This window comes from Hippocampus guttulatus, chromosome 14 (assembly GCF_054856545.1).
Source record: "Hippocampus guttulatus isolate MCC_2025c chromosome 14, RoL_Hgut_1.0, whole genome shotgun sequence".
Taxonomy (NCBI): domain Eukaryota; kingdom Metazoa; phylum Chordata; class Actinopteri; order Syngnathiformes; family Syngnathidae; genus Hippocampus; species Hippocampus guttulatus.
The window spans coordinates 2468473-2600833 of NC_141274.1; the positions used below are offsets into that span (position 1 = coordinate 2468473).

At 42.8% G+C, this 132361-nt stretch overlaps 1 protein-coding gene across 1 annotated transcript; it reads left to right on the forward strand.

Annotated features, from left to right (window-relative positions):
- The first annotated feature begins 1872 nt into the window (after positions 1-1872).
- cdh2 (cadherin 2, type 1, N-cadherin (neuronal)) lies at positions 1873-60299 on the forward strand. Its single transcript, XM_086129095.1, has 16 exons — positions 1873-2252; positions 3918-4026; positions 38011-38222; positions 41677-41844; positions 43453-43608; positions 44164-44308; positions 44407-44579; positions 45933-46070; positions 46367-46552; positions 47544-47797; positions 48125-48267; positions 49043-49276; positions 50448-50681; positions 50902-51041; positions 54208-54372; positions 58564-60299. The coding sequence occupies exons 1-16, from the start codon at positions 2190-2192 to the stop codon at positions 58768-58770; spliced, it is 2727 nt and encodes a 908-aa protein (XP_085985221.1). The 5' UTR covers positions 1873-2189; the 3' UTR covers positions 58771-60299.
- Positions 60300-132361: the final 72062 nt, after the last annotated feature.

A 132361-nucleotide genomic window follows, 5' to 3' on the forward strand; every position in this document is an offset into this window, starting at 1 on the left:
TATTATATGTATACGTACATATTAATTATACAGATTTATGCAAAGACACTGATCCGGTTAATGATTTTGCACGATAGTTAGGAAGGAAATAGACAAATATCAATGTGACACTTTTTCTATCACTTCCACAACATTCCTAGGAAATCACAATGTCCCATCACTGGTAAGCGACTTTTTAGAAAGGGTTGCGGGTTAGTCATGCGGTCTTTGGCGGCTACTTGGTGGCAGCAGAAACCACATTGGTGACCCATACTCTAAATACACCCCTCAGCAAAAACCATTCCAAGTTCAAAGGCAAAAGGAAACATCTCAATTTTTTATGTAATACATCCTGATTTATATAGCGCTTTAACAGCAGCTGCAGGTGTAACAAAGTGCTTACAAAACAGTTAACATAAAATAAAATGATAAAAACAACACATAACATAAAAACATGGACAGTCGTGCAATCTTAACCACTTTCCCTCATACGCTTTGTTTTTTGAAGTAGTTCTCAATGGAAGAGGAGAGAATCAAAGTGTCCTGTCACCTTCACGAATGGAGTAAAACTTTGTGATTGGTCAGATATAATGCTCTATGCTTTGAATGAAGCATAAAGCAGTTAACTAGTCAGAGCGTCTACGATGTATTCACTCAGTGATCTGTGTAATAACAGGATTGCATTTTTTTTTTTTTTTGCTATCAAGGCTGACTAATATGTGTCTTTAGTCACTTCTGATAACAGTAAACAGAATGCAAGTTTTTTCAAACAAAACTCTGACTAAAAATTACTACATAAAAAAAACAGCCACACACATCAAGATGAAAGAACACCTCCATTGTTGTCCATTGTATGGCGTCTCACATTCCTCTTTTTTGTTGGAGTCGTTGGCTGGTAACGCTGTGACGACTGCTATGATGTCAGTTTGCAGAGCTGACCTGTTGGCATCCATGCCTTTGCACACAACATGCATACATCTATTCATCCATCAAAAAGATAAAACATTTTTTTAAAAAGTCATTGGAACACCACTTCTTGTGCAAATTGAGCGGGAATGGGCTCCAACTCACGACCCCAGCGAGTGTCAGAAACCAAATTGTTTGTTTAGATTTTGTTTTTCTTTTTGAAACAAACTGAAAAACATAAAATCATAATCATTTGTTATGTTCGTTCATGGCATCCAGTGATTATGTCAATTTTAATGTTTGTTGGTTCTAATTTTTATTTTCACACTTCTTTTTCAAAATGACCATTTTTTAACAACGTAACTATTTTATCAGGGATGACACAACACTAGGGGCAAAGGGGGCTATCGCTCCATCATAAATCCGTGTAGCCCCAGTTAAGCACCTCAGCATTTTATGTAATATGATCATCTATTTGTCTATCTATATGTATATCTTAACTTTTTCATTTCATTGGAACAGTGCATATTAATTAACACAAGAGTAAACAGACTTAGCATAAATGCTAGTTTTCAGCTATAGTCCCAAGGCAGGTGTCTAAAATAGCATATATAGAGCAATTATCTTCTCAGCCCTGCTATGTACCAGTCAAGACGCCTTTTATCCCAGGGAGGGTAAAAAAAATCATGGGAGTCCTCAGTGGTAATCATTTTTGTGTGTTTAAACTCAGACAAAAATGTTTCTACATATTTTTGTGAGTTCGCAAACGACACTGGGTAGCCCGTCCCCTATTGGTTAGAAGCAGAATAGGACTGTCGTTGCAACGGAGTAATCTGATTGGACGTTTCATTGTCTTTCGACGTCATCACTCATTTTGCCTTCGTAAATCCTCTTTGATGCAGTGAACCTCTTTGTTCATTACTGAGTTTTTAAACTTATACACCTTGCTTTTTAACCCCCTCCTCCAGCAGTTTAGTGTTGAGGGAGCTCACTCTGCGGTTAGCGACGTGTGACCAGCAGGGAGAGACAGTGAGAGACGCATTTAGAGTGGAGTGGACCAGTGGCTCGTCTTTTGTTGCGTCGGAGTGAAGGAAGCAAAGGAGAGAGAAGAGGAGGAGAATTCGAGCAGCTTCAGTACCAGCCAGTGCTTCTCCAGGATAACACTCCACGGAGGGGGCTGCTTCAGCCGAAGACGCCGCTTAGCCGTTGGTCTTAAAAAATCGGGTTTTCACCCCCCCATTTTGATTTTCGACCAACGTGTGGGATTGTGGTCGTGATTTCGAAGAGGATTTAAGACAACAAAAATGTACCGACGACGGGAGGGCAGCGGCGGGCTGCTTCTGCTGACGCTCTTGGCAGTGCTGCAGGTAATTTCCGAGTGGGACACTTTTGTCCTATCGTGTGTTTTAAACGTAGCGTCGCCACTTTATCGCACGTGAAAGCAAGTCTTTCTCATTCTTGCTTTTTAAAATTAAATAAAATTTGTATTTTAATAGACACGAGACTGACGGTGCAGTGGCGCGTGCAGTCGGTGCTAGCTTATGGTTCGTCCTCCCGTTTGTTCCAACTTCAGAGAAGAGCGGAAAGCTCTCCGGTAAAATGATTTGCTTCTAAAAGATTGAAAGTTTAGCGTTTCATACGCCTGTTCAAGTTGAGACGTTACACACGGCTAACCTAGTTTGAGAGCGCTTAAGTTGAATATCTACAGGGACAGCGGGGGAGTTGATTTCATCACGAAGACCCGTTCTCATCAGCCTTTTTGGTTGTTGAATAAAGAAGCTACAACAGTAAAAAATATATATATATATATACTGTATATTTTTAAAAAACACTAGTAGCCTACTACACACACTCAAAATCATCCAACTGTCCATGTTACCCCACTACACGCAACAGGGTGGCTTATGCGGCTTAAGGGCGAAATGAGTGCACACACAGCAGGGGGACATTATTAAGCACAAAGCAGTAATACTACACTGTTTCAAGCTGGAATACTTCTTCTATATTATTTGTTTTTAATCATTATTATTGCCTCTGAGGAGAGCAAACTTTGGCCTGTGGGCTGTATGAGCACCAACCAAAATCATTTCAAATGGTCCGAAGTAGAATTTCAATGTATTTAACCCACAAATAGGCTCATAAAATGTAATAAACAAACAGGGAAGAAAAAGGTTGCCCAGCCTTGTTCAATAGTATCCCAGCTCCGCTCCTCCCCCTATTCCCAAGGATGTTAAATTCCTCTGATTAAGCAGCGGCACAAATACCCACAATGCTTTTTTTTCCAGCGGGGGACCCCCTCTGTCGTTTTGCATTCTTCCCCAGAGTTCATGCTATGAGAAACGGGGTCAAATCTGGCGGACAAGAAACAGAATCAAGGCTGTTTAGGGAGTAGTAGACTTCTCCTGAAAATTGCTTCACATCCCATCGTGATTCATTTCTTGCCAGTTAGTCAGGCCAGTCCTCCTTAAAATGTGAGCGAAAATTCTTGATATATTTAGTTTTATCTCAATGAGTCATCTTAAGTGTGGGGGGTGAATCCGAATTCCAGTAAATGCACAGTTGGTCATCATTACATGTTTAGTTTTTTTTTTTTTTTTTTTTTTTGCTTCTTGGGTGTTCCGCCCCGTTTTATGGCAACAATAGCGGATTGTTGGCATGTAGCACCGCGACCGTGTTCCTGTTCTTGAAAAGTACACAGTTAGTGTTGATCAGAAAGGCCGACACAGAGGCTTGGCAGTAACTCCAGCCTGTGCCTAGGCCCCTCCACTGGGACAAATGGAGCTTGTTCTTGCCCAGCCATGCTTTTTGGCTAATGCTTAACCCTTTTGGCCTCATTATCCTAATTGCAGTGCCTGCTATAAAAACAACAGATGCTTTTGTACAACTGAGAGAGAGGTGGTGATTATGGGCGGAAGGGGGTGCTGGGGATTCAGAACATGAGCAAGAGGTTTCGGGAGGGCATGGGGTACACTTTTGTGGTTTGATTTATGACTCATCGTCGCACCCCCTCACCATCTTCCTTTCCACCACAGATTGCAGCAGAGTGCGGAGTCATCTCACCCTGCAGGCCTGGCTTCTCTGAAGATGTATACAAGGTTGGCTTGCCAGATATCATCGAGAAGGGACAGCCCCTTTTCACTGGTGGGTGTCGACTCCCGCCCCACGCCCCCCGTGTCTATGTATCGCTATGCTCCCCTGTTGTTTCATAGTAGTTCCGATGTAGAACAAGCCCAACATTTTTGAAAATTACCTCCCGAGTAGCTACGAGCCATGTCATTTTCCACATAAACCGGCTCACATGTGGTTCACATTTATATCGCCCCATTTGCTTACATGTTCCCCTTCTTTGTCGCTGTGAGCAGAGGCCTGTGTACAAAGTGCAGCTTGTTAGTCAAAAGTGAAAGCATACATTGTGGCTAACACCCTCTGCGATTTGCATCTTTCACTGGGGGGGTCCCTGGAGGGCAGATAATGAAAATCCATTGCACGCATTTCGATACCTATGCAACTTTAAAGTCAAGCAATTAATGTCGCTAAATGTTAGGTGTGTAGCACTACGATGTCAGTGCAAAGAAATGAGTCATCAAGTTAAGAGAATTAAGTTGCATTGTCATGAGAAAAAAAAAATCTCAGAGATATACTGTAGGTTGTAATGATACAGGAATAAACATCATAGACTTTTAGGTAGCATCCTTGAGGAGTCCTACCGTTACAGGATTTTTTATGAGAACACAGTTGTTGGATTGTAATTTAACAGGCGGTAATAGGCATAATGTTACAAATAAGTAAAACAGTGAAGAGACATTGTAATTTTATGGAGGAAAGTGAAGTCAAATAAAATCAGATTACATGCAGTTTTAATATTGCAATGAAAAAGTGTTAATTTACACAAGTAGTGTCATTGTAGTTACAAGACAAAATCCATTATTTTACCAAAATAAAGCCGCACTTGTACAGGAATAGTTATAATATTTGGGGGGCCAAATATGTAATGTTTCAAGAATAAAGTCATATTAACTCATTCAGTACCAGCCAATTCTGGACCAAGTCTGAAAAGACATTTAAAAACGTCTTTGGGAGTGAATGAGTTAATGCCACAATTGTACATTCACATATTAAAATGGTTAATGTTGCAATTTTATCAGGGGGAAAACCAACAAATCTACTGGAATGTTTGAAAAAAAAAAAAAAAAGATTGTGGCTATTTTACGATCTTAAAGTTGTACCTGTTTTAATTTAATCTCGTCAAATTACACTTTAGGTTCCACAAACACTGAAATACTCCCTGTCATCATCATCAATACGCTCAGCTTGTTTTTGGCTGTTATCCAAAGAGAAATACAACTTTGTCCAACTAATAGTGTGACGTTTACTCTCTGAAAAGCAGTTTTCTATTTTATTCTTTTTCGTGTGGCCCCAACTCTCCTTTGGAGTATAGCATAAAACTGGTGGTTTAAATTAGATCACTTTTGTCGACTCTCACATCAACGTCTTTGAAAATGCTTCAATCTTTGTCTGCACTAGCGTAATGAACTCCAAAAAAGGCACGACCAGTACTGCTATGACTGGCGTAACAAGGATGCAGCCACTGTGAAGCCACACATCGGTCTTACAAGCAGTAATAAAGGTGGAATATAACACCAATGTGCCATTAGCGAGGCTACAGCCTTGAGGTCACTTGAGCCAGAAAACATTCCCGCTTGTGTTGGATTTCACACTACGTGCCGAAAAGTTGCACACCGATGTCGGTGTGACTCCGAGGGTGGAGGAAGAGAGGCAGAAATGACAAGACGGGAGGAAAAGTGCTTGGGCGGGTGGCTGCAGCTTTCACTGATCCTGACTTCGTGCACAAGTTTCCGTTTGACGCTGCAGGTGATGGATTTGCCTCTGCCGGCTTGCGGATGAGCCGTGACCAGGGGTAATCAGGCTCCTTTTATTTTAGACCGCCACACCTCTCCAATGCACCCCCCCCCCCCCCCCCCCCCCCCTAAACTGGCTTGTTGAACTGGAGATTTCCTTGACAGAGTGGGGCACTCCTGTGTCATTGTAATGCAGCCTAGCAGCTCAGTAGCGTGGGATGATGTTAATGAAAGTGCATTCTCCAGTGGAAGGCTCCTGCCGTGGGTTGGGAGAGACAAAAAGACCCCGCGGTGTGAAGAGTTGGCCCAACTTTTTCAATTTTGCCCTGGCCATGCTGTTTAGGATATTGTTTCAGGCCACAGTGAAGCATGCTAGTGCTTGTCCTGTACCCTCGCATTTCATTAGCGTGGTTAATTTTCACCTGAAAGGGCTTCATTGATGAATAAAAAGTATTGAAAGGCTAATGTATTCGGCATAACAGGGCTCCCTCTCCATTCAGCACACATTACAACACATTGGTTTTCAGTTTTCTTTTGTCCCCACCAGTTGTTTTGGCTCTTTTACTAATTTGAAATGGATAGTCTGTGTTAGGTTTCAATAGCGTAACTCAAAACACTCGGGAACTACAAAGCAAAAGGTAAGCTGTTAACATTTTTGTCCCGTCTAATTGCAGTCTGTCCTTTTGTGGCAGATTCAGGGAATACACAGCCGGGGGGGATGGGGGGGGTGTAAAAAAGGTGGAAATGGTGCTACTTCACTTGTAAACAGTGCATTGTATGCACTAAATTGAAGACTTCCTGTGGATTTGATGTTGGCAAAGGGTGGCTGGCTAGGCCAGCACAGTTGATTGTAAGATTTAATCACATTCCTTGGGGGCGTCCTCTAGACTTTAACCATCAGCTGGCCAAGTGAGGCTATATTGATTTTCAATAAAAATGCATTTTTTTTCAAAATTAGGTGGCAGAGCCGTGCAAAGAAAAGCAGGAAGGACAATTGTTCTTTTTCGAGCACTACTATCCAGTCCGGTAAAAAGGAGGCAGCGCTCATTGTTAGCCAATGCAAAACCTTGACAGGCTCTCTGTCTAGTTGACCTTTCTTTGTAAAGAATAGAATGTTTGCTCTGGCCTGATAAGTCAAGAGTAGACCCCAAACACCAAAGTTATTTATTAACAGCCTTCAACAGACAAAGATAGCTGATCTTGTAGTTGCCTGATTAAGCGACGTGTATAACAAAATGGCATTCAATTCCAGGTAGGTCGTGGCAGCGGGTGGTTTGCCCCTCAGTGGAATTCTGGTGTCTTGTGAGAGTGGGTGTGCATTGTTCTGTTTTTATCCAGATGGGGCCTCAAAACCAGAGAAAGTGTGTCAGTCGGAGCATTATTCAGCAGAGGTTTCCCGCCCTAAAAACGGTGTTAATGAAAAGGCCGGAAGCCTTCATTGTGCTTGAAACACGTCCTGTAGATCCCTTCATACATTCTGCTTTCTTTCCTTCCGCTAGCATTTATGCGGGAAAAAGCAGTGTTTCTCGCTTGATTATGCATCACTGCAAGGACTTTATGTTAGGGGTGTCATGAGCCGTAGGATGGGGTTTTTACACTCGGCCAGCTTAATGAAGAAATTGGTCCCATTAGTGTCAGAAATCGAGACGTGGAGCAACATGTGCTTGTGTCAAGTCGATCTCAAGAATTTTTTGTTAATCTATCATTAAGTAAAATTGCTTGTCTTTGCATTGTTTACACAAGACGAACCGTTAAATAAACTAAAATGTCACCTCGCCAAATCCTTCACTTTGCCGCGACTGGGTCCGTTTTAAGAGTTATTTCTGCACTCTGCGCCCCGATCATTCTGACGGCCGTGTGTACAGCTGTGGCCACTTAGATGTGTTTAAAGGGGGCCCCCCATGTTTGGTGAGACATGACCCAGAACGACCCAGTCCTGTAAACCGGGCCAAGTAGTCATCGAGCTAGTCAAGCCCTTTTCCTGCGCAGAGCAATTCCGGTCGGGTCCGGATGATCGGATGAAGGTTAGACACACGGGCATGGCTTGATGCTACACGTCAGACCAACGCAACAGATATTTGACAGCTCCATGCGGGCTCTGCACTACGGCTAAAATTGAATACCTCGATAATGATATGATAACAATTAATTATGGGCTCAGTGGAAAAAAAAATCAATCCAAAAGGAAGTGGAAAGTGTAGTTGTATGGACAATGTAAACTTCACACAAGAGACCCTGCAGCGAGATTCAAACCCAGAACCTCTCCGCTGTGTGGCAGATGTGCTAACCAGTAAGTAGGTTCACAGTGCTACGCACACTATCCCAATGAAAGAGAAATAAGATAAACAGATGTCTGAAAGTACAGACCAGCGAGACTAAACTTCAAAGCACAGTGATTCAGCCAGCTCTCTGTTTCTTGCACGTTTCTAAAAAAAAATAAAATAAAAGTCTATCCGTAAGGGTATTAGGGATGTTTCACGAGGTCTAACCTTTGCTGTTTTTACAAGATTGTCATGTACAATTTATCGTGAAAACCTTAATTAACATTACCCTTGGAGTATAGCATTCGGACATTGGAATCTTTACATACATCTCAATCTTCCTATTTGCTAGGCAACACTAGCACGTTCATGTCTGGCTCCAGACTGGACCTCACACAAACTGATTGAAAATTTGTTCTGAACGAGAGACGGTGGCCTGCATGCACTGCACAAGTTTTGTCATGTCATGTTGGAGAGCCGGGGACCCGAAATTTTGTCAAGGACCCGCACAACATCTCACTTTGGTTTAGAATCCAAAATGCCACCAAATGAAGGTTGATCTATTCATTTATTTCTTTTTAAACCATAAAATCTGATGGATGCGTAGATTCTGCATCGACCACATCTTATGCCCACAGTTTTGAATGCGTATGTAGTAGCACTACCAACCTTAGATATATTTCCTTAATTTGACTTTAGCTGTCGATCCACGATAAGCAGGAGATGAGCCTTGTGATCGGCTGGCCTAAGTGGTATATTTAAGGACAAGCTTAAAAATGAGGTTTGCAACCACCTGAGCGGCATGCCGTTGCAAGCGGAGGAAATTCTATGATTGATATCATCGATTTTGTGATATTCATGTCTTCAATGTTAATTTTTAGCTATCACTACAATAGTACAGGTACTTGTCAACAAATAAGAATGCAGTGATCCCTCACTTATCGCGGTTAATGGGGATCGAGACCACCCGCGAAAGAGGCAAATCCGCGAAGTCGGAACCGATGGATGTACATGTGTATGAGTATATATAATATTTATAAGGCCGCATTAATGGTATACATGCATGTAGAAGTAAATGTTTGTTGTAATTAACATTCCTGAATGCTATATACTAATATATATATACACATATACCTGTACATACACACACACATATATATATATATATATATATATATATAGGATGTATAAGTTAGGTTAGGTTAGTGTATAAATAACAAAATACAGTAAACATATACATGTAGTACTGTATATGTTGCTCTATGTGACTCGCTGTTGTTTTGCTGACTTTCACTGCCTCTCACGGACCTTTTGCGGACATTTTGCGGCATTTTCGCTATTAATTTCTTTATTGATGAATGCTTTTAAAAAATCTGCGATGCACTGAAACCGCGAAAAGTAGCAAGGTATCACTGTATCATGAACAAGTTGATTTCATTCAGTCATGCGTTCAAAAAGTGAAATGCATACATTCATTCCACACATGACTGATACATTTCCTGTGTTGATTCATTTTCATTTAGATTACATCTGAAGACTAATTAAAAAACAAAACAAATTCACAATTCACATTCTCAAAAAATTTGAATAGTATGAAAATCATATGCGGGAGATGGGTTCCAGCTGTCGCATTCCTCGTGTCAAACCACTTATGAACAGCGTCAGAAGCCTGGACTAAAGACAAAAAGGACTGGACTGCAGCCTAGTGGGCCAAAGTCATGGTCTCTCATGAAAGCACATTTTCCATTTCCTTTGGAAACCAGAGTCTGGAGGAAGCGAGGGGAGCCACAAAATCTACATTGCTCCAGGTCCAGAGTCAAATTGCCACCGTCAGTCACGTTTTAGGGTGCCATGTCATCTGCTGGTGTTGGTCCTTTGTGTTTCCTGAAGTCCAAGGTCAACGCAGCCGTCAACCAGGGGAATTTTAGAGCACCTCATGCTTCCTGCTGCTGACCACTTTTATGGAGATGCAGATTTCATTTTCCAACAGGACTTGGCGCCTGCACACAGTGCCAAAGCTATCAGTACATGATGTAAGGACCATGGTATTCTTGTTCTTGACTGGCCTACAAACTCGCCTGACCTGAACCTTAGAGAAAATTTAGGGGGTAAAGTGAAGAGGAAGATGTGAAATGTGTGACGAAGCAATGCAGAAGAGCTGAAGGCCCCTATCAGAGCAACATCTCTTGTAACACCTGAGCTGTGCCACACACTGATCGACTCCACGTCACATTGCATTGCTGCAGTAATTCAGGCAAAAGGAGCCCCAACTAAGTAGTACTGTACATGTACATATTATTCAAGTTTATACTTTTCGGTTGGCTAACATTTCTAAAACTCCTTTCTTTGTATCGTCTTAAGTATTATTGTAATTTTCTGAGAATGTGCATTTGGGTTTTTCATTAGTTTTCAGATATCATCATCAAAATGAAAATGAATCAAACACTTGAAATGTATCAGTCTGTGTGGAATGAATGCATGCATTATACAAGTTTCACTTTTTAAAGAGTATTCCTGAAATAAATAGAACTTTGATAATGAGATTCTAATTTTTTGACAAGCACCTCCTTGTATTAGCGTTCAGCACTAGTGTGTGGTTGGGAGTGCTTTATGGATACATTTGCAGACACCACATAGTTCAGTCATCAAACCCCATTTTTCACATTCAAATTCGCATTCACGGATCAGGAACAAAGTGCAACATTAAGAATCACTGGGAGCCGTCTGACCCTTTTTAAAAAAAAAAAAAAATAGTGTGGGCCCTGCTGTGTTTTATATATTCTCTGTCATTGTAGAACACGAAGAACACCACCAACTCCATGGCCATTCCCCCTCCCCCTCAAATGACATCTCGCATTGCCTTTTATTTAACTACATGCACTTTGCTCATACCACCACTCCATCGCTTACATTCTCCTATTTTTCTTTCCAGAAGTAAATCAATGCTTGCAGTTCTTTGTTTACAGTGATCAATATGTATGTAATGAAGGCAGTGTTCCAATTCCCAGCCAAAGCATCACTGGCGGGTTGGGTTGAATAGGTTTTATTCCTTTTATTGTTTTCACCCTGCATACATTTATTTTCATCTTCCGTCACGGAATCTTTTCTCTTCTTCTCTCTGGGAGCACCATGGCCTAGATAACCATCACAAATTGTGACAGTTGATTGAATCCTGGCAGAATATATCTGTGGAAAAATCACCTTTGATGCACTTTGCCTACAATTTAACAAGGAAGCAGAGTTGGAGGCTTGAGTCGAGTGCAGGGGCCAGCACATTTGTTTTTTTTTAACAAGCTCCAATGCAGTGAAATAATAATAAGAACGTTAGCGTATTAAAGCTGGCGCAACCATCTGTGGCTAATTGGTGGGTGCGTTTCTGAGCCTGCTGGGTGGCAAGGCGGGATAAGGCGTAATTTATTTATGTCTGACCTTTTTAGGCTGGAAGTCCTTAGCTAACTTGGGGCTGTCTGAAAATAATCCTTTGCTCCGTGCAGGCACACCAAGCCTTAAGACCATTACGAGTACTTTGAAGAGAGCTAACATGGCGCCAATAACTTCTTATCACCTCTGTTCATATCGCAGTTATCAGCTAGAGGCCGTGCCCTCCATTAGTGGCACCTCGCAGTGTCTGACATTGGGCAGTCATCTGTTTCAGGGGGGTTGTCCATTGCATATAATTAGCTTGTTCAATTCAAAGGCACTAACGGTGGCGACGCATCTCGAGCCAAAGGTTAGTAGTAGAGGCTATTTGACCCATACAACCTCAATCAAAGGAAATCTTTACTCTTTGACTTAATATAGAAATATACAAAGCTGTACACGCTACTTGGTTGAACTTTCTCCTCTTGCGCACATGAAAAACCTGCAAAATAGGTGCATTAAGATTCTGAACAGCAGAACTGGCCTTTCCTTTTCATATATCGATAATGTTTGTCGGCCAGCGACAATTCGGTTTGACCTAACGCGGCAGGAGATCTGAGTGTCCAATATTAAACTTCACATCTTCATTCTGGCTTTCCGACGTTCATTTCCACACAAGTGCCGTCCCACCGCCGATATTGCCTTTATGTTCATGTTGAAACACTGTGAAAGCCGGATTAAACGATTTTTGGATTGTAATGTAGCTATGTGGCCGTGTTTGTCAAATTCAAATTTCAAATCCAGTGGTTCCACAGGCAGACTTGAAAGCCTCCCATTGAATTGCTCCTTTACGCCGTCTCGTGAAGGTGAGTGAGAGGCGTCGGGGGCTGTTGTGGCTGATTTATGGCTTATTTGGTTTGGGATCACACCTGGGTCCAGCCAATCTGAAATTACTTGTTCATTTGTCCATGCCACAGGTTGACTCATGCATGACAAGATTGAAGGAGCATTTTTTTTTCACACTTGGGTTTTTGATTTAAAGGGAAAAACACAGTGAAAGCACATTAAATGCAACGAGGTCATGTATAAATAACTGGTGACCTCACTTTCTTACACATATGCCTCCATATAACCAGGCTTGGTATTCTTCACTTGTGAAATCCGATTTTAGACAAGAAAATGCCGTCTTGCAATCAGAAGAGAATGCATCTGTGTTGAGATTATACTTTGCCCTTCTTCTAACTGATTTGTAGATTTCAGAGCCATTTTTCTTCAGCAGGAGAGCTTCTTTTTTTGGGGGCGGGGGGCTAAAGCAAATAACTCCATATCTCTTTCCCAGATCCTGTCTACAAGACAGCCTCTCTTCTGCAAGTCAACCCAGCTGCTTCTTTGGCAATACTGCCATTCGATTTAGACCACTCTATCTCCCCGTCGTGCCTTTTTTCCCCTCATTAAGTTAAACAGAATCAGAGCGTACAGGGCCTTGAAGGTCCTTACATTTTCCATCAGCAGACATGTGAAGGAGCCACTCCCCATACCCATTATGTTCTCTGTCTCATTAAATCTTTGGTGCAGGAGGGTAATATAGTCAGGCTCACGTGTTGTCTTTTTTTTCTTTTTAACACATAATTGCATTTGCTGGCTGCTGATCACTATACACTTAAGGTTGCCTTTCCACTGGTCAACTTTAGTTAAGTTTAAACAAATTCTGGGCTAACTGCTCTGATAGTGTGGGTCAGCTGATCACGTGTAAGTGAACATTGGACAGTGGTCCTACTGCAAGTCAACTCCGGCGTGGCTCAGATTATAATCGACAACTTTTTTTATATCCCCCAAATGAAAGCCCTGCGGCTAAAAGAATGATGTCGCTTATTTGCAGACTTTGACGATCTCAGAAACGTTAGGTTCTCCTCAATTCTTGGCCTCGCTGGAACACACTTGAAGTGTGTTTACTGTTCATGAATTGTTTTGTTGAGCTGGATGTGGAACTGGTTAACTCCGCCAGTTTTTGGAACAAATTGAAGCGTTTGCATCAGTATTCAGAGTTGCTCATGCCAAAAATGCAACATAATGCTGTTTACGCAGTCTTCAAGTTGAAGGTGATTGATGAAAAAGGCAGATTAGCTCACAAGCAGTTTTAATTCCGACAGTAAGGTTGGCAGTTTCTATACATATGTATTTTATTTTATTTTTTTTTATGTAGTGGTTGAAGTATACATACTGGGTGTAGCATATATTCCAGTGTGCTCAATAGAGTGAATTTTAAAGTACTCACATGGGTTACAACAGAAGTAACGCTTAAATAATACAGTTGGCTGCATGTAGAAAGTAGAACACACCCGTGTTTAGCTTTACCCATTGACGCCAGACTCCAAAGTCCCACTTCAAAAACCTCATGGTGGCACATTATGAGAGAACACAAATTGGCTCGCCATCACGCCTCAGACCAAAAAAACAAAAAAAAGAAAAACAAATTTGAAGCCGGGGCACATTGATTTGACCCAGATAATGTAACCATGGTCACAAAGAGGCGGCGCCCCCCTGCAACCCCCACCCACACCACACCAACTATTGTGTTCCCGGCAGAAGCTTCAATTTCAATGCACTAGTGCTTCGTTAGACACTAGCCTCTTGATGACTCACTAGCTTGTATCTCGTGACATTGTGCATGCATCATCCTTTCATCCTCTTTCCTTGCCCTTCCTTCCCCCGACAACGGATTTTCAAATGGAGGAGCTCCCATTGCTCCTGTCCGTCCCATGATGGATGTGATTTAATTGAGTAATGGAACTCCTTTATTCTGACCTTTGATGCCTTATTTCCTCAACCACACGTAGTATGTGGCATTTAAGTAGCATTGCGATCTATTCTCCATAAGGTTCCTTACAGATAGGCTTTAACAATTTAAATGAAACAACCTGTTTTTGTTTGATCTCAAGTAGAAATGTGATTTGGAAGTGCCTCCCAAAAACTAGTCTCGCTCATTCAATGAGCATACGCAGTCCTCGAGATTGCCTGTCTCAAGTGATCTACTGTGACCAGCTAGACCTCGCTGACATTGGCGCCTGCCCGCCATCACATCATACAGATATTATGATTGACCAGGAACAATTTCTAGTCTCAACTTGAGTGCACACCACGGCAGTAAGCAACATATCGCTTGGTGGCCCACGATGTCTGAGTTTATACTATCACTGCCTCTGTCGATATTTATTGAGGCTTTAAAGAGTGTGCGGCATGTCGCCACTTTATTTCCTGTACCACTGCCGACTCAGCAGGAATGAAGCTGGCGGGGGTATAGTCTGACTGAAGGGTATACTATAATCACAGGAAGCAGGTTTGGACATTTTAACACATTTCTATATGTACATTTTCACATGAAATAACCTTGAGGGATCGGAAAATATGCATGAGGTGCCAGGAAAATTCTCATTTTAGTTCTTGTATCATAGATTAAGGGGGTGGGGGGGATCAATCATTTGTCAAACATATTTGATATAGGATTGGCCATGTCATTGATCATGATGAAACAGTTAATTACTTTTTTAAAATCACATTTTTATATCACCGTCGACGAGTGGTTAGCACATCGGCCCTCACAGTTGAGTCATCAAGTTAAAATCCAAGTATTTTAATGTAAAGTACTGAATACAAGATGAATTGTTTTTTTTTTTTAATGTAAAGAACTGAAAACAAGATTAATTGTATTATTCGGATGTCAAAAATGTTCTGCTCAAGTTAAGGAGATAATGTCAAAGCAAAAACAATAAGCCCGTCGTTGAAAATCTATTTTCAAATATTGCGAGAGACACAGAATGTCAACAAAACCCAGCCGGTGTCAGTTGAGTCGTGTTTACCTTTGTGCAACCCGTCATTCATAAAATAAGGTTGATGACAGCGGTCACATTCATACAGTGGTGAAAATACAGATGTTGCACTGAAAAGGAACACAAGAAGCAGATACAATGGCGGAGCAGTCAAGACCATAAAACGCTGCTAGAAAATCACTGCTTCACAGAGACGAAAAAGTAATCTTGCATTTATACCATTTCATAGGTGTGTTTTATGTTACACCCCCAAAGTGGGTACGGTTCTATTTCCTCTTCGAATATACAACTGTTTACAATTGGTGCACTGTGAAATCTCAGCCCACTGTGACACTTTCTCAGCAAGATATGCCGTCACCTCTGTGCATGCTGGCCTACACTCCATCTTCTATAGGCCCCAATGTCAGCCTGCCACCCTCATGCTAAGCGTTCTAAGCATTGTGACCTTTGTAGAAGATAAGCTAAAGAGTTTTGGAATAACGGCCTCAGCCATTCATTTATGGCGTTGCTAACCATATGAAGGCTGCGAGCCAAGGTTATTGACCTTTCACGCCTGTCCCTCGTGATGGAGGGAGCTAGACGCACACAGAAAATGAATTGGGCTTATTATATAGCCCAGGCTTGGTCGGCAGTTTTTGCTCACTGTTTTGTCTTTTACTTTCATTTTGATCACAGTTCAATTCATTCTGCATTACATGCGGCAGGAGTTCAAAAGGGTATGGTCACACAAGAACGAGGTAGTGGAAAGGGGAATATTAGTTTCTTGGCGTTTGGACAAGATTGTCAAAATAATTTCTGTGCACAGGGAGCTGCAAAAACAGCTGCAAACACCATCCATCCATCCATCCATTTTCCGATCCTCTTTATCCTCACAAGGGTCGCGGGGGGTGCTGGAGCCTATCCCAGCTGTCTTTGGGCAGTTGGCGAGGGACAGAATGAACTGGTTGCCAGCCAATAACTGCAAACACATTTCTATGAATATGACGTGCTATTTCGACTCGCATTTGAACCGTTTTGGTGAAAAATAGTCATGTTGTAAATTGGCCACTGCATCCTGAAGCCTCTTTCACACTGTGACTCAAATATTGCCACATCAATTGCAGAAGAGGGATCACACTTATCTGCCTTTGACTTTTCTTACCGGACTCATCCAAGTTATGTTGCTGCAACTGTGCGTACTTTCACACAGCATTGGTGTGACAAATAGAAATACTTGTTGTGTCGGGGGAGTTGCTTTCAACACAGCAGAAGTCAGTCTTTGGTGTTAAACTTGACAGCAGTCCTTACACCCCGGTGTCTTCCCAGCTTCTGTTACGACTGATACAACGATCTCAAAACATGGAAAATTAGGGGCTTGACTCAGCACTCCCATTTAAATGGAGCAATCACACAGAAACAAGCAGAAAAATGCTGTCTTTTTCTGCTGTCTTAAAAAAGGGCGATTGTGATCGATCTGCACGAGGCACGATATGAATTGCATGGAAGATTTCACTTCCCAAAAGTATGTATTCCAGTGTTTTTCTTGATTTACATTCAATTGCTTGAAATTCCCAACATTTCAATGCGATGTTTATGCGGTTTTACTTCAGGCTTATTTTGCATGTGGTCTATTTGTAGAAGTAATGCAACAGGGAGGGGGGGGGGTCTGATCAGACAGATACACATTTAGAGAAAAAGGAAACATGAAAAGAATGTCATGTAGGCAGCAGAAGAGCGAGCTTTGGGTCGACAAGATTGAGCTCATGTTATTCCAGCCTTGTCCTCCCTTTGCGCTTCCCCCGCCTGTAAAAAGCTGGCGGGGGGGTTAGGAAGGCATGCATTTATATTGGATCAACATGGCACGTCTGTTTTTTTTCTCCAGTCCCACTACTTGCGTTTATAAACATGAGCAGTCCCTTATGGGGCTTGGCTGACCACTTTTATTGACTCTGGAGAAGCATATCTTTGCTTGATGCATTGTTTGTGAATAGCACCACTACCCCAGTGGAAATAAGCCTCAGATAAAAAATAAAATGGGGGGAAAAAACACAGAAGTTGCTCTATAAATGTGTTTTGCCATTCGAGGACGTCCCCAGTGAGGTCAAACTTAAAAGCACATTTTTAATATTGTACATTTGCTTTGTTCATGCTGTGCTTTGGATGCTGCCAACTAACCTCAATTAGTGAGCAAGAAAACACATGCGCGCGTGTGCGCAACACACACACACACACACACACACACACACACACACACACACACACACACACACCATTTATGCTGCTTCAGCCATGTTAATTTAGAGGGAGCAGTTGAAGTGTTTGTTGATATGCAGCAAAGGGCTAATGCACAAGGAGAATGGGAGCTTGTGTGCGCACGCACATTTGTTTGCAGGACTCATCAGCATGTCTGGTACTCATCAAATTGTATTGCACAAAAAAAGGGAGGAATGTGTCCGGGGGTAACTGGGCCTTAAGGAGCGTGGGGGGGCTATTTTGGACCAGAAAATTTGATGCTGTGTTCAAGTGGAGACTGTGGACATGAAGTAGGTGGCTGCTTATAGACAATATATACACTTAAGTCATGCGCTCAGTAATACCAAATATGGTTGTCATCCAAACAACAATTTGACAAAAAAGTATGTCAGTAGCAGATAGTTTGGGAGGTCAAAGCAGTCAAATTTGCCCTCTAACATGAACTTGTTAGGGTATAGTTGTTTTTTTTAATTGTTTGTTTAGAGGGGGACACCCACATAAACAAGCACATTGTTTTTTTTAAATGACATCTTATGGAATAAATAGCGGAAAAAACAACTGTCGCGAACCCCTTCCATTGCCCCCACCAAGAATGTGTGGACCAATGGAGATGAGGTCAAAAAGCACAAACACGGCTTTGTTCTGCATTTGTCAGGGTTACGCCCTGTTGAGAGACCGTAACAGGCAACACCAGCACATATTACTCCATTATGTCGCTGTTGAAAGATTTACAGTTTGATTTAGCGGCAATGGATATTTGATCATGCATGTCCAAGTACAACAAAATCCACTGAAGGTGTGCAGCACTGAACAGGACACGTATGCAAACTAGAGCTGTTGCTTTATTTGAATGTCTAACGTCATGAATCGTGGCACTGGCGCTGTTTGTATTGTTGGGGCCATGCTGGTATGACGGCATTCTTGATATTATCGCAATATTTCATGATGAAACTATAAAACCTATGATGATAAATAGAATCAATTATGATGAATCAGAGTTTATATTCAAGGGAACGACTAAAAACTTTGAGAAACACGGGTTAAACATATAAATGCTTCGAACGAAGTATGACTATCTGATGAAAAAGTGTATCTTTCTATCTTTTAGATTAACCTTTACATTGAATGTCCAACTCCTGTGAGTGCGCATTGTTGGGCAACAACAGTACTAATATTGGATGTGTGTGTACTGATCATGGACTGTGAGATAACGATACAATACACCACAACATCAATATTGTGTTCCAGCCCTATTATTTAGTTACAGTACTTTGCTAAGGTCCCTAACATTAAAATTCGAACTGTCGTCAAATTCGTCTGACATGTATTTGTAGCTACATGTTGTGTTTCATGTCCGTTGCAATGAAAGACCTTTCAGCAGACATGACTCAGTCGCATTTTTGAGCCATGGATAGTGTTGCCCTTCATCGAGCTAAATTGTCAAGCAGATCATGCTGTCATGCTGCAGAGCTGTTGAACAAATTACAGGGTTTGGACGCATGAACGAGGTCTTCTGAAAACGTGGCCGCGGTCACCATAGCCTCTCACTTACTCTCTGATCTGGCCACTCATATATTGGTCTGTCTGCAGTGCGCTTGGAGACGGCAATTGCACCAACATTGATTTGTGTCTGAAATAAAGGAGGTCCGGACGCCGCACACATGCTAATGTGAGAGCTCTTTTTGCGCTTTTCCTCTCATCTACCACTTCATGTTTAAACACTTTTTTGTGAGCCGCACAGTTTAGAGGTCGATTCCTTAGCTCCTCATCATGCCTTTTCCCAGACCACCAAAGGGTCTGAGCATGTGAGCTCGGGCAGCTGTGTGGAATGAGTTGGAAAGGCGGGGTTGGGCTTTTGGTTGGCGTGTTCTCTGTCCATCAGAGTGGGTTTCATCTGTTAAAAAAATGGACAGCTTGGCAGACAATTTTCAATCATAGGAGACAGGGAGGTACCTGAGCAGCTTCCTGCCAGCGGCTTGGAGCAAAGCAAAGGTTTGGCCAGCACCAGCTATATGTATTAAGATAAGATAAGATATCCTTTATTTGTCCCACACTGGGGAAATTTACAGCCTCCAGCAGCAAGAATGTGGGTTGAAAGAAGAAAGAAGAAAAACAAACAGACACCGTTCAATTAAGTGCAATATAAATACAAAAAGGTATTATGACTAAAGAAAGGTTCCACACCTAATTCCAAACATCTTTCACATGTTTAAAATGTGAGAGACCTCACACATGACAAGGAAAGAAATTGCCATGTGGGATTACTGCGCTTACAGTGTGCGGTGCGCGCTTGAGGTGGCCAACACAGCGCAGCACACATACTCCACCGACAATTGTAAGTTGCCTCTTCCAAACCAGATGTCTGCCGTCGTAAAAAGACTGAAAAGAGATAGTAGTAGAATAGAGGCAAACCGATAACCACATTGCCATTGCAAATTCTTCTTTTGTCCTTTTTGTTCCGGTGAATGATTTGGGAGGCACAGTGTACAAAACACTTGATACAACCGGTTGCTCCCCTATTTGTGTCTGGCAACAGAGCAAGCTTCAGGTTGCTGCCTAATTGGCTCCTGTTTTGGTTCATGTCACGATCCCCGAATCCCTAGCTTGGCCCACTTCTGAACCACATACATTCTTTGTCACTGTTATGATCGTCGGTCTTGACTGTTTTGCGAGCAGATCGGGGAGGGGGAAAAAAAATCCACCAACCTATACTACAGAATAATCACTCGGGGTAATCTGTGCGACACATTTGAGAATAAAGCCATGGCACCAACATAACCGTTAAGAGCTCCTCTCGGTTGATGCTGTAAACAATAATGGGAGGACAGGCACAAGAGGAGTAAATTAATGTTGAAGGAGAAGCCTCCCTCCCGGATTCATGGGAGACTCTGTCTCTGTTCACGGCAAATATGAAAGAGCCTTTGTTAGTGAAGGGCTTGCTGCTGACAGAAAATAACTAGCCCCCCTCCCTCAACTTCTAAATTCATTGCCTCCTCTTCTGCTCATCCGTCACTCCATTTCGTCCCCCCCGCCCCTTCCCGATAAGCCTATGTGTTTTCTGTCAAAGTCCCTCATTTAGGATTCCACGCTGCGCCTGCTGTACGGAGGAGGGCCCGGGAGACAGTCGGCTGCATTGTTAGTATTCACTATCTCCCGCAGACTTCCTGCCACTGGGTGGGCAGTAGGAGTGGGACATGTACAGTTGGTGATTCATGTTTTCACCTGTGATGTCCCTCACGTGTGTTTACATTCCGGAGAACAGGACCGCCGTATACAACACGGGCGGTGTACTGTATTATTCCGATGTGGCGAATATGTGGCTAGCGAGCTTCACTCCTGGTAATGTTGTATTTTTAGCTCCTGCAGCGGTGTGCGGTATTGTTAACCTCCTTAGGCTATGCTAAATAAAGAATGGACTATCAGTAAGGGGAAATGGCTGCTTGGCACTGCGCTAACGGTGTGTCTTTCATCAGGTCACACATTGCTCTCCTCACACCTGCGGCTCATGACAGGATGTTGGCAGGTGTTAATTGCAATTGTATAACAGGGCATGATGCTCTGCGTTTTTGTGGCATCTCCGTCTCTCCCTTGGGTTCCACATTGTCGGGCTGCTCACAGTCATTTTGACTGTACTTTTTATTTAGTAAGTTATATTCACCAGTTAGAATGAGCTTTGGGCTTTGATCGTGTGCCTTGTTTGTTCAAGTGTGAATAGGACCATATAATACGGTTGTAACTTTGATCATAGTTTTGTGCTTTTATGATAAGGAAAACAGACTACACTTTAGCAGCACACGGCCCATTCTGGAAATGTGGTCCCTCCTTCGGACATGAATACATAATGTTAACATATATTGTAGCTTTCCAGGAGTTCGCTTTTTACGACAGTTCTGTTTCTGTGGAGGCAATGTAACTCGATTTGTACAAAAGTCACAACACTCTGTCCCAAGTATCTCGAACCTAATGGAATCATAAAGTAACACGAAGTAAATATTTGTATAGAAAAGATTTCTTGCCTTCCTGCCTTCATGTGCCGTTTGATGATTTTAATCTTATGCTACTGCGCAAGCTAGACCAAACTAATGATTAGGACAGGGGTAGGGAACTTGGGTTCCTCAAGAGCCATAGTTCTTGCCTGTTTTAGATCCCTCCCTACTCCAACACACCGGATTAAATTGTTCCTAATCATATCAGGCCTCGACAGAGCTTGCTGATGAGCTCATCATTTGAATCAGGTGTGTTGGAGAAGGGAGGGATTTAAAACAGCCAGGAAATGGTTCTCGAGGAACCAGAGTTCCCTACCCCTGAATTAGGAACATAACACCCATACTTCCTATTGCACAAGTTGTGTGGGTGCTACTGTGGCAATCAGGACTGTATTTGTCCTTTATTATTCATAGGACTGCAACTAATGATCATTTTCACAATTGATTAATCTGTCAGTTATTTTGTTGATTAATTGATTAATCGGATTTAAAAGAATGCGTTAAAATGTCCACCCTTGTATTCAAAACCCAGGATATTATTTAATTAAAATTGACAGTGCAGAAAATGCACATACAAAAATTTATGATGATCCAGTCACTGGTTTGGGACACAGGACAAAAATGTTGATCATTGTTTTCCAAAGTAAAAGCAAATGTTTTATTTTGATTCAGCACAAAGATTATCAGTCGGCTTTCGTGGACATATACAGAAACCGGATATTTACTGTTGAAAAGCTGAAATTTTGAGTATGTGCACAATTCTAAATGAAACGATATCCAAACGATTCATCAATGATCAAAAATAAGGATAATTGTTTAATTGTCAATGTATGGTCTCAGCCCTATTGGTTAGTTCCCTTAGTTTAGATGTTACTTTTTATTGGTTTTACTTCGCAGATCCTACTTTTCTTGACTTAATTTGGACTATCACTACTGTAATTATCTAATTTCCATCACAGGATGATTAAAGTCTCTGTCTATCTAATCAATAAAAGAAAAAGGTTAAGAAAATGTAAACGCTAAAGCGTTCTTCACCATATGTTTTGTTTATTTCTTTTGATTGTTATGAATAACAGCATCCCTCTGATCTTTGTCAAAATAGCAACGTGAACAGTCATCATCCATCTCGGTTGTAACAAAGCATTTTATTGTGATTCATTTTTTAGCAGTGTTGCTCAGAGCAACACACAACAGCGTTTGTGTTACAGATGTTTTTGAGCCGTTCGTCATAGTTTGCGTTTGCCAGCCTTGCCTCGGGAGTTCCACATAGATAGCCCCGGCAGAGACTCTATTGGCTCCATATTGACTTCCTCCGGCTGTCTCCAATGGATTTGACATGGATAACGCGTTTGGGTTTTGAGGCGCGATGGGGGAGGGGATGTAATAAAAGCAAGATACCCACAAATGAAAGAAAAGTGGGAGAAAGAGGGAAACAAAGAAGACTGAAATGAAGAGGGCTCAAGTTGGGAAAAGCCAAGAGGTTGTCAGGGGCAACTGCCTCACCCTCCCCACGAGAATGCTCTGGAGCAAGATTGTGGATGAGTAGGACTGAGTAAGACTTATTAGGCTCAAACAATATACTGTACATTTATCCGTAAGTGATTTAGAATGGATTTTCCCTGTGCCCCGCTTGGTATATACCGCTAATGAGGTTCGTAATTTTGTGTTATTCTATGCTTTAATTGTAATAGCAACGGCAACATTCATTTGTTTAATTCACTGTGCCGCATTGGTATTGTCGCAAAGGATTTAACTGTCATTCTCTGGAAACGATAAGGCTTATTAGGTCTGATGGGCCTCCTGTCTCATATAATCTAATGTGGCCATGATAGACAGAATTCCGGTCTTTGGATTCATTCGTACTATAAATTTAAGCACATTCCCAGGCCCTGTCCTCTGTAATGGGCCATTACAGGACATGTTTGTAGATGAAGGGGCCAGATGTCCTTAATGTGGTTGAGGGTCCTGCATTGGCTATTTAAGCGAGGAGGAGCGTGAGCTGGACACTGTCCCTCATTAAAGTGACCTGCTCGCCGCTAGAGTAGAGCCATAAAACAGCGCTTTAATGTTCTTAGCAGAAGAGCGCCACAGTTTGCCCACAGCTGTATCGCCGTAAAAAAAGGAATTTAATTCCATAAGAATGATCTGTTGTCATAGCTCATGGCACCAGCTGTCTGACCATTTTTTAATGCAACCCTTGGGCATATTGCACACTCTCCGTTGGCTGCTGTGATCTAAAAGCCTGTCTCCCTCTGGTCCACTTGAGCAGAAGAGCCTTGCTGGATTGGGCTGGACATCAAACATTCCACTCTGATTTGCAAGATCACACCAATTTCCCGTGTTACCACTGTATCATCTTATTTGATTGACTTAGGTCCCGGCACACCCATTGCAATGTACAGTGTCTCATTATATACATGCATGGCGGCACCCGTGCCTCTCTGGACACCCCGTCTTGTCTGTGTTTGGGCAGTAAAATTTGATGCACAGCTGCTATGGGAGCACATCTTGGGGTTCCTGCAAGGCTGATGACCTCCTAATGTGGATTCCAGCAAGGCAGAAAGACAAATGTTTGTGCTTCCAGGTCCTCCCGGTATCTGCAGCTGTCACGTTATCCTTTCTATGCCCTGGACCTTTTGAGCTCTGAATTGCAACCAAATATCAATTTGCTTACAGGACTTAAGTTATGTTGTTTTAGCAGAAGCCTTCATATTTTATATGATCATCGAGCTTCCATGAAATAAAGGTATCAGGTGGACGACAACAACCGAGTAAAAACATGAACATTTCATTTTGGGCTGGGCGGGTGAAAAGATTAATGTATACTATACTTTTGTGATCTTCATTCAGACGCCTTTGTCCACAAGACACTTTCGTTTAAAAAAAAAAAAAGTTTATTTTGAGGAATTCAACAGCCAAATCAGTTTCATGTAAACTGCCCCACATTGTGATTGTAGACACGTTCATAAACTTGGGTTAGCACCGTGCGCGTACATTGTCTTCCACTCCCACATTATCTTTAATCTAATTCATGCTTCTCAGTGGAACGCTGAAACCTCGTTTGTATGCTGGTCATAGCAAGAGCCAATGCAAATCTTATTTACACTTGCTGTGTTCTGCAGTGAAGAAGCGTCTCGTTTTCTGCCAATTTGCAGAGGCTACTCTGACCCCAGGTTCTGATGGATGGTTCTTTGAATACAATGGCCGAAAGAAGGAAGCCCCTTCATATTGATCCCCCTTCTCATGCACCAGGATGCAATGTAGGAGATACTCGCAGAGCACCTCCTCCACCACCCCAACCCCGTTCTGTTCTATTTTTTTTTCTTCTGCTTCTTTCTTTTGCAACTCCCCTGTCTGTGGTCTGAAAACTGATAGGCGTTCTACTGCTTCAGGTTGCAGGAGCCTTACTTTCAAATTTGGTGCTGATAGTAGAGGTGTGGCTTACAGGCATAGTGGGAACACAAGCAACAAGGGAGCAGACTCTCTCCCGTTCTGCCGCTAGGCTAAAAGCAGCCAGCTCATGCCTGATGTGAGACCTCGCTCAAAGGGATTTGTGATGGGGATGCTCTTTGACCCCTCGACGCCTACATTATGTAAATGTGTGCAGAAAACATGGAGGATGACACTGTTATTTCCACACAAATGCACTTTGTTGACTTTAAGTGCACATTTGTCATAAAAGCACTGGAACACGTTCCATCAACGATACTGGGCCAAAGGAACAGTCGTAAACTATTGAGAACGCAAAGGTAAAAACATCTAAGACGGGCTTGTCGTGTAATGGAGCTTCCTTCCATATGTTAGTGTGGTAGTGGTTGGTAAGGTAACCAGATCTTTCCCCTCCCCTCCGAAGCGATGTTATTGTCCCTGCGCACAAAGGATGGGGGTTGTGTAATATAAGATGGAGCAGCGCGGATGAGGTTCATGGACAACGCCCTTTCCCAGACTGTATCAGCGTGTATCAGTTGACCATTTCAGGAGGGATTTCAACCTTGGATTTCACTCCAAAGCTATGGAACTAGATGAGACTGGCTGCTACTTTAATATCGTGTGCTTTCCTCCCTGTTTGAACCTGTGGGTGTCATTTATGCCAAAAGGCAAAGTCTCCACTCAATGTATTTGTTCACTGCTTTCCCCTACTTGTTCTGACTAATGAATGATCACTCCTTTTGTGTTTTGAGCCTGTAAAAACACTTCCAGAGTCAGGTCCCGCAGCAGGACGTAGCACTGACAGGATTTTGATGTGATTATAAGTGTCTACTTGTGCAGCAGGTGGTGGGGGGCTTGCTTTGCTTCTGTGAGCTGTTTATACCTAATACTGTGATGTCTTGTAAACCACAATGTCTCCTTGTGTGGATTAAAATGGGCATTGATGGCTGAATATAATTCAAATGTGCTTTGTTTTTATTAGAATAAACATTTTTATAGGGGCGGGACTTAGATTGTTGAGGTGACTTATGTCCGAGCATGAGTGGATTTATAATTTCATTTCAAACCTCTACCAGGCAAAATACGTTTTATATAGATGTGCGTTTTGATGAATTCAGGACCTCTCCTTTTGTAAATCTCAGCACAAGTCAGATGGATGTGATTCAAACCATATGTTGTGTGGACTTGAAAGGGTTTTGCAGCATCAACACACACAGCTGGCTGACAGTCTTGTGATCTCAACGGCCTGTAGGCTGTCTTTTTTGTGGATCTTCTCGCAAAGCATGACCTCCTCTGACAAATTATTTGCCCTCCGATGATACGCCCTTGTTGAATGTTCCTTAAAAAGTGGCCCCAAGAAAGCAGAACGTGCTGGTGGTGGGTGGGTTTCGCTGCTGGCACTGGGTGAACGTTATTATGGTCGCACGCTCCCATATAGGGTTTGCAGAATTACACTCCAGATTGGCAGTGAGCTGGCCACGGACTTTGAGATACAGCCCACCCGCCTTCAGCACTGATCGTTAGCACTTCCAACACACTGGGATATTAAAGTTTGTTTTACAGCTCCCTATCAACAACCATGCAGGGCTGCAGATTATTGAATTCATATAATGTGAGTTATAAAGGCTGTCCATCTTTAGTGTCCATGTCGTGGTATGTGGACGGTGTGGTCCTGGAGGGGATCGCCTTGGCTAATAAGCGGATGTGTCATGCCCTGACCTCTGAAGATATTACAACAAGTAAAACTTTACGACTGCTGGAAATAGTTTTATCATGGCAATCATGACATTTCTGTATGAATCTCAATCCAGCCCAGCATGCTCATATCACTTTGTTCAGCAAGACGTAAGCAAGCAACGGTTATGGCCATTTAGCTGTCCCCTTCATCCCAAGTGCCCTAAATGGCATTGAATTTGAAAGTGTTAAGCAGTCATGCGTCCATTGCGCTGGAATGAACATATAGCAACGCCCCCACACCTCCCCCATACACAGAACTGTAGTTTGAGTTACGAATTATTTATTTATTATCGTTAATTTTCAACAACCAATTATACTTTTCCATCCATTGTGGTGGTGATCTACGTAAGGGTGCATTGATTCACCACGTGAGTCAACACAACACCATTGGAGCCGGCCAACCCCAGAATCGCATTGGCACCAAGAATTAGCCTGCCAACTCATAAATTTACGTACAAACAAACCCAAATGAAGAGCTCTGTGAATTTTTTGCACTTTATGTTGAGCCTTGGTGAGGATGTGTGCACTACTTTGTGGCCTTTCATAGTTGTTTCATCATTAAGAATAAGATATCCTTTATTTGTCCCACATTGGGGAAATTTACAGTCTACAGCAGCAAATTTGGGGGGTAGAAAGAAGAAAAAAAGTGTTTGCAAGCAAGACCAATCTAGACCAATCATAATGGCCTGACAAAATCAACAAATCCTATGGTGACCAAGACCTTTGCAAAGTACTGTACTAGTGGAAGGAAACTCTTCGACCAACTCAATCTTGCATCTGTCTTGCAGTCAAGTGAGGATCACAGTCTGCAATTAGCATTAGATTTCAAAATAAAATTAGTCACAGACCTTATATTGTTTTCTGTGGCTCAGAGGCAAAGGCTGAATTTTCGTAATACAAAGTTTGAAGAGCAAATCAGACCACCTGGAACAATTTAATCCCCCTAACTGTTTCCAACAAGGAAGAAGTGTCTTGTTTAATGTGCCTGCCAACTATAAATTTGTCCAACTCTGACCATGTCCTTGTAATGAGAAAGAATCTCCATATTCATCAAAGCTCGCCAGTCTTCTCTTTGTCAAATTCATTCGAGCATTTCCTGTTTTGTCAGCAGCATCTGCAACAAAGACACATCTTCCCATCTGCCATCAAACGTCTTAGTCTGGGATTAATTCAGAATAGTCACGAATGAGTTTGTCAGTGGAAGCAAGAAAGTACGACTAACAGAAAGGCATATTAGGAGTTGGGTGGCGGATTATGCGGAAAGAGTTTGATGTTTAATCACTCCTTGTGCATAAGGCGTGTAAAAGGGAGATAGAATGGCTTTCCAGTAAGCTCTCATAGAAGCACACTGTCCTTCTGATGAGTCTTGCCTCTGTTGGAGTAATATGCCGTGAACTCACACAAATGTGTGTTTCCCTGAGAGCTTCCACTGAAGCAGAATGATAGGACAGGACTGACCCAGCACAGAACCCCATTTCTCCTCTGCCTCTCATCTCTCGCTCGGCACTCGGCGGCTTGATTAGGGTAACGCGCGGCGAGGTATCATGCTGTTATTGCATTTTTATGACACTGCGGCTGTCCCTCCTGAAAGTAGCGCATAATCAGACAGTGATCATACCGAAAGCCACAATTCAGTCGTTTTACCACCTTGAAAATAATAGTTTTGATCATTACCTTGTTAAAAGAACAACAATTTGATACTGTCAAGGCTAACTTACTTGAGCAGCGGTCAATAATAGACGTTTACGTGGCCATTCGAAGCAGCACTTGTGCAACTTAGCCGAATGCCAAATGAATAGGACAATCTTAATTCCCAGACATGCTAATGTTTTATTCCCAGACATAATTGATTCATATGAACCACACCTCACAACTGTAGGGGGACTCGCAAAACCAAAAATAATAGCCTCCTCGTCTCACTGACGGATAAATCTGTAAAGTTGAAGCTGAACAACGTGACCAAACCTTTCGATGTTTGTGTAGGGACTGTGCCACCGTATGATGTGTGCCAGTGTTGATATATTCTGTGACCCTGATGAACATGGCTGGCCCTGCAAGGTGACAACATTCCGTCATTCCTCACATTAAAAACCCCAAGGTCTGGAAACATTTCTACAGGCGGTGTTTTCCAAGCGGAAACAGATTTGTACATGGTCATGCTTGTGGTTCGTTGTTATGTTATAGCTTCAGACAAACTGAGGACAGATGTGTTTGGAGTCATTTCCAACCCCCCATTCCGATCCCTCCTATTCCACCCCCCCCTCACCCCCATCCCCTTCTTGATTCTCCTCTCTCTTCCGCCCCCCTTCCACTTCCCCTAATCTGGGACTCATTGTGTCTGTAATAAAGCACAGCTGCACACATCCCTCTCTGCACCCACTCAGTTGAGCTGATTACATGGGCGTAAGAGTCCAGTCACACAGCCATGCTCCCTTAACACAGATAGTACACGTTAGTGGGGACGCTTCTTGTGTCGGACTCATGCCAGTGCTAATCGCTCACGCCTGACGTTGCATTTTTACCGGTGTACTTAACAGCACAGGCCCAGTTCATGATGATAAACAACAAGAGCCTAATTTACTAAGATCCCATGGAGTCGGCGCTAAATTGCATGTTTGCAATGAGCGCACCGATGTTGTTTGGTTTTGCGCATGATCTGCTATGATTGTGGTCTTTTACTAAGATCACAAAGAGTGGCTACTAAATTACGTGTTCACTCACTGACCGATTGCGTAATTTGCTGGTAACAGGTGCAAAAGTGTTGGAGACCTCCTTTGTTTTTGAAAGTAGATTTCACCATTTGGGAGCACACCACAAGTGCAAACTGAGACTTGACACAATAGAATTGGAAGTGGAAGTGCAAGACAAAAAACATAAGTAAATTACACAACAAAATTATATTACTCAGTTACACAACAGAATTATACCGTGTCAAAAATATTGGGAGAGCCAGCAACCACATAAGAGCCATGTTCTGGTTGCTTTCATTCATGGCAATTGGATGCATCTGCCTATCTTGTGTGGAACATTGCTTTTAAAACTTGGGAAAGCATTTTCAGGAGAGGCCCACATCAATTGTCACAGTCCCGATGAAATGACTCTGATATAAGGACATTGAGAGTTCAAAGGAGTTGAAGCTCCGATATCGGATCACTGAATTGTTGACAGGTTGTGATCATTTTTGTTGGCATGTAAAAAACGTTAACAACATTTGAAACGCCGTTTTCTGTTGCCTCTAATTTTGCCTGGGTGATGCTGGCACCGCTTTGTATGCCGGTTTACACCCGCCTTTCTGACATGCCATTTAAAGACATTGCGCATGCCAAATTCATCTGTCTACATGCACTACTCCGGAAAGGCGCAGAAAGAATTGTGCACCACTTTAATTTGACGCAGCCCTAGTTGCGGCCTATGATTAGATCACCTTCCCATCTTAGTACATTTAGCACTAAGGCTGCAAATATCTGCCCCTTACTTTTGTGGAATTTCGCCATGATGCTGGTTTTGTCAAATACAGTGATTTCAAAACAAGAATTAATCATCGCAAACCCTTTATGAACAGTGCAGTCAATGTTTTCATTCCCAATTTACTCTCACCCCAAAATTGTGCGGAGGTTCCGCTCTACTTTGTCATTTCCATGCAGTGCAATCCTGTGCGCATTATGTGAGACGAGATCTTGTAGCCGCTGTGTTTCAATTTGGCCGGTGGGATGATGCCAAATTGCTTGAACGCAGAAATAAAAAAATGCACTCATGCATGTGAAAGTGAGCAGTTCTAATAGAAAGATATGTCTCTTTTACAAATTGGAAGGCAGAACTGCTTCATTAAACAAACAAAAAAAAAAAGTGACGTGGATCGATAGGACTCTTGCCCTCATCTGTATCGCCAGCCTTGTTTCTACTAAACGGGTATGTGAGTGATATCGAAATGTTGTTACAAAATATCACTAATTAGGGAGAAAAGGTTCATTATGATGTAACAATTGAAGCATATACACAAATGGCAGGGGCAGAACAATTTTGGGACTGATATTTCTATTTCTTGAGGGGGGCAACGTTGTAACCGCGCTGTCGTCTGACTACCATGGCAACAGCTTGGGGCATCCAGGTCAGCTCAACTCACAGCATTCGCAAAAGCTTTTAAATGGATTTCTTTGTCTCTGGTTGGCAGGCAACTTTGTCATCCATTTAAAATCATGATGCCTTCATCCTTGAGACAGACTTTCACCAGCGACCATTTTCGTACTTCATTTACTTTTGATTTCTTAGGAAGCCAAATGGTTTGGGGGAGGGAGGGGGGACCATGCAGGTTAAAGTAGATTAGTGGCTGTAGCTCGATGCTTCCACCTAACGCATTTGACGACATTTTCACATGCAAGAATGTATGTTTTCCACATGCTTGCATGCTGTGCAAATCAAGCGGCATATAAGCTGTCAGAGCAGATAAGCTTGAAAGCTTTTAAGGGCAACATTGGTCTTGTCTTTTGGACTGTGTTTTTACACTTTTCTTTCTTTGTCAAGTGCAAGCTAATTGTGTTTCAAGCGAAATTTGACACGTATTGATTTAAACGTGCTACGGTGGTTGCACACACACGCATTGCGTGTATTGGCAGCTGCCCTAATCCTTCGCTTTGAAGGGGCTTCTTTTTCTTTGCTCACATTGTTTTCAAGACTTTTTTGCCCCCCCCCCCAGCCCCCAGCCCCCAGCCTTTCACTAGAAGCAGTGCCTGTGCAGGTTGCTTAGTTTTGTTATTATGAAGGGTTTTTTTTCCAGTAAGTGTGGCACGCGAGTCTAAAAAAAAAAAAGGATCATGGTGGGTCGGTGTGAGTCCGACACACCACCTGACTCATTAGGTTTGTTTCGCTCTGTCCTTTTAGGAATTTTATAAGTGATCCTTGCATTTTGTGGATATACATTTTAGAGTGCGCAAATCAGGAAATTTCAGAAAATGCATTGCGTCTGGTGCCTGAGAGTCTCAGATGCCATCACACAGTATAATAGCGGTTTGAAACGGCCGCCAGCCTCATCTCCTTTTGTCTGCTGCTTTGTTTCTGGGCCAAGAGGATGCACATGCCTCCTGTTTGTGCACTAGCGTATCCCAATTGGGGGAAAAAAAGAAAAGGCAGAATTCCATTGGCTCTGTTCTCCAAAATCCAGCATCAACTTGTGACAAAAGATATACATGACAAAATGACGTTCAAAGACTCAACGCTAGTTCGTCTTTATGTGTGCACACGCGGGTTTGTGTGGGTAAGTGCAAGCAATGGAGTGTTTTCCTTGTGCGCGCCACTTTAGCGGGATTGACTTTTTATATGTACTGTATATAATTTCCTCACATTTGTTAACTCGTATCGTGTCGTTATGACTTTACAGTGCATATCTCATAAGACCCTGCTAACTCATTTACTGTACACGCATAATCAATGAGGCCCCAAGATGGTTATCATATGACATCGCTTAGAGACATGAGGATTAGCATTACCCCTGCGCTACTATTTGTGAAGCACATCACACGGGAAGGCTCCTTGGGATACACCGGGATAAGATAAGATAAGAAAACCTTTATTAGTCTCGCAATGGAGAAATTCCAGATTCACAGCAGCAAAGTTATGAAAGGAAGAATTAGAACAACAAAATATAGGAGCTGCTGGAAAGGCAGCCACTCACGTGGCGCCATTTTGAAGTCAAAATAACAAAAATAACACAACACAACACATAGGACACAGACAGTCGTGCAATCTTCACCACTTTTCTGCATACACTTTGTTGTCTGAAGCAGTTATAGATGAAAGAGGAGAGGATCAAAGTGTCCTTTCACCAGTGGGTCAGAGACGTCATGCTGAAAATGTGCACACGTCTGCTACAAGCTAAGTTTTGAAAGCAAACGCGAAGCTGTAGCGTCCATTGACGAAAAAGAGATTGGCTCACATCTCCTGTCCCATGTAAATCCACTTCAATTCCAAGCCGCGACTCCCAGTACCACATCCGCATCGGCGCTCCGCGCTAACGCTCCTTTCTTCTCATCGTCGGCTCCTCAAGCCTTACATCCATCCAGCCGCAGACCGTTCAACAGCACCGATCTCTCCGCTGAACAAAGTGGGGCTGTGAAAAATGCTGCCCATAACAGGCGCAAGACACAAGCGCCCCGGGACTGTCCAGCAACGACAGTCAAATGGCGCCGACATTCCTCCCAGGCAAAAACAGTGCTGGTATACCCATGCTGCCGAGAAGTCGCAACCACCAAGCACAGAACTTCCTCCTTGATGAATGTCGTGGCCAAAACATGCTGAAAAAAGTCCACATCAGGTCCACACGACGTAACAACAAACACAAAGTGACAAAACAAACCAAAAAACAACAACAAAAAAGCAAGGCTCATGAGAGCACTTGCCGACGGCTGCCTACTCGGGCGCCATCTTGACTTGATGAATCATTATAATAGTCTCTGACTGGTCTGCTTCTTGCACTACTAAGTGAACGGTGAGCTGTGTGCTCACGCGGGCGATTTGACAGTTTGTCAGAATTTAATCACATTCTAATGTAGGATGCATCAATTTCATCAAAATTGATAACATGCGCTTCGCTCGGCGGTCAGTCTCTGTGGATAATGGCCTTGTCTTCCCGCACATTCATTTGCACAACCTTTGGTCTGTGGAAATCAAAGATGTAATGAACTGTGCGCTTTGTTTTCTCCCTCTAACACTCCCAGTTTAATCTGATTTATCAGTGAATGAACACCAGTATCACGTTCATTTTGAACATCATTGAATCCTCAAACCAATTGTTCTGTTCCCCATGTCCATAGCCAATGGCAAAAAAGGAAACTATTTGTGGTTTTTAATGATGAAAATTGTCAAATGCATTTTTTTTCAAACCACTTCTAGAACTTTTCTTTGCCAGTTGTAACGCGCTCACTGCACAGATGACAAATATGCATTCTGTCAGGAATTTAATGGAAACAATATGTCCCCACCGCTTCGTGCAGACAAACTGGGCGGAATTCTTGGACCGCAGTGATTTACATCCTAACCCAAATAAGCGCTAAAGCAAGGAATCCGTAGCACACGACCTTTATTTGATTTGTCAAGTTGTCTCATTTCTTATCCAAGACGAGGGTTTCCCAGCCATTGTATTGAGAAGCTGCACATGACAGATGGTATTTATTGCGGGTACAGAGAACATGGGTTACAAGTTTCCCACGTGCTGTAAAGCAGAACCGAGGCCACTGACATCATAGCAGAAGTCACCTAATCTGTTTTTCCATTAAGAAAAAAAAAAGAAAGAAAAACTCAGCACGCTGATGGTCCACCTCTGGGGAGCCCTTTGGCACACTTACTGTCGGCTTGTTTCTGCTTTTCCTCTCCCAGAAAAGGTAAGACAGGAACTTTCCAACGACTGTCATCACAAAGTCTTATAAGATAATCAAAAAGAGTTGTTTCGTTGATGGTAAGCTTTTTTTTTTAAACATATTGGCATCATGGGTCGGGCGCTTCCATTACCGCATTTGTGGCTAGCTTTGCGAAGGGCCCGTCGGACTTGCGAGTAACTGTTTTATGCACTCAAGACTCAATTCAGCACAGCTATTCCCTGCTATATGCTGATAGGTGAAGCTTAACCTTATCAGCTCTCGGCTCCGGTGACACAATAATCCACACAATGCCTGGCTGTGATTGCACTGTATTGTAAAATGATTTTATTTGCTTAACATACATCTGTAAATAACCACCCCCCAGAGCTTGTTATTTGCAGTTTGACCCGCAGTCATCCCGAGTTTCAAAAAGACTGTCAACTTGAATACTCTTTTTGCAGATAAACTGGTTTTGCCTGGGGAATAAAGGGCTGTCGCTAAATGTCACTGTAAAAAGCTCACAGTGGATGGTTTCGTTAAGCTATCTTTTGCTTAGCTGGAGTACTTAGCACTTTATGTGGGATTAGACGACCAATGGAGAGAGAGCGCCAGTGGTATTTCCCACCTGGTCAAAGCACACACCCTCTGTACCCTATGCAAATACCGATATACAGCAGCATTCTCAAAGAAGGCAACACCGTATTTGGCAATTGTCTTTTTAATCCAGCTGTAAAGTAGTCTTGCTAACACTAACCAAACAACAATGTGAAAATGACATCCTTTCGGGTCATTTCCCTGAATCAGCGAAGCATCCAAATCTTTCAGCCACTCATTCTTCCGTGGTGCTTATCGCTGTGCATTGCAATGTGGATGAGTGTGATAAGAGAAAGTCGTATCAGGATGCAATTTTTAGGGGGGACATCTTCATGATGTATTCTTAGCAGGTGTCCTCATCAGATTGAACATGGAAAACCACTCTCGGAACCACACAAAGCTGAGTTGAGTCGCTTTGAACTTTTATGAGCTGTTAACGGGTTACACTTGAATTGCGCATAAACACTTAATGTAATGTTTTTGTGGGGGGAAAAAAACAGTGCATAACTATTAATGCATGGAATGCTTTGCTCGTTTGAAGTGAATTCCTAGAACGGCTTCAAGGACTTCAGTCTGGCAAAAGGCAAATGTCCTTATTTACAGATCCAAGCTTTAGCTCCAAGCAGTTGACTGTGTGGAGAACTGAGTTGGCTGGATAAAAGGGGATGCATCATAAAATGTTCGCAAAGTAGTTTTGATTCTTTCTGGAGCAGAGCACAGCAACACCGTTTGAGTCGAGTCGCCCTGATAGGTCATCTTGGTCCACTCTTGAGGTGTTATGTCCTAGAGAAGCATTTTGTTGAGTTAGCACTAAAGCAGAGACGATTATGTAAAGGTTGGTTGAGGATATTATCAAAGTGCAACTGGAAAGAATCACAAACATTTACATTTTCGGCAAAAATATTGTTATAAAGTGTTAAACCCTTTCAGGGACAGTGGTTACTACAGTGGACATCTTATCATTTTATCAGGTTACAGGGTGCATGAAAGGGTTTAATGCAGTAAGAATTGCAGATTACACTGGTTTGAAGTATGGCGTCGGTAAACAATTTGGTGGTTTTACACCGCACATTGAGTAGGATCGTCAGCTAGGGTATGTTTTGTCTTTGTAGTCAGGGGGGTACTTTTGCTAGGGAGGGGCATGGGTCTCGTTCCTGGATCGATATGTGTCTGCAAAGAGTAATTGTCAACTGTTGGTGACCTCACTTCTTGGAAGCGAATGATGGCGCATGATGGCATGACCTCCCGTGAGATTGTTCCAGCTTGTCCCATTTACAGCACATTAGAGGGACTGCAAAAGTCAAGCAGGCCTAAACTTGGGAGATTGCAAAAAAAAAAGTGCAGTCACAGTCCACATTCCATATTACAAACTAAATTAAATGCAGCTCTCGGCATTGCTCTGTAACCATTTATGTGGGTCTGAGTATTTATTTTCACGTGATGGAGCAAACAATAGAGAGGTACGATGGTAGTTGGGGTTAGCCAGGGTTTTTGTGTTGGTTTTCAGTGATGGTGGGGGTCATACAAACGTTGAATAGGATCATTGAGTCGGAGGTAATTCCGGACCCCGGTGCAGGGCATTAGTTGGACAGGCCATTCTGCTGACGGGCCCGTTTGTCCCACCCACCCCCCTCCTTTTTTAACCCCTAGGCCCCTCCCTGCTGCATCGGCATTTCTTTGCGCACTGAATCCTTTATCGTTGTACCCATGACGACATGTCTGATGGGGCGTGGCAGCCAAGCTCTCATTCGGCCTTGTCGTGTGGGGAGCCAATGTGCCCAGATAGAGATTGCAATAGCTACGCCAACACATTGGATTTTTCAACTTTGATAAGTGAATACACACGCAAGGGACATTGCCATTTATTATCATTGGAAGTGGTTGTGCTTGCTGGGAATTTGTGATGTGAGTCTGGAATGTGGAGCCTCTCTGCGATGTTATGATGTTCAAATTTTCAGACTATGTTCAGGAGTTTGAGCTGAGCTCAGATAAAGAACTCACGGGGGGGGGCACTGCAGAGACTATTAAATTGCTGCTCAAGACATTCGCTGCATACATTTGACAAAAGGTGGGACAGCAGAACCATGGTCTCTTCAGGACAATTTTTTTCCTAAGCCCTTTTCTTCCCATGTAGCTGTTCTCTATAAACATCACAAACAGAATTGGGGGACGCATTCAAATCAGCATTACCCCTTCAGAGATAACATCAGGGCTGTGACAGAGGTGGGATGACGACTGCGTGTGAAGGAATTCTCCAATGCCAAGACGGGGCTGTGAAGTTGAACACTCACTTTCTCCTGCCCTGTTGTGTTGCGGTACAAACGACAAGTAATTTATGTCACACTGTACACTACCGCTGACGTCATCAAACGATGTTGCTATGCAGCATATCTGCCAATCTACTGTTATGGCTCTGGCACACCAAATTTGCAGGATCACTGGAGTTGAAGTCATAGAGAAATATAATATGTCTACCGCTACTCACAGTAATAAAGAAAACATTTATCTCTGTCATCACGGTTTTATTTTACGAACAGGGCGTGGAACATTCTGGCTATTAATTAGCCCTTTAGGTTAAACTTATGATCCCAAGTCGATCTACTACATCCTCCGCTCAAGCCCAGAGGAACTTCATCCAAGTGCAAATGATTCTCTGGAGAGGGTGTTGGGCCCCCGAGGTACCAGCAGAAAGAAAGATGAGGTGCCCCCTTGCAGGCTTTTGTTAAATAATGCCTGTATCTGCTTGAATAATTCAAAGCAGCAACAGCCAGAGCTTCTACACAAACTATAAACCTGGAGAATGATTTTCCATCTTTGCCCTTGTGCCATTTTGTGCGCTGTAAAGATGAGAGTTGCTAGCTGGGGATGACGGTCGAGATAAAAGGGTCATATAGTAGTAAAGACTGTCCATCCATTTCCACGCTGCTATTCTGTACTGCCGCTCACTTGTAACACAGCGTTGTAACGCCGCCACCGAGGCCCTCGCTTGGACTGGAGCCCCCATGAGACACCTGTCTTTGGTGTCTCTGTACATCTGTGTGTATGTTGTGATGAAATAAACATCACAAGCCTTCACTTGCGCCCTTGGAGGATTCATTCATCCAAGGCATTCCAGAATGCAACAAAGCTAGCATGTGAAGGCTGATTATACAGCACATGCGTTGGCCGCACGAAATCTGCACACCTAATTGTGGTGATACTATTTCGTCTTTTGCATCACCCCCGACGGCAATGGCTCTTTAAGTTCAATTTCAGTCGCCTCCTCTTCAAACTCGATATTCCTCCGCACCTGTTTGGAGCGATACCTTTGGGGCACAGCTTGAAGTGAATAATTTATGAGCATGGGGGAGGGAATCACAAAATCTTTGTGGACCTTCCGTTGCTCTGTGTGTTTGTCTAGCTGTCTGTCTTCCACCTCCTTTGTCTTTGTCCTTTTTTAAGGATTGTTTTTCACCACTGGGCCCATTCTTAACTTTATCTCTCCCTTGCAGTGAGGTTTGTCGACTGCAGCCGAGGGGGTCTTGTGCGCTTCGAATGCAATAACCCAGAGGACTTCAGGATAGAAGCCGACGGGGTGGTCTACGCTGCCCGGGATCTGCAGCTCTCTGGACCCCAGACGTCAGCGCTGCTGATCAAGGCCATTGATGACATGACTCAGCAACAGTGGATAACCCTTGCCAGACTGACACCCTCCGTCCAGCAGGTGAGTCAGCAAAACTTCAAACTGAACTTCAATCATAGTTTATCAAGAAAATATTTTCACGTTTCTTTTAGGTGATCAAAAGTGGATCCCGAGAACCGACAGTTTTCCGTTGTACTTTGCTGCATTAGAAAGCCAGTCTGATCAATTCGCGTCAATCAACTTGCGCTGATTACCCACACTGTAGTTTCCCAAATTGTAGCAGGTGTTCCATGAGACAAGATGGATGCCTGCTAATTAAAAGTTAATGTGTCAATTTAGTTGGAGCACAAACATATACTTAACACGGTCAACGTCTAGCGAGAGCAGATGCGCAACGACTGCTCATAAAAAAAGATTTCAGTGAGCGCGTCTTGTGATCGTGAGCTTATTGCCTCTGCGCCATCTCTGCGATACAGCAAGCATCTGTTTGAGCTCTCCTGGACAAGACGAGCAGTCGTCTGCGATTAATTACGTCGTCCAAGCGCTCATATGTCAACATTGTCTTTGGCCGAGGATAAGAGAAAGTTCACATTGAAGAAGTGCACATACCATATCGGTCTTTCTTGTAGTCAGGAAATGAAAGAAACTTCTAAAGGCTTTCTAGGATTGTAGGTTTTCACTCGAATACCAGGGAATTATGTGATCTTGCTCAGCAAGACTCTACACAGACAAGACATGTTTTCTTTCAGTTCTACATGCTCGAGACCATCGATAAACCATAGCCCAGGCCTCTTGTGTTGAACTGCCAAAGGGAAAAACAGCTGGCCACGTTCAGATTTGTTTGGATTTCATAACCATATCAATTCTAATACAATTCTGCTGAATCTATTTTGGGGTCATTTGTTCTTGCGTCCAGGACATGCCTATCTCTGTGTTTAAGTGAAATTTATCAAGTCATCTGAAATCAACCACGAATGACATGTACTGTACAACATAAAACACCAACTTGGGTCATAAGTGACGACAAGCGTTTTAGCAGATAGCGTGAGAAGCTGGCGTAGCCGCCGCCGACCTTCACTCAAAGTTGTTTCTCTTCAAACGGCACAAGCAGACTGACTCAAATGCACAACAGTCAAAGGCATCCAAAACACAGTCCGTTGTCCCCCCCAAAAGTGGTCAATTTAAGCTTAGCAATTGTGTCAAGCAAATTGGCATGGGGAAAATCGAGAGAGAAAAAACAAAATGAAAGTATGAATGGCAATAAACATCAATTAGCACAAACAATGTGTCTGCTTAGTCATATAGCGACTGGTGAGCATCTTAACAATATTGTTTTGAGACATTGACGTTTGGACATTTTAACACTTAGAATCCCAAAAGATTAGTTTTCCGATCAATGGACAACACTCAATGCAATAATCCACCCAATGTACGTAAACAATGTCATGACTAAAAGTGACACCATTATTTGTAAACGTGTGTGTACCAAGGACAATGTCAGGAAAGGGGCATGTTAATTTTCCGTGGTCGCAGATAAAAACAAATTGTTCTGTTATTCTTGGGGCCAGCAAGCACATCTCTTAGTCACTAACTAAATTAAAGTTGTAGCCGGTAATGATTTCCCAGCCTCTCTAAGCACTGTCATTAGCCACACACAAATGCAACTGCGGGTATAGGTTTTAATGACACTATTAGTCACTGCTGTTGGTAAGATAAATACTTTTCCACAAACAGGTAAACTGTCAGCCTTTTTATTATTTTATTCATTTTAAACATCATAAATCAGGCTATGCCTCTGCATCCTGTGCAGAATGATTTCTTCATCATATCAGTGATTATTTAATTTTTATATTTTTTTTAATGATTATTATCACTGTGTTTGTTGAGAGAGACAGTTTAATCACTGACAAACTTAACAATAACCTCATTAGGATGAGAACGTGTCTACCTCCAATCGAACTCTGCAGCACAGCACAGCTACACTCAGAAGCGGAAACAAGGGAGTTTTCTTAAAGGGTAAATCACAATTCACTGTTGAGGCTCTGAAGCTGTCAGAACAGTGTGTGTTTGTGTGCGCATGTGTGTGTGCGCGTGCGTGCGGTTTGGGGCTTCGTAGATAAGATAGACGCCGGTGTGAACAATCCCAACACGCCATTCATCATTCCCAACGCAGGTTGCAAATAATTGCTACTCTCACTCATGCCGATTTTAATAAGGCAACAGATATTTCTAAAGCACGACAGCTCTCTTGTGTGTCTGCTTGCATTGTTACTTATGCAGCGTGCGCAAGCACTATAATCAAATTTCAAACATGATTAGTGGAAGCTGTCTGACAGTGGTCAGCGTGCGCTATTGTGAGTGCGGAAAGAGGTACGGCTCGTTGTAGGGTGGCAAAGTGGTAAATCATTTCTGTTTGGACATTCAAAGAGGGCAGCGCATAGCACAGGGATGGGGAAACAATGCTCAACTTTTTTTTTTAACCACATACTGTAGTTGTGTGTAAATATTTCTAAGGAGTTTCTCTTTGGTTTCATTTGTTTTTACAATTGCACAGTGGGCTGGATCAAGGTCTCTCACGGGCCATATATGGCCCACAATCTGGAGGGTCCCCTACCTTGGTTTGGTATAATGAGTTCAAGGGATTTTTCTTTTCTTTTTTTTATTGTTGTTTTTCTTTCCCGCCTTGTGTTCAAGGTTATTGTAACTTTCCATGGCACTACTTCAGTCCCTTCTTCATGTCTCTGGAGCGGCATAGGCAATTTGAGCCATCTGTGTGTTTAGTGTCTGGCTTGCAGGTACCATCCTCCTTTGTTTCAAATCTCATTCATTACAGCTGAGGGAGGATGGCAGATCTATTATGGGAGCCGGTTGTGTCTGTGTGGGTGCATTTTATCAGGACATGAGATGAGGTTTGCCATTTAAAGCCAAGCGGTGCTGCGGTTGTAATCCTGCTGCTGCACTAACTGCAGACACCAGAGCATGTCAAGGAGAGTTGTGTTGTAATGTTGATTGTCGAGACAAGCGAGTTGTGTCAGACTTCATTTTGAGGAAAATTTAAGGTCTATAAATTTATCACTGAATGTTCTGAACTGCTCTTTCGATGCTAGGGTTGTATTGGGCAAAATAATGTTAGTTATGTTAGCATACGGACATAGCTTGACTGTCCATAGCCACACCTCACGTCTAGAGGCTAACCAGTTACCTAACCGCGCCTACTTAAAAGGCATGCTGCTCCAGGCGCACAGTTGGTGCTGTGACTCTGCTTCATTTCCTTTTATTTGTTTTTAGACATAAGAGTGGCATTGATAAGACATTACAATGAATTGGTGGGTTTTGTATGCTGAAACGGATTCAGTGGGTATTGTTGCTGATATTAAAATAAACTGAGTTACGATCTTGATCAAATACTACTGTATATTGTTGTGCAACTCAGTAAGACCAGTTCTCGGCATCCTTACTGTTTTATACGAATGGCTAATTGTATCTTCCACATAAATTCAGTTGATGCAGCAAATCATGTAATGTTTTTTTCCAGGTCATGGAACTCGCTTCTGATCCGGCCGTGTCCAAGGATTTGAAGGAAATAACATTTCCATCACGGAACTTGGACAGCCAGCTGAAACGCATGAAGAGAGACTGGGTTATTCCCCCAATCAATGTCGCGGAGAACTTGCGAGCTCCATTCCCACAAGAGCTTGTTCGGGTAACTATTACCCCCCCCCCCCACACACACACAAACACACACACAATCATACTCCGCTCATATCTTGAGTGAAAAGTATTTTTTGCTTGATAGGACAACCTTGTAGCTCCCCCCATAGCCGAGAGCTTCCACTCAGAAGGTCATGGCCATGAGACTTGGAAGAAAATGTTTCGTATTTACGGCTCTTTGTTGAAGGTCACACCCACCGGTCACCCCCGCCGCCCTTCCCTGATTTTGTTTTAAGGGCCACACAGTACAACTGCCGTCGTATGATGCCAGAGAGAAATTATAAGTGCTCAACAGCGCAGTCGTTCCTTAGATATTTTTGTGCCTTTATCATGGCTGATGGACACATTCACCCGCCTTTTATTGACAACAGTCTTGCAGTTGAGGCTCGGTGTGGGTGGCTGACAAAGGACAAGCACTCCTCAGGACAGTTAAGGAGATCCTTCCGAGTATCCTCTACGCACATTTCTTACGTATTACGGGATATTGACGCAAGCCACATTAAATGAGATATTTCTGAGCTTAGTGGATAGTATTGTCAGGAGGAAATGAGATGCTCAGCAAGAACCAGGAAGACGGTACAGACGTCTTCAATTTACAACGAAGTGGCAACCATTCTCATCCAGACAGATCGGCAATACCACCCATCAATCAATGTTATTCCTCCTATTTAAATGATTTGTCAATAAGACACTCAAGCTACCAGACATTATTAGCATATATAATAGAGTTGTTGGGTACAGCTTTTGACATGAGGGATTGACATTACCAATTGTTATCAATTTATATAGATTTGGAAAGGGAAAATGATCATTTCCATTCAAATGACTTACAGATCGAAATAGCCAGTAAACAATCAAGGACTGAGTATGCCAAAAAGGACTATAATGTTTTGTCAACATTGATTACAAAAGAGCAGTTTCACAATCGACAACAATGGTTGACCCTGTTTATTTTATTTTTTTTAAATCAGAGATTGCAAGTCAACTTTTCTAGCTGATGTTTTTTATGCTGTTTGCATCAGTTTAAAAACCCACAGGTATTGGTTACATTATTACTGTATTTTCCGCACTAAAAGGCGCACCTAAAAGCCTTCCATTTTCTCAAAAGCTCAAAGTGCGCCTTAAAAGCCGATGCGCCTTGTGTGTGGTCATTACGGTAATATGTCAAACCCAGAATGGCTCCTTGCTAGAGACATGCTTACAATGCAGAGTTCAAACTTAAGGCGATCGGTTTCGCAGTTGAACACGGAAATAGAGCAGCAGCAAGAGAGTTCAGCGTTAACAAGTCAATGTTATAACTCGCTGTTGGTTCAGTGAACTGTGTCGCTGCTTTATTAAAAATAAGTTTTACTGACATCTGATCGTCGCTATATAAATCAGGGTGTAGTGTAGTGTTCTGTTGGCATTTCTTTGAGCGTAGCTCCATATAATGGATGCATTGTAGATTGCTTCTTATAATGTGGTGCGTCCAATATATGAAAAAAATTACAAAATAGGCCATTAATTGAAGATGCGCCTCATAATCCAGTGCGCCTTTTAGTGTGGAAAATACGGTAGTCAATTTTTTCACCTTTGTTGTAAAAAATCATTCTACCCGCAGATCCGCTCGGACCACGACAAGAACCGATCTCTGCGATACAGCGTGACAGGCCCTGGCGCTGACCAACCTCCCACTGGCATCTTCCTCATCGACCCGATCTCTGGCGAACTCTCGCTGAACAAGCCGCTGGATAGAGAGCATATTCCCAATTTCCATGTAAGTCAAGCCCTAATGATTTCCTTCTGATCTGCCTGTTAATACGCTCTCGCTGGCAATGTTGTATTTTCCCTCCTGGTTGGTATATGCTCCAGGGTCATGTGTAGCCGAAACAGTCTGCTCAGACAGACTCAATAAAGACTTTTGTGCCATGATTTGGCGCTCAGAGAACTGGATTTATCCGTCTGAGAATTTAAAGACTTTGTCCGTGTGTGTTCAATATGTTGAGATAATCTTGAGCTCTCAAGCAGTGCTCTCGACTGCAGTGGCTATCCTGTGATTTTGCATGTGCATTAGAAGGAATGATGGCTGAATGAGAAGCGAGAAGGTCATTGGATAAGCGACTTAGCCAACACTTTGCATTGCATTGATACAGACTGCTCATTAAATATGAATGATGGTCATTGACTCCAAAAAGCGGTTTGTCAAGAAATCAATAAAATAGATTTCAGCGAAAGTAAAATAGAACCATGACGTGGTGATATTTTTTTGGTGTTTTGATATCAATTTTTTTTTTTGAACCACCCTTCAAAGTGTGACTTTGTCTTCCTTCAGCTGAGAGCTCATGCAGTGGACCTGAACGGAAACCAAGTAGAAAACCCCATTGACATTGTGATCAATGTGATTGACATGAACGACAACAGGCCCGAATTCAACCACCCCATCTGGAACGGCACCGTCCCTGAGGGCTCCAAGCCAGGTAACGTCAGCAGTAGCTAAAGAAATAGCCGATCGCAATCACACGCTGTATATATTTGATTTGACATAAACATATACCGTTGTCTTCCTGTCCAAAAGGCACAGTTGTCATGACGGTAACAGCAGTCGATAAAGACGATCCCAAAACCTCTAATGGCATGATCCGCTACAAGATCTTGTCTCAGACCCCAGACAGTCCCACCTCCAACATGTTCACCATCAATAATAAAACGGGAGGCATCATTACTGTGGCAGCAGGCTTGGACAGAGAGGTGGGTTGCTTATTTTGTTGTCTTTTATTTTCTTCCCTTCGACTAACGAGTTATGTTATAAATGTCAAAACTAGATGGTAGCACATAATACGATAAAACGTAAAGGAGCGCCAAACATTCAGTTGTGATGAAAATCTGACTTGACAACAATCAGACATTACATTACCTTAGCTCCTTCTACTTGGACAGAATACTGTTAAATAAAGTCCACATTTCACTTTTTCTGCCTTTGGGTGTGGTATCCCAACATTGGAGGATGTGGGATCCCGTACGAGCGTGTGCGTAGTCGTGGCAAGATCCGTGCTGAAATATGTTGTGGTTATTTATTTCCAAAGTCTCCGTCCATCGTTTGCTCGATTCGAAATGTACAGTTTTTACATAAATGAGCCAAGTATTTGTTAAGTATGATGACAATCACAACTTGGGCATGTTTGTTAGTAGAGCCAATGAGCCAAAGTACATTTGCTGATTACCACGTGAATTACAAGCCGAGCTGGCCTTGGTTTTTTCCATTTAATCCGAGAAGAATGTTGCACGCCTCACCGATCATTTTAATAATCCCCTCCTCTCACATTCTCTGTCCTCATTTCCAAAGCACACGTCTTTTACTTATCCTTCCTCTGTGCTGTAAACAACCACCTTTCCCCCTAATTGGCTCACAGAGCTGTGGGAACAAAATAAATAAAATGAAATATAAAGCACATGTCGGTTGATGTAATCCTAGTGAGGGCAATCCGGCTTGCTTGCCTGCTCAATCACTTCCGCCTTGGGGCCGCCGTTTTATGTGCGACAGTCGCCACCATGAAAGTAATTTGCCCTATTCTCATTACCAAGTGACTAGTCCATCACCTGAGTAACTGTTAATGTGGAAGTAGTCATTTGTCAACTTCATGCTGGTGTACAGTAAAGTGGAGCAGTGGTGCAACTTCCTCTCTCCCTCCTTGGAGAATTAATCAATATTAGTCAAAGGAATAAGAAAGTCATTTTAACTGCATTACAATTTGGTTGTGCGCATTTTTATTTTTATGTGTGCTGCCACATTTGTCTGCTAAGGGCACTAGGAAATATCCTCCACAATTTGTATTATGAATTGACTGTTAATTTGATTTGAGTGGGACCACCAAATTGAGACTCGCCAGACATACGGTAATCTATTCTCTTGGAATGCTGGAATTTTGTGTGTGTGTGGGGGGGGTTAATTTAGGAGTCACCTTATTGACTAAACCGTCACCATCAGAAAATCTTTGAAAAGGGTATCCGTGAGGTGCATCATGTTGGACTGTACATTCCAATATTCAAGTCTGTGGAAATAGGTTTTACTACTCTCAAACCATTCATGCTTTTCCACTGCAGAAAGTGCCTCAGTACATGCTGATCGTCCAGGCCACTGACATGGAGGGCAGCCCCATTTACGGCCTCTCCAACACAGCCACCGCCGCGATCAGAGTCACCGACATCAATGACAATCCGCCAGAGTTCACAGCTGACACGGTAAGCAGTGAGTGAACAGCTACCCTGGATTCGCAACTCTGCCCAGTTTCGATATGGATGCGCTCCGGCGGCAACTGCGCTCTCTTATTTAGTTTATGTTCAGCTACACAAGCAGTCAGCCAGGCGTGGAGGCGCTCCCGCCCACACACATGCAACAATGGGGGAGCGCAAAAAGTCCTTTGAGTGAGACGTGATGTTATTGTGCTGTTCGATTACAACTGGCACCGAAATGACCATGACAAGATGATAAGAACCCAACATTTGTCTGATGACTAATGGTACGCTTGTTCCTGCAGTTTTTCGGCGAGGTGCACGAAAACCGCGTGAACGTGATTGTGGCCAACCTGACTGTGACTGACAAAGACCAGCCCAACACTCAGGCCTGGAACGCCGTCTACAAAATCACTGGGGGCGACCCCACCGGCAGGTTCTCTGTGCCCACTGATCCCACCAATAACGAGGGCCTGGTGACGGTTGTCAAGGTAAGGTTACCTTTTCGAACCTTACCAATTACATTCGTAGAGAGACGCTGTATAGTTCCCATGTTTCATGGTGTGACAGACTTTTGTGTTTTGGTCAAACCAAGATCACAAGCACATTATTGCAGACATGGCCGGAAAGGATAGTACCGAATCAAATGTTCACAGCTAAGACACTTTTACAAAAACTCAACTCAGCTATATTTCTAGAGCTTTTTTTTTTTTTTTTTTAAACAAGCACCGCTGTATGCCAAGTGCTGTCCATGGAGCAAAAATACAACAAACAATAAATGAATCAAAGACAGTAGAAAACACAAAAACAGTCAAACTAAAAATCAAGTCTCATGCTGAGTCCAAAAGCCAAAGAATGAAAAAGAGTTTTAAAAGGAATATTTAAGATGGGCAGCGAGGGGGCTTGCTGAACATTCAGCGAGAGCAACGGAAAAGGCTCGATCCCCTCTGAACTTCCGCTTAATTGAAAGCAATCACAGTAATAAATCAGATGTACTTGAAGCGGTTTTAATATAGTTGTGTCCTGCTGACCGCGTGGGCCACCAGTTGAAAATTTCCACTTTAGAAGAGCGCAAGATGTCTTATTGTTGTTATGTACTGTAGCTATCTAGACATGAATGCAGCCATCAACAATACAAACATGCAGTGGCATTTAGGAGCAAGTCTAACAGATAATAGTTGTTTATCAGCCAGATTAATTTGAGTCGTGTCTTCTCATTTGTATTTCAAACAGAAGAAGGTAATTAATAAGAAGCTGGCGGGCTTGCTGCTCTCCATTAATTCACCAAGGCACCGAATGAATATCTGAGTCTATTGTGGGTCTTTCACAGGAGGAGTTTCAGGGAGGGGAAATGGAAATGCTTTAATTTGCCTTGTTACTCTCACATCATGTTCTGCCATTTAATACGAGTTCCTCCTTCCCCCCTCAACCTATTTCACGTGATGACATATGCCTCGCTACCTCTGTCCTCTGTTTTCCCAGCCGATTGACTATGAAATGCACAGGGTATACGTGCTGACAGTAGAGGCCAGAAATGAGGAGCCTCTAGCCAGAGGCATCCACTCTCCCCGTCAATCCACCGCCACCGTCACCATACGAGTGCTGGACGTCAACGAGAGCCCTTACTTTGATCCCAACCCCAAACTCATTAAACTGGAAGAGGGAAAGCCGGCGGAGTCCATGCTGACCACCTTCACAGCGCAGGACCCTGATCGCTTCATGCAGCAAAGTATCCGGTAGGAGGTTAAAAACAAGCAGCGCCTACTGTATTCTGGTTAAATCGCACCCGATAATGAGCAACAGTTGTGATACTTTTTGACTCCCATCTGTGAATATTCATGACGCCATGTGTGAAATTGATAGGGATACGATGTTAGCTTGACTGCTCCTTTCAGTTCACTCATCGGAGCACCTTTGTATCTGTAGGCGCTTGGTTGCTCCACACGTTTGTATTTTTCCACAAAATGGATGATTGGATGTCGCCACATGCGAAACAAAACAGCCTTATTCAACATTGATAGAAGTTCGGTGAGGTGATTATGAATGTGACTGTCTTTCATCAGCTACACAAGACTCTCCGATCCGGCCAACTGGCTGAGGATTGATCCAAACAACGGTAGAATCACAACAATGGCCGTTTTGGACCGAGAATCGCCTTTTGTGAAGAACAGCATGTACAATGCCACATTCTTGGCCACTGACAACGGTAGGTAACCATGCACATTTGTATTGTTCAGCTCCTTCCAATGCGCTGCTCTCATGGTTTAGCTGCTTCCGTCGGGATGCTTCAAAGTGACTATTGTCAGAAGGTGATGCCGTGTACAAGGATCGATGTCTAATTGAGCCACTTGTGGGACAACAACACACGTCCAGCATGCCCGAAAGACAAACACTGACCACTATTCACCTTAAGGCTAATGTGTTAAGAATCTGAGAAGCATCCGGCTGCATGGATAAAGTCGACTTTTCCCTGAAGAGGATTTACCTCGGTTCGAGTTTACCCTGTTCTGCAGAGCATAGCGGAGGCCAACAGGCTTAAAAACGTTGCCAGCAAAGAGGTTTCTCGGTATTAATGGGTCAGGACTGGATGACTAGCTCCTTTGAGCGTGGCCTGAATGGTAAAGAAGCATCTTAGCACAGTGAATACATAGAGGAAGCCTGAGAGGAGCGACAGTGGCCTCTGTTTTGCTGCTTTAGTATTCCCATCCTGTGTCCTTGGTCAGGAAGGCGTTCTTCTCTCCCCCGCACGCACACACTCGCACTATCCAAATGTTCTAGTACCGCACTCTTTCTGTCTGCCGCCTCACTTGAGATTACTTTCTTAAATCAGTATGCCGTTTGGATGGGGCCAATCCCACTGGAGTCGATAGCTGTTTGGAAACACAACAGTCGCCTCTTCTTTTCTGCCCACCGCATATTTCCGCAATCAACTTTCAAGATTTGCATAAATGTCTATGCACGTGTGTTTCGTGGCAATGCAGGCAACCCTTTCGCCACTGGCACTGGCACGCTGCAGATCTACCTGACGGACATCAACGACAACGCCCCGAGGGTGTTCCCCCAGGAAGTGGAAATATGCGAGAAACCCGAGCCCAACGCCATCAACATTACGGCGATCGACGGCGACTTAATGCCCAACGCTGGGCCCTTTGCCTTCGAGTTGGCTAACATGCCCGTCGATGTTAAGAGGAACTGGACCATCACCAGGATCAGTGGTAGGAATGACTATGCTAATGCAGTAGTGAAGTCATAATTTGACAGTCAACAAATAATATGAAAAATCTCCTTTACACCATAAATATAAGACAACATGAAAAACAATCTGACCAGCCCAGTCCGCCGCTGAGTAACCAAATTCGTTGCGCGCCATTCATAACCTTGGAACTTAATATATCGGGACTGTCATAAGCAATTTCCAGTACCTGCTCAACTCATGTTTTAAACAAGACAGTATCAATTTGTAGCAGCTGCCCATTTTCTTGCAGCCCTCAGTCTCTTCAGGGAAAAAAAAAAAAAAAGTCTGCGTCTCATGTCAGCATCTATCTTGTCGAGTATTGACTACCGGTATTCTGTACCAGGCGAGGAGTGCTGCTCATGTTGGTAATATTAACAACCTGCGATTGGAATGTGGCAATTAATGAAAGGTTGAGCACATTCTGCTAAAAACCACCCAAAACATTTTAGCTAGAGAGACGCCTGTGCTGAAATACAATGTATCTTTTTTTGGATAATACCATTTGGATCATCGCAATGAGGAGTTTTAAGCTTAAGCAGCATTATCCAATGTCATTCAGTAGATTTGTGAGCCTCAAATCGAAAATCCTTGTTTTGGATTTTATATACTAATGCAAGTTGGAATTTGTCATACATAGCATATACGTGCATGTATCTGCAAATAGCGGCCGGGGGTGTTTTTCTTACTCAGCTGGAAGGAAGGCTGGGAATCTATTTTAACAGATTTTGGGAATAATAATAAACACCATTAGCATTCCAGTACTGTATTACAATTTATTTCCAGTCAAAGTGTAATTTAAAAAGGACTCCCATGGAGAAATTTAGTGACAAGAAGCAAGGCAGAATGGGCACAACAAATAAGATTCCAGTAAGCTTCCACCCTTTGTCAAGGAACACAGTTAAAATGGGCTCAGCAGTTAACTCCTTAATGTCAGTGTTTGAACAATTGTGTCCTCAAAGCAATTTGAGGGAAGTCTTAACCTCAGGTGGATGACACACTCACCAAACTAATTGGGCCAAAGCGGTTATTTGAGGCCAACCACTATTTGAGGAAATGTGGTATTTGTAGTGGTTTGACAAGTGTGCAACAATGAACATGACCCAAACAAGCCCACTTTTAAGCAGCCCTGCCTTCTCTTTGTTGCTCTGCAGGTGACTACGCCCAGTTGCGCCTCAAGATCGGTTTCCTCGAGAGTGGCATTTACGACCTGCCCATCATCATCACGGACTCTGGAAACCTGCCTTTGTTCAACACCTCCCACCTGAGGGTCAAAGTGTGCCAGTGCGACATCAACGGCGACTGCACTGACCAGCAGCACATCATGGCCGCCGGCCTGGGCACGGGCGCCATCATCGCCATCCTGCTGTGCATCATCATCCTCCTCAGTGAGTGTCACCTAAACGCTGCCATCGTAGATTAGCAGAGCAGCTAAACATGATCCCAATGACGATTAGATTAGCACGGGATTATCAAACAAATATATAGTTTACATCCGGCCTGAAATGCTAAGACACGGGATCCGATTACACGTGTATGAAAATACAGTATAAGCACGGTTCCGTTTTGTAATAGGACGCTACTTGTCTGTGTGCGCGCACTTTGCAGTTCTGGTGCTACTCTTTGTGGTTTGGATGAAGCGCCGCGATAAAGAACGACAGGCTAAGCAACTCCTCATTGATCCCGAGGATGACGTGCGAGACAACATTCTCAAGTATGATGAGGAAGGCGGCGGAGAAGAGGATCAGGTAGGAATGATGCCACTCACACGTACACACCCACCCACGTGCACAGAGTAAAAACCTTCAATAACACTGTGGATTATTTGAAAAGCCCTGAAAGCACTTGTTTTTGCCAAGCAATCAGTTATTTCAATGGAAAATTCTCACTCCAAAGGATGACTGAGAGACTGCCTTGGGGTCCTGGAAAATGTCTCCAAGCCAAGGTCTAAAACATCCTAATGTATCCATTCATCATAATACTGTCCCAAATATTGTGAGGCTGTCACTCAAATAACAGCTATGTTTATCACTTAGTTCAGCCGGAAGCAGAAAAAAAAAATCTTTTGAATTTGTTTAATCAGAGTGGCACTGAAAAAGACACACCAAACACACAAAAGTGAACACCAAATATTAAACGTTGAGAATTTTCACATTTTTTAAAATAAAAACAGCTTCAACTATTTTTTTTTTTTTTATTAGTTGGGAAGCACATTTGTTCTCAGTACTTTCTTGATTGGCCTTGTCGCTGCTCACCTGCCTCCACCATTTGATTGGCAGTCATGCCACATTAGGGAAATTACAATGCATATTTTTTCCCCCAAAAGGACCAGAAAACGGGCACAGGTTGAAAATAAAATTATAGACTATTTTAATATTACCATGGTTTAGTCTGGGACTCTCTCCAACCCACCTATTGCGACCCACTGGTGAAGGTGAATGCATTTAGCAGAAAGACAGCCGTGTTGGTGGACGAACAACTCTTTCCGTCTGTCGCCAAATGGAGAATTTGACAATTCAACTGTGAAGGTTCTGCATATGGGCAGAACAGTTAGAATCAATGATACAAACACACTACGGTCTAGTTGGTTCTGAAAATAATGGATGTGTTCTCCAGCGTTACTGCTTTTCACTTTACAACCCAAACACTCGCACCCCCACACCCCATCCTGAACACGCCAGAGGCTTGAATAAAAGTCCCGTCTCTGCATCTTGTCGCGCTGATCAGGCATGTAGCGACACAAATTCAATTGTCCTAATGACCCCTTGTTAGCACAACTGAATCAGTTCTTGGGGGTTGGGGGAAAGGCGGCGTCATTCCACATAGGCTATTCTCTCACCGGCTGAAGTGCGGCAGTGGTTCGCATATTGCACAAATAAGCGGGAGACCCCGCTCTGACCTGGCACAATGGCAAAATAGCCTGGGAGACTTGTAATTGGTGCGCTGATGTCATTTGGAGACAGGCATCTGCTGTGCGCCAATAATGAAGCTCTGTGTAAGGTAACAATATGACGACAAGACTGTCAAAACATCTGCAGAGAGAGAGAGAGAGAGAGAGAGAGAGCGACAGAGAGAGGTCCTTCCGTGTATTCATGTCCACACATAAAAACACACACTTTGTAGAGCAGCACGTGTCCAAAAAAAGAAGTAATGCTGCTCAAAAGCAAATGAAGTCCAAGCTGTCGTTTATTGAGAGCGAACAAATTTCCCTTCAAAATGGCACAAAGGACAGCAGGATAAAATGGCCTCGTCTGCGCTGTCCAGGGAGTCAATACTGGCTTAAAAAAAAGGGGGGGGGGGTTCGACTTTCCTGATGCTGTGGTCTGTATAATACCCACCTCTGTTCGCCCTATCTCCCACCAGGGAGGAAATTGAAGTGTCAGTCCATTTGGTGCTCTCACAGTGTACGATTTTAGCCGCTGCTGCACTGTGATGCAGTCACTATCGCAGGCAGACAGATGATCAAGTTGAGCTCAGAGAAAACGGCCGATTATATAGTTGCACACCAGCACGCTGTTGGAGTAAACAAGCTGATCAGTCGCCTACGTATTAACTCCGAGACAGCGTGACTGAGTCGCTGTCGTCCCCATGCATGAATGAAAACGTAGGAATCAATACACGGAACTGTGTTCCCGAATGAGGAGGTTTTGAAGTTTCTAAATGAAAAGTTCCTTTTTTTAATTTTTTTTAAATTTTGCGACTAGATGTGTTTTTCACACAAATATATACAGATTGTCTGATTAGGTGGATATGTAACTCCTATTAGGATTTTTTTTTACAGAGATTTATGGGGTTGGTAAAAAGAAGTACTTGGCGGCTGCCCCCGCAAGTAAACAATCGGATGCAACACAGGGCTGTCCTGTTTATGATACGTGCGACACGAGGATGAATGTTGAGTTATTAACACAATACATTCGGGTTTTCACTTGTTGGTTTGATATTTATGGCTTTTCATGAGTATTTTACTATAATTATGACTTTACCACTGAGCATATCTTAAGTGTTTGATTACCGCATATTATCACTGTTCAGTTTGTACAAATTCAGGTTACATCACTGTCACAGGAATAGAATTCTGTCATAAAAAGAGCACACTCTGCATCTCCAAATTGTTCCTTTTTAATCCAAATCCCCAAATGACATGTGGTTTTGCTGTGTTTCAGAAGAATGACAAATTCCAAAAACTAGTTTCTAAAAAGTATGCAATGTTAAATGTGGGTCATTGGCGCTGGTGGCTGCGTGTGCGAATGAGTCGTTCCCCATTAAGGCCTTCTTGCTTTGTTTCAATTCCCGTGACCCTTTCTGGTATGACTTAAAAAAAACACACGCACACACAACAGTGGCTGGAGTCAGCCTGGAACGAACCAAAGATGATGGATGACATTCTTGTATGATGACCACTGTTTTGATCCTACACTGCCTCGGGGCTCACTGGCATGAGTGTACACATGAATAATCCAGTTAGACAGGAGATGAGACTGATGTGTGCGGAGTAGAGTAGGTGTACTTTTCATTTATACATCACACTGCGGGCAAGGAGCTGTAAGTACGTACGTGTGTAGGAACTGAGCAAAGACACCTGTATATTGAAAGGGGATATTAGAGATAGACGGATTAGGGACTGTCCATCCCGCATGCTTATTAGGCGCGCCGTATCTTCTGCTGCGCTGATACCATCCGACGATTCACCCTCTCCCGGCCATGACTTAGCGTTGCCTTGGTAATGTTAATAGGATTAGCCTTGGCTTATGCAGAGCCACCATGTCACGTCTGGCCATTGATTAGAGTCTGCGCTTCCAGTGGCTGCAGCGCCATTCGTATGCCACGTCTGATGTTTTCACGGCTTTCCAGTAACAGTTGCACAAGGCTCGATGGTCAGCGGTCTTATCACACACGTCCATCCTTTCTCTGCAGGACTACGACCTGAGTCAGCTCCAGCAACCGGACACTTTGGAACCCGATGTAATCAAGCCTGTGGGGATCAGACGTCTCGATGAGAGACCGCTCCACCCCGAGCCACAGTACCCCATGAGGTCAGCCGCCCCACACCCCGGAGACATCGGAGACTTCATCAATGAGGTAATAAAAAAATAAATAAAAGCCAGGCAGTGCCTGTAAAAGCTGGCATTTTTTTGTATAAACATCCACCCGGAGGCCATCGCCTCGCAGGGGTGGGCAATGTATGACCCGCTTGCTCTGTTCTTTAATCCTGCTCGCCAAGGATTTAAATCAAGGTCCAACATTGGCCCCACATGTGACCGACTGCACTGGGCCAACCGAAGTTCACTAATGCACAATTTATTAATAAATGTGATTACATCAATAATTGCTTGCAAATATTTCATATTTTGAATTCTGTCCACCTAAATTGATCAATCACCTGTGCTCTTTCCATCACCCCCTTTCACTGACACATTGTGTGCTATGTACTCGCATGCATTTGGGCCACCGAGTCTATCCGCATCATTATTTCATCCATGGCCGACATATACCGTATAAGTACCCATTTCGTTAAGTATTGTTTTAAATGGGGAATTTCCCCATTGTGGGACGAATAAAGGTTTTCTTCTTCTTATCTTCGTGTATTTGCATGCAGTAAGAATACATGCTTCTCTACTTCATTCATGGGTAGGCCGACATACATGTATATAATTATGGACTTTGTTAAGTATTGTTTTAAATGACATTATCTTCATGCTGGGGAATGGGGAGTGTGGCTAATTTTTTAATCAGCTGCCTTGATCTCCCATACTTGTGGGCAATTTTGGCCACTGGGACGACAAAATTCACACACAATTCACTATTTCATACATAGGGAAAGCCTACATATATCATGATGACTTTCATGCAGTATTGGTTTAAATCAGGGATAGTGCAAGTTCTGGCAGGGCCACCACAACTTGGCTCATGAGAGGGGTGTGAAGTTTAACACACGACACTCGTGATCGCACGTATTATGTATTCTGCCTTGTCTGGGCTCTGCGTAAAAAGCACCAGCGAATAAAATAATGTAGGTCTACATTACCGGGTGTGGGTGTGTAAAGAAGCAAAAAACCACACGCAGTTCGTGACAAGATGGGTTGTTTTGCTGCAGCAGCATATGCAATCCCAAGGTGCATAATGAAAAGAATGAAAGGCTGAATTCTTTATGGAACTTTCCGATCATAAACAATTTGGTTTATAGAACTCCGCATTATGCCGACTCGGGGGAACATTGACCTCAAACAGAATCAATGAATATTCTGCTGATTGTTCTCCAAGACAAAAGAAGAACATTTTGGAGTCTTGCACATCTACTCAGACATGTATAAAACTTCCGAACGTGATGCTAACACACTTAGATATCATAATTATTTTTTTCCTCCTACAAAAGTCGACGTGTCAAAAGAGAAGTGAGAATGAAATATGTACTGAGAGTGCCTGAGGCTGCCAGTGACTCGAGCTTGACGGGACAATGTCAAATGAAAAGATCAGTCATATATTTTTCACCGGCTCCAAAAGACGTGTCTTTCACAGCATTATAAACAGAATATGCGCCTGCCTTTTGGATGCCAACTATGTTTTTAGATGAGCATTCTGGTGTCTGGCTATCCGTAGCTCGTACTGTCACTAAATGGGAAAATACGGCATTGAAGTCGCGGACAACCACAAACCGGGTCCCCAATCATTCCCAATTCCATCCGTTAATCCGAAATGAAACCTCTGACATGGGCGTGATTAAAGTTGCGCTGATTCTCCAGAGAGGAGCCCTTTACCTCACACCTTTTTCAAAGAGAATAAGGCATTAGGCAGCAATCCCATGGACCCAGTAATCCAGAATCCGAACCATAAATCTGACGTAACCCGCATGACCACTCAATTTTGACTCGAACCTCATACCCGAAGGGACAACCACTGATTCTAAATTGGCCAGTAGGTAAGAATCCTCTAAGGGTGATTTATGACATCAGTGTAGGGATGCCAATGCCAAGTTTCCAATAACGCAGAATCTAAAATGACTATTCGAGCATGGCCACAATCGAATCTTCCCCCTAATGAGCAGGACAAGTGGACGATCGTGCAGGGATCAAATTGCATTGCGTGATTGTCTAACCTTATAAAGCTGCCCGCGGCGTTTTTTGGCTGCAGACCGAGCGATGGGCTATAACCAGCGGAGCAATTACGCTTGTAATTGTAATGAACGATCCCGGTGTAATATTCCCCTCCAGATTATCAGGCCGGCAGCAAACACTCGACGGTGTCTAACAAGTGGGAAGTAATTGCTTCTTGTCTCGACACTTTAAATCAATCTGTCTCTTTTTTTGGAAAAAGCAATGCCAATGCTTTCCCAGTCACGTGAGGGCTGCTCCGTCTGCGTCCGTCCGACTCTTTCATCCGTTTATTATTCGGGAGTTGGCTTCTATCCGAAGCGGTCGGTGGCCAAAGCGCACGTCAACGCCTATGTGACCGATCCTTCAGGTCTTTGGAGCACGCTCGGTGAGGGGAGTAGTCTCCAAAAATCAATAGTGAAGAGCTCTCACGGCGCAATGATTTCTGGGAATGTGGAGGGCCATCTTTCAAAGCCCCGCCACAAGATAAAGGCGCACGTGCGTGACAAACGCATTCTCCCTTTTGCCCGAGCCACAGATGTGCTCAGTGCTTTTCGTGAGTATTTATTCATGAGCCCCAGATTGCTATCGAGATTAAAGATGACAAGGTATCGCTGCCTTGCGCTCTCAAATCTTCTGAAGAGCAAAGAGGGTGCGGCCAAGCTCTGCGCTCACTGTAGGATAAAGTTCACCTTCCGGGTCTCTCAAGACTGGAATTTACCCGAGTGTGACGAGTTGAAAGGAAGCGACACAATCCCCAAACACACAATCATCCAAAATGCCAACTATAAATCTACTCGCCACTGATTCTTGGCTCTCGGCTCAACGCGACTTCATCTTGACCACTCTTAAAAGTTGGCAGCAGACAGACCCGAGCACACATTCGTCCAGAATCCCGACCATAGCAAAATGAAGCCCGATGACTTCTCAAGCCTGACTAGAATCTGACCTCCCTCGCCCCGTAATAAAAGAAGAATCACTGAATGTCAGTTCTCGGCTCAACGAGCCTAAACCGTGACCCTTTATTATGCGATGGGAATGACGGCAACAGACCTCTGCCACACAGTAATCCAGAATCGCAACGATAACGTAGAATAAACTCATTAATACTCAAGTGTGACTCGAAACCGAACCGAAAGAGGAAGAACCGCTGATTCTTGATGCTTGCTCGCTTGTCATCCTCACTCGGCTACTACTGTGCTGTGACCGGAGGATGCAGAGAACAACCTCAGAAGCATCCAATAAACAAAGCAAACCACACATTTGATTCAATATTTATGACGACTTGAGTTTGACGGCAACCTGATCTCCCGCCTAACAAGCAGAGGATGAAGTGCAAAATCTTGTTCCAGGAATACGAGTCTTTATGTTGACCCTTCTAACACTTGTGAACATGGCGGACCTCTGGAAATTCAACCGTTACGAGCAACTTGTGAGTGATCCAAGTTCACGCCACCTTAAATCCACCTTCAACAATGTCGAAAAGAAAGATGACAGAAAATGATTTATATTTAAAACACACACGCTACTAAATACTACTACCTAATAATGTGCAAATACTGTGTAGTTTGTCAAATGTAAATTTCTTACACTGCTGTTATATTCGCAAATACATAATTTTGCCATTAAAGTACATTTTCGTCGTTGCTGTTAGAGGTAAAGGACTGGTCAGATGTTTGCGGTATCACCCCCAAAAATATTAATAATAAATACAAAATATAAAATATTATGAGCATGAAAGTCACTAATAGATCTTTTTACCGATCATTTTTTTTCAGTTTTTTTTTTTAGGTCCACAATAGTTGATTTGGATGAAACCTACCCATATTCTACTGATCACCCCCCCCCCAAAAAAAACCCAAATAAATAGATAAATTGATAGATATAAATAAATGGGGTGGGGTGAGGGTGAAGTTGAAACTTTGTATGTGTGCATGCGTACCGTGGTAGCGCAACGATCCGGTAGCCTTGAAAACAGGAGTCAGCATGCTCTTTATTGGCTGGCACTCAAAAGGTTCTCTCTACTTTTATGGCTGCCACTGAAAGAGTAAAGAGCTGCCACCCAGCAGTATTGGGAAATTGCTGGTTTATTCCCATTGATTTCTGATCATTCCCATGCAGAATTTCCATCATTTAGCAACCCTTTGGTTTTAACAGCGCCGTTGGTTTCCCTCTCTTGCAGGGCCTGAAGGCAGCAGACAACGATCCCACCGCTCCCCCCTACGACTCTCTGCTGGTGTTTGACTACGAGGGCAGCGGCTCCACCGCCGGCTCCCTCAGCTCACTCAACTCATCCAGCAGCGGGGGCGATCAGGATTACGATTACCTGAACGACTGGGGCCCTCGCTTCCGAAAACTGGCGGACATGTACGGCGGCAGCGATGACTAAGACACGAGGGAGGACACAAAAGAAGAAGACCACGACGACGAAATGAAGGAAAGATTCCTTGCGGATGTACTTGGAATTGTTGCAACTGGACTGTGAGAGAATAGAAAGGAAAAAAAGGATGCAGAGATTTTCTTTTTCAAAACAAAAAAAAACCCAACCGCAACCAACCAACCCGGCTTATTGTTGTAGTTTCCGCGTACATAATGCTTGTGGGCCGGTGGACGCGCACACCATTCAAGACTGTTGTTGGGTATTGACTGCGCTCAGTTACACTTGAACTTCACAGTACAGAAGCACTGGGATATAATGTGCCTTTTTGTACATTTCTTTTTGGATGGAAATGATTAGTTTTATGTTCAAGGCTTTAATGGTACTGACTTTTTTTTTTTTTTTGGAGTGAATTCAAAGCTAAGTATGTGACACTCTGGTACGCTTCGATCACCCCGTTTGTTCTTTTTCTTTCTTTCTTTCTTTCCATTTGTTTGTGAAGGCTTATTTAATGAAGGATCATCTTTCGGCCCGGATGGAAAGAACAATGAAGAGCAGCACTGTAGAGTTTGCGAGACTTGTCTAAAATATGACAGTTTATGCAGCTTTGTCGCAGCTAAGGGAGTTATGAATCACACTTTTGTAGCAGATTATTTTCTTTTCTTATTTTGTCTGGAGTGATGTAGTACAGTGTTAGATTAAAAAACAACAACAAAAAAAGAACTATTTTGATCAATGTTCACTGATCAACTTCATTTGCCTTAGTCATCATCTGATATTTTGGACTTTTCCTTCACTGTAAAAAGATGTGTGTACATAATGTTTTCTTTTTATCTTTTCTTTGGGTGTAGGATATGAACAAGTGCAAAAAGTTCCAAAAACTGTAAATGATTAATTTGGACATCAAAAATGAACCTTTGTTTTTTTTGTGCATGTTTTTATCTTTTAATGACGACGAAGTAAGAAAAAAAAAAGAGGTGCTCCCCAAATTTATTTACAAGATAGAGGGAAAAAATCAGGGTGACAGTCTATGTGTAAAAGCTGAGAGATTTTGTATGACAAGATAATTTGAAAGTAAAAAAAAAATGTTTGAAGAATCGTCGACTCGTCAGCACAACTGTTGAATTTGTACCAAAAAAAAAAAAAGCGTGGGTGAGGGGGTGTGACATGCAAGGCACTGATTATTAAAGCTGAGCTTTAATAGTGAAAACATTTTGGACTTGAGCTGTGTGGAAAAGCATTTTGTTCTGCTCAACTAATTATCTCTCTCTTACCCAAACTATCCAAATAAAAGTCCAGTTTTGGAGCTCAAAAATGTCCTCCTCATTCATTTGTATTCAAGTCAAATACACAACGGCTTCGGTTCACCACAGAGAAACCTGAATTTGCACGCAAGTACATACTTTCTTCTCTGTCTCTCCCTCATATATATGTTTGGCGCTTGTGAACGTGGTGACCTGTGGTGACCATTACAAGCAGCTTGTGGTTGATTGTGTTTGTCATTTTAAATCTACTACAAGAATAAATGAGAGAAACGATAAGATCATTTCCATTTCTAAGGAGAAGATATGTACATGCACACAGACACATGACAGATGGAATGCACACACACACTACCAAATACTACTACTACTACTACTACTATGATGAATTGGTGTACAAAAAGCAAAAGTAATTAGCATAAAAGATACTTTTGTGCATAAAGTAGAGATTTAAAGAAAAAACACATTTTCAATATTTTTGGGATCCAAAATAAGTGCCTTAGATGAAACCAACCCATATTCTACTGCTGATGATTAAAAAGTGGAGAACCCCCCCCCCCCCACCCCGACACTTTCTTTTGGTAGTTTCGATTTACATATTACAATAGAAAGATCAGTCACAATCCTCACAAATCCTCTCAGTATGATGGCACTCATTAGGTTTTGTTTTGTTTTTTCCTAATGGGTTGCTGTGAAAGAGTTGACGTTTGGCCAACGCTCAGTAGCAGCTGACATGTTTTTATTCCATAATAACAGTGTTAAGTTAAAATAGAGAGGAAAACTGTTTTGTGTTCAAAGCAATTATTTTTAGTCATGCCAAATAATCAAAATGGTTATACGTTGTACACAACCGTGTGTGTGTGTGTGTGTGTGTGTGTATACAGTCAAACCTTGGTTTTCGAACGTCTCGGTTTTCGACCAAAAATTTCGATTTTTTTATGCCTCGGATGACGAACAAATTTCGGTTCTCGAACAAACTTCGCACTGTATCCCATGTTCGTCATTGTTTTTCATGTTTCTTGTGCAGAGCGTGCCTGTTAAGTCCAATTACCCCATGGGGATAAAGAAAGTTTTCTGAATCTGAAACTGAGCGCACTTGAATGCACCATTTGAGTTCTCTCGCCTTCCTTACACGAGGAAATGACGCTTCCTCGGGTAGACGAGGAAGTGACGCTTCCTCGCGTCGCTTTCCATTGTGAGCAGACGTGTTCAATAATTCTTTTTTTTTTTTCAAAAAGAGCGTGGTTTCGGTTTTCGAACAATTCGGTTTTCGAACAGCCTTCTGGAACGGATTATGGATGAAAACCGAGGTTTGACTGTATATACATATGGTTTCTTACTATGATAGTTTTTAGAAATACTGTAAAAATAATCATTTTAATTGTCAATACGAGGTTGGACACATTGTGACTCACGTGTAATTCACAGGTTCTCTGACTTCGCCTCTTCATCCTGACCGCGCTTTGCTGGAGTGTCTTTTTCTACTGAAGGCCGTGGCGCGGCTGTCTTTGTCCGAGAGAAGGACACTATCATTTACACAACAAATTCATTTGGAGTTTTTGTACTGTATGTACCTTACAGAAGGAATGAACAGTTGTACAAATTTGACCAATCTTTTTTGACGCATGCTTTTTTGTCTTGCTACCAAGTACGGAGTGTGAGTGTTTTATCTGCCTCTGCAGTCGGAGATGACCATCAGTGTGGCTTTATCACCATTTCTGTTTTTTATTTCCATTGTTCTTCCTTCACCATGCTACTTTTCCTTCACTGTGTCAAAAAAAAAAAATGTTCAAGGCCCTTTTTTGTTTCCGACCGCAGGATCAAAACAATGTTCTTGTGGCCATATTGAGTCAAGGTGAAATCGATGTGACGGCACACATCTCCCCTTTAAAGAACAGTAGGTCAGATTGTACTTGACTTCAAAATGAAGAAAAATAGGAGACGGGGCTTGGAGCTGGGGGTGAGGGTGGGGGTGGGGGGGTTACGGGTTTGCCTGTAAGGCACATGTGCATGAAGGCCCCCGGGAAGGCGCGGGGGTGATGTGTGTCCGTGTAGCAATGGCTGCAAGGACTACATGTTCGCGTCCCCGTGTGAAATGATCAAAATCACACGTTTGGGCCTGTGCGTGTCTGAAAAAGTTACCACTTATGCTAACGCTAGACTGCCCTGGCTTCTATTCTCCAAAATATGAGCCAGTGTACCATCGCGACAATGCAGTAGCAGATATTTTAAGACACAAATAACCCACATGAAGCTCTCTCATCATGTGGATGTCGAGATTGCTTGAAGGAGGTCAGCCGCACCGAGCGGTCGCCTCTTTGAAAGTGTCGCAGGTGAGGAAAATAACTTACATCCCTGTACCGCACTTCAATTTCACAGTACGGATTATCCTCCCCGAGGAGGAGGAAGAGGAGGGAGCGTGCGAGACAACATAAAGGCGCACAAACCTCCACATCCACTATCGCTCGCACTTGGTTAACATTGAGAAAGTGGAGCGGGCGCCGCATTTGTATTCTATTCGAGATTAGAAGGACAAAACATGAGGAGGATTACCGTCGTTGACATTGAGAATTGTCCATGTAGACATAATGACTTGCACAAATATTCGAAAAAAATGACATGCAGTAGACACAACTATGCAAATAATAGACGAAAAGTTACGAATATATTAAATGAGAAAAAGTGCAAATACTTGACGATCAATGAAAGGATTTTCTTTTGGCTTCTCCTTGTCAGGGGTTGCCATAGCGAGTCGCTCACATGATTTGGTCGGCACAGTTTCTATGCCAGATGTCCTTCCTGACATTTTTATCTAACCTTAAAATCGGTAACGGCTGGGAATCACATGACCAAACAAACAAACAAACAAATACATAAATAAATAATACTGAAACTAATACTAAACCAAACTGAAGATTGCACGACTGTCTGTGTCCTATGTGTTGTGTTGTGTTATTTTTGTTATTTTGACTTCAAAAATGGCGCCGCGTGAGTGGCTGCCTTTCCAGCAGCTCCTATATTTTGTTGTTCTACTTCTTCCTTTCATAACTTTGCTGCTGTGAATTGGGAATTTCTCCATTGCGAGACTAATAAAGGTTGTCTTATCTTATCTTATCTTAAAATGAAGCCATCCATCCATCCATCCATTTTCTAATCTGCTTCTCCTGGGGGGGGGGGGGGGGGGTCAGCAGTCACAGATTTTGGAACTCGGTGCATCAACAAGGCACCTTGCATTATTAGGCGGCCATTTTGGTTACAATTTAAGACACTGGTGTCAAACTCATGCCAGATCTGGCCCGCCACGTCATTGTATGAGGCCCACGAAAGCAAATCAAAGCTTGATTTTAGACTTTAAGTGCGCCTTTTAGTCGTGAAAATTCAGTACATGCAACACATTTTTCTTCAGTGGATAATGAAAAATCCAATTCATTCGATCAAAAATGTAGAAATAGCTTCAAAATATGCCAATAGTGTGTAGATGAAAGTCAAATAAATATCAGATGAAAATACAAGAGGGTACACAAAAATATTTGAACAGAAAATACTCAAGTAAGATCTGAAAATATTGTACAAAAATACAAATGTTAAATGATAAATATGCACTAAGACTAATAAGCAAGATATGCAGATAGTTTATGAAATATGCGAATCTTAAAAATATGCAAAAATGAGGCAAACGCTAAATCAGATTAAATATATGCAAATATTAGAGGAAAAATATGAGAATATAAAGACGGGAAACATGCAACTATTCGGACCAAAAATACAATCAATCAAAAAGATTTGCAAGCCTAAGACACATTTTAAATATATTACAAAATACAAACTAAAAAGATACTTGAAAATAATCTAGAAAAATACATGACTATCCAAAACCAAAAACGAACAAAACAAACACATTTGCGATGATAAATATTAAATGAATATCCATGTAAATATGGAATATCTAAACACAAAAATATGACTGACAAATTCAAAAACATCAACACAAAAATAAAAAATATATAAAATGACAGAAGATGTAAAGATGAGAAGGGGGAAAAAAAATAAAAGGAAACCATGTTGGCCATGACCTCTGCTGCGCATTTTGTAGCAGCCGTAAAACACATTTTTGATGTTTTCCTCCTCTGGGTCACATCTGACAATGAGCGGGCGGGGAGGACGCCACTGCGGAATATATTCCATAAGAGATTAAAAGGACAATGCACGCGGAGGATTATCATTGACATTGACAGATGCCAGTGCCGTCGTCGCAATGACTTATTTGGCGCGTGCGGCAGAAATAATTGCTCATTTGCACATCGCTGTCTTTCCACTGACACACGGATAAAAATAGTGATGCATAATAAATAATTTGCAAAGCTAATTAAGTGGGCAGGGAACCACATCGGGTTCATCTGCCAATTTATGCGGACGTCTTTGATTGACAAAATGCACATTTAGAAAAAAGAAAAGAAAAAAAAAACCTCGGCCATATTGTCACTAAATAATGAATGTGCCATTTATTGATGTTGTTGTTTGGCTCTCTCTGAAAAAGCTGAGGTATCTGCTTTGGGGGGTAGGCAGGGCCAAAAGATGCCATTAATACATGAATTGAAGTGAGGATAAACTTTCAGTGAAAAGACTAATAGTCTGAAATGTTATTACAGAAAAAAAGTTCACCGTTTAATACGTTACGGCACTTTTCTGCGCAAAACAACACTGGCAAGGAAACAAGACCCCCCCCCCCCCCCACCCCCACCCCCACCCCCGCCTTACTGGAAAATCCAAATAAAGAAGTGGATGTCACCTTGTAACCCGATGGTATTCTCGAGTCGTTGTCTGCGGAAGAAGCCTGCAGATTGGTGTTCCAACAAGCACCCGTGGGTCCCGATTATCGACTGTGAACATGGCTTTCACCACATAGCAGAATTACACGTCACCCGAGCTCAGCGCTCTGTGTCTGTGCATGCGAGAATGTGTATGAATGTGGCTTTGTGAGCAAGTGTCACAAAGCCAACGGGGGACACGCTGTCGGTAAACATGAGAATACACTCTCCAATGTGACGGCCCCAAAAAAAACAAAACAAAACCTCTCTTAAGTTATTCCGCCGCTGACCTTTGTGGGGGGCCTTAGGAAGATGGATGCTGGCCGGGTTATCGATGGTGGGATGAGCGGTTGGGGCGGGGGGCGGGGGGGGGGGGGGGGTCTCAGTCTTTCTTGTGGGCTCCCTGCAGGCCGCCACTGAATGAATAAATAAGTAGGCTGGATGACAGAGCGCCGGCACGCTGGGCAGAGGGAGTCTTTAATTTATTGGTGTCTAGACCCGGTCAGTCGACTGAGATCAATGCTGTTTATTTCGCTCTATGTGTAGTACAGTCGTTTATCCATTTGTTTGTTTGTTTTGTCTTAAATTCTGGTTTGGGATGTCTTCGTATCATATTTCTTTCAGTCCAAAAAAAAAAATCTATACAAATATTTAGATTAAAATTAAAATATTTCAAAATGCAAGTTTGGCTATTTTTAGATAAGCAGGGTACCGTAAATAAATAGGAGCAAGGTGGAGCGCAATATTCCAATACCCCAACTTCCACCAGCCACAACTGCCCAGTTTCCGTTAATTCATTCTTGTGCGAACAGTGCCCCGAGCCCACACAAATGTGACACTGTGACCGCAGAACGGCAGACGGAGGAAAAAGAGAGGGTGTCTTTTTTTTTTTTTTTTTCACCCAAGGGCGACAACGATGTTCTCTTTGTATGATGCGCATAGGGCTGGATGGCAAATTTTCAGATCGTCTATTCAATGTCACTTCAGGATGCACCGCCAGCATAAGTTAGGCATTTGTCATCCGGCAGGGGCTCCATGTGCATGAATTGTTCATGCGCTCCACAGAGGACGTGTAAGCATAAGCTATGCTTACACCGACAAGACTTTTTTCGTTGTTGTTTCCGTTTCAAGAATCAGGCGCACGTACCATATTGTTTTAAAAGCCTCAATCGAATAATTATGCCAATTTAGAAGGCCCAGCTAGTTGCTGTCAACATTTGTGAACCAGCTAAGAGTTGCAGTCTTCGTGATTGCAAAACAAATGCACACACATGTATTGTGACACTTTTTTTTTTTTTTTGTAAATCAGTTTGATGATATTTAAACCCAAAGAACGACATTTGCAGCTATTTTGAGACACTTTTCTGCTGACAGTTGCGAGAGGAATACTCATTGGTGCCCGAATTTCAGATCTTTTCCAGGAAGCTGACATCATTGCCAGAAAACAAGCAATGATGCAGCAATGATGTCATGGCATTACCCTAAATAACAGAATGACATTGCTCAAACGTTATACCTACACAGCCTGGAGAGCATATTTACATGGTGTCTAAACGTTTTATAATTGGACATAGAAGCCAGAGTTGTCCCCCCCCCCCCATACCCCCACATTACTGATCGACTGATCTGTCTGTGCTCCGACACAATTTCTGAAGCGTTCTGCTTTCTTTTTAGAATGAGGCAGATAGAAAGCAATCAGAAAGAGGACGTGCAGAAGTAACGTGGATGGACAAGGACAGCTGGTTGTTGCCTGACTCAAGAGGGAAGAACAGAGGTGTCGTCTGTGGCGACAGCAAGGTCGGCGAGAGGGCGATCTGTCCCCGGAGGGAAGAGAAATGCTATCTTCCCTAGATTGAGCTTGGCAATTTGCAGCATATGACGTTCAAGCGCAAATGCCTCTGCATGTAGCCATGTGAGATAAAAATTATGAGAGAAGCAATTTAGCTTTGGCAAAAAAATAATAATAATAAAGTGAAAGAAAGAACCCAGAGGGACACCAGAAATCTCTTTGTGACACCTGGTAGCAGAAAGTAGATCCAGTATGAGGTGAGTCAAGCTTTAGAATCGTTGACTCAATTGACTGTGAATGCAGTGACAAAATACTGTAATTTCTCACTTGGTAGCTTTCAACCCCCCGCGAAACGAGGATCACCATAATGTTATTGTGGCCCGATACTACAATGTGGTTATTGTTTTTTTTCCCTCTGTCCTCTTTTCTCTGTCTGTCTTCTATCAGTCCTCATTCCATCTGACATTTCCAATAAATATCCATCAAAATACAAATAAAAGAGTGAGTACTGTATGTCAAACCCGCCTGCTGCACAACAAAACTGTTCTGGCATTAAAAAAAAAAAAGCATACAAAACAATTGTCATTCACTTGGGCCTGCAAAGTAGACGGCAGAGCACTGCAATATACATGGCATTCAAAACTAACACCTTGTCTTCCCAAGTCTCATTCGAAATGGCCAGTGTGTGCACGTTTAGATTTGAAATAAACACCTTTGTGGTGGTCAAGCACCTTGCAGACCAAAGCCCCTGCTATGCTGGTTCTGACTGTGCCTTCTTAAGAACATTATAAATATGTCTACCACAATATTTCTGTTTGCTGTCAGAAGATACTCTTACTGCAAGAACATTTTGAGTGAGTGATCGTTCCCTGGAAGAAAGAGAAGCATAGTCATACCAAGATTGAGCTTGACAAGTTAAATGTACTTACATTCAAATGCTACTATTTTTTTCAAACAAGATGTGACATATCATAACTTGACGAAAATCAATTTGGGAGGGAAAAAAAGAGTATTTGGAAAAAAGGAAGAAAAAGCAGAGGCACCCAAGCGCAGTCGTAACGGACTTCTATCAATCATTGTCTTATGAGATCTGGTTATATTCACCTTCTCATTACCTGGAGGAAATGTGATCAACCCGGTCTTTCAGGGAAGGCAAGTCGGTTTAACTACCTGTATGTAGAGGTTACATCTCAAGAAACTTTATATTTGGAGTAGGTCTCAAAAAAATATCCACACACGTAAAACGGCAACCGAAACACATATGAACAAGGGCCAAACAACAGGAAAACTCTCCAAGGAAGAAACCTCGAGCAGATCATAAACTCGATCCAGCCAAAATGCACAAGGTCACACTCTCAGGATCTTAGACCATCTTCAGGCTCAATTTCTCAGGTAAGAGAACAGGAATTGCCACTACACCCAACATACTTACACTACATGTTGTGATTTGACCTCATTTGGATGAGCAACTAAATGTAAAAATGGGAAGAGCAATGTCCCCTGGTAAAGAGCCCTGAGGGACACCAGTCCAGTGCAATGAATTCCTTCGTGGCACCTGGTAGCAGCAAGACGATAAGGTATGAGGTGAATCAAGGGTGAACAGATCTAACTCAGAGCTGATTTCCAAATAAGATGGAAATAAGATGGACAAAATAATTTCTTTCCTGCCAAGTTAAATATGTGAACTGGCACGACGGAGAAAGCAAGGCTTTGAATCCCCGGAGTGCTTTTAGATTTATTTATGCCTTTATACGCCTGACATCCCATCACCCTCTTGCCTTTAAGGGTTTAGATCCCTTGTTCAGATTTTCAACAGTGAATAAATTCTTCCAATGAGAACAAATAATGTCACTTTGGTTTCAGGCGGTATGGTCAGGGACTTCACCATCAGTGGTTAATAAATGTGCTTTAGGGCCAGCCGCGCCTGGATCAACGTGCTGCTGTTAGTACAATAAGGCGGTTATTGTAACGTCCACGTGGAGGAGAAAAGAGGCCATTGGCTAGGCCAGTCTTTCCTGTCTACTGAGCCTATTGTAGTCAAGCAAGGCTAGCCATAGCCCAAGGCAAAGAGTGACAAGCCATCAGCCAGGAAGGAACCAAATTGCGTCGTCGTCTTCTAAAGAACGCCAAGTCTGAGTCACACTTGCTCAAAGAAGATGTGATTCTATTCACACCATCCATTTGTGCTTGACACCGGATAATGGATCTCCAAAAAATCATTAGTCAGCTCCAACATATTCAGCAACCATCAACTGTTAAGTAGTGATAAACACAGCGATTACAAGCAGCCTCTAATCCCTTTTGCTCACGAGTGACGGAATTCCCGCATTGTAATAAATTGCTTTTTCATGCTAATGGGAGATGGGGCCCCGGCTAACTCTGGAGGTGTAAAACACATTTAGATTGCGAGTGAATGATGTCGAATGGGTTTCACCCCACGCTGACTCATCTTTCTTTCCCACAAATGGCTTCTCCTCACAATTTGACTGCTCGCCCTTAATTTAGAGTGAGGAGTCGCGATGATGCTCGCTGTGTGTGGCGGAAACATTTCCAGGCGGGTGACAGTCTTGAGCACAGATTCTCACTCAGGGCAGAATCCTGAGGCGTCGCAGCGGGCATTGTTGCGAACCTGCACCGCTTGCCTCATTTGCATTTCTCCGGTGGATGGAAAAGATACAAAACAAGGCTTCCATTTTATTGCGGCTGAGGATGAAATATTTACAGAGGCTGATTTATACTGCTATACAGTCTACCATTCGAAAACAAAATGACTTTTTAGGCTGCCTTACGATTTTATCACATATATAACAACACCCTGATACCTCCTCCACATTTAAGGAAACGAGAACATACTGTGACTGTATTTTCACAGTCGTTCCAAACTGTTCTTGGAATGGTTCTTCTGTTCTTCCAGTCATGTATTTTTAGAACAGAGCGTGCCTGAGTAGCGGCACAAAGAGTTTCAAGTTTATGCTCTACTTCAAAACATGGATGTATTGTATTATGCATGGGCAAACAAATGCACGAGGACAGATGCTGCAGTTGATTTGAGCACAGCTGTCCAGCCAAGTGGGTACCACAGACATAAAATCATGTTATCTATGTTCAAGGGGACATCATTATTTGTATACAGGGAGATGTGCAGTATGTGGTAGGCAAGCTGCACTGCACTGAGAAAAAAAAACAAAAAAACAATTGTAGTGGGTTATGAATACAGCCCAGTGGATCACCAACCACTTCCACGCTTACTCCAGCCGTCTCCTTTGACAAGCCACAAAGATCTGGGTTGACCCCTCCCACTCTTCTCCATTCTCTCGCGTCATAAAGACCCGCATCAACAGACTGACGAACAGTTTTTCCCTCATGGCAGTGAAGAGACAGATGCAGGAAGCATGAATCCCCGCACCTGTGCTTCAACAAACTTTTAATGCGATCTTTAGCTGCTGCCGAGAGATGCAACCTAATGAAATGTTGTTGTATTCTTTTCTAGTGACAATGTTTGTCTTCCTCTCTTCTTTTTCTATATGCCATACATATAAATAATTCAAATGAACAATAGTACAAATAAATAAAGTACTGTTAATTACTGTATTGTATTGCCCCTTCTAAAATTATTTGTGTGGGGGAAAAAAACAGTAATGGTCGTCATGCTTTACATCGCTTCCTGCAAGGCAAGCCGTTAATGGCATTGAATGCTTACAATTCGTACTGCCAATTCCTTACAAAAAAAAACACTGTCATGGGGACAAGATCTCTGTTGCTGTTATTCTTTTTTCTAGTGAAGTACAAAATACCAGTATGACAAATGAACAGAATTGCATGCCTGCCAAAGGAGTAAATTTCCCTTGTAGGTATTAAAAGTAAAAAAAAAAAAATCTAAAACAGTTTTCTGCGCATTTTTTTCTTATTGGGTGCAAGAAAATAAATTCCATGGAAAATTTAAATTGTTCATCACAATTAAGTGAACGAAACGGAAAATTGACATTAGATTTTCCGCACCATAAGATGCTTTGGAGTATATGGTGTACCTTCAATGAATGGCCTATTTTAAAACTGTTTTCATACATTGAAGATAGAATATAACATAGAATAGAAGCTACAATAGTGGCTGAGGTTACATCATGAATTCACTAGAGGGAGCTACGCTAAAGGGAATACACAATGCAATACAATACAGCTTTATTTAGATAGAGCTTTCACAACCACTGCAACTATAACAACTCGCTCTACAGAACATTTAAAATACTACGTCCAAGAAATCAGAAAAATTGATCCACATATAAGGCGCATCGGATTAGAAGGCGCACTGTCGGCTGTTGAGAAAATTGAATGCTTTTAGGTGCACCTTATAGTGCGAAAAATACGGTAATCCTTCCACAGTCACAATGGGCCTAATTTACAAAGATCCCTAAGAGCGGTTACTCAATTGCGTCTTCACTCACTAAAATATTGCGCCTGTTGGTAATGGGGTAAAAGCTTTATTTTGTGTGTGTGTGTGCTTTGCTGATTTTTTTATTTATTTTATTACCATTTAGGAGAGCACAGCGAGCACAAATAAAGTTTTAAGTGATGAAATTGGAAGTGTTATTGGAAGAGACGAACCTATATGATTGAGTTACTGAAAAGAAATCGATCGTTGATCATTTGGAGAGCAACCGCCTAATGGCCATGCTTTGCCTGAAAGGACTCACGCCGCGTGGAACAGAATCAGGGCTTCACATCTTCAAGCCAGCATTTCCATCTCCATTGACAGTATGTGCAACATTGCTATGTGAGGTTTTGCCTGCCGACAGGCCTTTTCAAACCACAGCGGGAATACATTAATAAAAAGGTGTCCATAGACAGACATGAGCCGCATATGAGGCCAAGATCAATAGTTAATTTAATAAAACACACCACAGTTTGACATGCATTACTGCCAATTAGCATCTTAAATAGGAAGCATGGAGATGCCATTTAGGCACATTAGTCAAGAACTGACTATGCAAAGGCAATAATTCCTCGGTTATCGTTGGCTGGGAGCAAGTCATTAAGCGGTTATGTGCAAAACAGACTCTTCGAAGAATTCTAACGTGGCATTGTGGTTTAAGTATCCGAATTTGTGACTGCCATTCGCCTGATTGAAGAGGTTGAAAATCGTGAGGTGGCTCTGCCTCCCTGCCGGCACAAAATAGGTGCGGGGGGATGCGGGGGGGGGGGGGGGGGGGGGGGGTTGACCTTGTTCTCCCCAAGTCTCAATGTGAACTGCGACACCATTAATGCTGTAATACAGCGATCAATCACTTTATAATGGAAAAAAGAGAGGAAGCAAGATTGTCTTTAGCAGATTTGCTCATTCTGCTCTCCTCTTTTGCTTCTGGCTGCTTTCAACGTTGCATTGTTCCACAACATGTTACAAATGAGCTGATAGTTCTGACGCGGCGCTTTAGAACACAGTTACTGAACCGTAAAGGCTTTTGGACGGGAGATGTTTAGCAAGGCCTCACTTCAAATGTCACTTAGCTTAGAATGCGCGCTTAAAACAATCCCGATGTTTTGCTGTCAAGTGGCGCAAGTGGGATGCGTGCTATGGCAGTGTAAAGACAGAGAGAGAGGGAAAGAATGAGAGAGAGAGAGAGAGAGAGAGAGAGAGAGAGAAAAAAACCCCCGCATGTATTTGTATTCCCCAAAAAAATACATGCTAAATTACCTCATGGTGGTAGAAGCAGAAGGAATTCTCAACTCTACAAAAACCATTTGGCCAGGCAATTTGCAGAATAATGCATCCAAACTAATTGGAAGAGGCTTCGTCACATATCAAGATGATGAACCAAAAATGCTGCCAACACAACAAAGGACTTCACAGGGGCAAAAAGTGGAAAGTCTTAAGACTGGCCAAGTCAATCACCGGACCGCAACACAATAGAGCATGCATTTTACTTCCTGAAGAGGAAATTGAAGAGAGAAATCCCCACAAAAAAATAAATAATAAGCAGTCACACGGCACTAAAAAGCGTGCTCACTTATAATCTTCACTTTACTACCTCGTAGTACGATATGTTCCATTTACGCTGCAAGTCGGGTGTACACTAACAATCTCTTCAAGCACGGGGTTGGAATCCTTTGAACAAAACGCGTCATCCACGTGAGTGCTCATATTACCAAACGTCATCATCCCACAGAGAGTTGAATTGCACATCTGCTTAACATTTTACACCGCTTCTTAATTTTGTCAGATGAGAGCAATGTGATCCAAATGGTCATTTTTGTCACTTAGGGCCGGTGAGCACGTTTGGAGGATTTGTTGGGTCCATTGGCTGCCATCTATCATCATTTCTGGACTAATGGGCGCAACCTTATCGAGGATGACATTTGTGTTTACGCACTGGAAATTACCTTGGCTGAATATCTGACACAACGCCTTCTGGTGTGTTGCAACATGAGCCGCGGGGAGTCATAATGCACGTCGACAAAAGATTGCATCAGAGCTTTCGAGGATCTTATCAAGGACACGATCAAAAAAGGCTCTCATTTGTGATTTGCATGTAAATCAAAACATGTGCGGCAGGGGGGGGGGGGGGGGTGCGTCATGAAACGTTTGACTGCATTTAACCGTACGGAGACACCCACGCCGGCTTTAAAGCTATCATGATGTGTCACTCAAACCCGAAGCAAAGAAGCAACCTCGCTGTGAATTTGCCTAAGTGGGTCTGTATAAGCAAATGACTGGGCATCGTGCGCCGGGCACAGCTACGTATCCAAATGGTGTAATTGATGTGAAATTATGGGCTGCATTCCATCAGCAATCACGCAGGGTTTGGCAGCCAAAGGAAAAAAACAAAAACTCCCATCAGGCTCTTGACTTAATTCTTCCTCTGAGGCTTGATCATCTAGCGTGAGAGGAGGACTGAGTGGGGAAGTTAGAAACGAGATGTGGTGGGGGTGGGCCGGGTGGTGTGGCGGTGCAACGGGAGGGCCTCAAGCAGAGGACACGTTTCTGCATTTGCCAAGCGCAGCACTTGCATCTCCTAAAGCCGGTAATAAGGTGGACTGCTTTCCTTTGTGTTGGAAAGGCTGCGATGGCTGCCAAAGCTTGCTGGAGGACCGATTGGCTGAGACAAAAGCGGCTCTTTGAATCCGTGTGGGTAGGATAGAGGAGCGAAACCAATGGAAAGCTCGTCCTGACTTGAGAGAACTCCCACCGACTCTGGTGGGAGACGTTCTGACGGAGCTGCCTACAAAGGCGAGGTGGAGAAAGGATGACAGGGTAGATACAAATAATTTGCTCAATCCGGAAAAGAACAGACTGCGGGATGCTCTTACCCCAGCTTTGCTTTCTGTCAATAACCCAACAAAGAGGATGCTACACATCACAAAGGCAAGCAGTTGTCACGAGGTACCGGAACAAGACTTTGAGATTTTGAAATTGCCCCTTGCTTATTTTGATGTCCAAATAAATCATCTGCTCGAAAAGAAAAGTCCTCCTGTAGGGACAACTTAGATTAATTGGAACTCAACATGACTACAATGCGTGTCGCGCGTCACATTTCCCTTGTGTGTGTGCCTGTCTGGATAAAGCCATGCTGTCTTCGGAACTCATTGAACCCAAAACTGTTAAAAAAAACAAACAAGACAAAAACCTTTCACTCCAATATTCAACAAACTTTGAAAGCATTTGAAGATAGTTCAATTCAACTACATGTTTTAACTTTTGCTTTTGTGAAAATTGGCTTTCGAACACTTAAACAACAAAGAAATACACAGTTGTCCCTTTTCATGAACCAATTTAAGGATCAGTAAAAACAACTTGATTGATTTGTTGCGCTAACTTATTGCCATAAATCTCCAAAGTTTTTCCAACTTCAGTTACTGCTTTGGACCAAAGTTCCACACAAGCTAGCCGGAACAGAGACTGCTACCCGCTGCAGTCGCACACGGTGCTGCTCTAAATTAAACGTTTCACTGCATAACACTATTGTTGAACATGACTTTTATATCACATTTTCATGCTTTCTATGTATGTTTGCCCCGGTGTGTCTAGCTAGATTAGCAATGAACTTGTGTTAACTGTAAAATAAATAATTTAGTTGATCAACTAAAACGCAAATGTTATGCTAGATAAGTTAAGCTATGTATGTAGTCATCTACATAGTCAGTCCGATATCCCAAAAATCTCCTGACTTACCCGTTTCGTCTAAAGTAAGCAGTCTACATCCAGGCCGAGCTAACAAGGCTAGCAAAGTGTGCTTGTTTGCAGTTTTTGTAAAGACATATTTTCTATAAAGCAGGTATTCCTTCAAACGCACCCAGTTCATGGATATTTACGATCTATGTAAAGACATTTATGTTTTTGTCAGTGTATTTCAGTTTGGGCACCCAAAGAATCATAAATATGTTTTCATTGTCTGTTTAGCACTTTCAACAATACACCGAGATAGTGGAAATACAAGGTTTTGGTTTGTACTATTGACACTGTACAACTGCAACTGCATTAACATTTTTCACGGTACTCATTTGTTATGCGTTATTTCACAAATCACAGTGCTTAGCAACATTGAGGAAGAATCGGTTTTAAACTTTTATCATGCACACTCCTAAATTTGTCAAGTGGGAATGTGAATTTTGAAGACCATTTTCACAGCCCAAATAAGTGATGCGGGGTCGCTATGGTAACGGTAGACAGTTTACAGCTGCTGGTTTGAGGGGGGGAATAAGGGCATAAGCTTGTTTCGAGCCGTTGCCATTAAACGCTGATACATGCCGTAAAAAACATGAATCACCATTACGTTTCATATCTTTTAATATTGCAGATGCTGTAAACATTAATGCCTGTTATTGCTCACATCCATCGAGTAATCATAAGTTTACGGGCTGGTTACCGGAGCGAACCGACGCATAACCAAGCACATATAATTGGATATGGTTGTGAGCAGCACTGCTTTATGACAGTTGCACCCCAAACTCCCACCCTAAGCCCAAGCCACGCCCACTGTTTTTTATATTCTTACAGGTGAGCAGTGAGGTGAGCTGAGTCGGCATCGACCCACTTCGGTAACAAGGTGCAACGAGATCCGTCTCAATGCGAGCAGCAGGTTGGCAATCCCTTATGGGAAGTCGATATTTTATTCATGGAGATATTACCGTCGTGCCAGAATGCGCCTGAAGACAATGATTAATATCTTTACAGAGGAAGTGTTTCTAAAAGTGCAAACCCGTTTGTAAGAAAGACAAAAGGGCTGGCTGATCAGCTAGGGCTCACTGGAGCTTAGATTGAAATACTCCATTTTACTTTGGGTCCGTAGAAAGCCACCTCACCCACATCCTTAAAATCACACACGCACACACACACACACACACACACACACACACACACACACACACACACACCGTGGAAGTGGTGGACCTGGCGATTAGAGTGCCATTAGCTGAACACAAAGGAGGTTCAGCTTTAGACTGTACCAGATTTATGGCGGGGGGGGGGGGGGGCTCAGGCAACAGTGGCCCTCTTTAAGCAGGCCCACTGTATGGTAGCTTTGTGGATTCAAGTTCCCGTATTTTCTGCATTATAAGGCGCTTAGGAGTATAAGGTGCACCTTCAATGAATGGCTTAAAACTGTTTCCATATATAGGGCACACCGCTTTATAAGGCGCATTGAACAGAAGCTACAATGGTGGCTGCAGTTGGGTTACACATCCACTAGATGGAGCCAGGCAAAAGGGATTAAGATATAATACAATATAGCTACATAGAGAGCTTTCACAACCGCTGCAGCTGTCACAAAGCGCTTTACAGATCATTAAAACTACTACGTCCAAGAAATCAGAATATTGAGCCATGTATAAGGCATATCGGATTACTGTATAAGGCGCACTGTCGGCTTTTGAGAAAATTGAATGCTTTTAGGTGCGCCTTACAGTGCGGAAAATACGGTAAAGGGATGCACGCATTGAGACTGCAATGACGGCGGCTCAGGAAATGTGGACTGGCGACAGAAATGTCAAGCAGGTATTTCAGACCACTCAAACCACTCGGTAGGAGGACTCTTAGGGTGCACACTGCAGAACAGTTGGTAGTAGTGCACGGAAAAACATTTAATAGGGACACGGCACAGTATTCCTGAGTGGGATTTTAATTGCTTACGGAGGGCACAGCATCTTGCCAAAGACATAGACAGAGATTATGAGTGTGTGTGCATTTACGGCATGTAAAATGCCTCAATTCCCTCATGTACGCAGTCATTTCACAACAGCGGGTGGAACTGTTGAGGGTTTTTCTAGGTCGACTTGTTAACGGCCAACATCACCGGCATTATAAACCACCGAGAGTGAAGGTGCGGCAGTGTATAATGAAGCAGTTATTTTAAGGTGAAGTTACAACATACACTTCTTTGCAGTCTACGGTGTAATGTGAGAAAGTGGGTCCACAGGACTGGCAAGGCCTCCTGTGCTAGCCAAAAAAGTACCACAAACACCGGAAAAAGTCAGATTTGTCTTCTTTAATACAAATTAATGATTCATTCTCTCGTGTTTCTCGAGGCTGAACTTTTTCTGACTCTATTCAAAATTGCCTCTGACTCACAACAAAAACATAATTTTACCATCCGTTTGACTGGTTAGTCAGAGCAACCCAAGTTCAACGAGAAAAACATTTCTAGCAACTATCATGTCTGCTATTAAAATTTGTTTTTTGTCATTTATGAGTTAAATATTGGTTCCCAGTGGCTCTAGTCCGTGAGTGTGCCATAAGAGATCATCAGGTGTGCTGGGAAATGAGCAAATGTCGCTTATTTGCACGAAGAACGATTTACTCCAAAAAGCCTATTTTTGTTTATTTATCGAAGCCAATGTTGTAACAAGCAGTACTAAATACCTTATCACGAGATGACAGAAGGCACAAAATTAATTTTTAGTGACTTTTTTGTGAGGTGGTTTGCTGTGAGATTTTTTTTTTCTCCAATTTGTGCCGCAACAAAGGTTAGGAAACACCCCTCTAGATGATGCCTGAGCATTATGGGCTGTTCGACTGCATTTGTGTGTCGTATCGACATGATAGCGGTGGTATTAAGGGGAGGAATTAAATTGGGGAAAGTTTCCGCCACAATGGTTAGCACTGAGCAGAGCAGTCGATCCGTGGATCAGGGCTTAGTCGATGAAAACTCAAGACACTTGTGTTTTTATCCCAAACATGCCGTACCTAAACATCTACGGCAGACAACATGGCTCTTGCTGCTTATGATGCATGTATTTAATACTTTGTATTGCCTCCACTCTAGTGGTAACAAACTAAATCATTGTTCCGCATAAAACAAGACAGCTTTATCCATTTGGCTGTGAAAACAAACGACACGCACACATGCTCAGTGTCACAGGTACAATTGCAACAGAGCTATTGGTGCGCTTGCGCTGAGAACTCTTCCCATTTATCACAATATAAAGGCGCGACAGCAGTCGCATTACTTAAATACGGTCCATTGCATTCTATACGCAAATATTTCAAAAAAGGGTGTTCAACAGAGATTTGTTGTATTTGCTACATCCGCCTGTGTTTGTTTTGCACTGTTTTTTTCGCGGAAACCTTTTGTTGTCTTTCTTCATGCAAATTTCCTTGACGCACTGAAGTTCATACAGCTTGGGGTTGAGAAATGTACCCTGTTTGCCCGAATATAAGACGGCCCCCTCTTTTTCAAGACTCAAGTTTGAAAAAAGACTTTTTGAAAACCAAATTAGTTTTTACATAGAAAATAATTACAGTACATCTGAAACAAATGATTATAACAATATATTTGAGAGAAAAAGCATGTTATTTTGCCTCATTCAAATCTTAACATTTGAACATTTAGATATGTAAACTAAAGTGCAATCACATTCGTAAATGAATGGCTTCTGGTTTTTGAAATGTAAATGACATCAAAAAACTTCTCCTCAGCTGCCGGCTAACCTGGCCGGTCTTGGACCCACTTTTCTCCAGATTGTCACTACGTTTCTCCGTTTTCTGTTATCTCTTCTCTTATTTTCTTGTCTTTTCTTTTTACCACTATTTTTTTTTCTTCTTCGTGCCACCGCTATTTTTATTTTTATTCTTCGTGACAGGGGTTCACTTTGGCCTGGGGAGTCAAGTTCAGCATTCGCTTCAATGATATCTGGCGCCATCTAGCGTTGTGAATGGGTATAATGTCTAGACCCTGAATATAAGATGACCCCCACTTTTTCAGTCTTATTTCAATGCAAAAAACATTGTCTTATATTCAGGCCAATATGGTACATAAACAAATACTCACTTGCCTAATAATTGTGCACACGGTGAGTGAAGTCAAAATCTGATCAATACAAAGTGCCCCCAGGGTAGTAACCGGCAGCACCTCCGTTCATGCACGCTCCTTATCCCAACAATCAGCAACCATTAGGGTCGACGCAGGCGGCGTTTGCTGAACTTCGCTTTCCCGCAGCGTTTAATGACAGTGCATGGTGGTGTCACATGTCTTTGTGCGGCAACGCTCGCAGCAGGGGGGGAGATGTGCTAATCACACACAAGGTGGCAGATGTGGAACGTGACACAGCACGGCGGTTGTTACCCCGTTGTATTCTGACATCTTGTTTTGCGGATTTGTCTCGCACCTCAGGTAACGACGCAGTCACCTTAGTCAATGCGATGCGCATTTTCAGCTGTCATGTTCTGTTCTTCTTTAATGTCAAACCACCAGAATACCATGTCGCACTATTTTTTGTCTGGTGAACTGCAGGCTGGGAGAACTTCACCTCCCGCCTCCCTCCACACTGTACACAGTGTTCTCATCCACTCAGTGGCTTTGATCACGCAGAGACTGTTTGCTCACACTTGGCTCAGTTCCCCTGCCAACAGGGTTGTCCTGCGCTGTGGCAAGGCGGAGAAAAGAAAAGGAAATGAACAGTGGGCCTTATTTGCCAGACAAGAAACACGAGAGATGAAGAAAGCACAATTGGGAGTGTTGTTGATATAATTGCCCATCCAAAACAATTAAACTGCCAGTTTGACTGTTGATCATGACAAGTATCTGCCCCGAACATGTTTTGATATACTTTGACCTAAAAAATAAGAGTCTGCAAATGAGTTGCAAGACTGTTTAAATGCAGGGCGGGGAATAGCAGTGGCCTAATTTTTGCAAGCTTTACGGTGATGGTTCAATCCAAGTTCCCATTAAGGAGTTTGCTAACAAATAGAAATTGGTCGACAATAAATAGCACGATTAGGCTTTACACAATCAGAATTTTCGCGGCTGATCACCAATCAGTGAGTTTAAAAGCCCAATTTCCAATCACCGAACTGCTCACAAGATGGAGCAATGTGACTAATTAAATACTTAACTTATTCAGCTATGATGGACAGACCCTCCCACACCCTCCAGGTCACCCTGACAGCACTGGGCAGCTCCTTCAGCCAGAGACCGTTACACCCACGCTACAAAAAGGAGAGGTACCGTCGCTTGTTCCTGCCGACTGCTGTCAGGCTATTGAATAGACAGACCTGAAAACTTGGACTCACCCCCACTCACCCATTTTTAATATGCATATATTTATATTTTATAATTTATTTATGTACTTTTGTTCTTCATATATATATATATATATATATATATATATAGCAGCTTGGTAGAGGACCCAAGCTGAATGAGGGACGGACACCACCCGAGTGGTGATATGAGGATTTTTTTTTTTTAATATGTATATATACACACACACATACTTTTGTTCTTCTACTTCTCCCTTTCGTAATTTTGCTGCTGTAAATTGGGAATTTCTCCATTGTGAGAGACAAATAAACGTTTTCTTATCTTATCCAATGCCAGCCGTTTTTTGTCGAATTGGGAGAGCCGGTGCCAGGCATTTGGACTAATTGTTGAGGGCCACTTTGGAGTTACGTCGTCCCTCAGAGGGCTAAATTAATATTTAATCATCGCATAGTATTATTACTTGTACACAACAAATTAATGGATTACAAGTTTTGAAATCAGTCAATTATTTGTTTGTTGTTTGTTCACTTATGATTCAAGTGAGTGTAATCAGGTTCAGAAAATTATTGCAAAATCTCAATGTTGTTTATTACACATGGCAATTTGACATTTCAGTACAGATTTTAGAAAGGATAATGGAAGTTGAAGCACATGATCTGCTTTCACGGGCCACATAAAATGGTGTGGCGGGCCAGATCTGGCCCCCGGGCCTTTAGTTTGACACCTGTGCACTACATCGTCAGCGACATAACTCTAATCATGGTTAGAAAATTGGGTTCCAAAGCTATCGCATGTGGAATATTTTCAGAGGCAATGAACCTGCCGCACATTCATTTACATGACACAGGCAAATCAGTCAAATAACATCTTTAGAATAATAGATATGCCACACTAAAATATAGTAAAAATAAACAACCATTTGACAAGATTGTTAAATGTTCTGTGCCAAAAGTACATGGCAACCTGAATGCCTGATGCCGATGTTCCAGTTCAAGACACTACAGCAAGAAGCTTCTTTCTTAGACAGCTTTTTGTCTACCAAGGACCTTCTGCAATTCCGGTTCATGTTCCCGGGCATATTCTGAGAAAAATACCAAAGATGCGAGGGATGTAAGGGAGAGAGAGGGAAGGGTTACGTCGCTAATCTCCATCTTTTCCAGTGAAACGCGCGCAGCAACAGACAAACGAGGTTGTCAAGAAGACATTAATAACATCAATAAAGCTGCCATTGTGCATCTCATTGCGATGCTCAGGAGTCACCGGAACGTCTTACGCAAATATTTCTCCTTTACGTCCCCGCCGGCTCATCTCTCCGTTGGCCGTCTGATTTGTGAGTCGGATGATTCAATCGCAGGTGATGGAGACACGGGGTCCCCTCATTAAACTCCACATCCGGGCTGATATTTACACTCCAGTGTGCCTCAAAAGAATTTCTCCATGTCCGTTTAGAACATACTAAACATTACCTTCCTAAAAATGTGTGCCTCATGAAATATTTCTTCACATTTGTACCTTGGTAGAGGACAAACCTTAACATGAAACAAGAAGGCGACTGTGTTCTTATCATGTGGACCAAGAGTGGCAGTTCTATCTATCTTGCTTTTCTAACAAGAAAGAACTGGCACAGGACGTCGGCTTGCTCTGGTGCCAGTCCTACTTTCACAGTTTGGAAGGTGCCAGAGTAGTCAGACTGATCTCAAACTCACCATGTGTTCCAAATTTCACTTACAAAAAGTTAAAGCGGCAGCAGGCAAGAGTTTCGCTCCCCGAGAGCTGACACAAGACACGCTCACATTCGAAAAAAGCCAATGAATAGACAAGCGGTTCTTGGTTTCTGGGAGGGGTGGGGGGTCCTCGGTTTCTGGTAGTCAACCAAATCAACCAACGGCATTTCGTTGAGTACGAACGGCGCAGTTTCCGCCCCAGCCAAAACGACAGGAGTAAATCTACAATAAATTATCATTCTCAGTTTTTGACATGGTTTTTCATTTCAGTATCATTTTTGTATGGACTAGAAATGTTTTTCAAACACCGTTTTCCTGGAAATATGCATTAGCACAGCATGACCGCCCTCATCAGTAATGTTTCAGAAAAATTTACAAAAAGGAATATGCACACACTATCCCGCTATTTGTGTACCATTAGCAGCTTTGACAACGCAGACTACTTACAATAGGTAAATGTCTCACAGCATGTCCTCGGGTTTATCTCTCTTCTTGCATTGCTCCATTTGAAGCTTCTTGCCACTGCACAAAAGACCCAGGGGCAAGCAAATGTAAATCTCTTCACTGGAGCCTCACTTAAATCAAACAGCTAATGTTTAAAGAGACTCCATGACCTCAAGGATGCTGAGAAGGTCACAGATCCAAGAGAACTTGTGGCTAGGTTTTTGTTTTGGTGTGGAGATACAGGAAGAGGCAGGTACAATTATGAACGCAATTTATTTGGGCGCAGATTAAAGAACAGAATGGACCATAAGTGGGTAAAAGTGGACGCGTGCGTGATGATTGCCTTGTCTTGCCGTCTTGTCTTGCTCTCTGGCCACTCAGTGCCATCGGGGAAATAAACAAGAGCAGCGCAGCAGGGCTAATTAAACACTGCTCCTTAGTGGCGCAGCCGGCAAACCACTGCAACTCGGATCCGTCACGACCTGACAGCAGTCGACGCCAAACGCTCGCCGTCGCTATGACCACCAAAGGAAGGCGACGGAAAGGGTGGCACGGCAATCCCCACGGCAATTTTGGCAAAGTGTTGAAATAATTAAGCCTTAAGCCTGTGCTACATTAGAACATTTTAGCAGTCTTACAAGAGCAAGCCACCTTGCACGATGTGCAACGGGGTCGATCATCAATTCGCTCCGCTGTGCGATGCCGCTTGCACCGAATCTTGGCTACGACGATGTGAACACCCGGTGGGCGTCAGGGCGCATTGAAAGGAGAAATTTAACCCTTTCGGGGACAGCGGTTACTACGGTGGACAGCTTGTCATGGTATCAGGTGACAGGGTGCATGAAAGGGTGAAAGGAGGAAAAGGAAATGGTACACACACACCAGCAATACGATTTAATTTGTACATTTTTCTTCCTTTATTATGAAAGTAGCAAACGCCTAGTTATCTGTCATCTCAAAAGGATGATCCTGACCGATTATCTTGTGACATGGTGAGTTAAGTGTGATTACAGCCTCACTGATCTATTCGGCCAGGCTTTGTATCGGTGTGTCATGGTGAAGAAGGAGCTGAGCCAAAAGGCGAAGCTCTCAATTTACCGGTCGATGTACGTTCCAAGCCACACTTATGGTCCACAAGCTATGGGTCGTGACCGAAAGAACGAGATCTCGGATACATGGGGCCAAAATGAGTTTTCTCCGCAGGGTGTCCGGGCTCTCCCTTAGAGATAAGGTGAGAAGCTCGGTCATCCGGGAGGGGCTTAGAGTCAAGCCGCTTCTCCTCCATGTCGAGAAGAGTTGGATGAGGTGGCTCGGGCATCTGAGTAGGACTCCTGGACGCTTCCCTGGTGAGGTGTTCTGGGCAGGAGACCCCGGGGACGTCCCAGGACACGCTGGCGAGACTATGTCTCCCAGCTGGCCTGGGAATGCCTCGGGATTCCCTGGGAAGAGCTGAAAGAAGTGGCTGGGGAGAGGCAAGTCTGGGCTTCCGTGCTAAAGCTACTGCCCCCGCGACCCGACCCCGGATAAGCGGTAGAAAATGGATGGATGGATGGATGATGTATTCGGCAAAGTGTCAGCGACGACGCTCGTAAAAGTTGTACCTGATCAATATGTATTTAAATATCCATTATTTCCCAATGATGAACAAGTTTGCGATGTCCTCCCAACACAAACATTTGTTTTTAGTCTACATGTATCTAGAGCTTGATTCAAATGATCAATTCATCAGCAGGCTTCGCAAAAGCCGGATAACAGATAGCTTTTCCTGGTTCTTACGTTGATAAGCTTGCATGAGAAGATCTGGCTGAGGATGAATTCAATTTTGAAAGGAATAAATAGCAAGGTCATCAAAAACAAAATGGAGATTTACAGTTCACTGGAGATCAGTCAACAAGAAGCTCTTTGAGTCTTCCGCATTCTGTCCCTGTTTATCTGTTTCCCCCCTGTGTGCAAAGTGTCGGGATTTTACATCGAACGTCAACAGTCGTCTTCCCTTGTTAAGAAGCCCTCGTTGTCGGAATGTGACTCACGTTTGCTCGCAATGTGAGTTCCTTGTCATTTGCGTTCGGCAGTGATTGCTGCAACTTTATGGACTGGGTGCCATTTACATTTTATGGAGTCGTCTTGTTGGCTGGTTCAGGCACACCGTCGGTTGATTTGTCTGTCCCACGCTGCTTGATATCGGTCGCAGTTTTTGACGGCATGAAAGGGACATCTTTCATCTTTGGCCCCGTCTCACTGCGAGATGTATCATCAGCGTTTATCAGCCACGACGGGTCAATTTTCATACAACCTTATGTCTGACATAAGCAAAATTGCTGTGTCACACAAGCTTTCAAAGAACAAATTTGAAGCATTTTGACACCACACTGGCGGCCAATAAGAAGAAAAAAGGCATCTCACCCTGGAAACAAGCTACATGAGCTCGTCTTTTTTATTGGTCGACCAACCATGACACCTACATGGTTTGAGATGTACCCACCCGACAGCAGTCCAAGTTCGCATCGCTTTTGCCTGGTTCATGAGTTCAGTCCAAGTATTAGCTAATTGGAAAAAAACAACAGAAAAAGCTAAACCAACGTGCATTCAAATGCATGCAAAATGGGAGTCGATACACACCTCCCAGCATTTAACGTGACACAAATTAAGTCCGATTGTAGGATTTTCAGATATTTCCTTTGGTTGCATTTTACAGCAAAGCTTCCAAAGCATAATTGGAACGTCATGATGATATGTATCTCTCAGGAGAAGAATATCAACGGAACACACTGCAACAACATTAAAGGAGATGCAGGAAAGTCCGTTTGTTTCCTGCTACTGTCCATCTTCATATGCTTACAAATGCTTTTCTTGCCCCTCAAAAACAACAACAACTTCTGAGCCCAGACACATTTTGCAAACATGCATAAAGTATCACCAACAATGTGGAAAACCATTTTACGGGATAACTTTTGGGCCGAAAATAAATGCTTTGCACAAAGCAACGCTGGCTTCAACATTAAAAAGATGTCCTTGCATATTCCAGGGTCAAATCAAATATGAATATCTGACTTACTGGCCCTCGGCAAATGGAATTAAAAAAAGGTTCAGATTGAGTATATTTGTCAAATATTTCAGCAACATGCTAACAAATTCTACTTTGACAATAGATTTTTACAAAGACAATAATTAACACTCTCCTGAAATTTTGTTGCGCAGAAGAACGCAAGTGGCACTGCGGTATTTGGCCATAAACCTCAAAAAATAATAATTTATTGTCAGCTGCTTCATTTTTACACATCTTGTTTAAAAATTGAGTTGTCATTACGCTATGAAATGATGTACAGTATTATTTTATTTGGGGGACTGGGGGTTACCGTACTTGAATCAAATAAACAACTGCTACCACTAACCCCCCAAAGTGAAATATTGCACCACTAAATGGCTTTTAAAGCATCGAAAACTATTAGATGGTGTAAGCCTAACTGGGCAGTGGAATATGTCAGGACACAGCAAGAGATGTTACACAGGCTACTTTCTCCCTCTGGTCGATAAGTAGAAAAACGTTGAGTAGAAATGAAATATAAGAGCTGCACTCGTGTGATTTATAATACCTTCCTGGAGCGCGAGCTGTTCCTAACTGCGTTTGGTGCCGTCTCGCAGGAAATTACGGACAAGCTTTTGTGAACGCTGGCGCGAGGGTGTGAATTGGGTGATTGAGAGCAGTCCGACATTAGTTGTAATGCAGCGTTTCGGCTGCGGAACTCTGTAAGCGCCCCGCTCAGGTTTCATCTCGCTGTGTTTCTCAAGGATTTTCGCCTTTGTACATAATACAGCATGACGGCAGTGATGTTGACAGAATCGCACGACGCCTCGTGTTTGAAAGAAGAGCGACAAGGCACACCGGAGAACGGTCATCTGACCAACTCGGCACCAGGTTTGTCTCCTCTAACCTTGTATCTTTCATTTGACCTCTGGACACTCCAGGTGCCACTTAAAATAAGCAGCTCCATCTCTGGTGCTATTCTTAAACCACTTACCCTGCCAGACGGGAGAGGAAGCTCATTCCCAGTGTGATGTTTATCTGACATTTTCCACAGGCCTGCATGCGACTCGGTGGGCTGTGATTGCTGGCAGAGCATATCTGATGGCAGGGGGCCCCTCCAGTGTTCCCTCACTGGACGCTATATAGGTTAGTGAGCTGCTCGGACAGTTTCACAATGCTTGTTTTTTTTTCGTCATCTTTTCACACGTGCGGCTTTAAAAGTCTGGGCGCCCCTGACAAATTCCAACAAAAAGGAAATCGCCGGCGAGAACATCGAACGCCTGAGTCCTCATGAATTAGAATCAAAGAACTGAAGCTAAAAATCTTAATACAGGGGATACCTCCATTTTCGAAGTTAATTGGTTCTGGAAGAAATTTCTTCACTAGAACATTTTGTAAGTAGAGACACATTTTCCATGTAAATGACCTAATTCGTTCCAAGCCCCACCAAACTTCAGACATACTGTAAATGTTTCACAAAGCATAAAAATGCATCAAAATATGGAACAAATACATGTTACAATTAACTTAATGCACAATAAATGTGTTGTGCATAATGTAAAAAACAAATAGAGGAAAGAATAAAAATGACGGTCATTCAACTTTTAACTGCGTCCTCATCGTTTTTTGCTCTCTTTAGTACATGTTCTCTCTCAGAAGTGGATTTTGCCTGACGTTTTGTAAAGAAGTGATTCCAAGGACGTTTGCTTTTGTCGGCTTTTTCTGGGTGATTCACATTTACGTAAAACTATCGGAAAGCCTTGTGGCCCGAAGGGCGAATGAGGAGGATGCTGCATAGACACATATCTATCTATATACACACATTGACACATACTGTAGAAGTCCCTCTTGGCCAATGCGATGCCAGGATGATGCTCGGTAATAGCCAATGGCAGAGCAGCTATAAGTATGTTGCGTTCAAGAAACTCAGAGCTGCGAGTAACAGCCCACACTGTATTTTTACTTTCCGTATCTCGAAATTTCTTTCGTAACAAGAGGCAATATTTTCCTGTGGAGGCGTTTCGTAACTTGAAATTTTCATATGAAAAGACGTTCGTAAGTAGAGGTACCACTGTATTGCAATCCTTTGCGGTTTTAGCTTAACACCAACCACACTAACGGTGGCACCGTTCCAAAAAGTAGCTCATGAAAAAATAATAAAATTAAGTAGCGTGTTGACGTGCAAACTAGAATGAAACTCAGAACAACGTAGACCTCTACCAAATCCCGAAAACTACGATGCCAATTAGCACCAAATGGTACAACGTACATCAACCACCAACAGTACGTATGCCAAAATCTTCTCAAATGTAGTCGAGGACAGCAGTGGATTCTCCCTTGACCCAACCCTCCGTTAGCCCATGCTAGCAAAGTGACCAAGGCTAAATCTAACAACATTTGTTGATTTTCGGGACGGGGTCAATAATCGGGCAAGTCATTGATTGTTATGAAGTTTGTCGAATGTGAGGAAGTGATTGCTGCTCGAAGCACATCTTGAAGCAATTGCATCCAAAAATTACACTTGCATAACTCCAATTTACCTCGCCAAAATGTCCAGCTGCTTCTCTCCCACAAGGATGTGTGCTTTGCATTTAAAAGACCACTTCAGACTTGCTGCAAAGGAATCAGACAAGAGCCTCAGAAATCTTTAATGCCAAATATAAATGTGCCATCTTAAGTGATACAGCGAGTCCTCAAGCAACCTGGAGGAAACTCGACATGTATGAGTGTCCTCAAACAGGGAAGGCCGGTTCATTCACTTCGAAAGGGTTGATTACCATATAAATATCGACTCATATCTTAGATGTACAAACAGAGACTCGTTTCAACTTCGAATCCAATAAGATTAGTCAAACAACAACATAAAAATGAATCCCGTCGGTTCCAGATGCTGTGCACTCACGTATCCAGCAAAGCACGCACGGCGTTTCACAGGAACCAAGAGACCCTATTAAGACATTTAATTGCTGGCAGTCGAACGAAGGCAAAACAAACATTTTGGGAGGACGTTTCCTCCTCCTTGATTCATAACATCAGCTGGGGGTCACTGAATTGCAAAACCGTGAGGCCAATTCTAATGGCAGCCACATGTGGGCCATGGGTAGAGTTTGGTCATGGTGAAGCCACAGTGTTAATGAGGCAAAGCATTAACTTCGGCACGTTAGCCATCAGCTTAAATCCAATTTTCTTCATCTGCCTTCGAGAGAATGTTCTCGAAAGAATTTTTCACAATAACGGCGAGTCGGATTTCCGCCTTTAGCTCACAAGAATGGCTCTCTGCGGATGCAAATTACCTGACCGCATCCTTGCAGGGCTTCCGCCATCTGCTCTCTTTGGATTCCTTATGCAAGAGTACGTCATTCAAGCAAAGATACACACAGCTCTAAATGACTTGACTTTGGGGGGGTAACAAGGGCATCGTCTGATCGTGAAACCTGGGAGTACATTGTTAAAGATCATCTGTTTCCTTCACTTGAGGAGTCCAGATCTGTGATTGATTGGCTGGCAACCTGTCCCAGGCTCTATAGACTCTGTCTCTCACCCTATGTCGCCCGGGATGGGCTACATCAACTCTGCAAATGATAATGCAAATGACAAGACGGAATGTTCATCTCAAATCTTTGTGTTCCAAGTACTTGCGAGGGGCAGACGGGGGCTTCTAATGTACTTCCAGCATATATGAGTGGTATGAAATGGTTCTTTTTCAGCTTCATGGTAGTTGCTCCTTAAATCTGGGCAAGGCAAGCTTCCAGAGACTGAAATTCAGTTTCAGAGGGGTAAACCAGAGTAACATTAGCACACAAAGAGTGACCTTGGATGCCGAGACACATACATGGGGAACTGGGAGTTGTTACTGAGGAAACTGGCAGTGTTACAAGCAAACACGGTCACACTAGTCGGCGCTCGGCAGATCCAGACAAAACCGGACGGACGGGGAATATCAAAAGAGTGTAAATCTCGGGGACGGTCAGAAAAAGGGGAGTCAAACTGGCTGGAAAACATGACTGCTTGGACGGAAAATCTGGAAAGGGTTCGAGGGGAAACAGCAGCTTATAATAGGAAGGCGGTTGATAACTATTTGAACACGGCGGAAAGACAACGGTGTAGGCAAAGGGAGAAAACTAACACCGACAAACGAGGACAGATTGTTCCACGACTTTTGCTCGTGATCACATTGCCGTAATGTACCTCATAAAATTAGGTCCATGTTTCGGACCTGATTTTCACCAACACGAATCAGTCGCTCACATAAAATACTGTATACCGTCAATCATTTTCTCAAAGCAGGATGTTCTTTTTCAATAATTTTGTCTTGAATTCATCTGACAAATTGTCTCGGACCCTTGGAGCACTTTCATATGTCCTGTCCAATTGGTCCGAAAGGTTTGTGCCATTTCTCTTCAGTCAATGCATTCTCTGGGAAACTTTTATTCTTTAAGAGGACTTTTCAGGGGCTTCTTGCATATAGATCAGGCGCACTCATCGATCATCCTTGAGCTAATCATTGGTGAATCTTTGCCATTCATTTTATCTATTTGAAGTAGTTTATTTCCATTCTGGACCACTGGAGATCATTTTTCCCAAGCACCTGATAATTTTCTATACTTGGAACTTTTTCACCTCTCCAATCAATGTTTTAATTCAAGTAGGCAACTCTTCTGAAGAATGCATGAACAGGCCATTTTCTTCGGCTCTCTGAGAGAAATGCTCGCAAAAAAGAATAAAGTGCTGGCTTCAAACGTAAATTAGGGCCACCTGATTTGACACCTGCTTTTTCACAGGATGAATGACCTCGCTAATTGAACAACAGGCTGCTGTTATTTACCACACGGCTCTTTCAATTCATTATTTTGACACACGCATTCGTCTGCAGTCATAAAACTTCAACCTACAGTATGAGAATGATTTACCTGCTTCGTCTTGGTGGACTGCTTTTATTTTGTTAAAGACTAAAAATCATGTTTTAAAGAACAGTTGTGGTGGCCAGTAGGGATACACAAACACAATGTCTTTTCATTGCTTGGAGCACATAGATAACGTGTTCTAACTAATCCAGAACTGTGGATGACTATCAGCACACGTTTGCTATTATTGTGGCACATACATACGGCACCTGCTGCTACCGCAATTTTTTTTTCCTTTGTCAAGGGGCGACACAATGCAGTTGCAGACGACTGTTGGATTGTGTTGCTGATTGGCAAACAGTTGTACAATCCACAGCACTTTGTGATACAATAATAGCATTGAGTGAGCTGCTGCTTTCTTTGAAAACGACAATCGTGGTCTTTTTTTTTCTTCTTAATATGGTGTCCAGTGCGTCTCCCGGGTGACTTTCCATTAGGATGGACTATTGTGAAGCATCCCCAAGCTTGCTTCACTTCATGTGTCATTGTCCTTGGTGGTAATGGCATCGATGTAGCGATGGGAGCGCTGATGCTTTGTGCGCTAGTGGCTTCAAAGACCACAGCAAGGTATGCTTTGCTATTTAACCTGCAGAGCAAACAAGCAGTATTTAATATATAGACTTGCTTTCACAATACTTGTCTTTTCTACTGGGAGGTAACTTTCCGACATTCGTATATGACATGACAACTAATGAAAAGGCTAAATCCTGCTCTCGCATGGGCCAGAGACAATGTAGGCTGAAGCCTGTACACATATTATAAATATAAAAGCCTTGATGAATGGATTCACTCTTCCAAAAGCTCTTGGGGGGGTATGTTCAATTGTCAGGAATCGTGTATTCGTGGTATTTTGAGAATTTGCACATTCTTTGCTATTCCCTTCGAGTTCATACGTATTAGGTGAAAATTTGCAGCCTTCGGGGACGGACAAAACATGGAAAAAGGAAGTTGGGAATTCAACGAGCTCTTGTGCCCAGCAGTTAACCTTATGAAGTGAAAACTATGCATACGTTGGTATTATTGAGGTTTTACAATTTTTGTACGTATTTCTGTTTCCATGAATGCTGACCATGTCCTGGTACATTGAAACGGTTGTCTCGATTGTGGTGAAGGAGAAGATTTGGAGACACAAGCAATAGAATTGCCCTGTTCACATTCCAAGTACTAATTTGGTAGACGGCGTAAGTACTGGTGCATCTTCTTTTTCGTGCCTGGGCGGGGCAAGCCTAGTTCACTGTGTTTGGAAAATCAGTTGCGCCTCGCTGGGTGTTCCCGGTGCACCTGGCATTTTGCTGACAAACAGCAGACTAGAAGTTATACCAGCTAAAAGCAGATTTGAAGTTTTCACTTCCACTGGATGGCAAGCTCGGTGGCTGCGTTCCCTCCTACCTGTGCTGGTTTAGGAAAATGACCAAAGAAAGAAAACTACACCCATGGAGACAGTAACTGTGCTTTGTCCACGGAAATAGGGCATAGAGATCTTGCTTGCTTTCCATCTTTTAATTTGATGAAAATCCATATTTTGTATCCATATTTCGTTGGTGCCAAGGCCCTCTCTTTCAATATCGATATTTTTCTCCCGACGAACGAATCACTTTGAAAATGTCATGATGCTGTTTTTGTGTGTCTCCAGCAGGTGGCAGTGGAGGGATTTTCCTTCAGCATGCACACCTGCTGCCAATGTGTTCATTCGTAAGCCAAGTATTTAAAGACTGGCAAGATCGCTTGTCTGTTGTCGGATTATTGACCTTGTTGCTCCTATTGCTCAAGTGCTGTTTTCTAAACCTCTCAATATTGTCAGTCGTTTTTGCACTTTATTATCCCACTATGCAAGTATTTATGTTTTTTGTCTTTGATGTTTTCATTTTTGTGCAGTTGGACATTAGTCATTTGGTTTGTATTCTCAGTGTTCCTCGTCTTGCCTTTTGTAAGCGCTTTTTGTTAAAGTATCGTTTTTCTGGTCAATTTGACCAGCGATTTCCGTTTATACTTTGTCGGTGCGTTTTTGCATTCAGTAAATATTTTTGTACAGACTTTTGTTTGTGTCTACATTTGTAGGATCCGATCGTCATTCAGTTCGTCCCGAACTGGGTCATAAAAATTTTGAAATTTTTCCAAGTATACATATCCTAATGTGAACGTGTTTTCGGGGTCTCTAAACTTGATCAGTGCCACTTCAATGCTTGCAGCTTACATTTCTATTGTAATTTCTCAGGTCTCACATGGACACGAAACAACCCATAAAGCATGGCGAGTCAACTACTGATTTGTGACAATCTTTTTCTTTTTGCTTTGTAAATATGCTCGCTGACTGCAAAGGCTGTGAATTAAATCGATGTCGCCAGATTTGCATGAACTCCACTGATAATGGGTCATGTGATGAAGGGTTTGCTTTCTGCCATACAGTAAACACTCAGCTCTAACCCTTTGCCATCGTCCTTTCGGCGTCTGTGCGGGCATGTAAATGTGCGAGTAATGAACTGCCTACATACAGTTAAGTGCACGCAGGTGGTTGGTGGGTGGCTGTATAATGATACTCAAGATGTTCCCCCAGTGGACTGTCTTACTAATGCAACCATTATGGAGAGTAATTGTGGCCAGAGCATAATGATTTGCAGGGAAGCAAATGTATCAAAATGAAATAAAATTGAAAGTGCATTTCAATGAGATGAGGATTGGGGAATTTTCTGTAAAAACAGTATCTAGACCCAACACATTAAAAGGGTTCTCTACAAAATTTGTCCACGGTTCAGTAGACTAAATTCAAATTCATAGCAATGTCCAAACTGTGACCAACCCCTGTATTTTTGGTGGTTGTTGACTAACCGAAAATGGCACAGAGACAGCTACGTCGCCGTATGTCGGTGAGGTGGATAACAGTCCATCTTCCTTTAATACTTTAAAAGCTGCCGGCAGACGATTGGGGCTCCCTTAATTTGGAGTATTTATTCTTTGTAGAGAGAAACACTTACAAGTTGACGAGACGTTCCTTAGTGCATGACAGACATTCCTGCGGCCTGTCTTAGACTCTTACAAATCATGTTTAATTCATCATTAGACTGTTGGCACTTTCATAAGAGTACTTTCAGGAGAAAAACAGTAACTATAAACCACCCAAATTGGAGGCAAACATTGACCTTTTAATGTTCCCCGAGACATGAAAAGGCAGAGAAGCTAAGCATGCTGAACGTTAGCGTGTGTACAGTGCACAGAACTTCGGATGCCAGGATGCTTCTGATTTATGGAAGCCTTCACTGGGCCGGTCCAGTCGAGTTCATGACAGCTGGCAAAGCCGTAAATCATCTGATATGTATGGCACACTTCCGATGGGGCTGATCTACTGCCATTGATCACCAAATGTCAACAGAGGTGGGATAGACACACGGCCTGCAGAGATTTTTATTCTTTAAATCAAGATGGCATGCCTCAAACGCTTGTGCATTTTGTGGAACCTCAGACCCCTCACGGGTAGATATATTAGTGTGATTTTCCAGTTTTGGATGAACCTGGATGCTTACTGATGTTTTAAAAGTAGAAAACACATTTGGACATTTTCGGACATGGGTTCTTCAATTTTGGGTTCTATTTGTATATCCGACTCCAGAGGAGTCGTGACTCACGAGCCGTGAAGCCCACCGCACATCCTTGGCCTGTACCGAATTTTTATTCCCATCTCTTTACGTTTGTATTTTCAAGTGATCCATGTCACTGAGTTTACATTCATTGAAGTTCAGGTAAAATCAGATTTTTAAAAAGTGTTAAAAGGGCATGAATCGACACCAGCAGGAGACCGTTACATAAACATTCATTTTTGTTTGCCTGAACTGACTGCGCCTTCCATTGGTTTGGATCCAGAAAGACTAGATATTTCAATTTTACAGTTCTCGTAAGGAGCACTTAAATATGCATCATAATGATTGCGCACATGTGAAATATGCATACATTAAAGCATAGCGTCCAGAAATATTTCTCTTCGCAGTCAGAGGGGGAATTTTTATATAAGTGGACAGTGAACCTAATACAAGATTCCGTGGACCTTTTTTTTTTCTTCCGGCAGCAAAGCTGAATAAGTCAGTGTGAGAAAGAGAGAAAGAACTCCTTTGCTGCCGCTGAGTGCCACGGAGAGGATGCACAAGATTGTCCGAGACTGAAAGAAGCAGAGGCCTGAAGGTTTTGTGCTAACACCGCCGTGTATTTGGAACCGTTCATCATTCCTTCCACCTTGACGAAGGCCCCAGTTCCAGCTGAAGGAAAAAAAAAAAAAAAGCCCCCAAGGCTGACAACACCCTGCTTCGCCGTGGGTAAGAAGTTCTTTCGGTCATGAGTAGGATTGTTGCATTTTGGCACTTGAGCACCGGTTTGTCGATGCTCTTGCCTCGGAATGTATTGTTGTTCTTTTTTATAAAGAAAGCTGCTGTTCAAGACCCACTGAAAAAAACCCATTGCGGAATACCAACACTGGTGTGCTAAAAGTTCAGAGAATAATCGATAGCTTGTAGAAATGCGGACATTGAATTTTCTCATTGCCCTCAGTGACGACCGCAGCCAATTTCCTGCGGGGGTGGCAAGCGGAACCTGCAAGCGTTCAATGGCAGAAGTGTTTTAATCGCTACGTCGCAGGCGTGAGGCTACCTTGAAGAGCAAAGTGCAACATGATGAATGATCGCCGGCTCGGCGCGCACGCTATGATTGTGCGGTGGAAGCGGCTGATAAGCGGCATCTGGGGCGATGATTAATTGATGCAAACACATTTCAATTTAACGGCCATTTGATCAATGATTAATAAACCGGCCCCACCCACCCCCAATCGCTCAACCACCTTCCTTTATAATGTGTGGAATAATACATCCTAATGAGCGTGAATTCTATTGAGGAGCTGAACAATTAACTGGTGTAAATTGAAACTCGAGGACATGCAAGTGAGTAAGCTTCCAGCCGTGTGATGTTTCAATGAAGCGGGCCCTTCATCCTTCCAATGAACTAAATGTAACAAAGAACTCATTTTGGGACAGTTACGCTCACACACATTCTTGAGGAAGCTGTAAATTGGACCGCAGATTTCTCAGTGCACCCTCAAGGTGAGAACAGAGCTCGTGAATGCACTGCTAGTAAGTTGGAAATTGTTCCCCCCCCAAAGGCATCGCCGCCTTCATTCTTGTTATCTTGCTTGTCTTGCAGTCTGGTAGCAGACAGGGAGGAGAAAAAAAAGAAAGAAATTAAAAATACACCTTTGGAGGATTGAGAATTGTCCAAGGGCCTAACTTTTAAAACGCTTCCCGTACACTGAGGCTTTTATTGGCTTTCCTGATTGCCTAGCAGCCACGGGTAATATATATATGGCTTTTCTTGTAAAGTGGGAAGTATCTACAACAGCAATTTCATGAATGTGTTGGCGCTTTTCTAACTCAGGAGGTCAAACAGATGCGCAAAATGGAATATTTAGGAAGGAATTACCCAATACAGGTCATGCTCCAGCCTCACTTTTAGCAAAGATCAATTGTTTTCAATCAAAGTCAAAACAAATTATCGCAATTTACCTTTACCTCCAGAAGACGGGTATCCCACAATACTAAAGTGGGGAACAAACTTTGCATATTTCTAACCTCTTCAACATTTTTTTTCACGTGATAGACCCCACACTTGCGTTCTTACATCAGTGTACTCAAAATAACCAAACCAGGACACCTCACATATTTCCACCAAAAATTGCATGTCTCCTTCCCCAGATTAGATGCTGAGTTGGGGAAAACTAAAAGTAGCAGTCAAAGAACAACTGGAAGAAGGTACAGTGAAACTCCTTTACAATGAAAACTTCATGGGCGAAAATACACCCTAGTGTGAAAATACTTCATGCATTCACACCATTCCCACTTTCCTGCCCCCCATACAATGAAAAAAAAAACCTTTTGCGTGATACGAAATCTTTTTCTCTGCTTTTGCCTCGCGATGAGATTCACTACAACGAAGTCTAATCCAACAGCGACCTCTACTGCTTCATTCGGAAACGGCAACAGCAACCACCACACTGGTTTACACATGCGCAGTAGTCCAGGAAGTATTTATTGTTCGTTTCAGACACAGCAAGAACATTGCATTGCTAAAATGGCGACAAAACGGACCTTTTAATGTCAAGCAGCAAAGACAAGAAGAGCTCTGATGCTGCAAGAGAGGGTAAAAGTGATCAAAATGAAAGACGGAGGAAGCAAAATTAAAGACATTATTCAAGAAATTGATGTAAGTGAAAGTGAATGCTGATCGTACATTTCGCAATTTCTTTCCTTTTATTCTTTCTACACTGACTATATGAAGTGTCAAATAAGTGTATGCTCATACTTACGCACTATTGGAATAAAAGTAAGGAGTACACATACGTTTGCGTGTGCATGGACACATTTGTGTGTGCGTGTGTGTGTATGTGTGTGTTTAGATCCGAGACCAAATTTGCTACAGTGAAATACCCCCTTTTGTGAAAAATGTCTTGCTGCAGATATGATTTCGTTGTAGAGGAGTTTCACTGTATATCAACTGTGATTTCATCTGGTGACAATATATTGCAGGTGAAAACACTTCTCCTTTTCATTTTTATTGTGTTGTTGAATGAGTTATGAGACACGTCATGCAAATGGTCAAAACAACCAATTGCTTCCCTTTTTGTTACGGCAGTCCACAAACAGTCCTTAACCCCATGATTCTTTGTGTGAAATATGGGAGCGAGCATTTTCAAAATTCCCTGGTGACATGAAAAATGCAGGTGAACGTCTGGCGATTGTTTGGCCGACATCTGCGACCTTGAACGGACCCCGACGAACGCACGAGCGCGCATTCTTCTACATTAGCAGACAGTCACGACTGTCCGCCCCTCAGTGGCAAAAGGGCCTTAATTGTCTATCGCATTCTGTTTCAGTTTGCCTCCTAATTGGCTCTTAAGGATTTGTGAGTGAAAATATTGGCACGGGTAGAATATTTACATTTGTCAGCCCCCGGCAAATTTCCAAAGGAGATCAGGGAAGAAAAACTTATCGCATCTCACACCGCAGTACGACGTATCTGGATAATCTTTTAAGAGACATCTGAGAATATCATGCAATTTAGCCTGATAATCGGCGTGCATCTTCAGCTATCTTTCCATAGGGGTAATTGATATATTTTATAGAAGCCCTCTGCTCCTTTATGTTAACTACATTGGCAAAGGCTCTGTACCCTTTTGTTCACCCCTGCATGAATAATTCATGAAGATACTGGGAGCAAAAAAAAAAAAGTATAGAAGCAAATATGTATTGCTGGCCATCCGGGAGCTACGGATGTGTCGGGCACAATGATAGGACAGGGAAAAGAATTAAGTGCTCCCATGTATTGCAGTGGCCCCCGCTTGTCCCTTCAGCTGTGTTCTCATCTCATGGAGCCAGTGTGGATGGCTGCATTAAGAGACACAGGTAGACTGATAGCTAGTGAAAGTGACCCTCTGCTCTCAACAGCGGTGCAGAGCTGTCCAGCATCAAGCTAAGCCACTTTGACTCTCTCGGCTGGCTTAATTGCTCTGTGAACCTGGTCGCAGCATTGAGCGCCCTGACTTACTGTGCCCCTGGGAGTGTATTACCACTACTCGGTCCAACTAATCGCCTCCTTTGTCCCTCATCATCTCCGCGCAGTTTGTCTACATGTAGCGACAAGTCAGCCATGACGTAGTTGGCGCCGTACCCTCTTTCTGCTACTCTCCGGGCCTCCAATCACTCTTATTTCTTTAATTCACAGATATTGATGGGTGCAAACTGAAGGATTTCTCTCATGCACCAAAATCAAAACATTTCAGCGAAGTCTACTCACCCCCCATAAAAAAAGTCTGACTCATCAAAAAGGAAAGTTAAATCTTCACTGTTGACTAGAGAAAGAAGCCTGATAGCTCTACCTTTTGTACCACTTTGAAACTTTTAGAACCACAAGTAAATTTAAAATCTGGTAGCCTAGTGTTCTATGAGGTTGATAAGGCACCACAAGCTCTTTAAGGTACGATGGTGGCTGGCCATGCTGACATTTGTATGTGATGAGGATTTTAAATTCAATTCTACAGTGAATTATGAAGGAAACCAGGGCAAAGACGCAAGTACTAGAGAAATATGACCTCTTCTCCTGGCTCTGGTTCGAACTCAGTGGTGTTTTGGACCAGCTAAAGGGTGTTTATAGACTTGTTTGGGCAACTTCCTTCCATCCATCCATCCATTTTCTGATCCGCTTCATCCTCACAGGGGTCGCGGGCCGTGCCGGAGCCTATCCCAACTGTCTTCGGGCAATAGGCCGGGGACATGAACCGGTTGCCAGCCAATCGCAGGGTACACAGAGACGAACAACCACCTGCGCTCACACTCACACTTAGGGACAATTTAGAGTGTTCAATCAAGATAAGATAAGAAAAGATATCCTTTATTTGTCCCACACTGGGGAAATTTACAGCCTTCAACATCAACCTGCCATGCATGTTTTTGGAATGTGGAAGCAAACCGGAATACCCGGAGAAAACCCACACAGGCACGGGGACAACATTCAAACAGGCACGGGGACAACATTCAAACTCCACACAGGGAGGCCAGAGCTGGAATTGAACCCGGTAACTCTGCACTGTGAGGTCGGCGCACAAACCCTTTGAGCACCGGCCCGCGTTTGGACAAATTGTTTTATTTTTTAAGTATTTTTTTCAGACGTAATGGGAGTGTCTCCTTCAAACCAATGCAACTCCATGACTCATTCTCAAACTTGATCATTTTTATTATGTAGCTTTGGCGGCACGATGGTTGACCGGTTAGCACGTCCACCTCATAGTGCAGAGGTGTAGGGTTCGATTCCTGGCTCGGCCTTCCTGTGTGGAGTTTCCATGTTCTCCCCTTGCCTGCATGGGGTTTTTCCGGATACTCCGGTTTCCTCCCTCATTCGTGAATTCGAAAATGGATGGATGGATGATCTAGCTTCAGGTTTTTCTTGTAGTTCGAACAGCAGCTAACAATCTTTTTTTTTTCTTGAAAAGAAATTCTGTCCTCCAATTCTGAAATAACCTTTTATTTTATGTGATGCCGTTTTTAATGATACACAGCACTGAAGCTACATGAGCTCTGTAAGGGTTTTGAATTTTTATTTCTTATATAGCCAGCTAGTAAATGTCAGAGCAGAGCCTAAACTCCAACTCTGAAATAACCTTTTATTTTATGTTATGCTCTTTTTAATGATTCACAGCACTGATGCTACATGAGCTTTGTAAGTGTTTTGAATTTTTATTTGTTCTATAGCCAGCTAGTAAATGTCAGAGCGGAGCCTAAGCAGGCCCGACAGCAGTCATTTTTGACAGAAGCAAGAACATTGGCGGCCATACCAACAATGTCATCCAAGTAGTCTCCAGAGTGTATGCGCACATTTATATCCAAAACTTATCGGAACGGATTGTGGCCAACAATGAAATCTTATTCTAAATATTGTGGCACTAAAAAAAAAAAAGTAACTAACTACGGCCTAGTTTGATGTTAAACTTTTCCCACATTCGATTAGCAACTTCAGTGTTACTCGGTTCGTTTGGCACAAAAGCACTTGTTTTCATTTCTTTCAGTCCACCGCATCTGAACTGCAACAACTGTCGATGAAATATGAAGGTGCAGATTTGAAAAAATCTGGCCAAGCATCTAACACATTAACACATACGTTTTACTCATAACTAAGTGACTGTCACATGTATCAGAAGAGCCTCGGACCTGCGAAGGAAGAAAGTCCAACTCTCAGTAACTCTCATGGGATGAGTTCCACCATGAAAAGTCAATTCGCTGAAGATAATGATGGACATAAGCTGACAGATGGAAGACAATATATGTAAGGATGGATTCTCCAATCTATAAATGACCTTCACCTTGTTTTCATTCAGGAGCAGGTGCCCTTTTAGTATGAGCTTCTGAATCGGTGTTTGGGCAATGACCTTTTAAAAACAATGAGATATTTAACCAAAGGATGGTGCTGGCATATTATCAGGGAAGGAACGGCAAACTCCGTGTGGTTAGAGGATTGGTTATACCCGCTTCACCGCTCTAACTGTTCAAAACCACGGTTTTTAGCTCAAACACTAAATGCTTTAAAACTTGTCAAATGTGGTGTATTTTGTTATTTTACGTGAGCAGTGCTCTGAAGCGCTTTGTTACAGCTGCGGCTGTTGTGAAAGCGCCATATAAGTAAAGATTGTATTGCATTGTATTACGCAAAACCATATGCACACATACTATATGTAAATAGATTGTTGTCACATTTGTGTTGTACCCAGTGCTATTTGATAAATCTATTTGTTGACTTTTTCAGTACGGCCCAGAAATGTAGCTTTAAGCGAACAGGGTGTCAATATGAGCCAATGTTGACACATTCGAAATGCACGGATAATTACTAGTTTGCACAGCACTGTCTTTGCCGAGCTGTAAAGTGCTTCCTTATTCTTTTGACTGGGGCTATTTTTTTTTTCTTGTGCTTTGCCACACATCACGGTAATGGTGTGTGGCAATGTAAGATCCTCCTCTTCATTCCCTCTAGTGGCGTTTCTCCCTCCACTAGCATCAAAGAGGTGCACAGCCTGAAACGAATGCACGTGTTAATCACCATCTCCAAAGAATTAAATGATCTCCAACCACTCTGACAATTCATGTGCAAAGGAGAGCTCTCAGTATTCATGAGAGCCATGCTGTGCATTTACATGGAGAACAGTGTCAAAACATTAAGTGGGAGGTTCAGAGGAAACGGTTCTTGCAGGAGATCAAACCATTTCAATGTTCAGTGAGAATTAACTTCCCCATGTGTCTCTGGAAGCATCTAGCTAATTCATTCTTTAACCTGGCTATGCTCCTGAAACGTGCCACTGATAACAGGTTTCATCACATTTTTCTTCCGTCCACAGCGGAATTATTTTATGCGAGTCATTCAGCACTTGATTGCATTTACCATGCCGTGAAAAAAAGGGGTTGTCTGTTTTGTTTTGTTTTGCATATCTATCACACACAAAGTTTTCAAAACATCAAACCAATTTGAATATCACCCAGAGACAACCCAAAGAAATACAAAATGCAGTTTTCAAATGACATTTCCATTTATTAAGGCACAAAATAATTCATCGTTTCACCAATGGCAGCAATTTTTCCTGGGCCTGAGAGAGCAGAGCAGCCCCAGTCCATCACACTGCCACCACCATGCTTCACCGTTGGGATCATGTTCTTTTAATCAAATGCTGTGCCATTTTTACACCAAATGTTAACGGGCCGCACACCATCCAAAAAGTTACATTTTTGACTCGTCAGTCGACAGAATGTTTCTCCCAAAGTCTTGAGGATCATCAAGATGTTTTTCGGCCAATGCGAGACAAGCCTTTGTATTCTTTGCTAACAGCAGGGGTGATATTAAAAATGGTTTGAGGATATGAAACCTCTGTATGTGACAGATATACAAAAATAAAAAAAATGAAATCAGGAGGGGGCAAATCCTTTTTCAAGGCACTGTACACAAAGCAATGGGGGTGTTAGAGTTTTGTTGGGGTGATAACTATGCAAATGTTTTTGCCGATTTATAGAATAAAAGCGAATTTTCTCCAGTTGTGGAGAGAAGTGTCTGAACTCTGCAAAACTTTCCCATGTTCTCCTTCTGATTTCTAAATAACATGAAAAGGTAGAATCAAGGCTTTTTTCCCCTAGTGAAAGAAGAGACTCTCCGAGCAAATTTGTCACCTCTGTTTCTTCAAAGGTCAATTGAAAAAGTGCTTTGTCACATGCATGCAGACTGCTGACACCAGAAACAAAATATTCATCACTTATACTATTTCATCATATGTAAATGTGATGCAGTTCATGAGGGGAACGAAAGCTTCTTCAGTGTTTTGAATTGTTTACCCATTAACGCTAAAACGTGCTTTGTGGCACAGTTGTGTTGTTCGACTGAAATAATCATTGTCAACATGCCAGTGATTGCTTTGCATTCAATTAGCAACGCTGTTTTTCCACAATAAGTAAAAATTGTCATAAAGCAGACAAAGTTTTCATTGGACAGCAATGATATTTAACAGCATCTCAAGTTTCAGTAGCTCCCAAAGTTCAAAAACCTTTATTTGAACAATGGTTCAGCAGGCTACCGAGGGAATTGGTCTGTTTATTTCCCAGAGAGCAGATTGTGAAGGAAATTGGTTTATACTTGCTATGAGCCATTGATCCATCGAGAACAAAGTGCAGATTGCCATTCCGTGGGATTGGAGTGATACGGGGGAGTTCTGGGAGCGATGGAAGCAGATAAACCACTATCAGCACTGTCTAGAAGGACAAACTATAGCAGAGGATATGAATGCTTGGCAGATAAACAATTGCTTTTTTTTCTGAGCAATTTTATGGTTTTGAGGGGTATTTCTTTTTTTTAGGAGTCAGTTTTTTTTTCTTTCATGATCTGCATCGCATTTCCATTTATTGAAAAGCATGTGTTTTGCATATCAGGCTGCTCTTTGTATACATGTTGAACTAATGATAACACCCAGCTGCAAATAACAAAAGGTGAAAAGTGCACATGACCTTTTCAAGGACACACACACACACGCACTCACTCATTCATTCATTCACTCACACACACACACACACACACACTGAGGGCATATTTAACTCATTTAACTCATTGAATAATTTTATCCTATACTACAGAATGGGAAGGTTATCCATTAGTTCTCCAGCTGGATTGACCACTTCCTCATTTGCCCATGCCCTCAGGTTAACACTATCATCCCATAATACTCACAAAAACAGAATATGGCCATCTTACCACCACCTGCCACCTGCACAATAAAACCACAAACCACTCTGCCTGGATATAGGGCTCTCAAGGACCTGCCTTGGGCTCCCCTGCCCCTCAAGCATTCAAATGGTCCACAACTCTGGAGCAAGTGTCAGCGCATTCCCCTTGTTCTTCAGCAACTTCATAGGCTTCAATTTACGGTGCTCCTTGATACGAGAAAGAAAGGTAGCGCAGCTTCATTCTCCTCTCCTTTCCCATCACAAAAACATTACCAGAAGTTGTTTTTGTAATCAGCTGTATTCATGATCACGAGCACATCAACATTAATGCTGAAAATCTCTTTGGTAGGGATAAGAAAAAACAATTAGGAAGCATCGGATGTCCGTATATAGAGACCAGTCTGAAATGGAGAAGTACAACTACTATTTACCTCAATTTGCTGAAACGCACAAACGCATTCGCGGATGCTGATGAATAACGTCAATACCGATAACACTTTAGTGTTTTGAAGAGAGGCCGAAAGAGGATTGAAGGGCTTGCAAAGGCCATGCCCGACTATCTGTACTTACAATATGTCAAAACATACTCCAGCTTCACAAGAGCCATTCAAGCTAATGGAGGCAATTACACAGAAATTATAACCTGTCTGAGAGCGAGGCTACAAATGAATGTGGTTGTGTGGGAAAGGAGCGCTCCTCATACAATCAACACATCCATCTATGGACAGCACACTTAACCACGACTGTGTCTGATACCCTTCTTCACTGTAGAGCTGGAAAAAGGAAAAGGGACAGACATTTCCATAATCTGACACAAACACTGACTTTGACCTTGCGTTACTTAACATCCTGCACAAGCTCAACACTTGAAAGCAAGTCTTATCTCCATTTTGATGAAGTTCAGAGAGCGGGAAATGGATTCATCCCTATCCCTTGTGGAGATACGGAAGGTTAAAATCTACTCACTCAATATTTTATGTATGATGTCAACCGTAGTGCTGCTTTTGAACTGCTACTTGCATTCGCCGTTTTGCGGAGGCCTTCCACTCATGCTTTTGATTTGACAGAGACCACTCCGTCTTTGGAACTAAACACACAAATATAGTTGGTTGGTTGATAAAACCATTTCAAAAAAGCAAAGTACTGTATCTGAAAACAGCTATGGTTAAAACAGCAATATTTCAAGAATACAAGCGTATACATGTACACCCTATACCCCTGAGAAGAAATCGCCAGTTTTACTGTGTTTAATGAATTTCAGCTCAGCTTGTTTTTTATGCACATAGCATCAGTTTCAAGTATTTGACAAAACGGTATTTAGGGGGGAAAAAACCCGTACCAAATAAACAGAAATAGGGTAATCTCTTTGTCCTACATAAATTAGATCAAGTACAGTTACTTTTGTGTGTTGTTGAGCATTCAACATCTTTTCAGAGAGGGCTTACCAAGTGTGGTTCAAATCAGGGAACACATCCCACCGAGTCATTACGGGGCTTCCCACGCACCAACAAGAAGTGCTAGCCACCAGTTAGCTAAGCTAACCAGAACTCCAATCAGGTGCGAGACGGACAACGGGCTAGTCTGCTGAATCACGACCCAGCTTTGTGTGTGTGTGTGTGTGTGTGTGTGTGTTTGTGTGTGTCCACATAAAAGAGACACTTTGGGGAAAGTCAACCACCTTTAAACATGACAGCTCACACTACGTGACAAGACATTTGAGCGCACACTTCTTGCTAATTTCACATCCACAGTGTTTTACACATGACAGTGGCCGAAGACAAATTACACTTCTTGTTTGAAATAATGGCACTGAGCTATTCCGCCAATTGTGAAATCTAAAGATAATGTGGTTTTTTTGGTCCAGTCTTAGCTAGCTAGCTAACGGCATACTGTGGTGGTGAAAATGGACCATGGGGTTATGACGAAGTCACTCGCAATTGTGTCAGATAACTGCGGATGCAAACAATGGTGCTCAGTTTCTTTTTTAGTGGGAGACGGACAACTCACGCCATGTGAAGCCTGTTTAATATTGTCTGCCATGACATGTAGTTACCTAAATATTCAGGTTTCAGATGAAGTCACAATTTTTGAAAGGCATTGTGCATTTTCTGTCCATTTTTGGATTTGTTAAGCTGACAATTTGCAAGAGAAACATCTCCGCGCATGATCTAAGACCTTGCCGGTGGGGCGGTCGGATTTAGAACCTCTGGGACAAGGGTGCCACTGAACCCCTTCAACACGGACTGTTAGAACGCACTTAAATTATTCATTTGAAGTAATAGTCTTGCAGATGAAATATTCATGGCACCGTAATGACGGATGTATTGATTTAAATAGCAAACTCAATGTTCGGTATTCAGCCGATCAGCTTTTTGTATTTTTTCAAGTGCTGGGTGCTGATTACAAATGAGAATCTCTCGTGTGGAAATCATTTAGAGAGAGAGAGAGAGAGAGAGAAAAAAAATCACACGACAGAAATCTGCAGTCAATGATAAGAATAACACTGTTCCACATTATTGCATCACTTTATAGCGAACGTCATTAGTCTGAAGAACAACATCTTCACCAGGACTTAATGACCACTTGAAAAATCAAGACTTTGTTCTCCTCCTCCTTTGTAATTAATATCTTCCACGTTGTAAAAAGAATGTCAGAGGTCTGGCCTCTGAAATCTCTAAACGCGTTTTAATGTTCGCGGAGGGTAACTGAATAACCGTAATTAATTTTGCTCCTGTGTTGGTGACTGATGAACAGAATTATTCTTTTCATATCTCTGTGCTTTTATTTCCCTTTTTCACCTTGTGAACTTCTATTATGGTCAGTCAATGGAATCGGTGATGAAAAGAAATTGCCGTCACATTGTACGTACTACATTATACTGATGTTAAGGATCTTGAATCCCACAGGTGGGGATGGAGCATGGCCGTTGGGAAAGAATGCATCAAACTAGCCTGTAAATATTTTTCTTTTTCATGAATATTGAAGGAGTTACCGTAAGAAATTCTCTCCAAGGCTGTTCAGTTGCATCGTATTACACAACCAGCCGACGAACTGCAGCACAGCCTCAACACTGTGTGATCATCCAGGTTGGTATTCTTAACCCGCCTCTTCCTAAGCATACTGTATTCCCTCCTATTCCCACTGCGGCACTAAAGACAGTTTTGTTGAATGAGCATACTCAAGGCCAGATTTACATGAGAAAGATCCTGTAAAAACTGACGGGTTTTTTGTTATGGTCATTGAGTTTTTGAAAAGTTCTAATAACAGATGACAGCGTTGTCTCAGGACGCAGCTGTGACCCAGCTGCAAAAATAGATGGGCATTCTGGATTTTGCATATGTTATGCCAGTAGCTTGAGCATGCGAGTCTAAATTGAGAAGTAGACAATTTGGAACAACATTCCTGTTGTGATATTCAGGAATTAATGCAACATACATGTATACATCTGCACAGCCTACATTTAGTGTATGCAGAAAAGTGGTGAAGATTGCACGACTGTCTGTGTCCTATGTGTTGTGTTGTGTTATTTTTGTTATTTTGACTTCAAAAATGGCGCCGCGTGAGTGGCTGCCTTTCCAGCAGCTCCTATAATTTGTTGTTCTACTTCTTCCTTTCATAACTTTGCTGCTGTGAATCTGGAATTTCTCCATTGCGAGACTAATAAAGGTTTTCTTATCTTATCTTATCTTATTTAGACAGCTCCAGATCACAGGATCCTCCCCCCTCTGTCCCGCCCCCCTTTTTTATTTAAAAACTAACATCCACTTTGAAACCTGCTTTTGAAAGGTTGCATTTTATTACTCCACCCCCCTCCATTTCTTCCCACAACTTCATGGACATGCAAGAATTTTGTGGTGGTTGGGCAGTGGTTAGCACCCATCGGTAATCCAAGCTAACATTTGAGACAATGCAAGCACATTTTTCATCAACTCGCACGTGTGTGACCAGTAAATTTGCAAATACATTCAATGACAATCCTTGAATTTTGTTTCTGTCAAACTTCAGCCCAGTTGTTAGCGCTGATGCCCAATGTCTAAACAAGAAGAAAGGAGCCGAACGCAACATGCAGGCAAAGATTAAATATGCTGAAAACAGTCGCACTAGTTTCCCATTTCACACACTGTCTGCATTCACTGTTCAAGTTTTTAACCACTCTGCAGCAAGTACAAAAAGTTAGTCTGGAGCCCTACAGTATCATACTTATTTACTATATGCCCACAGAAAGATTTATTGAGGTGCCCGGTTCCGGGTCGCTGCGCTGTGGTCGACCGGTCTATGTCCGGAGCAGTTTTTCTTACTTTTCTTGCTTTTTCTCCACATTTCTCACCTACACTCCCTGCTTTTTCCTAGCTCCACAGGCCCACGTTACCTCAGCGCGACTGTTCGAGCTATTAATTCCGCACTTTCCCCCCTTCGATTATCTTTTTTCATTCATTCGTTAGCCCCGGTGCTAACAGCTAGCTAGTGCTACAGCTAGCTCCTCCAGCTCGCCCGGTGCTAACGGTGAGCGCTCCAAGCCAGTGCTGACGACAACAACACTGCACCTCCACATTAATATTGGCTCACCATAACTTGAGACTCACTTTTTTACTCGAATTGCCCCACGGGGATAAATAAAGTTTTCTGAATCTGAATCTGAAGTTTGTACTGGATGCATTTCATACCGACAATGTGAATATTTCAACTTATTGCAACCACCCACCATCATAAACGGTGGAGTTCTTTAACATTAAAGCAAAGGGAGAGAGTGTTGGTTTTACTCGTGATAGAAAAGCAAAGTGTCAACCCCCCCCCCCAAAAAAAAACTCACAAGGCTTATCCACCGTTAAGGAGCACCGACTGAACTGAAAGCCTGACAGCAGCTGGGCTCTTTATGCAGAGCAGCTGTCATGGTTAGGAACTCCTGGGCTATAAACTGATGTTTGTCTGGAGCGTCCAACAGATTAAGCCACTCTTTATGGCAGAGAACAACAAACGCGCAAAGATAATTTGGTTTTATGGCATGAGAGCAGGAGTGCGGATTAGCAGCTTGTACCGCAAACGTTATAGTTGGTTTGAACATCGGCACCGTTTGCTTTAGGTAAGAAGAGGCGAAAACGCTGACTTTCAGAGCGCCGATTATCTAACTGCTGGTCAAGATCTTGGTTTAAGGCTGATAACGTGCAGTGCTTGTGTGTTTGTTTCCCCCCTAAATGATCATCATGGCGACTGCAGATGTGAAGGCCTCTGTATGTGTGTTTTTAAGGGATACAACCAGGTACTCCGGCTGCTTAATTTGGTTGACATTTCAGTACAGGTTTGTGGGGTGAGCGGCGGGGGATGAAGCCCAATCAGTTGATTGCCATAGTGAGAGAAGGGGTGAACAAAGAGTGCCGTGGTGTGATTGATTGATATTCTGCAGTCAGAGCTCGTCTCGTGGCAACAGCAAAGATCAACGGGCCCGAAGAGAGCGATAGCACAAAGACAGGTTGGTATTTAGATGGCCGCAGAAGGACGACTGCAAGCTCAGACGGGATTTTGACGTTTTCTGCTTCTGCGGCTTGAAAGTGATATTATGAATTGATTTCCATCTTACATGGAAATCCAAACTTTGGTTGATTGCAGAGCTTAATTTATTTGTTTTCTTCCTGAAAGTGACCTGCATTTGGAAAACCTTAGATTTATGCTAACTATTCAAATTCTGATGGCTTTGTGGCATCTGATGGATTGAGCCACATTTTCGGTTGTTTACTTGAAGTGCATTATCAGGTCATGAAGAGAACCTGAAGCCTAAACCCTCCAAAGTGAGATTGGGGCACATGCTCATTTAGTGTATAATACAGCAAGATATACATTAACATGTGTGGTGTTTCTCCTTTGATTGAAGGAATTGTTAAAACAACAAGCAGTAGATTGGAAGAGATTTAAAATGTAAAATTCTGCTGGCAAATAATACAGTAGGCACCCGCATATTTGTGGACAGACAATCATGACTTCACGTAGGACCACCTATTTTTTTTTTTTTAATGGCCCCAGTATCCGCGTTTCTGTTTGATCTGAGAAAAAAAAATGTTATAGCAAAATACTGTTTGCAGTGTGTATGTATTTTGGGTAGAACAGTTCAAAGGTGCATTTGAAATGTTCAATTGCAGCAGCGCAGCATCTGTTTATCGACGCTGTATGCAGTGAGCGCTCGGAGCAGTAGGCTACTGTTAGCTTCCGGCTCAGTCTTGTCAGCTCCTGCTGGAGCGTAAAGAGCGTCCATGAACACAGCTCATCACCACTTCGAGAGACAAGAGGATCTGCACTTTACTTTAAAACACTTCCTTCTCTGATCTAAAAGTATTTCTCCATCACTTGTTCACTCTGCCATCCTAAGCAGCAGCTTTGTGTGCGGGTCTGTAGCTTCATCGTCTGTTGCGTTTTAGCGGTCCAAGTTTGTATTAAAAATACTTCCTGGCTCTCAGCTCATCTTGTTGTAAAGAGATTGGCCCTAGTTTGGCTCGGAAGAGGCTAGCTAGCAGTTGCGTACTACAGTAGCTATAATCTTTAGCTTAGCACATAGCTAGGTGGTCGCTGTCGTTGGCGAGTTGTTATGTTAGCTTAGGGCTTCACCCATCCAGCTCAGTGTTTTTTATAGCATGCCAGGTGCCGACTATCCTTGAGGATAATTGTCAGAAAGTGTTAATAGGCGCCCGCGGGAGTACAAGAAATCCCAAGGAGTTGATGAGGTCCCGGCCCACCGAGCAGGAAACTGCAGTCCCGGAGGTCCAAAGAAAAGCTCATGGTGAGTTTTTCAGTTCTCCGAAGCACTTCTCGGTTGTATGTTAACTTGAAGTGCAAGATTAAAGTGGTTTGGGTTCATAGTTTGTGGTGTGTTTATGGTTTTAACTCTTAATATAAGCAATGGTACCTGTATCACTTTATTACATGTCACTTTTAGGGGGTGTCAAGTATTGCTTAGCCACGTGAATAGTAGGTGACTGATTCCATCAAAACATGACAGAACAACTCGGCACCTTCACCGAACGTCTCCACTGCTTGTCCCACCATTTAACTTATTTCAATCAGTACTTATTATAGACTCAATCCTCCCATCTGAACTGAGAATTAGCTAAAAGGGCACTTGGACAGCCATCTAAAAAACTGCAAAACAAATTAACCACAGTCTGGTTCTCTTTTGTTGTTTCTTTCAAAAGACAGAACAAGGAGAATGAGCCCTTTCGCCCAAAAATATTTTCAGTCTCTTAAAGCGAAAGGCGCTCATTAAAACTGACCTTTCAAAACAATCCGGGTTGACTTTTCGAGAATATAAATTAACCTTTGACAAAAGAGTTGACGAGAATGTGACACCAAATGGTAATAATAAACTGATGAGGCATCGGAGACGGTGTTAGATGAATGCATCAGCTATCCTTTTCCATCAGGTAGTTAATTTCATCAAAGACAGACCGTAACATCCGAGCACAAATCATATTAAGACAACAGTCTGAAAGACAAACTGTGACTTAATACATTTGAAGTTTACTTAATGAGGTCATGGGGCAATCGTGAGTTGAATATTGAAGTACCGGTAACTAGATTTATTGGGCTCAAATTGCCTACTTTGTCAACATAAGTTAACAAACTTGGAATGAGTGTACACTGCAGGTCCATCCAGCCAATTGCATTTTAAAGCCTGCTCTATATGATTTTTTAAAATATATTTTAAGGCACCCAGATTTAATTGCATGCATTCTGCTGTGATATCGAAATTGTGCCACTTCAAATAAGTCATCAGGACTGAAGGATGAATCCTGCCTGAAATATGACCAAAATAATAATAATAAAAAAGAACCGCAAGTTTTATGGAATTCGTCAATAGCAATAGCATGACCACTAACTTTCAATAATGCAAAGTTATCGTAAATGTCTTCAATAATGACACTGCAGATAGATTGACTGATGGAAAATAGCTCAATCTTTCATATTACAGAGGGTAGGAACTACAGTATATGGCCTCCTAGATTTTTGCTAACCCAGTGAAAAGTGCGTTAAAGCTTAAAAAGAGGCAAAGGAGGATTTGACTTTCTAACTGAGGGCTTAAAGCACAAGTTATCAGAAGGCAAAGGAAGCAGATTGGGAGTTTGAAAAAACTCCCAAAACGTTATGAAAAATTGTACCTGCAGGAAATTACAGAGTCCGACCACCACAACTCACATTTTGGAGTTTTTTTAAAGTGAATTTCAATGAGGACACCGACATGAAATTAGGAATAAAGATCAATTGCTAAAACACGCCGATTAACGCTGATTGACACACCAAATAAGACACTTCAATGATTTGCTCTCTAATTAAGAAAAAGGTTGGCGATCGAAAATGTCATTCACAAGCCTCCAGTGCTCTCCACGGAATCTTCTTGGCAACTATTTGCTCACAAATGCAGCAGTCTGCATATGGCATTAAAGGGCTTTATCAAAATGGCCCTGCCTCCGTGATTATCAAATGTGCCACCCATATTGATTCCAAAGTCTTACCTCTTCTTCCTCGTCCATCATTTATCTTTCGCGGCCCGAAAGCCTCTACATCTCCACCACCCACTATAGGGGTGTTCACACGGCAAGATTTGGTCCGGTGCTACGACGGGGCCGCCCCAGTAGAGCGTTCACACGTGCAAATTAGCTCCGGCGTAGCCCCGGAAAACAGCTTACACCGGACCAAATTTGATCCACCTCAGGGAGGTGGTTTAAAAAGAGCAAATGCTCGTTAGCGAAGCAGCACCGGTGTAAATTTGCACGTGTGAATGCAACTGGGTTAAATTTGCTCCAGAGCAAATGCTTGTGAAGAGTTTATGTACGGCGAGAATGCGTTGCTTTCGTGCTCTGTCGGACTTCCGTCATGTGTTTGTTTAATAACGACACAAGACTTTGCTGGTAACATCTTTCCTTTTGTAGAAGACTGGACTGTCTCGGAGTTGTTTGTATAGTTTGTTCATTTGTTGTGTGTTCACAACCCCCCGCTCCCCATATAATTTATTTTGTGATTTCCTCTCTTGATTTTCTGTTTGGCGCATTACGTGTTTGCTTTTCTGAGTGTCATTGAAGTCATCGTTGATTTACGTTTTCGGGGGCGGTCACTCTCGAGCAGAAGGCACGGAGACCGAGAAGGAGAAGGACGTACCTGTCCAGTAGTCGCTTGAGTTGTGTATACGTTTTAAAAAGAACCAACACGACAGCTCATTTGTTTTCTGTCGTTTTGCCCCGCTGCAGAAACTGCCGTGTGAACGCAAGTGGGGCTGCACCGACGCTGTGCCGGTGCAGACACGCTCAGTGGCTTTGTACGTGTGAACGCTCCACACAATTTGCTGCGGTGCAAAATATATCGCAACAAAATACATCGGTGCAGCGCCGGAGCAAATGTGTGCCGTGTGAACACCCCTTATGTCATACATATTCACTGCCGTCTCTTTCATTTTTCCTGTGCTTGTCAATACAGTACTTGATTCCTTTCCTTTATGCTTTCTGACTGTCCCACTGTCTCCAGGCAACTCAAAGGCTGTTTTATCTTGTTTGGTCCGTATCCCCGACAGACGTCTGTTTTGTACCCTCTCTCCCCGTCGTGAACCTCAGCATATTTCTGGTGAGGATCAAGTCATACTCACCTGCTGAGCACCTTTCAGAATAATTCAGGAGTGAAAGTGCGAGGCGGATGGAGCCCTCTTCAAATTGCTGCTAATGCAGTTATTATTTTGGGCATATAGACCATTCACGGCTATTCGTCAATTCGCAGGTCTGTTAGTTGCTCAATAATTTGCTCAGTGTGAAGGTGGTAACGGTTTGATCAATGGACTTAGAATGAAGTAGTCACACATTTTATCCTTTGGCGTAGTCTACATTATATAAATATATCCAAATAGCTTGTCCATACGAACATTTGCACAATAATCTTGAATCTCAAATGACCTCCTTGTCATGGTTTAGCTCTGTCTGTGTTTTGTTTTTGTTTTAGCACAAGCTGGAGTGGAGGGCGTGCCTCTTCAGCGGCGCACCCGTCCGTCCATGTCTTGTTCCCAATCAAGTCTGGTCAAGGATTTGACGACTGCCAAGATCACAAATCTCTGTCAGATTATTAACCTTGCTCGCTGTTTATGCTCAAGTGATATTTTCTAGACTTCTTGTCTATGTTCCTAGTCACTTTTGTTTTGCTAGATTCTTGTTTAGTATTTTGCTTCTCAAGTCATTTTGGACTACTTTAAAGTTCATGTGTTTGGATTCTTGCCATTTCGTTTTGAGAAATTTGGGTTGTCAAATTTACTTTGCAGTTTTCAAGCACTTTCTGTTCTTATCTGATTTTCCTGGCTTGTTGTTGCCAGCGGTTTCTGTTTTTACTTTATCGGTACTTCGTTTTTCTATAAATATTTTTTGTATCGCAGAGTTCATCTGAGTCTGCATTTTTAGGATCGACACTCCAACTGGTTCATCTTCGGACCGTGTGATGACTAGGACTCTGTGAGGCACAGCACCAAGAGGCATTGTGGGTCTGCCTTCCCATGGGCTCACCACCTGTAGGAGGGGCCAAGAGGGTCGGGCGCAAAGTGAGCAGGGTGGCAGCCAAAGACCTTGGCGGTGCGATGCCCGGCGACAAAAGCTGGCTTTAGAGGAGTAGAATGTCATCTCTCTGGCAGGGAAGGAACGTGACCAAGTGGAGAAGTTCCGGCCAGATATACCTGGGGTTGCCTTGATGCACGACATGGGCTCTGAAGCCAGTCCTTCGGAGAGACGAATGGACTCCCTTCCACTCCTCCAGAGTTGCCCCCGGTGAGAGGCACAGAGCAGTTGTGGGCATGCTTACTGCCCCCGGCTCAGTGCCTGTAAATTGGGGTTCACCCTGGTGGATGAGAGAGAGAGCTTGGGCTGGCAGAAAGAACCACTGCATCATAGCTCGCTAAACCACAGGTGTCAAAGTCAAGGCCCGGGGCCAGATCTGGCCCACCACACCATTTTATGTGGCCCGCGAAAGCAAATCAAGCATGTCAACTTCCATGATGGTTGCTAAAGTCTGAACCAAAATTTCAAATTGTCATCCACAATAACAGCTATTATTCTTGACTTCAGATTTTAAAACTAGTTATCCATCAATTTGTGTGCGCTGTGTATGTAATATGAGGAAGGGATCAAACATTTATAAGATTTCCCAAAATTCATAACGGCCCTCCAAGGGAAACCGTAACTACAATGTGGCCCGCGACAAAAATGAGTTTGACACCCCTGCGCTAAACCGTCATAATGCTTAGCTTTTGTGTGAAGCTTCTTCTGTGGTTACTGATCCAAAACTGCTAGATCCACGCATAAAAACAAGAACTGGCCATCGTAGATAGGTTTAGCCATGAACCACTGTGCTGAAGTTCCGGATTCGACTCATTTGGATGCTGTGTTTATCCTATTTTGGGAAGCTATCATCCGCCAAAGCAGCATGAATGCTTCCATTGCAATTCCCCTTTTGCCTATTTCTAATCACACATCTACCAAGGCTGCTGTTCGATTTGGGGTGAGATGAGAAAGGGAGTGTAGGTGTTCACATCTACCTACATGCACAAATAATAACTTCTGCCTTCCACTGTGTCGTTTGGTTGAGTGGGCAACAAGTTTGATGGAGGGGGTTTTGTTTTTTTTTGGCAGCCAACAGTAAACATTCATTGTCTCAATTAACATGACACTACAACACAATAAATGATCATGCCGACTGTCAACAATATTTTGCCGTGAAAATAGAGAAAATAGTCTGCCATATGAAAACAGTACTATATGAAATGCATTAATTTTCCTCAGTTAATCAGGCATATTTTGTCCCAATGGACCGACATTTCAGAGAAAGAGGCAGCAGAATGCGACTTCTACCAATCTCTCAGTGAACACGTAATGAACCGAAGACTGTGATTATTATGCTCATGCCAAATGTCACACAGGATGAAGCGGTGGTGACTGCTGACGCATGATGACAATTTAAAGGATTTTCATGTCAAGAGAAAAGAAATTATTACATACTACCAATCATTGTAATAAGAGTAATTTGAATTTACTCATCATGATACGATGACAATCAAAAGAGGAAAATATTCATCTAGCAAAGTTGTTTGAAAAGTGCAGAATTTCTCTGTGTAAAAGTATCATCAGCCAAGACAAGGACCATAGATGACATCCTCCAACATCCTTGGATTAAAAAAAAAAAAAAAAAAAAGAACTAGGAAGGCGTCAAATTATTGCTTCCTTGCAGATGGTTCTATCAGTGAGGAAATCATGGACTTTAATATGATGCAAATTAAACTCAAGGGATCAAAGCCGTCAAGTGCGCCTGCCAAACTACCTTAAGCAAAAATACGTCTCACGCGTGTGGACACTGACAAAGAAAGGAAACGTCAACAGCGAGTCCGAACCAGCAGAGTGGCGCTTTAATGTGCACTGCTGAGCACCACGAGATAAATATGCGACATGAGACGACACAATGAACAACAGCAGTACACGCTGCAGCGAGTCCAGTGCAGAAGGTTTAAAATCAGAATACGTCGTATGAACTCATTTGGGGTCCCGAATATTTTGTCATGGCCAGCAATTTTTACCAATGTCTGTGTATTATCATAAACTGCACCACCCCCCCCCCTCCCACCACCGAGAAAATTAGTATTTCCATAGAATATATTCTATATTATTCTATGCACATGTGGAATTTTTGCCTTGGTCTTGACATGTTACGCAATCGTGAAAACTATCTTTCATTGTGCATCTTCCCAGACAGTATTCAATCTACTCCTACAATTTCAACATTAGCCGCTAAAGTTCTCACAAAAATCACGCTGTAACCTTTTTGGCGTTCATCTTAAGAGATGTTTGTGTGTAATGGTCCTCCCACATGACATTCCACATCAAATGCATTCGTGAACCAAGAGCCCTTGAATCTGGATTCTTTGGCTGAAGAAATGGGTAGAATGTTCCAGCTATAGATAAAACATCCACGTTCACCTTCAAGCACAAATTCCAGAGATGCGCGAATGGCAGTGCAATCAAGAATATGAATGCGTATATTGGCTTTTTCAAAAGCCTTCGCCAAGGGCGATGAGTGGTGTCATCCAATTCAAAAAGATCTATGCCCGTTCAGAGCAAGAACACGTATCGCTAATCCCCAATGACATACAAGAGGGGGTAATCTACGTCCTTCCTCGCCCCTCAAAGTTAACGTGACTCTACTGCCAACGTATTATATCAATAACTGGTAAGGTGTCAGAGATCAACGGTACCTGCTATTTCACGATCGTCCCCTGTAATCAATAATACATGGACAGAGCCTTCAATGTTTTCTTGTTATTTTAAGCAAACCTTACAGGGGCAAGCAGAGCAGCATAATATTGGACTCCGCAAATATGATGCATAATACCCAAAGGGGGCCGCCAGGAAGATTGCATATGCAGTGATATCATTACAACATTGTCAAGGGAGAGCCGGTGTGTGCTTCATGACAGCCTTACCAGTGCAATCTGTTGTTATTATCTTCTATTCATCGAGAGAGAGAAAAAATATATCGTAATTTTTCTTATACCGCTGCTGCATCGGACCATATGTGGCTAAACTTACTACCGTCTGCCTTTGACTCGCATGAAACCAACAAGGACTGGGAACGGGTACTCAAGTGAAACAAGATTCAGGTAAGCTTTATAGGCTTAGTCCTGGGTCAGTATTCACCCTTTCATGCACCAATACTGATAACCTGTAACCTAATAACATGAGAAACTGTCCACTGGAGTAACTGCTGCCCTGGAAAGGGTTAAATTTTGACAGTATGGTAACTGGGAGCAAGAATATTGCAGTTTCACGGGATTAAAATCGTAGCTCTAAACTGACACCATGGGGACATCTGAAATAACAATGAATGAAATTTTTGGGGAATGTTTCTGTAAATAAACAGCATTTTTTTCCCATTGAAGACACCCTATTTTATGTTCAAACAAAATATCTAATATTTGGTACAGAAGAAATATGTAGGAAATACATGTCAAGAAATGTGAACATTCTTCTTCTATTTAAATTCTTCTCACTAAGTCACAGTGTTGCATCACTAGGGAGTTATTTTATAGATGAGACCCGTGGACTACTCATGTTGTCCATGGGGCTAAGGAGGACCCGCCGGCGCCATTTTGTTTTCTTTGGGAAATGCACATTAAAAGCACAAAAAAGCATCCGATTTGCAGTGTCTCTTTCGTCTCGCTCCCTCCCTGCTCCTCCGTGCGTAACTCACTCCTCCCCTTCCGGAAAAAAAAAAGCAATTAAATTCAACAAGGTGGCTTGTTTCCTCAACTCTGCAACCAGCCATTCATACTCCGCCCTGCTTAGACGGGCCCTCAAAAATAAAAATACATTTTAAAAAGAAAAAAAAGGGCATTACCGGTGACAGCCAGCTTTCGTGACAGCGGCAATTGACACCATAACTTTTTGAAACCACAGTAAACCGGCAAGCCTGTAATCGGCCCATGCCTAAGTGAGATACACCCATGCCAGCAGTGAGGCCGAATTGAGTACACACAAATGATTTCTACCAATGCGATTGTATAGCAACATCCGCATGGCTGACAAAGCTTTTGTTCAACAGTAACATTAAACATGAGTGGCTACCGTGGCATTACATATGGGCCTTTACTAACTGGAGAGATTGTCAGTTTCTTAATAATAGCCTGAAATCAAACTTTGGCAAGCTTTCGAGCTTTAAAAGAGGCAATATTAAATTTTCAAGACAGAGAATCATTTCATGGTCACACAGCATTTGTTTTATCCTAAGACAAGCCGATGCATTTCAGGAACCTCACTGAAAACATTCACATTTTCTTCATAGCATCCTGAAATTGGAGCTTTGCCAAAAACATGCAAAAGAGGGAAGATGTCATTTTTGAGACCAAACACAATCGTCTCCCGCCGTGGTCACGCAGCATTTGTTTTCTCGCAAGACGAGCTGATCTTATTTGGCAGCAGGCGTCTACAATGTCAAACATATTTCTTCATAACAGCCATTCATCCCACACCTTTCCCTGGGCTGTCACCCAAACACATCCACGTCCCTTCCTATTTACACCGGGCCCCTCTCACCGTGCCACGGCCCATCACACCACGCAGGGACACTTGACAGCTGTTTGTTGATGTGGTGCCACAGCTTATTCCCTGCGTCTTGTTTGTTTTGATGTCAGCGTTTCAGGATGACGGATGCTAGACGGGTGGGTGGGGCGAAGGGGCCAGGCGGGGTCGCCTGGTTTGACGGCCCACTCCTGACAACGCGGAACTGACACCATCGAGGAGCTTTTCCTGAATGTCAGGCCAGTTTGAGCTGACCGTCGCATTTCTTTTCTGAATGTTACACGACGGCCTGCAGGCTCCTTTTCAGGACAGTTAATTCCAGTGAGATGTACGCTATTCCTCGGTGAGGCAAGTGTTTCATCAAAAACCTTGAAAGTGGATAGGAAATGTTTTAAGGGACCTTCTAACTAAAATACTTTGCTATAAATATCTGTGAAGCTGCTACCGTGGATATCTCTAATAACGATCCTCGCGCCATCTGTTCCCGAAAGCATACATTTAGTAACGTCAATGTATAAATTAGCCGGAGTTCTGCTTGCGGGATACAGCACGCACACACACACACACACACACACACACACACGCACACACGTGTAGATATATTTTAATTATACTCATGAAATCTTGTCAAATGTCCTTGAGTCACTTGAATAGGGCAATACAAATCTAAGCTATTAAGTATTATGATATACAGCATTATGACCTGTCAACCAAGCATAAAATTGAAAGAGAGCTAAAGTAAAACTACTTACCCACTCTAAAAAGACCCTCGCTCGATGTAGGAAAGAAGACATGGTTGTGGCCTTTCATCGCTGGTATAATAACACTTCCTGAGTTCTGCACATTTCACACACTATTTTTTTGTTTTGCTGAAATTGGTCCATTTTAAGGGTCTGTTTCATGCACGTGAGTGACTGGACATTTTGAAACCTATTCCGATACACAAATGCTGAATGTCGATTTCGTTACCTTGATGACCAAAGGTTCATGGGTTTGACCAGATGAGCAATTGGTGGGAGCGGAGCTAAGTCCACTACTGAAGTGGGCTCCCGTGAAAAAAAAAAAAAAAAGATTTCACTCCCAGAGGCAGCAGTTTTTACATCACTGCGTGTATGTATATTGCGCATGGACATCAAACTCAAATACCCACGGCCACGGCGTCAACAGCTTCACTGAGCAATCAAGCATGTCAGATACTCACACAATTCTATGCATCCAAAACAAAGCTGCAGCTCATCTTACCTTTTGACTTTGATGATTTAGTTTCACGCATGGGGGGATGGCGGTGTTTCTGCATTATGGTTCCCTTGCATCACAGTTTCAGACAATGTTTTAGCTTCAAAGTAGCTCAGGAGGTCCACCCAGCCAAGCTGATCATGTCATAAGATAAGAAAACCTTTATTAGTCTCGCAATGGAGAAATTCCCCATTCACAGCAGCAAAGTTATGAAAGGAAGAAGTAGAACAACAAAATATAGGAGCTGCTGGAAAGACAGCCACTCACGCGGTGCCATTTTGAAGTCCAAATAACAAAAATAACACAACACAACACATAGGACACAGACAGTCGTGCAATCTTCACCACTTTTCTGCATACACTTTGTTGTCTGAAGCAGTTGGGCAGAGAAACACGTGATTATAATGTAAAGTGAAGAATGGTTCACTCAGAGACACATTTGCAGGAATGAGTCAAAAAAAAAAAAAAAACTTACCTGGTTTTTAAATTTCACACTTGATGAGAAGGAAGGCACTTCAGGGAACCAATTATGTGAATACAAGCAACAGAAAAACAATTTTCCATAAAATATCCCCATTAAGCAATTGTTTACTGAAAAATGTCAGTTGTTAGCAAGCCTCACTGGTCATTATTATGCTAGTCATGAGGGATTATGTATTTGATTATTGCCATTTCATACATTTTATTAATTGGATTGCTCATATTGAGCAGCAAGGCCCTTTGAAGTCATCCTAAGTTGTCTTTCTGGTTCCAAGGTTATCATCATCCTTTTCCTCTTTGTGGTGATGTCACAAAAAAGCTTTTAAAAAAAATTAAAACACAATAAAACAAGTGACAAGCTCATGAAGCATGATGACAATTTCAACTCTTAATTTTGTTGACTTTGATGACTTTTTTTTCCCCCTAAAACATTTTGACCTGGATTTGACTTGACTCTGAATACTAAAATCTGCCACATCCAAATTTATCCTAGAATAGAAAAAGAAAACAGCCCAGGTTATACTAGATCAACAATCTGTTAGCCAAGGCAAACCCAAAGCTTTGTTTTTGTTTTTTTGCTGCTGTGTGATGAGAACTTATTGTCACTCTGGTACCCAAGCCAGTCATCAATCTTTGTTCCGAATATATCTCGTGAGTCATGTGTTGACAACTCGATTTCCTGAATAGGCCCAAATAAATTATCCTCCATATTGACAGGTCACAACATGGAAAATGAATCTGCTCGAAATTCCCACAGGGTGTTGACAAAAGCACTCACTAGAATGAAAGGAAACGTCACCTGTCATGGCCAATAACCACAGCCAGTCCATCTTACACCTCGACTCCCACCCACCAGCTAACCACCTGACGCGCTGCACATCACAGTCACTTTGAGTGACGTCCTCAACATTTAGGGGAACATTCAATCTATCAGAAGGTTAGGACTTTAAAAGCATTATTTTGCATGTGTCACCATGCAGTAAGTGAGATCAACTGGAAGGCTTACCTTACTGATTAGGGCTGGACAATGAATCAAAACGTAATCATAATTTCCGTGTCGGCTTCTCACGATCATAAAAGCAATACAATAGAAGAAAAATGTTTCATCGGCTAAACGGCGTGGTGTTTATGTATGTAAGTTCCTGTGCTGTGAATGTGCCCTGCAACTGTGTTACTTGCAGCAAGCATTGGAGACATGTTCTTCTGCTGTCCCTGAGGGTGCTTTAAGCTGTTTATTGACACCGGAGTTTACTGTACAGTAAAACTAAGCACACAACAAAATGAATTACACACATTGTACACTTAAAAAGAAAAAAAAATGCACTTGAGGTACATCAAAAACTTAATGCTAGCTACTCAGTGGAAAACTCTGTTGACAAGCTAGCTAAAGTTAGCATTGGGGATTTACCTTCAAAGAACTATTTCAAAGAATTATTCACACACAAACGCAGTAGGAATACATATAGACATGTAGAATTCACTCTTTGAAAAGCGAGCTACATTCGTACTGTTTTTTTTGACTGTTGTTTGTTTTCCAAAATCACATGATAGTGATACAGGAACTTATAAAAAATAAATACAACAGTGTCTAAAGCCCAGTAGTCTCCCCGTCATTGAAATGAGAATTCATAATTAAATTGTGATGTTATGACAGTGAAAATAATTTTTTCTTCGCCATAAATAGGGTCCATGATTCCAGCGGGTTGATATTTTTGCCGAAAGTATCAAAGTTAAGCTGAGTAACAAAAAAGAGAGAACCTGAGCAGAAAAGGCCAACGACAGCATTAGATTTGAATACAATCTGCTGCACGATGCATTTTATCTTCAAATTACACAAATAACCTTTTGTTTTCTCCCTAACCAGATCGTGGAATGGACATTTAAAGTACAGAGCACTGCTGTCATGACCAAAGCTTTTTTTCATGAACAGTCGCTTGATGAGGAGCCCCAGCGGGTTTTAAAAGTGTGCCAACTCAAAAATAGATGAAACCAATGTTCAGTCTGTCAGGCGTTTGTTTTGCGTAGCGTGCAACACAAATACTTTGATCCGCAAATGAGTCACCTCTGTTTCTGTGCACTGACACACTTTTCATGTTCGCTTATGTTTAAAACGGCATGCGTGCGGGATGCAAAGAAACAGGAGGCAGGCGTTCATACGAGTGAAATGCGAACGTGTAACATCACCTGGATGTTGCAAAAAGTGCAGTTGCGGTTGCTTGTTTCCTTTTGTGCTTGGGCACGAGAAGCAAAGAGCATCATGATGCACGCTGTGTATAACAGCAAACTGTACCTGTATTTTCTCGTCTAGAAGCAAAGCGACATTGACTAAAAAAATACCAACATCATTTATTATGCTGCCCTGAAAAGTCAAAATCAAAACTCGGGACAGGACAGGCATCGACTACCTTGCAGCCACAGCTCCAAACGGCCGCCTCAACAATGGAGGTGCGAAACACGGTCCACTCTGACTCGATGTCCCATGCCTCCCCCCCAGATGTGGGCAAAGTTCAGCCAGAGGTGAGAGTTGAAACTCTTTCTGACAGGGTTTTCTGCCAAGCTTTCCTAGCAAATACTCACAATACGTTTGGGTCTGCCAGGTCCGACCGGCATCTTCCCCCACCATCAGAGCCAACACACTGCCAGGTGGTGATCAGTTGCATTGGCACAAACAACATTCAGGACCCGTGTCCCCACTCAAAGGCGCGAGGATGCTACCCTCTCGTCCATCGAGGTGAACCCCAATATATAGGCACCAAGCCAGGGGGGGCGATAAGTTATGCCCACACCTGCACGGCGCCTCCTTGGGCAACTCCAGAATGGAAGAGTGTTCAACTCCTCCCAAGGGGACTGGTACCAGAGCCTCAGCTGTGTGTGGAGGTGAGCCCGGCTGTACCTAGTCGGAACTTCTCGACCTCACACACCAACTCAGGCTCCTTCCCTGTCAGAGAGGTGATATTCCATGTCCCTAGAGTTTGTTTCTGTAGCCAGGGATCGGACCGCCAAGGTCATTTTTGCCACCGTCCAGCTCACAGGGCACCCGACCCCTTTGGCCCCTCCCACAGGTGGTGAAGCCCAATGGAAGGGGGACCCATGTTGCCTTTTCGGCGTAAACCCGGCCGGGCCCCTTGGGTACAGGCCCGGATACCAGGCGCTCGCCAGCGAGCCCCCACATTCAGACCTGGCTCCAGAGTGAGCCCCGGTGACCCACATTCGGGCAAGGGAGAACATGTTCAAATTTGGTTTCTGAGCTGTGCTTTGTCTGGTCCCTCACCAAGGACCTGATTGCCAAGGGTGACCTTGCCAGGGACCGAAAGCCCCAGACAACTTAGCTCCTAGGATCTAAGGGACAAGCAAACCCCTCGACCATGTTTAGGTGACGGCTCATGGAGGGGCTCTCCGGAGTCCAATCTCTGAAAAGTGGACTTGATCACACCAAGCACTTAATTGTGGAACGTGTGAGCCATCTCAGTTTTCGCTTATCTTGGCAATTAGCACGGTTTCTTTGCCTTCCCTCATCAGGCCTTCGTGAGAACGATACTTGTCAGATGAGTAGCTCGTTATACACCTCACAAATGCCCCTGATAGTGCATATGATACAGTTTGGTTCCATCAACGCATCATATTTTCTTCATACACTGAGTATGGCTTTGGAAAGGGCTTTTCAGGTTAAACTATCAGTCTCGGCCAGAAGGAAAGTGACACGGGAAAATTGCAACCCCTTCGGAAGACACTGCAGCAATGTCTTGTTAAAGTGACAGGATCATCTACTTTGCCGTGATGTGGCAAGAGCACCCATTTATTAGCTTTTTACGTCTTTCCTCACCTTGGTTCTTATCAGCGAGCTGTCAAAATAATCTCGAAGAGTGAGTCAGAGTATAAGGTGGGATATTTGTAACTGTGTTGGGCTCTCCAGTGGGGCCTGTGAAGTTGAACACAAACTGAACCGGAGTACCCGGAGAAAACCCACGCTGGCACAGGGAGAACATGCAAACTCCACACCGGAAGGCCGGAGCCAGAATCGCACCCTGCAACTCTGCACTGTGAGGCGGATGTGCTGTTTGTGAATTAACGTGTGTTGGTTCTCTTTGTTGAATTCATGGGTGTGTTACACGCTGTCACCATCTCGCACCGTGAAAAATGTAGCATTTAAGTGCAAAATTGCCCTTCAGCTTTTTTCCTCTCAGTCTAAAAGCCCTTTGCCGTTTTCCCTTTCCTCCTTTCCTGACAAGAACACAGGTGATGTTTTACTCTGCTGGGAGAGGGGGGTAAAAAAAAAAAAACACGGGTGATCACCGTCTCTGAAATCATCGCTTTCCTCCATTACCTCCCCATCACATGACGAAGTCTCGCTGCTCCAAAGGGTTAGAAATTCATTGGAACAGGTGGAACCGTGGACCATATCCCATTAGCGAGCCTGCCAAAGGCCCATTCCTGGAGGAGTAAATGCTGCTCTTCATGCACCATAGGCACAAACTACTGAATGGAGAGAAAAATATATAGGCAAAGCCCCCTCTTTGTCAGAACCCGGCGAGCGAATAATGGACATAAAGATCACCATTTTAATGACGTGTTTTTAAAACGCCAAACTTCCCATTTGTGGTGGTTTCGAGAAACAGTCATTTGCTATTAAAGTCAGCAGCTGAAAAAAAAAAGCACTGCCGGCATGTGGAGCCTGTCATGGGTGCATGTGAAGGGCAGGCGGACTAATGTCGGACTTGGGACTGACTCGGCTCTTTGCTCCCCCCGCCGGCTTTGTGACTCTTCCCACATGGCAGCGCATGTAATGGCCACACTCGCCTTTCTATACATAGACCGAGACACAATGTCAAAAGCAATGACAATGGTGGGTCGTCCCGATTAGTTCGACTGGTTTTGTTGGGATGAGGACACGGGGCAAAAACCTTGGTCTGGAAACCTTCACAAAACAACACTATGCATGTTGTATAGATGTAGATCAGGGGTGTCCAAATTTTTTGGACCGAAAATCGACTTTTCAACCAACCAACGCCCCGCGATCAACCCGCTACAGCGCACGCGCACGCGCATACACACGCGCACGCGCATACACACGCACGCCATGATGAGCATCAGCCTGACACGGAGGTATGCGACGCACCTTTGCAGCCTGTTAACTATCGTAGCTCACACGTACCGTTTCAAAGTGCTTCCCTCGTTCCTCTAGATTCCTGTTCTTTGTCCGTGCCCTTCGTGAAATTGTACACGAAACAAACTCTGAATGAGGATAACGAAAAGATATAACGCCACAGTTGCAAGCCGCAATTGCAGACTGCTGAGAGCGAACAACTTCCAGTGACGCAGGCCAGGCGCCACCGTAGGTTAAAGATTTACCTGCTTCATTTTATTTTATTTTTTAAATACTTTTTGCGAAAGTGAGACTGATAGGATGATTAGGGTTCAATGTACATTAACACAAAAAATATATATATTACAAACATGCACAAAGACACACAAATGGTTGTTTGTTTGTTTTCTCCATTACATCCCTCGCGATCGACTTGGGACCAGTCCGCGATCTACGGGTCGATCGCGATCGACATAATGGGCACCCCTGATGTAGATGAATAAAATATCGAATGGGATACAGCGGGGGTCTTTGGTTTCTGTTCCTAAAGTGATGACTGAACCCAAACATGTGGGAATGCACCGTCGTCTATCAGTAACCTATGCTGAAGCCATGGGCAATTTTTTTGTTTGTTTTTGTCCAATTAGGTTTCGGGCTCTATGGGCCTCATTCACTCAAGGTTTGTGTATCAAAAACAGGCAAATTCTTGACTGCAACATTTTAGTAATTCAGGCCCCAAGTGTTGCCATGTCAATCTAATCTACGCATGGCCTTCAAAATCGGTAGTGCTGGCCAATTCAACTTTTCACTATCAGCAATGGAACTTTTCCTTTCATCACTTAACATTTCACTTTCAGTTCAGTCGAAGGTAGTTTTGTGCTGTTATCCTGCGCTCTATACAGAATTGATGGCTTCTACCATCGTGACGCAATACCGATACTTTGAAAAGGCGGCTATAGTCGAAAATGTCATCGAAAACAGACCCTGCTTATGACACATGACCTCGTATTCTTTCACCAAAAAAAAGTTGCAAAGTAGCTCCTAGCACGGCATTCAGACTCTGAAATCTCATCATTACAGTAAATATTTGGAAGAAAAACACTTCCAGCCTACAGTTATAAAACAACCATGTGCAAAAATACAAATGTGTCAACAATAAGCGTGCCCACTAATGCAGTATGGCCATATATTCTTGAGTGGACCAGTTCCATTATGCGTCGTTGGAAACGTATGGCGGTAGCATCGTAAAACAAGGACGCCCAGTGGAATGAAATACAAAAGGAGCATATATCACCATTTTACCAACAATGAACTTCAGGAAATTGATCCTATAATGTGACCTATGGTCTTGAAAGCTGCCATCAAACTGGGTCTCTCGGTAATTAGCATTTAGGCCCGACTTGATGTCATAATATGTCTCGTTGAAACCCGACCTCATACATGGGGTCAAAATTCACAATGAGCTGCTGCAATTACAACAGCTCATACCCTCAATTGTGCAAATTAAGTCCACTTTGTGTTTTTTTTTATTCTTTAAATAGTTTTGAAAGTCCGCTTGTTGCTAGGCAGAGGTTTCCAAAGGCCAACGGAAGAATGCATTGCACAAAAACAAATCACATCGTGGAGGATGTTTGGATTGCCAATACATACACAAAAAACAGCACCGTAAGGATTGTGAGACAGGTTTACTGATAAATTATTTTTTTGCCACTGACTCGATGAGGTTTATCAAATAAAAACACAATCGAGACTGCGAGATAAACAGCCTGGTGGAGCACTCCACGTTACTCTCCTGGCTGCTGTCTGCAACTGTTTTCCTCATTTGATGATAACCCTACCGCGAATGGATTAAGTTTATGTATGTGGAATTAAATGTAAGCATCTGTCGTCATTACAGTTTTCCCCAGATTCACACTCCACGCTATATCACATTTTTTCCGCGCAATCATTTCATTTATCGATTTTTACAGTATACTTCATGTAAGGCCTTCACATGTGGGAAAGGAGAGCCCTGATCGCCAACGCACTTTTCACCCATTCAATGAACTCCAGCAAAACCGTACAAATACAATGCGCACGCTGGCAAAAAATCTCTTGTCTGCCTTTTTAATAATTTGACAGACCACCGCGAGAAGGATGATGTCAGCAGCAAAATGAGAAATGCAAAACAGTACATTGAACAGGCCTTTCAGTCTGGCTCCGGCTTTCTTGTGTGGTTTGCTTGTTCTCCCCGTGCCAGTGTGGGTTTTCTCTGGGTACTCTGGTTTCCTCCCACATTCCAAAAGCAGACATGGCAGGTTAATAGAACACTGTAAAATTGTCCCTAGGTGTGAGTATGAGTGTGAATGGTTGTTCGTCTATGCATGCCCTGCGATTGGCAACCGGTTCAGGGTGGCCCCCACCTACTGCCCAACGACAGCTGGGATTGGCTCCAGCACGCCCGGAACCCTCGTGCGGATAAAGCAGATTAGAAAATGGATGGATGGATTTGCGTGTGCGTGCGCATGGGTGTAGCAACGCCCCCCCCCCCCCGTGCGTGTTCACTAATAGAGTTGTTTAGTCACAGATCTGTGTGACAGGTGGCCCTGCTGGCCTCCAGTGTGTGCTCAGTACAAGTGCTCTCCTGGGTGAGGAGCTGTCGCATCCACTTACACCAGGGAACCATTCCTCTGGCCCGTTTTTCTTCAACCGCAACTAACTTCGCCCCGCTTCTCCAGTGCGTGCCACTTTTTTCTGATGTTTCATATTCCCAAGTCAACCTTCTCTTTCTTGCTGGAAAAAAAAAAAAAAAAGACAAAAGAAAAAAACACGGCCAACTGTGCGCACAAATGCCCACAACAAACATCAATGCTCTTTAAAGCACAAGAGGGAGTGAGGCTCCGGCAATATTTTAAAAAGTAGCAGACAGATTTTTATTTATTTATTTATTTTTTTTGCATTTTGGCGTGTCTGACCAAACGCACACGCAAGCAACACAATACAGCACGCGTCCATATTCATAGACCTTTTTGTGTCAGTATGCGCTGCAAGTGCTGTCTCAGCAGAGCGTGGGTTATGTGTGACAATTGAAGCAGGCGTGATTGGTGCAGGTGGGGGGGGGGGGGGGGGGGGGGTTAAAGAAAATGTAATTTTTGTTCTGCATCAACAACATGTCACCTATAGGGAAAATGGTCCTCCAATGCGTGTGCTCCAAAAAAACACTTACTGTAGGCTATCAATTATGCAGTTTGAACTCTGGCATGCATGGGTAGTGGGGGGAGACAGGAGGAGGGGGGGGGGGGCATCTGATCGAATGACAAAGCTTACATGATTTAACGCAACAATATGGAGTACTTTGAGCCTAACAGCTACAAATTCACAGTGAGTGTATGCGCAGTGCAAATAAGGAGAATAGCATCTCTGTCATTGCTATGGCAACCTCACATCCCTTTTTTTTTTTAAAAAATATTAGTGGGCAAGCATGAACAGCTCCAGCTCGTGCCGATGGTGAACATGTCTGATTTCTGAGGTTCTGGGTAACACATGCTTGTTAGGTTCATCACGATTAAATTGTCGAAATGAGTCGTGAATGGGAGTGTGATTGCTTGTTTGTATAGATGTGGGCTGTAATCGGTTGGCAACCAGTACATGGGGAAAACCACTTCTTGCGCAGTGCCAGCTGTGGTACGGACTCCATCTCACCCGCAAAACGAAGGAGGACAAGTGTTTGAGAAAATTGCCATTCCGGTCACTTTCTAATTAGCTATTTTCAGTTTTAAGCACCGAGCACAGACTCAGTGACTCGAATAAACTCAAATGTTAACCACACACAAAAGGATTTTCACTCCTAAATTCTGAACAGGTTTACCATTTATGACTGTCAACCCCAAACTGTTTTTTTTTGGAGCCAATCAGGGTGGAAAAGTCACTCTTAAAACACACCAAAGGGTAATTGGTCCGCGTAATCTTTGAAAGGCATTTGATGATCGGGCCTTCGCTGACTGTGAGAGGAAGGAAAAACCTGGTTTAAAATCTGTCCGATTATCGGGATGTGCAAATTGTTAAAACAACAAAGAATGGATGACAAACTTAAAAATTGAGCATGAATTTTGATTAGCATTAAAATAAATGGCATTTCTCGTTTTACCTCATTTACAAATGAGCTGGCCGTTGTTTTTTTAAAATACCAAATTTGCTCACCCTCGGTCAACTCAGAATTGTTCATCCGTCTGAATGGACTGCATTGAGGACACAATTATCTTCAGTCCAATATCTGATAAATGTTTCGCCTGAGAAAAGTAAAAGCGCATTCACGCTGAACTCGTAATACATTTGGGTCTTAGTTTTTGTATTCTGTCATGCATTAGTAGGAGTAGAGCGAATGTCAATCAGCCTCTTCGCATTCGCACAATGAAACTCAAAAATGCTCTTTGCAAAGAGTGCGGCTTCACATGTTGCCAATACAATCAAAACAACGCTGAAGACTGCACGCCGGTCTTCTATTCCAACCATCCCATTGATCAAAGCATTGTTTCAGTGCCTTGTCTGGGATTTTGGGCACACCTGCGTCGCCTGGAAGTGCTTCTTCTCCGAACCACTCTGCTGTGAATGGAGAGATAAGGCTGATTGAAATATGCTCAGCTTTGGAAAGCTGGCAGGGAATTTTCATGCGGTGGAATTACATTCAAGGAGCGTGGCGTGACGTGCATAAAAGACCACGAGTGCCATCAGTCGGTTTGCATCGCCTGGGTCGATTGCTTGCAAAGCACACTGGCGCCACGCTGAGGTGTCTGTCAGCAATTGCAGTCGTTCGACGGCCGGGTTTTGAGGAAGACGAAACGGTCTGTGCCACTTCCGTACTGCCGAATATTGTATGTTATTTGTACTGTATTATCATACGCAAATGGTTTGATTATCTTCCAGCCGGTTACAAATTTCCATTCTGGCAATTTTCCCACACGCAATAAAATCATGCCCCGTGTCAAAATCATTTAATAGACTCCCATTATCATTTTATCTAAAGCCATTTGAGCTGCTTCAAATATTGCTGACCTCACATGTTTCCACTGCACGCACAAGGTGTACTTCTTAATAGCGCTAAGATCCCTACTTAGTGGCTTAAATAGACAACTTAGGTAGTGTAGGACCAAGTGTTTTCTCCCAAATTATAGACTAGTTGACAGACCCGCATCGGCATGTCAGATTTCTATTTTAAGGATTCCTCCTTTATTTTTACTGAATACCTAATCGTGTAACGTAAAACACGCAACAGGAGGTATTGGCAATAGATGCTCACTGATCTGAAGCCTCATGAGGTACAATGGTGTTTTGAAGGAGAGTTCCAAGCTTTATGCAGTTTACAGGAATGTATGCCCTGAAACTAAAAAGAAATGTGCACTTTTTGGCCTCTGAACTTTGGAGCTTGTAACGTATCGAACCAGGTACTCACCTGCCAACAGGACGGGCTCCGGCCAATGAGACAAGATTATTCTATGGCGCCCCTCCTACCCCTGTCAGTGATTATATACTGTACTTGCAAAAAATGATAGTTTTACCCACCCAAAAAAAATCATAGTTTTACAAAAACAAAAACAAAACAGATAAATATTGTCTATTAAGCATGTGCAATGTGAAACAGCATGTGGTGATCCTAAAGTTTTTATACGAGTATTATAAAATATTTATCCGAATGCTAATAACAAAACGCTAATAATGATAATGCTAATAATAAATGCTAAAACATTCCTAACGGCATGTCATGCAAAGTTTAAATGAAAACAACGTGCTTTAGACAATGTGAACTAACACAACCTCCAACCGGCTAACCTTTATAAACCTAAAAAAATAAAAATCAGTATGTGTTGTATACATCCTGGTTGGTCTTTCCTCTGGGCTTATTTTTCTTTTTAAAGGTATTCTCATAAACTGTCAGACTATACACAAGAAATGTGTGATGATCAAAATTACGGCTTTTCTTCCACAAATATTTTCTAATGCTGATTTTCGCCGACATCCTCTTTCCCTTCCGCCTTTGGGATCTGAGGCTGATGCTTCGTAGCATCTGCACTGGACTCCTGTGGGTTGCAGCCTGACAGCTTGTCTCCACCAAGGCTTGGTAATGAGAGAGGCTGTGTTCATTCTGTCTACATGTGTCACACGCTGTTGTTTTTTGTTTTTTTTTGCAGCTCGCACACGCTGTGGTTTTCCTTTAGCTAGCTTTGACGGCGATAGCAGCCAGCAAAAGCAACAATATCCAGACACCTATTTGTGGAGTTACGAGTGATGTCCAGCTGCCTTTTTGAGGCGTCTATTGTGTATAAATAAGTTATTTCCCCTGTTTCAACATTGCATCAAGCAAGCAGTAATGTTGCAGTGTTGACTCAGTGGCTGTTCTGTGTTCCTTGGAAAAAAAAGAAATCATTTGTCAGCACTTGCAAAAGAAGTCACTACTCACTACTTCTTAATTTGCTTCACCGCATCCCGTCACGCTCACGCATCCGGGCACTGACCCACACGGAGCAATCATTCCACAGTACATCCACCCAGTATATTGCATATGATGTGACGCAGTCAAACACAAAATTAGATTTTCATTACAATACTGTTTTGGTTTAAAAAAAAAAAAAAAAGGAAGTTGTGTAACAGTGGACAGTAGTCACACACAAGAATAATAATATCAACGCATCAAAAAAAATCAACAGTACCTGATGTTGCCGCAAGACAGCTGGGATAAGTTCCTCCAGCACGCCTGCGAGCCTTGTCAGGATAAGCGGCTCACATAATGGATGGATGGACAGATCAAGAATTAGTAGTATATGTGACAACGGTAAAAATAGTATACTACATCCATCCATCAATCCGTTTTCTGATCCGCTTTATCCTCACAAGAGTCGCAAGGTGTGCTGCAGCCTATCCCAGCTGTCTTCGGGCAGTAGGTGGGAGACACTCTGAACCGGTTGCCAATCGCAGGGCATGCATCGACCAACAACCGTTCAGTCATACTCACACCGAGGGACAATTTAGAGTGTTCAATCAGCCTGCCATGCATATTTTTCGAATGTGGGAGGAAACGGGAGTACCCGGAGAAAACCCACACAGGCACGGGGAGAACACGCAAACTCCACACAGGAAGGTCCAGAGCCAGGGATCGAACACACGACCCTCTGCACTGTAAGGTCGACGCGCTAACCACTAGGCCAACAAAGACAGGGGCTAGCACCTGGGATGGGGGGGGGGGGATTGCCTTACCGCTGGAATATGCTTGGACCCCCATAATGAATGTTTATCAGCATTTTCTGAAGAAATTTGGAGGTTTGTATCAAATAAAAATTGGCATGGTTGGGATTAATCAAAGTGCGAGAGCCGCCGGTGGGTGTTACTGGGTTGTTGTTGTTGTTGAAAGCCAATTCGTTGTTTTGTTTTTTACAAACAAAAAAATAGGTTGTTTTGTATAACACAGGAATTTGGCTCAAATGGATCCAATTTCTTGAGTCAGTGAAATTTTGACCCAAATTGGGTTGCTTTTGACCCAGCAGTTATAAAGAAGCAAATATGGCAGC

Bases quoted from the DNA above. Each gene is read 5' to 3' on its own strand.
- cdh2 (XM_086129095.1), top strand. From the start codon at position 2,190: ATGTACCGACGACGGGAGGGCAGCGGCGGGCTGCTTCTGCTGACGCTC. The intron at 2,253-3,917 runs GTAATTTCCGAG...TTTCCACCACAG, and splicing joins CGCTCTTGGCAGTGCTGCAG to ATTGCAGCAGAGTGCGGAGT. The intron at 51,042-54,207 runs GTAGGAATGATG...CTTTCTCTGCAG, and splicing joins GCGGCGGAGAAGAGGATCAG to GACTACGACCTGAGTCAGCT.